At 44.6% G+C, this 144,179-nt stretch overlaps 2 protein-coding genes and 2 long non-coding RNA genes across 7 annotated transcripts; 2 read left to right on the top strand and 2 right to left on the bottom strand.

The window, feature by feature from the left end:
• The first annotated feature begins 41,714 nt into the window (after positions 1-41,714).
• Eeig2 (EEIG family member 2) lies at positions 41,715-96,348 on the top strand. The gene is made up of 11 exons (XM_006979449.4): positions 41,715-41,929; positions 65,655-65,775; positions 70,506-70,535; positions 73,105-73,221; positions 77,584-77,630; positions 80,852-80,955; positions 86,281-86,376; positions 87,178-87,367; positions 87,468-87,595; positions 88,352-88,421; positions 91,940-96,348. Exons 1-11 carry the CDS (start codon positions 41,793-41,795, stop codon positions 91,980-91,982), a joined length of 1,083 nt encoding a protein of 360 aa, XP_006979511.1. The 5' UTR covers positions 41,715-41,792; the 3' UTR covers positions 91,983-96,348.
• Positions 86,105-103,886, bottom strand: LOC121830293 (uncharacterized). 2 transcript variants are annotated; one of them, XR_013052308.1, is made up of 3 exons: positions 103,716-103,838; positions 99,057-99,154; positions 98,826-98,965 (listed from the first exon to the last, which is right to left on the bottom strand). It is a non-coding gene; the product is annotated as an uncharacterized LOC121830293 (long non-coding RNA). The 2 variants fall into 2 exon arrangements; XR_006073458.2 differs by lacking the exons at positions 98,826-98,965; positions 99,057-99,154 and adding an exon at positions 86,105-88,590 and having other exon boundaries at positions 103,716-103,886.
• A 915-nt stretch (positions 103,887-104,801) lies between these two features.
• Positions 104,802-120,429, bottom strand: Henmt1 (HEN methyltransferase 1). 3 transcript variants are annotated; one of them, XM_006979450.2, is made up of 8 exons: positions 120,079-120,429; positions 119,110-119,276; positions 117,496-117,624; positions 113,426-113,538; positions 112,499-112,633; positions 107,880-108,059; positions 106,508-106,685; positions 104,802-105,535 (listed from the first exon to the last, which is right to left on the bottom strand). In XM_006979450.2, the coding sequence occupies exons 2-8, from the start codon at positions 119,134-119,136 to the stop codon at positions 105,110-105,112; spliced, it is 1,188 nt and encodes a 395-aa protein (XP_006979512.1). In that variant the 5' UTR covers positions 119,137-119,276; positions 120,079-120,429; the 3' UTR covers positions 104,802-105,109. The 3 variants fall into 3 exon arrangements, with proteins under 3 accessions (XP_006979512.1, XP_042135690.1, XP_015853606.1); XM_042279756.2 differs by having other exon boundaries at positions 120,093-120,413; XM_015998120.3 differs by having other exon boundaries at positions 119,949-120,082.
• Positions 111,985-114,033, top strand: LOC143273956 (uncharacterized). Its single transcript, XR_013052307.1, has 3 exons — positions 111,985-112,121; positions 112,229-112,308; positions 113,942-114,033. It is a non-coding gene; the product is annotated as an uncharacterized LOC143273956 (long non-coding RNA).
• Positions 120,430-144,179: the final 23,750 nt, after the last annotated feature.

The following is a 144,179-nucleotide window of genomic DNA, read 5'->3' as shown; positions in this document are numbered from 1 at the left end:
ATCCCACTTCGGCCCTATGTCATCTAGCAGCCTTAAATGCTTGGGACAAGGTTAAAGAATCAGGAAAGAGAGCTGAGTCATTTACTAAAATTATGCAAGGCCCAAAAGAAGCCTTCACTGATTTTTTTTTTTGCCAAGATTGACTTCAGTTGTAAATAGAATAGTATCAGATCCAGATGTCAAACAAACATTAACTGAATTTTTGGCTTTTGAAAGTGGTAATTCAGAATATAAAAGAGTGATTAGACCTTTAAAGGTAAGATCTGTACTAATAGATGAATGGATTAGAAATACAGCTGATATTGGACCTCATGCTTATGATGCTACTTTGATAGAAGTTATTTCTAAAAATTTTAAGAAAAATCAAAATGTCAGATGTTTTAATTGTGATAAACAAGGTCACCTGAAAAGGGATTGTAGGCAAGGCACTCCTAAAAGCAATGTTTTTTCTAGAGATGATCCAAATAGAAGGTCCCAGCCTTCTGGAGTGTGCAGAAGGTGTGGTAAAGGCTGGCATTGCACTAATGAGTACAGATCAACAAGGGACAGACAAAGTCACTTTTGCCATTGAGAAACAACTTAAGGGCCCTTTCACAGGCCCCAATATCAAATTTTGTTCAATCATTCCCTGTCAGCATTGGAGAAACTCATCCATAGAGAAATTAAAAGACTTAATGTCTGTTATTAAAAACCATACTGGTCTGGATGTGATCAAGGACAGAACAGCTTTAGTAGCTAAAACAAAAATTGTAAGAAAGACAATAAAACAAATATTTTTGGCAAACTTCTTTAAATGATCAAAGACCAAAGCTAAAAATACAAATGAATGGCATTGTAATTGAAGGATTACTGGACACAGGTTTAGATGTAACCATAATTTCACCAAAATCTTGGCATCTAGATTGGCCTCTTCAGGAAGTAAATATTGAGCTTTATCTCAGGTAAAATAAGGTACAAGGTATAAGGCCAGAAGGACAGATAGGAAAATTAAAGCCATACGTGGCTAACGTGGCAATGAATTTATGAAGATGTGATTGTTACAGCAATAGAAATCACAGATTAACATTCCTCCAATCTCAGAAACAAACCATAAAATAAAGAATGCTACTGAGAGAAATATTAAAAGGTATTATCAAGAACAGTCACCAATCATTCAGGTTGTACATAAGGAAGACATAACAGCTATTGTTCTTTCAAAGGTACCAACAACCTTATCTTTAAAAATGGTTAACTGGCAAAGCTGTGTGAGTGGAACAATGGCCTTTGGTATCAGAAAAATTATGGGCACTAGAACATCTGGTAACTAGGAGCAACTAAATACTCAATATACTGACAAATCAACCAGTCCTTGGAATTTTCCTATATTTGTTATTAAAAAGAAATCTGGAAAACAGAAAATGGTAACTGATCTGAGAGCTATAAATAAGGTGATTCAGCCAATGGGCTCTTTGCAGCCTGGAATTCCCTTGCTTTCTGTATTGCCTAAAAGATGGTCTATTATAGTGATTGATTTAAAAGACTGCTTTTTTTACTATACTTTTACAAAAACAGGATCAAGAAAATTTTCCCTTCACAGTGCCTACTTTTAATAATTCCCAGCCTGTTAAAAGGTATCTTTTAACAGGTACTTCCAAAAGGAATATTAAACAGTCCCACTTTATGTCAATATTTTGTACAACAGCCATTAGAAATAATTCATAAACAGTTTCCTCAATCTATAATTTACTGGCTGATTAAGACACAAATACCTTAGGAAAAAATGTTTGATGAAGTAAAGAGAATTTGCCTTGTTGGGTATTACAAATTGCTCCTGGAAAAACACAAAGATGAGATTCTATTAATAACCTAGGATATAAGATAGGTTTATAGAAAAATCAACCACAGAAAGTACAAATCAGGAGAGATCAATTACTAACTCTTAAGATTTTCAAAAGTTGCTGGGAGATATTAACTGGCTAAGGCCCACAATTGGATTAACTACTCAAACGCTAAGTAATTTATTTCAAACTTTATAAGGTAATAGATCTTAAATAGTCCAAGAAAATTATCAGCTGAGGCTGAGAGAGAATTGGCTCTGGTGGAAGAGAAATTACAGGATGCACATGTAGATCTCTTGAATCCAGGGCTTGATTGTATCCTAGTCATACTACCTTCTACACATTCCCCTACAGCAATTCTTATGCAGAGAGAAGATAATATCTTAAAATGTATATTTTTTTACCACACAAACAGGAAAAATTAAAGACCTATGTAGAGAAGGTTTCTGAACTGATTCTGAAAGGAAAACTGAGACTTTGTCAATTAACTAAAAGTCTAAGAGTTTCATTTTTAAAAAATACCATGTTAATAGCAAAGGTTGGAAGAAAGATTTTTTTCCATCACTTGGCAACAAGCCAAGTAAATTATAAGAAATGTTCTGCTTGCTCCTTGTGTAACCAAACTCCACTACCTGCAGGAAGTACCCCAAAATGTACTCAAAGAAATTAAATTTGGTAAATGGATGTGTTCATTTGCTGAGTTTGGGAAATTAAAGTGCATCATACCATAAATACATATGGATTTCAATGGGCAACTGCTTTGAGTTCTGAAAAGGCTGACTCTATAATTACACAATTATTAGAAGTTATGGCCATAATGGGAATACCTGTACAAATTAAGACTGACAATGCTCTAGCATGTATCTCTAATAAAATGAAGCCATTTTGCATATTACAAAATAAAGCATATTACAGGTATGCCACACAACTCTATGGGACAAGCAGTTATAGAAAGATCTAATTGCACTGTAAAAGATATGCTTAATAAATAAAAAGGGATAATAAAGAGCCCTAGAGATAGATTGCACAATTCTTTATTAACTTTCAGTTTTTTAAATGCTAACATTTAAAGGGATGACAGGACAGCTGCAGAGATACATTGGATAATAGAAAAACTACTGAAATAAATCAGCCTATATATTTAAAAATGTGTTGACCTCAGAATGGAAACCAGAATATGTGTTATTTTGGGGAAGAGGTTTCGCTTTTGTTTCCACAGGAAAAGAAAGGCTATGGATACCATCAAGATTGATAAAGATTACATTTGAACAGAGACCTCTTGACTAGGAGATATAATAGTTCATCAAACAGTTTGATCGTTCAAGCCAAACTAACTTATAAGACTAACAAATGCCTTTCACTGGATCAGGTATGGAAAAAAAAGAAAATTTTTATTATTAAAAGATACTTTTTCTGTTGCCAAAAATCACTTCGCCTTAACAAAGATATAACTGCCAAAACCAGAACTCCCCAAAGTTAGGATTGGGGCAGGCTTTTGTTTTTGCCTTTCCGGGAGAATAAAAGCACCCAACTAAGGAATCTAAAGACCACTGGAAAAAAATGAGACAGAAGAAGAAGAAGAAGAAGAAGAAGAAGAAGAAGAAGAAGAAGAAGAAGAAGAAGAAGAAGAAGAAGAAGAAGAAGAAGAAGAAGAAATAATCATCAAGAGAAAATGTCCCAAGAAAAAAGAGTAAATTGGCCTAATGGTTTAGCACACCTTCAACAGGGTAGAATTTCATAAATCTTCCCAAATGCTTGTTTTTGCTGCCCTCTACAAACATAAAAAACAAATGGTCTTTTTGTGGTCCCAATTCAATTAAAATTCAAAGCTGGCTTTGGAGTTGGAATGTGGCTCTCTCCTTCTCTAAATGCAAGCATGCTTGTTAAAGGAAAATCCAAAATAGAGTATTTTCTCCAAATTTGCCAAATACAAACGGACCAGACATTGTAAATGTAATTCTAACTTGTTAATTGTCCTTATTGTGTATAGTTTTACTGTGTTAGACTTAAAACTTTTTCTTTTTATTTAGATAATGCCTGATAATTGTTCTTACTGTATTTTGGTTTTACTGTGTTAGAGTTAAAACCTTTCATTTTTATTTAGATAAAAAGGGGAAAACGTTACAGGATATTTGATCACACTGTGAAACTCCAAGCCTGTGTTAATAAAATTAACCTTGGATCAGTGGGTGGGGTCATGGACTAATTGACAAGAATTAGCCATAGAGAGTACAAAGGACCCAGGAAGATGGATAGAGAGATGTACAAGAAAGAGAAGGGAGGGACTTGGAGATTTGTGGGCCTTTTGGTTTGGAATGAGTGGAGAGATGCAATCTTGCTGGGTCCCCCACCAAAGAGCAAGGTCAGCTGGTTGCTTCTTTGTTTCTCTGATATAGCAAGTTTTCACCCCAGCATTTGATCCCGGAGTCTTTATTGGTAAATATAGCAACTTAGATTTTAAAAAAAATCACAGCTGCTGTTATTTTATCAAAAGAAACTGAAAAAGAGTTTCAGAGAAAATAAGAAGGTTTACTATTAAAGAAACCAAGAGACAGTGGTGGCACACGCCTTTATGGGGTGGGGGTGGTGTAAAGGCAGGTGGATCTCTGTGAGTTCACAGCCAGCCTGGTCTACAAAGTTCCAGGACATCCAGGACTATACAGAGAAACCCTGTCTGGGTTGGGAGACAGGGTGTTATCTTTGTATGTTATGGCTGTTAGCTTGATGTTTTTGTGGGACGCCTAACAGTGGAAGAGGGGGTGTCTATGACTCTTTGGCCTGTTCTTGGGACTCTTTTCCTCCTACTGGGTCGCCTTGTCCAGGCTTGATATGAGGGTTTGTGCCTAGTCTTATTGTAACTTGTTGTGCCATATTCAGTTAATATCACTGGGAAGCCTGCTTTTTCCTCAAGGGAAATGGAAGAGGAGTGGAGGAGAGGGGAGGTGGGGTCGGGGACTGGGAGGAGTGGAGGTAGGAGAGGCTGCAGTCCATATGAGAGAAGAATAAATAAAATAAATAAATGAGTATTGTATGAGAGAAGAATAAATAAATAAATAAATAAATGAACAAATAAAAAGAAACCATGACAAAAAGTTGTTTCTAGGATGAGAGAGCTGCAGAAAATGCTAAATGCTAATGAAAACTTCAGTAAAATAGAAAGTGAGGACTGGGCACAGTGTCTAGAATGTGGGGGGGAGGGAGTGGATCAGCATTTTCTGTCAAATGGTGGGGCAGGAATCAGTTGTAGAGAGTCAAAGACTAATTAGATCTCTATCTAGTTCATACTGTACATAAAAGTAAATTCCAGAAGATATAAAGGATGGAAGGATGAAACTTTAAAATGTTCTGAAGAAAATCTAAAATATCTTTGTGATCTCACTGTGAAAAAGGGAGTTTCAAAAAAAGAAGCATAAGCAAAAATGTTTTTTAAGCAGAAAATAAAAAATATGATTTGGTGAAGTTGATAGCATGCTTGCAATAACATAAGTCATTATAAAAATGAAAAATAGAGACTGAGGATGTGAGTTAGTTGAGGGAGTGCTTGCCTAGCATGTACAAAGCCCTGGGTTCAATTCAGCACCCCATAAATTGGGTGTGATGGTGCATGCCTTTAATCTCAGTGCTTAGAAAGTGTGGGCAAGAGGATCAGGATCTAAAGGTCATCCTCAGCTACAAAAAGAGTTCCAGGCCAACCTGGGCTACATGAAGCAATGATGACCATGATATTATTGATGATGATGATGATGATGATGATGATGATGATGATGATGATAAAAGCCACAAACATAATGAAAATTACAGGCCTTGCAACTAACAAAATGGTAATATTCAGAAAGCATAAGGAATTCTATAGGTTAGTAAGAAAAAGATGAATATGACCTAATAAATGGGCAAAGAATCTGAATAGGGGCCCACATAACCTATATATTATTAGTTCTACATAGCAACAATACTCACCTCACTATATCCTCAGTTCCTCTTTGTTCCCACTTAGATAACAGGATCTATCATCTATTTAATTTTTCTTGGTGCCTGAGACTGAACTGAGGGCCTTGTGCTGAAATCCCCAATCCTAGGATCCACCTTTTTTTATATACTATTATTTAATGATTGTTACTTTTATACAATTCTGCCTACATATTACCTGGATATAATTATAAGTCTCACAATTTAACAGAAAAATAGAGAAACCTGATAAGTACCCTAACACTCGGGACATTTGGCTTAAATTTTGTATATGTATACTGCATTTACACCATTTTCTCCCTCAATCTCCTCCTTCATCCCCTTGACTCCTTTCCAAGTTCATTGCCTCTTTTTCTTTCATTGTTATTGCTACATATATATGATGCATTATTATATAAATACCACCTGCTGAGTCCATTTAGTGTTGCTTATATGTGCATTATTTTGGGGATGACCACTTGGTATTGGATAACCAGTCAAGGGGCTTGTCCTTGGGGAAAGCTGATTCTCCCTTCTCAGCCTACAGATCTTCATCTAGTGGTTGGGCCTTATGAGACTGCCATCAGCCATGGTGGCATGTCAACTGACAGTGTCATTGTTGAAGTCTTCTTTAGACTACCATATTGTTGGGAGCTCATGGGGACAGCTTCCCTGTTATGTGTGGAAGACACAATTTCAGTTCTGATGAGATACACATACACTTACATGTGTGTAGTTTGGGGTAAACATGATATGATTCCCTGCAGCATTTTCAAACATCCTTGGTGTTATTATCCCTCCTCCCTCCCTCTCACACAGTATTGTCCTTCGTCATCTTAATCAATACCTTATACATCCCTTCATTCCACGATCCTGTTTCCATTTTCTTATTCATTTGACAAAACCATAGCCTTGAGAAATCCAATTGTCCTTGCTTTTGTAACTTTATGCCTTCACTATCATTTTCTATAGACACTCTTCCAGTGCAACCAAAGAGCAGATGCAGGGCCCAGTGACAGAATGTGGATAAGGTAGAAGACCGGACTGGTCCAGTGGCTTCTATTTCTTCAAAGAAGAATGAAGCACAAAGAGAATCAGAAAGATGGGAATCAAGGACCAGAAGTCTGAAGACAGAAGAGACTCGAGACAGTTATGAAGAATGAGAAGGCTGTGGCACAAAGGAAACCAGAGAGATTTTGGCGACTGTGAGTACTAATTTGTTGGTGATGCACTGATAGGGTATCAGTTTTCGGAACCGTGCATTATGTACCTTAGATTTGGGCACATGCCTGTCAGTATGTGATAGGAATGGACCATTGCCTCAGGGCCTGTGTCAGGAGTGCAGGTGCCAACTTCGACTCTGCTGTTAGATGCAGCCTTCCCAATCTAGTCTACAGAGGTTCTGCGCCTGTTTATTCTACCTAGTTCCTGTGATGAAACAGTCATTCCAGAGGAGACAGGGTTAGGACGGCAATGGAAACTTCATTTCAGCCCTGGACTGAACAAATGGATGTGCGACAGAGATGAGCTCGGCTCTTAGGACCCTGGTATCTTCTGTCTCCCATGGAAGATGCCTGTTCTAAGCTAGAAAAATCTCCATTATTAGTGCACATGTCTCCAGAATAACAGAGAACAAAAATGCCCTGTTAAATTGCAGTCAAAATGACTGTGAATTCAAAATTTAAAACTGCTAATAACTGTCATGTTTTAAACGGTGTCAGTATATTAGAAATATCTGTTTTGCTGATTTTTATGAATGTATAAAGTTTTTAATAAAAAAATCAACTGTAGAAATTGCTAGAGTCAATTAGCTGTTAGTTAACATTTCATTAATCTGGATTTTGCTTGTGATTTTTGCTTTTTTGTTTGTTTGTTTGTTTGTTTGTTTGTTGCACATGCACTAAATAAGCAGAATGGTGTTGCTAGGTATATGAAGACTAAACAAGTAGCCCCTAACATTATGAAGTTCACAGAGACAAAATTTTTATGTCTGTCTAGTTGAAGTATTATTTATTTTATCTATGAACAGATTCTATAGATTTAGCAAATGAACAATTTTTTCTTATATTTTAAATTTATTGCCCTTTAGAAATAATTTAGGTTAGGGGAGATTAGGTGTAATTTTGATCTTGGGCAGTAGAGGGCAGCAAAGCATCAGAAGGACTGCTTAAGAATGCCTTTGTGGACTACCAGGCAGACATTTTTCTATACATAGAATTCATTCAGTGACTTTTCCCTTGGAATCAATGGCACATCTTAGCTATAAATATAGGAAGTATGTAAATCTATTCTTATTAAAATTCATTCATGACTTGCCAAAATACATTTTAAAATAAATTTTTTACTGTTTTATTCTTTTTTATGTTATCCCTCTATGTTATATCATGAAAACTGATGAACTGAGGTCAAGCGCTGCATCAGTCTTCTCACAAATGTTGTAGTTTATCTGTCTTACTTGTGTCTTTCCAAGTTAACGATCTAGTGAGAGCCAGCAATAAGAACACCATGCCAACTATGGCTGTTGAAAGAATAATATCCCCATGTTATCTGTGAGCAGCATATCTCCACAGCATGGAATTTGATAACCCTTTATTTATATCACTTCCTTTGGCTATACTTCATATAAACAATATCCATGTGACCATAACGTTTCCAAGTGCAACTGTGTTCAATGTTAAGCTATTGCATTTTCGAGCGAAGAGAAGCTTTCGCTGGCAGGACGTGTTATTCCAGTTGCTGTGGAAGTCCACCTGCTCACTTGCACTTCGGTAGGGCATTGACTACAGTTGTTTATGGAGCACCCAGTTGATCCTGAACTATGGACATTCAGACAAAGAGGGTTTTTTGTTTCGTTTGTTTGTTTTTAAGTTTGAGTTGAGACAGCTGTTTCTTGGAGCTGCTACAACAAACTACCAGAAACTAGGTGATTTAAAACAGAAATTTAAGAGTTCAAGAGGCCAGAAGATTAAAATCAAGGTGGTCAGAAGAAGTTCCTGCTGGAGCCTCCAAGGGAGAATGCACCCTAGACTTTTTCCTGGTTTCTCATGGTTGCCATAAGCCCCGGCTTTCCTTGGCTCGTAGCTACATGGTTCTAATCTTTGCCTCATCACACATGGTAGTCACTCTGTGTGTCTGTCACTCTGTCTTCCCATGATCAAGATCTCGTCATTGGATTCAAGGCTCACTCTAACCCATTTTCACCCCGACCTAACTACCAGCGTCTTCAAAGACTCCTGTTTTCACTAAGTTTAAATCCTGAGGTTTCAGGTGGACAGGAATATTGAGGAAACTCATTATTTAACCCAGTACAAGAAGGAAGGCTATTTTATATTCCTTCAGAGAAATAATAAAAGGGAAGACTAATGCTTCCCTTGATGGAGATAATAGGAATAACTGAGTATTTTATATTCAGAATAAATGCATCCAAACATAAACTCAAATGAGTGTTTTTTAATTTATGTATTCATATATTTATTTATTGAGACAGGGTCTTCACTGTGTATCCCTGGCTGACCTGAAACTCACTGTGTAGACCAGGCTGGTCCTAAGTTCATAGAGATCTGTCTGTCTCTGCCTTCTAAGTGGTAGAATGAAGGTCAAATGCTACCACTCACTCAGATTCTACTTTATTTTATGCTCATATTATTTGTTGCCTGTTCTAGAGAGGTTTTCAATTATCTTACAAAATAATTAATATGCATCATGCACAATATAAAATGAATGCTATTCATTGTCAAAAATAGTATGTATTTTTTTTTGGCTGGGTAGTGTGGTACACACCTTTAATCCCAGCACTTGGAGGCAGAGGCAGGCAGATCTCTGTGAGTTCAAGGCCAGCCTGGTCTACAGCGTGAGTTCCAGGACAGACTCCAAAGTTACAAAGAGAAACCCTTCCTCGAAAAAAAAAAATTTAATTAAAAAAAATAGTGTATATTTTTTATTAAGCCTGAAGGATTAGCAGTAATTCAGTAAGAAAGGAAGATACAACAAAAATCCTTGCTATAAGTAGAGTCCAAAATGTACTATGTATAAAAATTCACCTTTACCTTATTGAAAGGGTGACAGAGAACATCTCAAGTAGTCTACCAGATAATGTGTGTTTTGCAAGCTATGGGGGGAAATAGACCAATTGTTAAAATTTATATCATACACTGAATTGAAAATAACCCTAAATAGCCACAATATAATCATTTCCTGACTCTTCATCTGTAGATGACACCACTAGCCATTCCCCACTTAAGAATTTTATCCAAATGAAGTTTGGGAGCCAAGTTCCAATCTAACTGTGATTCCTATTACCTTAGAAACATTTTCACAATTTTTAGACAGAATAGAGTCAAGACATGAAAATACAGATGATAGAGGAAAATACAGTCATGAGTCACTCAATGAAAACAAAACATTCTGAAAAACGCACCATTGGGCATCGGTGCCATGTAGACATCAAGGGTTCTCTCTAGTCCACTGCACCTCTGGGCTCTGTCCTTTAGCCGCAGTTAGTGAATGAGCTCTGTTGTTGACCCAAACATCATGCCACACATGATTCTGTAATCAGTTGCCTTATTATCATAAAAGGAAGCAATGCATCACTTCCTTAAGAGAGCAAAGTTTTTTATAGCAGTAATTGTTTTAAAACATATCACCGAGTGATGAAGATTGCACATAGTATCTTTTTTAAACTCCTAAAATAATCACAACAACAGGGAGCTGTTTGCCAACTGTTTTGTTAAAATAAAGACCAGAATGCCTAAACACAACTCAGTTGAGGCATTTTCAGGAACTGGAGAGAACTAAGCCAACAGTCCAACTTATTCACAACAATAAATGTTTTTCGGTAGCTGAGCTGTCTGTGGCCAGTGCATTCCTGTTATCCTGGCTACTGGGGAGACTGAGGCAAGAAGAGAGGGAAACGGGGAAGGGGAATAAATGAAGAAGAACCAAAGAGAAATTGAACGTCCTGAATGAAAACTTGGAAGTACTGAGAACCGATGTCCCAAGTATATTTCTCTCTATTATTGCATTCTGGAGTCCTAAAACTCTCCCTCCCCACCACCACCATCCACCACCAATATTCTAATTCTAAAGTGCAGACAACCCGGAGTAAGTCTCTGTGCAAGCAGAGGCTAGCTGTCCACTGAGAATTTGTGTTCCTCATTCCTTAGTGCTGAAGCTTCCGAAAGGTGACGACGAGGACAGGACCTTCATTCTCTGGACTCAGTTACAGGTAGCATCTAACTACATGGAATGTGAGTAGATGTGACGCGTGACATTTCCAGGTCAAAGCTTTTAAGAAAGCAAGGGTGGGGCCAGGAAAGTAACTCTGTGATAGAACTCATGCTTAGCATGTGAGGCAATAGGTTCAATCCCCAGTCTAAGAAAGAAAAAAAAAAAAAGAGGGAGGAAGGGAGGGAGGGAGGGAGGAAAGGAGGGAGGGAGGGAGGGAGGGAGGGAGGGAGGGAGGAAGGAAGGAAGGAAGGAAGGAAGGAAGGAAGGAAGGAAGGAAGGAAGGAAGGAAGGAAAGAAAGAAAGAAGAGCCTTTTTCACACTATGGCTTGTTTTTGACCAGCAGGAAGTAGAAGGCACCAAGGCCCAAGGAGGTGCTAGGACTCCCCATGGGAGAAACCTAGGTCTCAGAATGTCAGAACCACCTGCCAAGCAGGAACACTCACGTTAGATTATGATATGGATGAGAAACAAATGCATGTATTTTAAAGCCACTGAAACTTGGAGGCCTATTTGGATAATTAGCATTACCATGATCACCCTTCCCATGTACACAGCTCCTAGGGACCGTTTTCCTACTACCCACGAGAAAACAGACTTACAAACACAATAGTCAGAAACTCCTAAAAGCTATCTAGATCAGTCCTATTCTTAAACATGATCCACAATGAGATCTCAGGAAAGAAAGCAAGCAAAAGAGAGAGATTAAGGTAAAGAGTACTGATCCAGAGAAAACAGAAGTCATCCATGGAATCAGGGGAAAAATGAAGCTGGGCACACACCTTTAATCTCAGCACTCAGGAGGCAGAAGCAGACTGATCTCTACTAGTTTAGGGTCAGCCTGGTCGACATAGTGAAACCCTCTCTCAAAAATAAATAAAGAAATACAAAAATAAGCATTGAAAGCTCTTAGCTAATGCTCAGAGAGAAAGTTGTAAAGATATTTCTGCCCATAAAACTAGAATGAGCTTACCCCTACATCCTACCCTGACCTCCCCATACATTAAAACAAAAGAAGAATCCTTAGAGGGGCTGGAGAGACGGCTCTGTAGTAAAAATCAATATCTGCTCTCCCAGAGGACTCGGGTTTGATTCCCGCATCCACATACCAGCCCACAACCGGCTAGAACTCCAGGCCCAGGGGGTGCAATGTCCTCTTCAGCCTCTCCAGGCACCATATTCACACAGCGCGCTAACATACATGCAATCAAACACCCATACACACACACACACACACACACACACACACACACACACACACACACACATGTTAAAAACTGTTTCAGCATGAGACTGCTGAAATTTTAAAAACCAAAAGGGAGACCTAAGGTCAGTCTAGTTTGTGTTCTCCCCTAGAATATATAGCAAAAGATCAACAGATAAAACCCCGGAGAAGATTTTAAAAAGCATAAGTACGTAAGGTGTGATATCTAGTAGAATAGAAAAGAGAGCAGGGTAGAGCTTTTGGTTTGGGTCTTTAAAATTTTTTTTTTTATTATTATCTATTCATTTACAGGAGGGGTGAGTGTCATGGCGCCCTTACGAAGGTCAGAGGACAACTTGCAGGAATTGGTTCTCCTTTCGCCATGGGAGTCCTGGGGACTGAACTCCAGTCATCAGGCTAGGTGCTGTGTGCCTTTGCTGTGTCCCCAGCCCATGAATAGCTTATAAAAAATATTATAGACAAATGATAGGCAGGTGATAGATAAACAGACAGTCTCTGGAGTTACAAAATGGTATGTTTACCATTAAGGTAAACGGACCAGTACTGTAATGCTAATTACCCAAATAAGCCTCAAAGTTTCAGTGGCTTTAAAATACATGCATTTGGTTCTCATAGTCTAGTGTGAGTGTTCCTGCTTGGCAGGTGGTTTGCCATTCATGTTCGTGAATAATGCCACTCATTCTAAGAGTAATGAGCGACAAGCCAAACAAATGACAGCATGTTGCATGTCCTGTGGAATTTCTATGAAGCAGAGCTTTGCTGGCCAGCCTCGTCCCTGTTACATTGTGAGCTACTTTCTCTTCCTACACAAATGTTCACTTTCTACTTCATTTTGCACTTTCTCCCAACGTTCTTTCAGTGGTGCTGAGAATCAAGCCAAGGGCTCGTACATACTCTGTAAACCAGTTAGCTCTGAACTAAACCCCCGACCCTCGTGGAATTTTAGAACACCAGATATTGAAAACGTTTTTGGTTTTGGTTTTGGTTTTGGGTTTGGTTTGGTTTGGTTTGGTTATTTAGTTGTTTGTTTTGGTTGTTTGTTTGGTTTGGTTTGGTTTGGTTTGGTTATTTGGTTTTTTGTTTTGGTTGTTTGGTTTGGTTTGGTTTTGGAGGCAGTCTCACGTAGCCCAGACTGGCCTTCAGTTTTGGTCCTCTTTCTCAGCTTCCCAAGTGCTGGGATTGCGGCCTGTCATTCACACACCAGTGAGGAGCTGCATCATTAATTCTCACTATTGCAGTAAGAATATATACCATCATCGCCATCTCTTTAACCAAACAGCCAGTGTGTAGTACAGTACTGCTGGCTGCAAGCACGTGTTTTCGATAGCTAGAGCCTGCTCAGCTCGGATAACTGAAACTACACCCAGAGAAGAGCGTCTGCCCATCTCCTCCTCCCCCGCCCTGGAAACTCCCCTTCCACTCTCTGCATCTATGGGTCTGACTGTTTGGATACTTCATGAAAGTGGAATCACACAGGCTGTCATTGTGTGGCGAGCTTATTTCACTCAGCACAGTGCCATTCATATTGTCACAAGTGGCACCATTTCCCCTGTATGGCTAGATAGCATTCTATCCTATGTATACACACATTTTCTTGACCTGCCATAGTCAACTCCATATCTGGGTTCTTGTGCACAACGTTACAATGCACACAGGGTTTTTTTTTTTTTTTTTTTTTTGTTTTTGTTTTTTTTTTTTCAAGGCTTCTAGGGAGGAAGATTTTTTTAAGGAACAATTACAAACTAGCATCTCACTGCAAACCCTGTGCTAGAACAGAACAGAGCAGGGCCTTCTCAGTTCTCTAGAGGAAAGAGGTTTGCTATGCTGGGTATGGAGGAGCCTGCCTTTAATCCCAGCACACAGGAGGTGGAGACGGGTGGACTTCTTGAGTCAGAAGACAGCCTGATCTACATAGCGAGTTCCAGGCCAGTTAGGGCTACATAGTGAGACTCTGTCTTTAAAGGAAATAAACAAAACTCTTTGGATGTAGAATTCTGTATTCTGTCAAACTATAAATCAATGTGAAAGCACACCAAAGACATTTTCAGATTTACACCTACTCAGAAATTTCCTCTCCCAACTGCTTTTTCTGTTGAAATATTTGGAAATAATCCAGAGACATGAGGTGCAAACCTACCAAGAGGGAAATAAAGAGCATAAGAAGAAGTGGGTTGAGCCAGGAGATCCCTCCAGAGCAGACCCAGGTGCCAGGTGTGCTGGTTTACAAAACAATAGTAATAGTGAGTCCCGACATGATGCCTTCAAGAAGGAAACTAAAATGCAGTCTGTAAAAAAGATCAAATGCCTGTGGAAATGAATGATACCAGCGACCCGGTGAAGAGAACATGTGTTTCCTCTTAAGACAAAGAGAAGACAAATTGAAATTCCAGTAAAGACAAACAACTGTATTTGAAAGTCATGTTACAAATTACAAACCATTTCAAATGTGTCACCATTTTAAGCAGATTTCCAAAATTATGAAAGATGGGTTTATTTAGTTTAGAAAGAAAAAGTTTCTCTATGACTCCCTAAAAAAAAGGAAATGTGACTTTTTTTTTTTTTGCACATAGTGTGCCTAGGCAGTAAATAAAAATTAGTCACAATAATATAAACTAGGGGAAGATGTTTTCCAGGTCCTCTCTACCTCTACCTCACACAAAAATATCCAACATCCCAACGTTCCACACCACCATGGCTAACACATTAGTCCTGGGTGTTTTCAAAGCCAGGGAGTGATACCAGTTATCACTTCTGCGGTTAGTTTTCTTGTACTGTGACAAAATGCCAGCTACAGACAGCCTAAGTGAGGAGAGGTGTATGGCATGGTTTGGGGGGGGGGGGGGGGGGCGGCGAGCAGTCCGTCACCTGGAGAAGGCATGGAGCGACTCCAACCACAGTGACAGAAGCTTGAGGCTTCTGTCCACAAGGAAGTAGCCAAGGATACCACTGTCCCAAGAGCCTGCCTTCAGGACCTGGCTTCCTCCTGCCAGGTCCTTCTTCCTAAAGGCTGACAACATCACAGAACAGCGCCACCAGCTGAGGATCAGAATACAGACACATGGACCGGTAGGGGACAGTTCAGATTCAGACCATAACCCATGTCTATTTTTAAAAGCAGATGAAATGACATTAAACGTTCGGGTTTTTGCTTCCTGATAGCTATCTGGATGGGCTTCACAAAGGCCCTATGAGCCAAAATGAGTCACTGTGTGAACTCCAGGGCTGTCTCGGCTACTACAGGTCAGCTCCTGGAGAATTCACCCGGAATTTTACCATGTGATCTCATTTCCTCCCCTCTGCATCATGTGGGTCGGCTTGGCCCCTTTATGAGATTGCCAAAAGCAAGTGCAACACGCAGAATCAAACATCTGTCAGCAAGCAGAAGGAGATTCGCTCCTCTCACCGAAGACAGCGCTTCCTGCCTCGGGAGCAAGGCCCCAGCCCTGGTGGACAGTGTAGCCAGATGTCAGGGTCCCGGGGAGCACCTGCTTCTGCCCTTCTCATGGGGCCCTGTGGGACTCTGCTTCTTTCGGAGTGCTGTCAAAAAACGAACTGAGGAGGCAGCACAGGCAATGACGGCATGTGAGAACTACAAAGAGCTCTTTGTGACGGTTTCCTAGTCTTTACAACCCTCAAGGGCTGAGCCATTTATTCACCAGCCAACCCTGGCATCTGAGACAAATGCCTTCGCAGACCCTAGAAAGCCAGGCGGGGTAATACAGACAGCCCCTGTCAAGATGCAGAAGAGAAATTCGGGTTCTCCACACTTGTTTTTATCCCCAGAGGACAAGGGTAAAAATGGGGAGAGGATGCCAAAGGGCAAAAGCTTCTTGTATCCCCAGCACATCTTTAGGACACGAATAAGGCCGTCACCTGGCAACAAAGGTCTACATAGCAACGTAACAAAGGTAAATGGCAAGCCATACACGGTGTTTTTTAAAAGGATTGAAATTATTATTTGTAAAGTGTTAGATTTTGAAAGATGGCCTGAAGATTATATAATAGACCCCGAGGTATAGATGCACGTATGTTGTTTATTATGCTTATTAACTAACAAATTTGGGGGAGTGCTTTGCAGAGCAGAGGCATCGCTTGGTAGATCACCAGCATGCACAAGGCGCTGGGTTCAATGCCCAGCACCCGACAAACAAGGAAGAGGAGGATAAAGGAAAGGTGAAGGCATCTGTTACAGGAGTAGAATTTTTTAGACTTTTAGTGTGTGTGTGTGTGTGTGTGTGTGTGTGTGAATGCCATGTCGGGGGGGGGGGGGGGGGGAGTGGTGTACCATGGAGGCCAGAAGAAGGCACCACAGCACCAGATCCTCTGGAGCTGGCATTGCTGGTGGTTGTGAGCCACCTGACGTGAGTGACAGGATCCACAGGTCCTCTGCAAGAACAGCCCGTATTCTTATGAGCTGAGCCAGATCTCCAGCCCCAATTGGAGAACAATGTCGTACCATTGTTTTCTCTAACAATGGTCGGTCCCCAAGGACTGGCATTGTTGATTCTTAAAAGAAAAACCTGGTTGTCATATGTAAACTTAAGTTTATAAACTTAATCCTGACCCTCAATTTTCTAAAATAGTGAAACAACACGTGGAAAGATCACTTCTCTTACATATTTTAAATGTCAGAACTCTGTCCCTGTGACCCTCAACTCCTCCGGTGCTGTGGAAGCAAGGCCTTTCTGAAGCATCTGTAACTGGGAGTTCCTGGGAGGCCAGGGTACAGCTCCCTTTCTCCTCAGTCTCAATTCCATCCGTCCTGGTGTCGTGGCCAAGCACCCGGGAGTGATTCTCATCCTCCTCTCCCACACTTTCCCTTCCACTTCCTGCTGACTAGGACTCAAAGCTACATCCTGAGCTTTCCACACTCCGTGGTTAAAGGCAATCCACATCAATCTTATCTCACATTTAGTCTGGTACAATAGTCACTTTTAAAACAAAAATAATAATGGAAACCTCATAATTCTTAGTGTGGATCAGGCACTCTTTAAGTACTTTGCACATTTTGCTTCATTCCATCCTCTTAACAACTCCATAAGAGATTCTAGTACATTCCCACTTCAAGCTGATGGAACTAACTTGCCCAAAGTCACACAGTGAGCTTTTTGGCTACTCACAATTGTAAACTTGATTGAATTGAGAAGCATCCAGGATATTGGTCAAGAACACTTCTGGGTGTGTCTCTGAGGGTGTTTTCTGTGAGGATTATACTAAACGAGACCTGAATGTGTAAGAACCATGCAGTCCTTTGCAAGCCATTCTCTGGGGTCTGCTTTTTGGTGGTCATAGAGTGAGCCACTTAGCCCTTGCATCCCTCTGTAGCGCCATAATGTTAATCACAGCCCAGGAACAGTGGAGCCAGCAGACCGTGGACTGAAACCTCTGACCCATGAGACAAAAGGAATCTTTCACGTTTGCAGCCGGTATTTTATCAAAGCAACAAGCGTGACTAATTCACCTAGGACGTGGAGGAGTCCGTGACCAGCCCCTTAGTCCTTCTAAACTGATTTCCACACCACAGCCCGGGCGGTTGCTCAAAATAAGTAACTCCTATATATACGGGAGCAGAAGTTCGTGGAAGACAGAGAAAACAGCTTCGCTCTTGCTAGCCTGTTCGAGTCAGCACTGCAGTCGTGTTCTTTCCCAGCAGCCTGGGCATGTCCTTCGCTCCCCGCCCCCACGCACTCCGTCAAATAGTATCATTTCAATAGTGAAAATGCCCAGTCTGGCATGTTGGTCAAAACTCTGAACTTCCTTTTCAGCGAATGCTTCCTCTCCAGTGTCCTCCCAAACTTGCTTGGACTGGTGGCTTTTGTGGCGGGAGCCCTCTGCTCCCTTCTGGCTCTCTTCCACTTCATTCTCTCTGCTGACCTTTGGCCAGCCAGGGGGGGAAGGAAAGATAAGGGCCAGGAGTGCCTCCCGTTACAGGCACAGCTGACCTACAGCTTTGATACACTCTGGCCACAGAAGGGGCGGTGGAATCGTGCCCTTGGGGTAACTTGTTTCTGAGGCAGGGTTTACGACAGCCCGGGCTGGACTGGAACTCTCTGTCTCCCTGCCCCAGGTCCCTAGGCGTGGACTACAGCTGCCCAGGACCATTTCGGAGCAGCTTGGGGATTCCTCGGCAGCTTCTCCTGAGAAGTTCCAGTCAAGCGACAAAGCTTCAGCCACAGCTGGACACTTTCTGCTAAGCCTGTCCACTGTGCATAGACGGCCTCTTAAGCGTGATCCCTCTTTAAAAGCCCCCAAGTGTATGTACCTCCTACCAAGAACCTCATTCCGTCCGGCTTCTAGCGAATGGTTGCTGTTATTCGAAGCAGTTCCTGACTTGAATGCCAGTGGGCTGTTTCCCAAGTATCTCTGTGACTCAGAGGGTACCAGCTAAACTCTCCATGTGGCTGCAACAGATCTGGTCTTCGTGGCCTGGCGTGAGGTGAAGGAAAAGCATGCGTGTCCCTTCCCCAGTCTCACGACCGATAAAGACTCGTTCCATAGAAGTCTTCCCAAACTCATGACCTGCTCCGGTCTTCAGCTGCAGCACACGCCCGTGGTGTGCAGCCCTAAGAGGGGCGGCGGAGCGAGGGTCTGCAGAACTAGGTGGTGTGTTTGCTTTTTGTTTTGTACGGCTCTAACCCAAGTCTCTTAGGACTAGGTAGGAACTCTGGCCCTAAGCTACACGCCCAGCCTCACAGCTTTAGTTTTAAGTGTTTCTTCTGTAATTTTTTTCATTGCTAATCTGGCTCAAACACTCACTGTGGAACGTGGGAGTAATTGAAACTTCCCAGCACCTACAGGGTAGCTAGCAATCTTTTGTAGTCCAATTCCAGGGGACCTAACACCCGTAAACTCACACAGGCACATGTATAGAAATAATTTTTTGGGTGTGGGGAGGGAGCAGAGACGAGATTTCTCTGTGTAGCCTTGGAACCCGCTCTGTAGATGAGGCTAATCTCAAAATCACAGAGATCTGCCTGGCTCTGCCTCCCAGGTGCTGGAATGAAAGGCGTGTGCCGCGGCCGCGGCCGCCGCCACCACCACCTGGTTAATAATAAAAAATTTTTAAAAGAACTATTCCAACTAGCATACTGAAGAAAGAATTACAGAACTAGATTAATGCCCTCTTAAACACTGCTGAATTGATAAATCTAGACAATGATCATCAATTATAATTATTTGTGATAGGAATAAATGTCTGAGGATATTAAGAGCATTTCACCGAGTCATGAACTCTATTTTGTATTTACATTTACCTCCAAATGATTGTATTTAGCTCGGGCTTGCTTGCTTTCCTTCTGTCTTTTTTTTTTTTTACTATGTAGCCCAGGATGGTCTGGAAATCACAGATTCACTTGCCTCTGCCTCCTGAGTGCTGGGATTAAAGGCATGCGCCACCATGTCCTAATCAGCCCCAGACTTTTAAATGTATCATTTCATTGATAGCTTTTAATTTTATCTCCAGTTCCATTTCAAATACCTTAGCAGAGTCTCTACTTGGCTGTTAATAAAGAGTCTCAAAGCTTAATGTGCTACAGAAAACTATTTCTGTCATTAACAACCATTTCTCTTTCTCTTCTATATCTGAGTAGATGAGTCTAAGTCACCTCCATCTCTCACCCAGTGACAGTCTCCTGTGGTCTCATGTAGTGAGGTGAGTCCAAGCCAGGACTGGTGATTCAGGCCTGTGACCCCAGCTGCTCCTGAGGCTAAGGCAAGTGAATCACAAGTTCAAAGCATGTTGGTCGACTTATGGAGACATTGTCTTACAATAAAACAGGGCTGAAATGATAACAAGAATAGTGTGATACAGGAGGAACAACAACAAACAAACAAACAAAACAAAACAAACAAACAAAAAACCAAGATGTGAAGATCAATAGAACCAAATAGAAAACCCAGATATAAACCCAGCCAACTACAGCACCTCATTTTTTTTTCCGTTTTTATTTATTCTTTGTGGCTTTCACATCATGCATCTAATCCCATTTATTTCCCCGTATCTGCCCTCTGCCCTTGCAATCTTCCCCCTCAAAATAAAATTTTAAAAAAAATTATAAGGAGAAAAAAAGAAAAGGAAAAATCTCATCGTGGATCTGTGGTGTGACACAGTGAGTCACACAGTACACCCTTTAGTCCACATATCTTGCAAGTGTTCACTGCAAAGAGTCATTGGTCTGGTTTGAGGCCTCTGGTTTCTGTTACACTATCAATGCTGGACCCTCACTGGGACTCCTTGTACATCCTGTTGTTCCCCGTGTCATGGAGATCCTGCAGCTTTGGATCTGCAGGACCAGCCCCTTCATGTGCTCCAGCAGATCATAGATGGAGTGGATGTTGGGGTGGGCCAACTCATAGCCCCAGTTCTGGGCCTGGGTGGTTGCAGGGTTCGTCAGCCGGCCAGCCAGCTCTCCCCTATCCTCATCTCCAGGGTGAGCTCTCCAGCATTGCCCCGCCCCCACCCCCAGTTCACCCTATGCTGCAAGGAGCAAGGGGCAGCCGGTTCTCCTGCGTTCATGCCCTCGGGGTCAGCTCTCCCACTCCTACACCACCAGGGCCAGCTCTACTGTGTTGCCCAGGCGCGGTAGAGGGGACACCCTCCCAAGTGCTGCAGCTGGTGAGGGGCAGGGCCACCTCTCCCACTCTCACACCCTCAGGACCAGCTTGTCCATGCTGCCAAGAACAGGTCAGCTCTACTGTGCTGCCCAGGTGAGGTGTCGGACCCTCTCTTCCCAGTGCTGTGGCCGGTGAGGGCTGGGGCGAACTCTGCGTCAAGAGCCAGGGACATCAACAAAAACCACGCGTGCAGCAGGGCATGGACCCAGATACTGAGGACCCAGAGGATGACAGTTAATGCAGGAGCCCAGGCCCAACATCACCATGGCCCCAGATGGCAAGCAAGCCACCCACCTCAGCCCGTCCCTCCCTGCCTTCGCCTCTTCGGATCTGCCTCTCTCCACAGGACATGAACCATTCTGCCTCTCTCTCTCCCCCCTACCACATGGTGTATTTGCTCACTGTAACAGTGTCGTACTGTCTGGCGCAGCTTCCCTCACATGAGCAAATCCCTAAGTACCATCTTTAGCTCCAAAAATGAAATAAAATTAAATGAAAAATGAAACACCAATCAGAAAACACCACAGCCTTGTTCAAAACCCTTGCACAGCTTCCTAAAGTGTAAAATAAAATTTAAACGAGTTTCACGGCCTCTTGCTTCCTGGTTACCTCTCTGACTTAGTCTCTTTTCGCCACTCCCTCACTTGGTTCCTCTGCTCCTTTGTTCCCTGAAAACAACCAGTGCTCTCCTGCCCTGCTGTCAGCACTCGCCCAGCTCTGCCCAGAATGCTCCCCACCTTTAGAGGGCTTTCTGGACCAACCTATCAAAAAGAGGACCTTGCTCCCCCCCCCCTCTCTCTCTCTCTCACACACACACACACACACACACACACACACACACACACACACCGCTTTGGCCATCAGTTCACCCTATTTTATTTTTCTTCACTAAACTTGTCACAACTTGAGATCAGCTATTTTCTTGTTTGTTGCTTGTGTGTTTAAACCCTACCTCCCCTCACGATGGAAGCTTCACGAGTGCAGGAGTTTGTCTTGTCCTCTCCTGTTTCTTTGAGCTGCCAGTGAAAGGGAGCTAACACACTCTAACATTCTTTCTATCTATCTATCTATCTATCTATCTATCTATCTATCTATCTATCTATCTATCTCCATAAGATATACATACATATATATATATATATATATATGAATAAACAAAATTAATTTGTAAGTGAGCATGAAGCTGCTGGAGGATGTCTTTCTGTATACTGTGGATATGTGCTGTTCCCATTGGTTCATAAATAAGCTGCTTTGGTCTATGGCAGGCAGGAAATCCAAGGAGAGAGACAGGAAGAAGAAAGGTGGAGACTGGGGAGACACGAGCCTGCCACCCAAGGGGCAACATGCCAGCAGACAGGTAAAGCCATGGAACATGTGACAAAACATAGATTAATATAAATGGGTTAATTTAAGATATAAGAGCTAGCTAGCAAGAGGCCTACCATAGGCCATACAGTTTGTAAATAATATTAAGCCTCTGAGTGATTATTTGATAAGCAGCTGCAGGACCAAGGGGGCTGGGTAGGACCGGAGAAAACTTCCGATTACATGAAACCTTAATTACAGTTTTGAACATAATTTAGGAAACTCCAAAGTTCCTGTTACTTACTGACTGGGTAACATTGGTAGAGTTGCCTCGTCTGCCTCAGTTTATTCATCTGGAAAATGGAAGACCTAGTGACTAAATCATTGAATATGATGTCTAAATTAATGAGTCCGTAAAGTACTTAGGCCAGAGCCATGTCTGGTACACACTGTTTGATAATCACCTGCTAGTATTGCTGTCGTTGCAGAACTTTCCAGAGTTTAAACTGACTAGGTGGAGGAAAGAAGTCTTCCTGCCTTGTCGAGGAAATTTTAAAACCATAGCTAATCAGACCCTGCACAGGCAGGCAAAAAGGGCTCACAAACAGGCCACGTTTACAGTGTTGTAAAGCTCACAACTACTCACCCCCCCACCCTCACTCCTCTCCCCCACCCCCCCACTCCTCCCCACCACCCCCAACCCCCACCCCCACCCCCCACCCCACCCCCCGAATGCTACAGACACTTATCTGGAGGCAGGCACGTTGTTCTGACACATGCTTGTCACACATACAAGGCAAACAAACATGGCCTGAAAGGAGGCTGTATGAAGGAAGGCACTTGGTTGGCTAAGACATACTGAAGACGTCACTAAAAACAAAACTTTTAAAACCAAGCACTGCATACTTCTGACAAAACTTGTTTCCAAATCAGTCATTTACCTGTGCTTCTTTTTCCAGATATGTGAAATTGTTTTCTTTTTTTATTATCCAGATTGCTGTTCTGGTGATTTTGCTTCAAGTCTTAGCCATCACTTTTCTGCTTACATTCTCTTTTGAGCAAACCAACTTGCCAAGCATTCAGACTCAGCTTTTCCCGGCCCTTTGAAACGTGCCAAAGAAAGGAAATGATACCATGTATCTCAATATACCTAAAGTCTGGGTCCCCCTCCCCCTAAATTAACCTAACAGTCCCCAACTAGCTGTTTATTAAGACAGCCTTTAAGGTTTGAAGGAGAATTAAAAATGAGGACAGTTAGAGACTGGAGAGGCTGCTCAGTGGTTAGAGCGCTGGTTGATCTTCAAGGATCCAACCCCCAGCACCCACATGGTGACTCACAACCGTCTCGAACTTCGGTGCCAGGGAATCTGATACCCTCCTCTGGCTTCTGCGGCCACTGCATACACATGGTGCAAAAACACATGCAGGCAAAACAGCCGTACTCACATAATTAACTAATTAACATTAAAATAATAACAAAATCAGGAAAGTGAATGATGACTTTATAAATACCCTTCTAGATGGAGCCGCTGCGTATTCCCGCTGTAAATTCAGACTGAAAACGCAAAGCCATAAGGGGCAGGGCCTAAAGTATTGCTTGGGACATTTTGTGTTAGAAGTACACTCCCTTGTAGTAACAAGTTTTCCTCATTCACCTAGGTAGTCCCAGAGGAAAACTCGTCATTTTTACAAACTATTGTTTAAAAAACTATTAAAAAAAAAAAACTGTTGTTTTACATTTGTGTAGCTTCATTCCGAAACCAAGACTTCTTAGAAAGAATTCCACCTGGGAAGTTATATTTCACTTTATGGCAGCAATTGTCTCTGAGCTATCGATCTTAAATGTATTGACAATATCAGATTAATCTAAAAAGTCCTTCACTTTAAAGTTCCAAGAGCTTCTGAGCTTTCCATCCTCCCCAGGGTGAGGACCTCTTTGTAGGTAAAAATAGAGATCTTTGGTGCTATTTTGAGAGTCTCCTTGGTTAGAGAGTTAGAATGAGGTATGAAAATCTATATGCCTCCAACACCGACTAACGAGGAAGGTCAAACTAAGGTTGCAGGAAGCGCTTCTCCAGTTCATCAATATGAGGACATAAATATGCTTAAGTAACAAGGGAAACAACTTTAAATACAAGTGACCAAGTCACGCATTATTATTAAAGTGCAAAGATCCAAGATGATGTCCTCATTGCACTTCTACACACACACACACACACACACACACACACACACACACACACTTCCGGAATGTAAATATTCCTTGTAAGAATGTATTTTGTCTGTCTAAGTCTGTTTCTCCTTCTGTATTTGGAAGTGTCAGCACACTCTATCAAGAAGATTTGGGATATTGAGTCAATATTTTCTTTCCTTATTCCATCCTTATACCCACTGGGCTTCTCGGTCCTGTTGGCTATAGTTTTATAATAACCTTTTATGAGCCTGCTCCCCTCCATGAGTCTCTTGTAGTTTCTAATGCGGGATTGCCTACTAATGCAGAAGGATTGGCTGGGGTAACTGGCTTTGTAATGGGTCCCTACGCTTGACTTTTCCCCACCCCAGAATAAATTAAATACGGTCAAAACTGGCCTCAAATTCACTATGTAGCTGAGGATGACCTTCAATTTCTCATCCTCTTGCCTCCAGCTCCCAAATTCCGGGACTATAAACAGACACCTATTGAATAGAACCAGGCTCCTGGCATGCTAAGCAAGTACTACTCTCCAGTCTCACATTAATTTCCTCAGTGAACATCCATGATTTGTTCACTTCTTTGTCCAAATGCTTTAAAACTTACAAATAAAGTCTCGACTTCCCAAGCCTCAATCGTCTTCTCCTCTGGTTTCACAGATCACCTTTCTTGTGTTTTAACTTGAATTCTTCTCTCTAACTTCATCTTTTTCCTGTCTCAGAAATGGCCTTGTTTCCTTCCTCGCCTTTGTAGTTCTCACACTTCCTTCAAGACTCGAGGTCTAACTCCACATCCTCCACGAAGTCTTCTGGCACTGTTTATCTGGAAGTATCTGCTTCCTCCTGTGAGGTCCTCTGCAGAGTCGCCTGTAAATGGCTCCCTCCCTTTCCCTACACTCAATGTTCTAGGAAGATCCTGTTCTTGCTTAGTTTAAACCCTCTAAAGGATTTCATAGTAATATTCTGGTCAACTAAACAAGAATAATTGAAGAGATAGGAATGTATATACCTAATAGATGTGAAGGAACATCACATCCATCTTTATGTGAAAGAATATATAATCTAACATAGAAAAACACTGTATTTGATACATGAGACGCTGCTAGCAAGAAAGAGAAAATCACATTGAAAATAGTAAATATTTATGTCAAACACCACTATAAAAGAGACTTTTCTGAGAAAAATCCCCTTGAAACATTTTTCTAATGAATATACTCTGTTACAAAGTTTATGAGGTTTTTTTAATAGTGTGTGTGTGTGTGTGTGTGTGTGTGTGTGTGTGTGTGTGTGTGTGTGTGTGACTGTCAGTGTACATGTGGGTGGGAGGTACCCAAGGAGGCCAGGAAAGGGCATCGGATCCTTTGAAGCTGTAGCTATAGATGTTCATGAGTCACCTGATGTGGTTGCTGGGACCAGAACTCTGGTCTTCTGGGACCTGAACTCTGGTCTTCTGACAGAGCAGTAAGCAGCCCTAACCACTGGGCCACCTCCCAGCCCCTTGTCAATGGTTTCTAATGGACAAAGAAGCAAATTCTTCCATTTCTATTTCTGGATTGTTAGCACAAGAAAGTGCTGCTGAATGGACTCTTGTCAGCTCAAATATGAAATACTGTCATCTCTTAATATCCCCACGTGAACTTATTGCCTCTCAAGTCATTTCCTGATGAATACATTCTGTATTTCACTATGGAACTCTGAGATCAGCCTTTAGACATTCGGATTCATTTGTGTGTGTGTTGACCTAGCAAAGTGCCTGCTACATGAGAAAATAAAAATACATGGAATGAATGAATCAACCAACCAGCCATCGAACAGTCACAAAATGGGAGTGTTCACAGTGCTGGTTAGATAGTACTACTTCTGGGTGATAGAGCCCTGCTAAGAAACAGAGCTGATAAAAAGCTGGGCAGAAAATAGGTACTCAGCATAGATTAGTTGAGTTCAATGATTATCATTTTAGAACATAGATAAGATGTGCCTCTGGTTGATGCTCTCTTCTTTGAGTACATGGTGCTTTTGCATATAATTAGCAAGAACTTATTTAGTCTTCCTCAATGCTAACTCCTTGAGGACAAAGACATCATAGTGATACAGCTTTCCTATCTTCATCTCATGTGATGCTTAGAAGACACTCAGAGGTTTGCTGAGTGAGTGACTGAGTCTGGGCCTCTGCTCCCCAGTAGGGTAGTCATGAGCTACATGAGGCTATTTGAACGAATTGGAATTAAGTGAAGTTTTAAATACGGTTTACTAGTCACACCAGCCACATTTCAAGTGACTAGTGACTACTGTACTGTACAGAACAGAGAGTACTCCCAACATTGCACAAGGCCCTACTGGGCAGCGTTGGTCTAGACAATTTCCTTCATTTTGCAGAACAGGAGTCCAAGGAAGTCCTCATTCGCTTAGATTAAAGCATCAGAAGCAGTGCTGGGACTTCAGCTGAGACTGTGACCCGTCCTGTCTCTGTGACAGTGTGCCTCCCGTTGAATAGTCCAGAATCCCAACTGTAGCCTGGACTTGGAGTGCAGTGGTGCAGGGAACATTGTCTTCCTTTTAGGATTGCTACAGAAGCTATTTTACCTAATCAGCTGGATGTCTCATTAAAAAAAAATAATATGTAAAAAGAAAGAAAAAAAGTACCTGAGAAGCCTGTACTGGTAATGCTGAAGGAGAGACCAGTGCGGAGTTTAAAGACGCTTTGAAGGTATCTAGCTGAGCAAATATCATAATACTCTGGTTTGTGCCAATTCAGCTATATAACACAGTCATAGATCAGGGTCTGATTTGATGAGTGCTCTTTTGCTTTCCTTCAACTTCATTTAAATCATTTCTTTATAACAATATATATTTTTTTAAATCATTGGACTCTCAAGCAACAAGTCAATAACATCTGTTAAGATTCAGGGGCTGGAGAGATAGTCCAACAGTTAAGGCCTTCCTGCAGCACCTGAAGAGGACCTGCACTTGTTTCCCAGCACCCACATCTGGCAGCTTACAACCACCTGTCACCCCAGCTTTGGGGGATTTGACACTCTCTGGCCTCCAGAAGCACCTACACTCATGTGCACCTCCCTATACACCTGTGATAGACACCCATGTATACACCTAATTAAAAGTAATCTTTTTGCAAAAACCTTGGAGTTCAAAGTTGGTTTGGTTCAAATTCCCAAAAAGTTGTCTCAGATGTTTTAGAAAACATCAGCACTTTGTGCCAAAAGGTATTTGGCAGAATATTCCATGGAAGGAAGACTCTAATTCATCTGATGGGGCAGGAGTAATAATAGAGACGTGATTATGGTTCAGTCCCAATCCCACTGAACAGCAGACTTTGAAGGGGGCCAGGAAGTAAGAGGCAAATGGGAGTGAGATATGACCCCCCCCAATGCCACTGGCCTGGACAGGCTTTCCCCACTTGTAACGACTTTCAGCAGACATTTGTATATGACCTGGTATGTATAGATACATAAAGAGTATACAAATCGAACATCACTGATAGTAAACCTTAAGTGTATTTTCTCTTCTGGGAATGCCTTATTGGCACATAGGTTTCATTGTGAAATTTTCATACATATTGTTCTAGTTTGTTTGTTTGTTTATTTATTTATTTATTTATTTATTTATTTATTTATTTGCTGTTCTGATAAAACGCTGACCCAAAACAACAATCACAGTCCATCACTGAGGGAAATCAGAGCTGGGACTCAAGCAGGAGCAGAGGCAGGAACCATGGCGGAACAATGCTTACTGTGGCCTCCAGGCACAATGTCAGCTACCTCTCTCATACCTCCCAGGACCGACTGCCCAAGAGTGGGTCTCCACAGTGGGCCGGGCCCCAACACATAAATCAACCATCAAGAAAATGGCACAGAGACAATGTGATGGAGGTGATTCCTCATTGAGGTACCTCCTCCAGGTGATTCTAACATGTCAAGTTGAAAAAAACTAACCAGCACAGGTGTATAATGTATTTTCACCCCCATTCCCTTCTCTCACCCCGACTTACACTGAAACCCTTGTTTTTCCCTCAAGAAGTCCCCTACTTTCATGTCTTTTGTGTGTGTGACCCACTGAGTTTGGTTTATTTTTTAACTTCTTTATTGATTTCTTTGTGGATTTCACATCATGCATTTTGATCCCCTTCATCTCCCCATCCCTTCGTATCCACCCTGCCTTGCAACCTCCCCCTAAAATAAAATAAAGTTTTAAAAAAAAAATCTTTCTCTTGGAAGCTGTAGTGTGACACAGTGAGTCATACATACAGTACACCCTTTAGTCCAAATATCTTTACTTGCAAGTGTTCATTGGAATGAGTCATAGGTCTGGTTCGAGGCCTCTGGCTTCTGCTACACCCTGGATACTGGGCTCTTGCTGGGACTCCACTTGGACATCCTGTTGCTGCCCTGTGTCACAGAGATCCTGCAGTTTCTGATCTGCAGGTCCAGCTCCTTCACGTGCTCCAGCAGTTGACTGATGGGGTGGATATTGGGGTGGGCCAACTTACGGCCCTGGTTCACCTGGGCCTCAGTGATAGCTGGATTGGTCAGCCTGCCAGCTCTCCCTCATCCTCACCACCAGGGCAAGCTGGCCCAGCTAGCTCACCCCATTCAGCAGGCAGCAAAGGGCGGAGCCAGTTCGAGGCCAGCTCATCCTCACCACCAGAGCCAGCTCTACAGTGCTGCCCAGGCGAGGTGCAGGGGCCACTCTCCCAAGTGCTGCAGCTGGGGAGGGGCGGGACCAGTTTTCCTGTCTGCTGCAGGTGGTGAGGGGCGATGGAGGGAGGTCATCTTTTCCTCACCCACGCCACCACTTGGGAAAAACGAGGCGAGTCAGGGCCAGCTCTCCCACTCCCACACCCTTGGGGCCAGCTCACCCACACCCCCGCCAACGGGCTCAGCTCTACTGTGCTGCCCAGGAGAGGAGCAGGGCCCACTCTCCTGAGAGCTGCAGCCAGTGAGGGGCAGCGCCAAGTCTGTGCAGCCCTAGCCTCACAGGCTTCGGTGGTGACGGCAGCCATGGACAGCAACACAGACCGCAGCTGTGGCGGTACCATAGACCCAGATATGGGCCTCGGTAGCAGCCCAGGCTTGGATGTCACCGTGGCCCCGGGTGGCAAGCAGGCCATCCATCTCCACTTGCTCCTCACCTCCTTCTCCTCCTTCCATCTGCCTCTCTCCACAGGACATGAACCATTCTGCCTCTGTCTCTCCTATATCCCACCATGTATTTGCTCACCCATGGTTTCTTCTCCCCACCCAGGGCAAGCAACCCCAGGCAGGTGAAAGGATTCACTGCGTTTTAATTTGGCTGTTTGTATAGTAGGGGTGGGAGGTTATTTACTTAAGTATGAGCAACTTTTCAGTGGCTAAACCACTGAAACAAATGGTCCCCTTTCCCCAGAACCATTAACTGCCAATAATCCCACAGGAGTTGGGGCACCTCGTAAATGCCTTCCCATCCACGATAAAATGTTAATGGACCCAATCTTGTCCTGGTGACCGTTGCCATGCATGCATGAGTACAACAACCATGTCGTGCCCACAAGACTTTGCATTAACATTATGTTTGTTTATTTATCTATTTGTACATGTGCATACACACACACTTGTATGTACATGTCTTCCAGGGTGCTTGTGCTGAAGGTCAGAAGACAGCTCAGGGAAGTTTTAGCTCTCTCCTTCTAGCAGATGAGTCCTGGGGATGGAATGCAGGTCATCAGGCTTCGCTTGACAGAAAGCACCTTTAACTGCTGAGCCATCTCGGGGGCCCCAGGAGCCATTTTGAAAGTCTTTGTTCTCATAACTGCACAACGTTTCCTATAAGAGAAGAAAACTTTGTCTAGATGTATTTAAAAAAATAGCGCAGTCGGGAACCTGCGATATCAAATCTGAACTGCGGTGATTCAGGAAGCATCCCTTGGTGCTGTGTGGCATACTGACAAGCAGAGCACAAAGCGTGCATGTTACGTGTTTGGAATCGAGGCTGTGGGGAAGTGTGATGCAACATGGGCAAGGTGCCAGCCACACACTGGCTTCGTCACACATTTTACTGGGAATCAACGTCTGGTTGTTGCACATTCAGAAAACTTAAGGATGGCAGATTATTCACTGCCCCCCACATGAGTTACACAGCCCTGTGTGAAGTCGCTGCCCACAGATTAAGAAACTGGGGCCTACGGCACTCCAGATGGTCATAGTTGTTCAGCTAAAGAACTTTTTGACCCACTCTAGGTTATATCCTGACAGGAAAGAAGTTGAATAAACACCGACACTTGTGACAGACAATTGGACGTTTGCTTTTAAAAACTACAAAGACAGTTTGCCACCTTGGCACAGAAATTTGAACCTAGATTAAAACAAAAGTACAGTGAAGGAGGTCAAGTTTTAGAATTCAAATAGGAACCTCAGAAAGTAATTGTGTTTTGTTTTTTTTCCTTGAAATCTATTGCTCTTCTATCAGGTAGACTAGGACTCAAGACAATCTAGTGTCATTTCTTAGCATCAGTAAATGTCTACTCAACTATGCAGCCAAAGAACAACTGTTTTTGGCGGTAGTATTGTTTTAAAATGTATTAATTATATTGTATGTGGACTTCATGGATGGCGGGGGAGTACACACGTCATATGGAGGTCAGAGGGCAACTTTGTGGAGTCAGTTCTCTCCTACCACCTTTATGTGGATTCCAATGATCAAATTCAAGTCACCAGGCTCGGGAGGGAAGCACCTTTACCCCCTGAGACATCTTGTCAGCTCAAAAGATGTGATTTTTTTAACTGCTACATTTCCTTTGAAGTGAAATATAAAAGCCTTTTTAAAAGCTAGGTATATGATTATGTATGTTCCACATTGTATCTTCTAATCAAGGCCAAATAACTGTAGCTCACTTTTGTGTGTGTGTGTGTGTGTGTGTGTGTGAGAGAGAGAGAGAGAGAGAGAGAGAGAGAGAGAGAGAGAGAGAGAGAGAGAGAGAGAAAGGGAGAAAGAGAGTCCCTATATAGCCCAGGCCGGCCTAGAACTCTCAATCATCCTACCTCAGACTTGTTAGTATTGGGATTACAGGCCCACACCACCATGACCAACAAATTCATGCATCCTAAATAACCTAGTTGATTAATTTTCCAAAGATTAATTATGGGATTGGGATAAAAGGGTTATGGGACCCTATTATTGATTTTTTTTTCCAAAGTTTTCTTCAAAACCTTATATGAAGTATTACAGATAAGTGAATTTTCATCTTCATCTTCTTCTTCATTCTGATTGATCTGGAGGTAATGTAACTCCTTTCGTTGTTAGCAATTATGTTTAACCAATCACATTGACCATTCTTTTTCATATACACGTTGGCAACATATTTCTGGGGAAAAGTTATGTCATAGTTACAGTTAATATTGCTCTGACGAAACATCACTACGAAAAGCAACATGAGGAGAAAAGCGCTTATTTGTCTTACAGATCGACCTCAAACAGGGCAGGAACCTGGAGGCAGGAGCTGGTGCGGAGGCCATGGCGGGCTGCTGCTTACTGACTTGCTCCTCATGGCTTTCTCAGCCTGCTTTCTTGTAGAACCCAGGACCACCAGCCCAGGGGGGACACCACACACAATGGGCTCAGCTTTCATACATCAATCACTAATTAAGAAAATTCCCTACAGTCTGATCTTATGGGGACATTTTCTCAATTGAGGCTCCCTCCTCCCAGCTGACTCTGGCTGTGTCAAGCTGACATAAAAATTAGCCAGCACAAGGTATATGGGAAGTGACAATGATATCACTCTTGCTCCTTTCCCACCCCACTCTCCATCCCAAACCTAGGGCTACATGCTCAGCAAGTCCTCTACCCCTAAGCTACATCCCCAGCCACTTTTTGTTTGCTTTGCTTTATTATCATCATTGTTATTATTATTTTATTATTATTTACTTTGAGACAAGGTCTTGCTGGCCTTGAATTTGTCGTCCTCTGTCTCAGCCTCCCATGTAGCTGAGATTACAGGCCTACGCCACCAGACCCAGCTCACTCTTTTTCCTGTCGGTGACTACAACCTCTCTGCTCTCCGGTTGGATTCCTAGCTCTTCCGTTCACTTTGATTCTGTCCAGGAGAAACTGCTTGAAGTTGGCAACCCCAGTGATTCTACCTTCCACAAGAAGCACGCAATCAAGGGTGGACTTCGCAACCTGCCTCTGTTTCTTTTTCTTTTTCTCCCCAACCCCCTTGGACCACAAGCTTTTTCATGGGCGCCTTGATGGCCTGATGGTGATTTAAATTATTATAATTGTTTCTGAAGACTTGTTTGTGTCTATCTGTGTGTGTGTACAGGTACCCATGGAGGCCAGAAGTGGGTGCCCAATCCCTTGAGCTGTAGTTACCCACACTTGTGAGCTGCCTTATGTGGGTGCTGACATCTGAACTCCAGTGATCTGATAGATGCTGTACCATCTCTTCATCCCTATAACCATCTCTTCTACAGCAATAGTAAACTCGAATTTAGTTGTATCAGGACTTTTATACAACTATAAATCATTATAAATTTGATTACAAATTAACAACAACTCAAGGTTCACTTAGACGATAAACATTGGTTTTAGAAGTTATCACCTGCTCCAGGCACACAATATGTATTTTAGTGGCTTGGCAAATTAAATGTTTAAGCACTGCGCTAGAATGTCATCCTAGCGTGAATGAAGCCCTGAGTTCAATCCCTAGAAAAACAAAGAGAAAAAAGAAAAACTAAACATTCAACAGACATAGGCTCGTCACAAAAGGATAAATACCATTATATGAGTTCCCTATGTTAGTCAAATCCACAAAGAAAGAGTGGAATGGTCCCAGGGGCTGTGGGAGGTAGATTAGTTACTGTTCAATGGATAAAGAGTCTCCGTTCTTCAAGATGGAGAGTTCTGGGAAGGAGTGGTGCACAAGATGTACTTAATGTTGCTGAGCTATACATTTAAAACGATTAAAGATGGTATGTTTTATGTATATTTTACTGTATTTAAAAAATAATAATTAAAGGCCTAAAATGTAGACCATATGCTTAGCAGACAAGACATCCTAGGTTCAATTTCCAGAACCAATAGTAATAACTCTATTACTATTATTTTTTAATTGAATGATAATTTCTCACTCCTTCCAGACCAGTATTCTGGCTAATGGAATTGGGAAAACAAGTAGGATCTTTGCTGTAAGGTGCCAGTAGGGGACCCAGGATGATGGGGCCATCGTCCAAGATTATCTTTGACATCAACATCCAGCTGTCAGATAAAGAGTGAAAACATCATATGCACGAGGCTTGTATGGGCCATGCCTGAGAGTTGCACACTAACTGGAAAACGTAGTCAAACTATTTACTCAAGCAAACAGGTTTCATGATGACCCCGAATTTTCTGCCATAGTCTATCCGTTTGGTCACCAAATAACCAAGTCATTCTCTTGACAAAACACATAATATGCTCATTCCCTCCCCAAGTGAGATGGCCCAAACTCTCACACAGTCACTGCATGTAAGTTTGACAGTACAGGACACCAAAGTCATGCTGAAGAGTTTCCATGAGGTCTGGATATAATTCCACATCCTACTGTGGGCTACTTACTCTTGATGGGAGGGATTTGGGTCCCACAGCAGATATTAGTCAATGTCTGGACATATTTTTGACTGACTCAGCTGAGAGGGAGGGGAATGCCTAGAGGCCAGGAATGTTTCTGAACACTCTACACTGTACATAACAGTCCCCACAGCACATGGTCTGGTACGACATATCGCCAGTTCATGAGCCAAGAGCTAATAAAACGTCTTCCCCTAATCCTCAACAATGACAGGACACACGGATGTGGTAAATAGTTCCAGACGCGAAAGCAAAGGGGCGGTGCCAGTCCATCACTAAGATCTAATTCTGCCATTGCGATGACATGATGGTGAGGTGCCTCCTTTGTCATGGTCCTCCGTGGTCACTTTTCTGGCCTCTGGAAGTTTTTTTTTCTACTGTGGAATTTGAAATGGGAAGCACCACTTCCTTGGGGGAAAACATAGCTTTTAAAACAGATCTGTGTTGGACAGTGGTGGCACCTGCCTTTAATCCCAACACTCAGGAAGCAGAGGCAGGTGGATCTCTGTGAGTTCAAAGCCAGCCTGGTCTACAGAGTGAGTTCCACCACAGCCAAGGCTGCACAGAGAAACCCTGTTTCGAAAAACAAAACAAAAAAGCAAATAAACAACAAAAAAAAAAAAAAAAAAAACCCTGAGACTTCTTATCAGTCTGTTTCCAGTCAGTACCATGAGCCACTAACATTAAAGTGTCCTACAGATGATTCTCAGTCCTGATTTATGTCTTTGCTGCTTCGATCCTAGGCCTTTTCCTCTCGGGTTAAGGCAGCTCCTTGGAGACCATTAGGCTGCAATGTGGAGCCACGTCCTAACCTAATCTTTGTTGCATGGCTGAGTCTTAATGGGCCTTCGGTGCTCAAAAGCTTTTTCAATCTCATTTTCTATCCTTTGAAGAACAGAGCAGACCGTTTTTCCAAGCCCCGGAGGCTTCACGTTTCCAGTACTTTATTTCCTTTTCATCCATGCCTACAAACCTGCTAATCATTGCATGAGTCCACCTCGTGTTGGCAGTATCTTGTTGAATGCAGCCAATAAACATAACCGACAGCACTCCCATTTTCCAATATTTTTATAAAGCTATGGGATTTATAGGCATCATGTTTCCTTCCAAATCATTGCAGGCACCTCTGATCAAAAATGTCTTGTGCTGTGATTTGAACTGTGTATGAAATCTAAGCCTTGTTATGAAATATTAAGAAGTGGGACCTTCAAGAGGTGATTAGAGCACTACTCTCATGAATGGATTTATTCGATCATCTAATTAATGGATTGATGGGTTAATGGGCCATCTAGAGTGAGTCTGCTATAAAAGCCAGTTTGGCTGGGTCTCTTTCGAGTTCCTCGACTCTCCCCATGCAATGGATGCCCTGCACTATGCACTACTTTGGCACTATGTCAGCATTTGACCCTGGACCAGAACCATGAGCCAAAATAAACCTCTTCTCTTTACTTAGCCGATCTGTGGTATTATTCTTTTAGCGACAAAAAAAAAAAAAAAAAAAAAAAAGGACCAAGGCACTTGTCAAGGATTTCTGTTTTTCCACCTCCAATGTTTCTTCATTCCTGCCTGAGTAGTTAGAGATTTTTATAATTTTACCCTGCCTTCTAGAACAGTTTTTGTATTAAGGCTTTGCTAGCTATTTGTGGCAAGAATACTTCAAACATTTACACTGGAAAAAAAAAATGTTTCTTGCTCACACAACACTTCAGTGTAAGCATTCCTGATCAGGAGTGCAGAGGTGAGGTTCACCTCTGCTACACAATCACCTAGGGACCCAGGCTCCGCCATCTTTATTATGTGACTTCTAAAGTTTCCCTTGACATCAAAATCCAACCAGCAGATGCCAGAAGTAAAGGAAGGTGACCTGTGGGAGGTTTCTATGGAGCCTGGAATTGGTGCCATGATTTCTCTCAAATGGCAAGGGGATTTAAATAAAAATGGATTATGCATCTTTCAGGAAATGTTCTCAAGGGAAGAGAACACACCTTCCTTCCTTCCTTCCTTCCTTCCTTCCTTCCTTCCTTCCTTCCTTCCTCCCTCCCTCCCTCCCTTCCTTCCTTCCTTCCTTCCACCTTCTTGTCATATTTAATCCACTGTTACTTTGGAGTTGTATTTACAGCTAGCCTAGCTGTACCTTGCTCGATTGCTTCGGCTATAGCTACTTTTTCTACCTCTTTGCTTTGAACAGGAAATGTCCTCCACAGGCTCGTGTTGGTGAGGACTCGGGCCCCAGCTGGTGGCACTTTTTCAGGAGGTGGGGAAAACTAGGAGATGGGTCTGGGAGGAGGAAATGAGTCATCAGAAGAGGGGTGGCTTTGAAGCGTATTTTGTCTCTGCTCCCTTCCAGTTTCTTTCATTCTGCTTCCTGGCCACGGTGAGGTGAGCAGCCTCTATCTACCACAAGCTCTCCTACCAGGATACTCTGCCTTACCGTGGTCCCAAAGCAACAGGTCTAACTATGCACTGAAGCTATGAACCAAAATAAATCCTTCTTTTAAAATAGTCCTTCTTGAGTATTGTCACAGAGACAGACAGTCTGACTACCACACCACCTCCACCTTCCCTTTCCAGTGACCACCTCACCCTTTCTCACAGTAGAGTGTACTGTAAGAACTGTCAAGCCTTTGGCAGCAAATAACCTTGGAACGTGTCCTACAGCTCTGTCATGCCACCTGAGGTGAAAAACAGCTTAGTCCAAGTCATTTCAAGAAATACTTATTGATGACCTTGTAATATCAGCTATTTCAAACTTTACACAAAAGATACAAAGATGACTAACCAACGATCACTGCCCTTGCAGAACTTGCACGATGAATGTTGACATCCTTGGGTATGTTACTTTCCATTCTACCATACTATTTGAAGAGCTTGGAAAAGTTAAAAAAAAAATTATACCTCTGAGACTCCCTTGGCAATCAAACTATAGGTTCAAATAAGTTCTGCTAAAGAGATGTACTTAAGATAAAAATGGGTGTGAGTAAATACAGGCTATTGCCTGGCATTTACGGCCATTTGCAAGCAAGTTATGACGACAGGAATATGCTAGACTCCTCTTAAGGTCCTCATGATGGGAGGAGAGTCAGCAGCAGAGTCCTATTATCAGCCCCACATCTACACTGTAAGCAGAATAAGCCTGCCTGGTGCTGTTGTAACACATAGTCTCCAAATCTCACTGGCCTGATACAAGTTTCTTCCTCCATCCAAAGTGTTTACTGCAGGTGTGGGCCATTGCTCTCTTCGTTCTTACACAGAGATCAGCGCTCTCTTGATTTTGTGGCTATTCCATCCTAGGTCAAGGTCTTCCCCATAACTCTCTATAACTACTGTGGCAGGGGAAAGATGGTCCAGAAAACTGTTCAAAGACTTGTTTTATCTCATCCTGGAAGTGGAGTATTACTTCTCATAGAGTATTGGCTAGAACGGTGGTTCTCAACCTGTGGGCCGCAACCTCTTTGGCAAACCTCTGTCTCCAAAAATACTTACATTATGATTCATGAGAGTAGCAAAAGTGCCGTTATGAAGTAGAAGCGAAAATAACTTTATGGTTGCTGGCCACCACAACATGAGGAACTGTGTTAAAGGGTCTCAGCATCAGGAAGGTTGAGAACCACTGGGTTAGAACAACTATAGACACATAGCTATACCTGCCTACAAGTAGACTGGGAAATGCAAACTTTCAAATGTCAGAAGCTGAGGAGGACCAAGCAGGTGATGTGACTTGGAATTCAATACCCTGCAGATTTCCAATCCTCAGTCCCTTCCGAGGACTTTGGAAGTACCGAAATGCTGATTTGTTTTTTCTCAAAATATTTAGCATTGTTTTGGATTCCAGTAGGGAATGCTGGCTGCATCAACTGTGTGCTCATAGCTTTCTGTCCTCTTATTTGGATCTGTTCCCACCCCTGTATGCGCCCCCCCACCCCCATGGCTGTCTCCTCTAAACAGCATTTTTCAGGCTCCTTTGTTCTCCGACTTTGGGCTAGCTTGGGCTCATGGGAAGCACCTGCAGGAGATCAGAAGTGAAGGGGTGAGAGGTATCAGGGTTATTTCCCCCCACCTCTCTGCCCTCCACTCTGTACCAAGTCCTTTCATTGAGCTTTCCTTTTCTAAACACTGGGAGTACAAGGCTGTTTCCTGCCTTCATCCTGACTCATCCCAGGTGTTTAACAGTCAAACTGCATGCTGTTTTCCAGTGTCACTCCAGCTGGAGAGCCTTATAAAATGCAGATCTGAACACATCACTCCTCTAGTTTAAAACATCAATGGCTCTCAATTACACCCATTTCCAAGTAGGGCTCTGAATTGCAGACAGACAGAACTAATTTCAGTTCCCTCTGCAACACAGTACCTCTTCCTCTGAGCCTCTCTGCTCATGAGAACAGGATAGAAACTGCTCCCCACCCCCACCATATCTCCAGGCCTCAGCTCTAGTATCACTAATCCCAGAAAGCCTTCCATAAATCTACTTGACTTGGCTACATGTGTTATCTTCTAGCACAGCAATCTCCCTTCTCCATCACTTACAGACAGCTGCTACATTGCACTACAACTCTCTGCTTATTTTCTTACATAGATGCAGCATCTGTGATACATCTCAGATCTATAAAGTGCTTGACACATAATAGGAACCCACTAAGTGCTGGAAAGTTCCTGAATACCGCTGAAAGGTTGGAAGCCTCCTTGGATGAATGCCACCTCTCATTCAATGACAAAAATCGGGGGGGGGGGGGGAGCAAAGCAAAACAAACAAACAAAAAACCCTTTTAGTCATCCTTCCTCATAACTACCTTCCACTCACTTGCGAAACCATTTTAATATCACTTTGCCAACATCTGGCGTGGAAAATTCTCTTGCTAAGGTAACTAATTAGCTCTTCAGTTCTGCAGCTGCTTTTCAATCCAAATCCTGCAAGTTCCTCTCTCTCTCTCCCTCTGTGTGTGTGTGTGTGTGTGTGTGTGTGTGTGTGTGTGTGTGTGTCCGTGTGTGTAGGCCAGAGGTCCACATCAGGTATTTATATCAATCGTTCTCGGATGCCTTTTTGAGACCAAGTCTCCCTGAACCTAGAGCTTGCCGGTTGGTTAGACCGGCGGGCCAGCAGACCCCAGGAATCCTCCTGTCTCTGCATGCAACACCCCAGTAGATATTAATAACTGATGTTCTAAGGTTCAAACTCTTTCTCGGCTTTCAGGCCATCTCTCTTAATCTCTTTCTCAGGCTGCTTGTTCTTGGAAGCCTTCACAATCACCTCCTCCGCCATCTGCCCATTAAATATTCTCCAGAGCAGCTCACTCTTACCCGCCTTTTGGGCTTCTGCCATCAGCGAATACCACAATTCCCAAATGCATAGTTTCAACCTTAACCTTTCACAGGCACTGTAAGGCCCTGCCTCACTCCCTGCAAACTGCCCAGATCCTCACTATTTCCTCTCTTCCCAGTCTGCCCTCCTGCTTGCCATGCTCCGTCCCTTTGTTTCTGCAAGTTACAAACATCAGAATCCACTCTTTCCCTGTCTCCTTCTGTCCCCGAAGGCAGCAAGCTTCCACTACCAAATCCCCATGTCTGAGTCTGTGCTTCTTCACCAAGAATACCTCCTACTTTCTCCCAAATCCTAGCTATTCTTTAAAGTTCATAAAGCTGGTTAATTTCAGTTTACCACTTTCTCTTCTAAATTCTGCTGTTTGAATTTAGTTCTATTTTTTTCCTCTGTCTTGGGTTTTGTCTTGTAAAAATTATTATGTATTATTATTCTCGTGAGCATGTGTGTGTGTGAGAGAGAGAGAGAGACAGAGAGACAGGTATGTACGTGGAAGCGTGCATGTCATGGTGGTGTTTGGGACTCCAAGGACAACTTTGTGAGGCTGCTTCTCTTTCCGCTTTTACATGGGTTCTTAGGATCAAAGGTGCCTCACCCACCGACATCTCACTGCATCCCAGTTTTGTCTTTAAAAGTTTTAAAACATATTTACTTAGTATGTATTTAAAGTGAGTGTATTTGTAGGCGTGCATGCCTCACAGTGAACCTGTGGAGGTCAGAAGCCAGCCTGTGGGATTAGGTGGCTGTTTCTTTCCACCACAGGAGTTCCAGGAATCAAACTCATGTCGTAGAAGTGTCCGCAAGGTCCTTTACTCACTGACCCATCTTGGCCAGCTCAGCCTAATTCCTAAGCAAACTTCCTAAGGGCAGGTTTTTGGGTTCTGATCATGGAGTCTAGCTAGTGACTGATGGTTTAGGCAATTAGAATATTCATATGAATAAATAAATGTGTGGGCTGCAGAGACGTCCCAGCAGTTCCAAAGGACTCTCGTTCAATATCCAAATCCACATGGCAGCTCACAACTGTCTGCGACTCCAGTTTAAGAGTAGCTGGCACTCTTTCCTGGCCTCTGCTGGTACTAGGCACACAGAGGCATACACACAAGCAAGACACCCAGATACATAAATTGAATTAAAAAAAAAAAGCGACTAAATGAGTGATCTAGGTAGAAGAATCTTTTCAATTACACCTTTTCAAAGATTAAAAAGAACAGATCCTAGGCTGGAGATGTAGCTCAGTTGTGAGGTCGCTTGCTAGCATGCATGAAAGCCCTGGGTTCGATTCCTAGAACCGCATAAACCTGGCGTGGCAGCACATTCCTATTACCCCAACACGAGGATCACAAGTTCAACATCATCTTTGGCTACATTGGGAGTTTGAAGCCAGCCTGAGCTAAAAAAAACAAAACAAGCAAACAACAATAACAACAAACAACCTCCCTGAAAACATTACGTAGCAAAGTTAATAGCATAGATTTTAACAATAGATACTGTATGTTCTTGCTTGTGCTAGCGTGTGTGTGTGTGTGTGTGTGTGTGTGTGTGTGTGTGTGTGTGTGTTATTCATCTAAGGAGAATTTTATTAAGCATGCCTTCAGAATCTGACTTCATGTGTTAATGGTTCATAGAATGGACAGATTTTATAGGGGTAAGTATTTAAACCCCTCTGGTCCTTTTTCTTTCCTGGGTGACAGGAATGAAATAAACAAGGCCATCAATGAGAGGAAACACATGGCCCAGCCCGGTACTTGGGCGGTTGATGCGGCCACAACACAGTTTCATCTTTTCCTTTCCCCTACCTGATTTTCATGTCATGTTTAAGGGCTAGTGAATTTAGAATCCCTACCGGTAATTTCAGGTTTGGGATTCTGTTTGTCTCTATCTTCAAACTCAGAGGCCACGAAATCCCTGGAGGGGGGAGGGGAAGAAAGGGGGCGGTGCAAACCCCAGAAAGGAAAGGCGCAGAGGAAGCTGCAGAAGGAAGCTTTTTCGGCTGGGTTTGTCTTTTTTTAACCCGCGGGAGGCGTGACGAGCTTACTGCCGTCGCGTGTTAGCTTCCCCAGCTTCCCCCGCCCGCCGGGCGTGCGCCCGCCTGGGGTTTCTCCGCCCTCGGCCCGCCCGCCCGCTTGCTCGCTTCCGCGCTGAGTGCGCTGCCGGCCGCGGCCGCTAGGGGCGCCTGGGGCCGGGAGGCGGCGGCGGCGGCGGCGGCGGCAGCGACCGTTCTTCCCGAGGCGCCTCTCCCTGCTCGCAATCAGACGGGCGGTGGCGGCGGCACCGAAAGGGCGCCCACTCCCTCCCCGGGCGGGCGGGCGAGCTGCAAGGCGACCGCTCCTCGCGGGCGGCCGGGGTCCGCGCTGCAGCCGCCGGTGCGCTCCGGCCCGGGCTGCCGCGACAGGCGGCCCCGGCTCCCGCCGGCTCGCGGCGCCCCCCGGCCGCGCCCCCACGCGCTGCTCGCGGCCCCGGCCATGGGGCTGGGCGGATCCGAGGCTCGGCCGAGCTGAGGCGGCGGCGCCCGTCCGCGCAGCCCGCTCGCCGCGGCTGCCGCCGCCTGGCCATCACGATGATGAAGAAGAAGAAGTTTAAGTTTAAGGTGGACTTCGAGCTCGACGAGCTCTCCTCGGTGCCCTTCGTCAACGGGGTCCTCTTCTGCAAGATGCGGCTGCTGGACGGCGGCAGCTTCACCGCGGAGTCCTCCAGGTAACCCGGGGCTCGCCCGCGCCCTCCCGCCGGCAGGGGCTTGTTGCACCGCCAGCATCCCTCTCCTTGCTTGGCCCCTTTGCTCTGCCGAGCTGCCAGCCCTGTGAGCTCATCGTCCTCCGGGGACGAGTCTGAAATCGGTCAGGGGCATCGAACGAGCCGCACCAAGTGGTTCGCAGTGGGTTGGTCTGGTTGGCGCTCCCGACTCCAGGTGGCCCCTGGTGTCTGCTCTCCTCCCAGTTCTCCAGGAATGGGAGTGATGATGGAGACCATGGGAGGGAGGATGCTTCTGGTTTCTCTGAAGACATTCCCATGTTTGCAAAATACAAACCAGGACTTGAAGCTTTGAGCAGCAAAAATGACCCAAACGGTTCCCCTTCCAAGAGCACCCACTCGGAACCGTCTGCGGTTGACATTAATTCCTGTGACTCTACTGTGACTTTGGGTGGCCAGGCCAGCATAGGGCTTGGGATACGCCTGGTCGGGCTTGACTTGAGTCAAGGGTTCCTGGCAGACAAGGCTGTAGTCTTTGGCTCGCCTAAGAGCTTCGTCTCCGTTTGATGCGCTGATCTTCTCAATGACCCATCTTCTAGTGGCCGCCGGTGCGTTTCAGAGCGAAGGACTTGGAACTAAGAGAGCCCAGACCCTGTCCTCATTTTGAAATGAGCCCCTAGGCACTGTGGGAGAATCCTTCAGCGGTGACAGAATGCAGCCATGTGGGGCAGGATTCCTTGAGTAATTTAAAGGCAGTTTACAGAGTGATAGGTTTATCCTTAGGTATTTTTCTCTACAAGAAGACAGAAAACTGGAAGGAGTTTTGGAATGAACTTTTAAGTTCTTAAAGTCAAGGAGAAGGGCTAATAGTCCATGTCTATATTCCATCTGTATATACTTAATTTTTACACTGAAACGATTCCTTTTATCTGCTGTCCCATTAATAATCTAAAGGAAATAATGTCAATGGGTTGTGGGATGGAAACCAGAAAATTTCCCTCTGTGGCAATAATGAAACCTATGGAAGCCAGAAAACGCCTCATTGCCTAATGAACAGATGTGTGAAATGCTATTACAAAAATTACCAAACAAAAATCCACTAAGGTTAATTTTTAATATTCAACTGTGATGACAAACCTGTAGGCATTCAGCTGCATGATTATATCACAACCATTTTTACACTCCTGTCAGAGAGCTGTACAAAAGCAATATATATAGTACCAGCTCTTGGGGTGCAAAAGCCTAGGCCAATCCTGAACGTCATGTCGGGGTCAAGTGACAGCCTCACCCTGAGGCCCAGACCAAGTTTTCGTGCAGGGTTCTTATCCCCCCTCCCCCAACGTGGAGCAGTAAACTTGGGCTTCTGGCCCAGTGCTGACACCTGGTGGTCAGAACCCGGGCCTACACCTTCTTTCTCTTCTGCCTCCTTCTCTGCCTGGAGTGTTTGTTGATTTGGCTTGCTTTTTCTCCCAAGCCAGTTAGTCATCAAAAACAGACTTTTTTTTTTTCTCTCTTTTTCCTGGTAAACTAGTCCACTGGGTCTTTTAAACACACTTTCTTGTTTACTCCCCTAAGTGGGGCTGTGAGGTGGAGGTTCTTATTTTGCCAGTCAATGGATCTAATCTTGGGAAACCTACCTTCCAGAGACTCCTCCCCTCCTATCTGGTCACGAAATGCCAAGATTCTGGTCCAGGTCTAGCTTCAAACAGAACGATGCCAGCCAGACAAAGGGAAAAGCTGTGTGCTGCTGAAGTTTCTGAAGGCAGCTTCTAGTCGTTTCAGATGTGAGGTGGATTTATCCTCAGCTGGAAAAAACAAAAATTTTAAAAAAAGAAAAGCCAAGTAGCCTGGTGTTAAACAAACCCTTCCTCCAGTTAAAATCTGGCATTATCAAGAGAAATAGCGTTAATAGTGCTCTAACTAAAAAAAAAAAAAAAAAAAAAAAAAAAAAAAAAAAAAAAAAAAAAAAAAAAGTGTAGTCTGACGAGAAGGCTTGTGATCAGGAACAGGTGCTTTTGAAGCTGTGCAGCGAGGTAGTGTGTAAAGCTGAGAGCCAAGGGCTTGGAATGAGGTGGGTCCAAGTAGATCTCAGTTCTGCTGTGGTAACACTTCCTGGGCTTACTTAGGTGGGCGCAGCTAAAATCTGAAAAACTGAAATAGTCAGTGATTTGGGATTGTCTTGAGGGTTTCATAGGACATTGCCCCTGAAACGCTGCGGTACGTTGGCGTTCAGTGATGAAGAAGTTCTGTTTCCTTAGACGTTCTCCCAGTTCCTTTATCCTAACTACCAACGCGTTGGCTTGAGCCAACTACAGTGGTACAGACCTCAGTCCCAGAACTTGAGATAGAAGCAGAAGGAGGCTAACCTGGACTACATGAGACAGCCTTAAAACACACATGCACACATAAGCTTGAGTGTGCACACTGATAGACATGCACTTGCGCGCACGTGCGCGCACACACACACACACACACACACACACACACACACTCACTCACCAATTTTAAAAAAGGTACCTTCCTTCACAAGGAGAAATAGAAAACCTGAAATGTCAGAATTATGTAGCACCTAATAGCACATGCCAGTGTAGACAACACACCTCTAAATGTTGTATTTTAATTTAAAAAATTATTCTAGAGGACCTTTATGAAGCAGAAATGATTGGCACTAACATTTCTCCCATAGCACTGAAATGACTTCTGTGTAGAAGAGTTAAAGCAGGCTCAAGACCGCCACCTTGAAAGGCCTGCTGACAAGACTGCCTTTGATTAGTGTCGTGGTCTCCTTGCCTGGATGAGGAGCAGGGCTTACTGTGCTCAGACTGTTGGTACGAACCACGTGGTTCACGCTAAATGCCTCTGAGAGCCTGGAGTTTTAGTCCCACTAAGCAGAGGGCAGTTGCCTAAACCACCAGTGCTCATTCCACCCAATGAGCTTCCCTGTCGGACGGCACATCACCACAGTCTGATGCTAGAGAGGCTGTGAGCTGATTCTGCGGTGCACCCAGGAACTATGACGTCTTCAGCAAGGACTACAGATGGATGCTGAGTCCAATGCATTCTAAGGAATTCCCAACCCCTAAGCATGGTCCAATAATATCTGTACTGTCAGAAAAGAGTCTTGGTGGACTCGAAGAAGTTACACAGCAAACACACACACACACACACACACACACACACACACACACACACACACACAGCTTGGCTTTGTTCAAAAACCTAAACGTGCAGATGACTCATTGCTCCCCAAATATCACTTAAGCACTTAGCAGATTTCTAGCTCTCTGTCTAGGGATGTGAGAAGCAAAGCAAATACAAGGATCCATGAGGGAATTGCCTCTAATTAACGAAATTAGATCATAGATGTTTGCTTGCTGGACAGTAGGAGACATATGGCTTACTGCTTAATCAATGGCTCAGCCGCTATGTGCGTTTCAGAAAGAAAAGGGCTTTTATTTACCGCTGTGATGTTTGCTGGAGTCTGCATTAGTGGTCCAGCTGAACATGCCAGGAGGGTGAATTTGCACTGAGGAGAGAGTGAGGTGGGAGGACAGCTTGAGCAAGCCCATTAATAGAGTTGGTGCTACCTCAGCCTGATAGCAGAGCTCACATGAACAGAAGCAGAAGGCAATATTAGAATGGGGCTTTGAGTGACATCCTAGGGTTTGATTTCCCTGCTCGAAGGATAGAATTCAGTCCAGGATTCTTGCACTGCGTTGTAATGTGATTAAAGTGGAATTTAAGCTGGCCAGCAGCCTGCTGCTGTTTGGATTCAAGTGCCGATAGATAGAGACAGGGGGACAATGAGAGGTTGTGAAAATAACCTGGGTCTAGTGAGACCCTGGACGCAGGCTTTTCATGTCAGTAACGGATAGGTGGTGGGTGATGCAGTGGCCGATGCCTTGCGCCATTGACAGAAGGAAATTGAAGAAATGCCCTTTTGGTTTGGGGGGGGGGGGACATTGTGCATGGCTATAGAGCAGCGGTTCTCAACCTGTGGGTCTTGACCCCCCACAGGGCTCACATATCAGATATCCTGAATATCAGATATTTACATTTATGATTCATGACAGTAGCAAAATTACAGTTACAAAGTGGCAATGAAATAATTTTATGGTTGGGGGTCCCCACCACATGAGGAACTGTATTCAAGGGTGGCAGCATTAGGAAGGTTGGGAACCACTGCTATAGAAGATATGAAGAGTTAAGTTGTGTGCTTAGTGTAGAACATCTAAGATGAAGTGGGCCTCACAATTGATCAAAGACAGAGTTATTTTGGTATGTGGCTTTCTTATATTCTTGGGGCTGTACAAGCCTGTTGATATTCCCATAGAATTTCCATACACTGTTTTGTCCATTTATAGATGATTAGTGAAAATGAATTTTTGAAAGACCTAGATTCTCCTGTGAAGGTTTAATCAGTAAAAAGTTAAGAAGAACATGAAGGTCTTCATCTTGAATAAGTGATACTAAAATGATTAGGGCAAGTGATTAGATCTCACCACAGTTAGCAAAGCATTTGAAAATATAATGCACTGTTACAGCGGTCCACTCAACTGAAGCCAAGTAGCTGCCTAATAAATTGTTTTTGAAGACATTCCACAAAAACAGAACATTGTATTATTTGAATCTTTCCAGAACACTCCTTAGTAAAGCACGTAAATCACTTTTAAAACTTATTGGGGTTGTAAGGACATGTTTAATTCTGGTCTTTTTAACCAAAGGAATGATGGGAAGGAAATTTCTCTACATACCTATGATTTCTCAGTTTGCCTTGTCTTCATATGTGTGCATGTGTGTTGTGTGTGTTTGTGTTGGTAACTAAGTAAGTTTCCAAGTTTCACATGAGCTTGTGGAAAAACCCCATGTGAACTCGGGGAGTGTCCGGGAAGCTAGTGAGCACATCTGTGTATTGGATCTCTGACTTTGTAAACAAGCTAAAGGGATTTCTTTTTTCTTTTTGCCAGAGAACATCTTTGTTTTCAAGGTTTTAATTCACTGCACATTGTGAACTTCTTTTTAGTTAATTTTTGCCTTACTGAAAAAGTAAAAATGTTTTCATACTGGAAAACTTAGAGAAGCAGAAATAGCAAATATTGCCCATAAATAAACCATGCAAAGCTTATCACCATTATTAATATTTTGGTATATAACCTAGCCTCCATTAGTTCTTACACATGCACACACACGCACACACACATGTGCATGCACACACACTATCCCCTCCATAATGGTCACGGTATTTATTTACTTGTTTATTTATAAGAAGGGTCTCACCATGTAATTCTGACAGGCCTGGAACACAATATGTAGACCAGGCTGGCCTCCAAGATGCCTCTGCCTCCCAAATGCTGTATTTAAAGGCCTGGCCACTGATCTTTTTGAACCAAAATGAGATCATGCTGTAACTAATATATTTTCAGTTAATCTTTCAGTCATTAAATACTCAACTACAAAATACTTCAAATAGCTACATATTATTCTATTATATTAATTGCAATGATTGAACTAAACCCCTCTGAAGTAATTTTCCTCTTTCCTTTTTATTAATAACTTTATAAACTATTGTAAACATCTTTGTAACTAATATAGTACACATCTGTTATTATTTAAGATTGTTATTTAGATATGGCATTATTGAATTTTTAAGGTCTTTGACAAATATTACCAACCTTCCTTTCATTGCATTAAGCTGACTTTTAAGGTGAGAAAGCGCAGCAAATATTTAAAAATGGCCAATATTTATTGTTTGGTCTGGTTTGTTTTTTGAGATGGGGTCTCACTATATAGTTCTGACTGGCTTTGAACTCACTATGTAGACTAGCCTGGCCTAGAAATCACAGAGACCCCCCTGCCTCTGCCTCCCAAGTATTGGGATTAAAGGTATGTGCCACCAAATATGATTAATGTTTTGTTTTATTTTCAAACTCCTCTTCCACGCTGAGATCACAAAGTGTCTTAGTTAGGGTTTCAACTGCTGTGAAGAGACACCATGACCACAGCAACTCTTATTAAAGGAAACATTTAATGGAGTGGCTTACATTTTCAGAGATTTAGTCCATTATCATCATGGTGGAACATGTCAGTGTGCAGGCAGACCTGGTACTGGAGAAGTAGCTGAGAGCCATACATCTTGTAGGCAACAGGAAGTGAACTGAGACACTGAGTGGTATCTTGAGCATATATGAGACCTCAAAGCCTGCCTCTACAGTGACACACTTCCTCCAATAAGACCACACCTACTCCAAGAAGGCCACACCTCCTAATAGTGCCACTCCCCTTGGGGATCATTTTCTTTCAAACCACCACATTCCACTCCCTGGCCCCCAAAAGCTTATAGCCATATCATAATGCAAAAATGCATTCAGTCCAACTTCAAAAGTCCCCTTCATCTATCACAGTCTCAACAATGTTTCAAAGTCCAAAGTTCAACCATCTCTTCTGAGATTTGTGCAACCTCTTAACTGTAATCCCCTATAAAATCAAAATCAAAAAGCAGATCACATATTTCCAAAACATAATGGCTCAGGATATACATTACCATTCCAAAACATAGGTAACAGAGTATAGTAAGGAAATACTTGACCAAAGCAAGACCAAAAACCAGCTGGGAAAACTTCAAACTCTGCATCTCCGTGTCTGATGTCAACGTGCTCTTCAGATCTCCAACTCCTTTCAGCTTTGTTGACTGCAGCACACTTCTCTCTCTCTTGGGCTGGTTCCACTCCCTGTTAGCAGCTCTCCTTGGCAGGTATCCCACAGCCCTGGCATCTCTAACATCTTAGGGTCTCCAAGGCAATCCAGACTTCACCTTCACAGCATGACACAATGACCTCTCTAGGCTTCCGTTCAGGGACACCCCTGACACATGCCTGGCTTCAGTGGCTTTGCTTAGTCACTCTTGGACTCCAAAGCCAAAACCGCATGGCTGAAGCTGCCAAGTTCTGCTGCTTGCTGGGGCTGGAACATGGCCCTCTCCTTCAATTACATCTTCACCAGCTTTCCGTCTTTGATTGTTACTTCACTGCCTGAGCTTGGCTGTCCTTGAACTTGATCTTTAGACCAGGCTGGCCTCAAACTCAGAGATCTGCCAGCCTCTGCCTTCTGAGTGCTAGAATTAAAGGTGTGCACCACCACACCCAGTTCTAAGCCTTTCTTTAATTCCTTTTTACAAGTTGGAAACTTAACTGGATGGGATCTTACCCTGAGGTCACCACTCCCTTTATTCCATTTCTTAATCCATTTACCTCCTTGAACATAGGGGTTAGCTCTATTCCACTTCCTAGTGCTCCTTTGTCCTTGCTCAGCTTACTCCTTTTTATTATAAATCTTTATAAGTATCAACAGTAGTTACCACAAAACAGAATCTGTACTAGACTGTTTTGAGATTCCCTCTGCCAACAGAATTAATCCAAATCTCTTCACTTTATTCTCAGGCAGCAGACTCTTTGGACAAGGGCAAAAAATCAGCCACTTTCTTTACCAATATCACAAGAATGATCTCTAGGCAGCATACTAAAATTCTTTTCCTCTGGACCTCTTGAGCCAGCCCTCCACAGTTCAAATCACTCTCAGCACCATGGTCTTCCATGCTCCTGCTAGCATGGCCCATTAAGCAGTGCTTAAAGCATTCCACTGCTTTCCTAACCCAAAGCACCAAAGTACAAATTCCTCCAAACTCAAACATGCTCAGGCCTATCACAGCAATATCCCATTCCTGGTCCTAACTTTGGTCTTGTTAGGTTTTCTATTGCTGTGAAGAGACACCATGACCACAGCAACTCTTATAAAAGAAAACATTTAATGGAGTGGTTTACATTTTCAGAGGTTTAGTTCATTAGCATCATGGTGGGGCATGTCAGCATGCAGGAAGACGTAATCCTGGAGAAGTAGCTGAGAGTTCTACATCTTGCAGGCAACAGGGAGTGAACTGAGATACTGGGAGGTATCTTGAGCATATATATGAGACATCAAAGCCCACCTCCACAGTAACACACTTTCTCCAACAAAACCATGCCCACTCCAAGAAGGCCACACCTCCTAATAGTGCCACTCCCTTTGGGGGCCATTTTCTTTCAAACCACTACACAAAGTAACCAAAAGTAATCAGTATTTTCAAATGCTCTCCAACTAGAAGTTGGAGATTTTTTTTTTATGCCCTGAACCCAACAGTCCTTCTTCTGAGTATATATGCCAATGTAATGAAAGCAATATGTTGAACAGATACCTGTACTTAGTAGCCAAGACATTGAAACAACGTAAGTGTCCACAAACAGGTGACTGGATAAAAGAAATGTGGCATATTGATGGATTTTTGTTCCATCTTCAAAAACAAAGAAATTCTATTGTTTGTGACAGGGCAGATGAGCCTGGAAGACATCATGCTAAGTTAGAAAAACCAAGAGCAGAAAGACGAACACTGCATGACCTCATGTCTATGTGGGCTCTATGAAAGGTGAGGTGATCACCACCCAGAGGCAGCCTACTCTGCACAGCAAGCCCTTGTCTCAAAACAAATCAGGTTCTTTGTAGGGCATTGGCCTTCAGAGGACACTACTGGATAGACACCCAGAGAAGATACTGGATGCTGAGGAATCTGGAATATTGCTAATTATCAAGGTCTTGGGTTAGTCTCAATATCTTCAAAAACTAAAATGGTGAATGTGTACTTGTGTATATTTTACCCTCTTGTTTTTGTTTCGTTCTTGCAAAATCACTTTAATAGAGATGGCTTAGGAAACGTCAGGTGCTGTAATGCAGAGTTTTAAAGATAAGTGGCTTATACAAAACGGGTTTCTTTCTCACGTGAAGTCCGGGTGCTCTGCTGGTTCTGCCCTGTCAGCCTGTCAGGTACCTGGACTCGTTTTATATTGCTGCTCTCAGGGTAAAATCACATCCCTGGAGACTGGCTCACCCTGCATCCCCAACCCAGCCGTGAGAAAGAGGAAACGGGAGAGGACCCTTCTGTTCACAGTCCGTAGACCTGAGCTGAAACATGTCTGATTGCAGGGAAAGCTGGGAAATGGCATCTTTGCTGGGTATCCCGGTACCTAGCAATAAATAACTCAAGTAAAGATAAATAAATAGGAGGGCCGATATCAAGGGATGAGAAATTTTCAACACCTGAAAGAGTGCAACAGAAGAAAAGCTACCCCAGAACTACTGATAGTTAAATGGCCTTGTCCATTTGTCAAGATTGGTGGGTTTATTTTTTAAGATGTATTTTTTTAATATGTATTTAGTCTATCTTATGTGTATGAGCGTTTTGCTTGCATGTACATATGTGCTCTTATGTGCCCCATGTGTTAGCATTTTACCTGCAGAGGCCGGGGGCGGGGGGGGTGGGGGTGGGGGGAGGGGGGAGCGTCAGAGCCCCCCAGAACTGGAGTTACAGACAGTTGTGAGCCGCCGCCATGTGGGTGCTGAGAACCAAACATGGGTCCTCTGGAAGAGCGGCAAGTGCTCTTAATTGGTGAGCTCTCTCTCCAACATTGATTTATTTTAAGTTACGTGTGTGTCTGAGTGTGGGTAGCTCAGGAGTACAGGTGCCCACGGGAGCCTAAGGTGTCAGATCTCCTGAAGCTAGAGTTACAGTCAGGTGTGAGGCACCCTGTTTGGCTGCTGGGAACCAACCTCACGTCCTCTGGGGGGACAGTCACACTTCTAACGGCAGAGCCATCTCTCTAGCCCCAGGAATGAGTCTTTTTAAAGACCATTGTCAGACTCCATGATTCCTGAGACTTTGGCAACTCTGAGAGTCTGTGGTTACGTTTTTTGCTTTGTTTCTCAGCGCTCTTCTTCCTACACCATCCTTTCACATGGTTGTATTAGCCAAACAGCCATGCATTCGGTGTCCTTGGTGCGCTGTCCTTTCCCACATCCCCGCTCTCATTTCATTTGAACGAATCTCCAGCCGTCCTCACAGTCTAGGTCCGAGGTCCCCCCATTTTACGTCCACCACAGTCCTCAGCCCTCTCCTTGTTTCTCTCTAACCGCCCGCTCCTGTATCAACTCGGCCCTGAACGCGTTCTGCCCTGAACAAGTTCGTTATTTGTTGTCTGAATAAAAACCTTCCTCCACTATACACTATGATTTCTTCTCACAGAATTCCTGAAGGTTTTTGTCTGTACCAGTCATTGGCCACCACTGGATCCTTTAATTGCCTTTTTGAGAAATTGACACCCAGGGTCAGTTTTGCAATAATAAAAATAGATGCAGGAACAAGCAGGGAGGAGGAAGTATTTACTGACTTTTTCTTTTGGAAGTTGGGGAAAGAGTCAAGGACAATGTCGTGGAAGAAAAATCCTCAGCAAAGTTCTTACCTTTTCTTTGTTTCTCTTTTTGCTTCTCCTCTTCCCCGCCCCCTCCCAGGCAGTCTTCAGTAGCCCAGGCTGGCCTCAAACTTGCTGTGTAGCCAGGGATGACCTTGAACTTTTGATACTGTTGCTTCAGCCATCCCACGTCAGGGTTACAGGTGTCCACACCAGGCCTTGTTTTTAAAGTTTATTCTCCAAGTCCAGCTGCTGTCCAGTGTGTCACTGCTGTCACATGAAGAGGGGAAAGAAATAGTCATATCGAGGGGTATAGACCTGAGCCTGCTCTGCATCCTGGGGAGCCAGAAGCAGAGGAATGACTTATGCGAGCAGGAGGTTGGTTTGGGGCTGAAATGGAAAAGACTTGCTTATCTGAAGGACCACCTTTGTTTTTCAGTAGTGATCTAGAAAGGAAGCAGCATGTGGTAGCACAGCCACATAATCTCAGCAGAGGCAGATGCAGCAGAATCATGAGTTCAAGGCCAGCTGGGGCTACATAATGAGACCTTGTTTCAAAAACAGAAAAGTAAAGGTACAGTGATAAATGATAGATAGGTAGATAGGTAGGAAGAAAGAAAGAAAGAAAGGTAGATAGATAGATAGATAGATAGATAGGAGAGAGAGAGAGAGAGAGAGAGAGAGAGAGAGAGAGAGAGAGAGAGAGAGAGACTATAATAAAGGTTAGAAAATTTTCCACAAGGAATCGGAAAGGAAATTGACCAAGTCCAAAAGGCCTGCCTGCAATTTCAAATATGAATTTCAACAATAGCAACACGCATATTCATGTGGTTTTCTCCAGCGCACATGTGAGATAGGAGAGAATGGGCGGAAGGGGTGGTTCGAGTTTAGAAGTTTATGGATAGATGGAGAAATCAAGAGGCAAGGTAACTAAGATAAGCGCAGGATTTAGAATTTAGTCTCAGAATTCCACATGTATAAGGAAGGAAGTCAGGCTGGGAAGGTAAATCAGGTAACGAGCAAGGTTGCAGAATGGAGGCTTCAGTGGTCTCCGAGGAAAACGTGTACAAAGAATGATGTGTAGTCCTTGAGTTGAAGGGCCAAAGAGTGCTCAGAGAGTGGAATATTATTTTATTTTTATTTTTGATTGTTTGAGATGGGGTCTGTCTTAGTCAATGTTCTATTGCTGTGAAGAGACACTATGGCCATGGCAACTCTTATAAAAGAAAGCATTTAATTGGGGCTGGCTTACAGTTTCAGAGGGTGAGTCCTTCATAGGTTTTGTCCATTATCCTCATGGCAGGGAGCATGGCAGCATGCAGGCAGACCTGGTGCAGGAGAAGGAGCTGACAGTTCTACATCCTGACCTGCAGGCAGCAGGACAAGAGAGACACGAGGCCTGGCTTGGGCCCTCGAAACTTCAAAGCCTACCCCCAGTGACACATTTCCTCCAACAAGTCCACACCTGCTCCATCCCTACCTCCTAATCCTTTCAAATAATGCCACTTCCTGATGACCAAACTTATGATGACCAAATACATGAGCCTATGGGGTGGGGGAATGGCATTCTTATTCAAACTGCCACAGGGTCTTCAGTAGTCCAGCTTGGCCTCAAACTCCTGATTCTTTTGCACCCATCTCCTACGTACAGGAATTACAGGCATGAGCCATCATACCCAGTTAGATAACAGAACATTAACACTTGACGTTACTTCAGTAGAACCGTAGTCAAGAATTGGCTTGGTCCAGAATATGAGTGTTGCTGAAGTGTGTGAAGGTTGAGTAGGCAAGAAAACTGAACGTAGGATATGAGGTTCTTCTCATGGTGTTGAAGTAGGTAGAGGTTGGGGTGGAAAGGGATTTCCGTGATGTGAGCTACAAGGGTATGACATAGCCAGGTACCTCATGCCTCCAGGTCTTAAGCCTGGCTTGAAAAAAAAAGACTTAGAGCTTGCAAGCGGCAAGGGACTTAGGAACAAGCTGCCTCTCAACCAGAGGAAGACGGGGAGGAGGGGGAATGTACGTCGCCTCCCTGTAGGTGCACAATGCCAATAGTGTCATCAGGAAGCTACCAGGTTTCGGTCAGCCAATGAGTGAGGTCAGGAGGTTGGGAATGTGAGAGCTTGTCTAACCCTGGTGTGTGTGTGGGGGGGGGGTTAAATGGCAGAGTAAGTTGGGAAGGAGAACAGCACCAAGTGAATGGACACTGAGAAGGGACCAGCAGAAGAGGTGATGCGGACTTCCACTGTCTCTTTCTGGGACTTGCATGGGTGAAAGGCATAGTCAGAGCTGTAGTCCCTAAGATTCCCAGTGGAAAATGAAACGCTTCTGTGTGTCCTACCTCAGGCCCACGTCATCCAAGGCAATTCCTCCAGTTCCCTCTGGAGCTGCAAAGGGAGGCCACATAGGCCTTGTCTTCCGAGGAGGTGTTGCATTTTGTTATTTGAGCTTCTTTCTTGGTCTCACACTTTGCCCTCAGACTGAACCATCATGAGCAGAAGTCTTTTAACTCATTTCAGAGGAGGGAATGCACCTCCTCCTATCCCTTCCCACTTCCCATACCTCTCCCTCTACCCACACCCAACTCCCTGCTTCTCTACTGTATACAATACCAATCCAAACTTTCCGGAAAAGAAAATAATCTATATGACCTTTCTCATTCCTTTTCTCCTCTCAACCCTGTAGTGTCCAGGTCTATCCCACCACATGACTGAAACTGACTTTCCCAATATCAGTCATTAACATAGTCAGTGTTTTCTCATTTGCACTCTAACCAGAGCTGTGGTAATTACCAACTTCTTAAAACTTGACTGTTCGGGCCTCCGTGGAACCTACTCCCCATTTCTACCTCTCAGCTCTCGGATTTCCTTTATGGATTTTCTGAGGGTCTTACTTATAGCCATTTCATTAATAGATTTTATTTTTAGAGCAAGCTTGAGTAGAAAGTACAAAGTTCCCATATACCCCCTGTTCCTCGCCCACATAGCTTCCCTGCTTTTAGCACCCAGCACAGTGGTACATTTGTTACTGAGAATCAGCCGTCTGCATTTACACACCATGGTCATCCAAGGTTCATAGTCCATCAGCATTCACGTTGGTGTTGTGTAGTACACGATGACATGGACCCACCATTTTAGTAACCTACAGGATGGTTTCACTGCTTTAAAAATGTCAGCTCTGCTTCCCACTTCAACCACTAACATGCTTACTTTCTTCCTTATTTTGCCCTTTCAAGCATGTACCTAGCTGGACTCACAGTAGATAGCCATGTCTTGGGTTTCTGTTGCTGTGATGAAACACCATGACCAAAACAAGTTGGGAAGGAAAGGGTTTATTTGGCTTACACTTCCACATTGCTGTTCATCACTGAAGGAAGTCAGGACAGGAACTCACAACCGGGCAGAGACCTGGAGGCAGGAGCTGATGCAGCTGCCATGAGGAGTGCTGCTTACTGGCTTGCTTCCTGTGGCTTCCTCAGCCTGCTTTCTTGTAGAACCCAGGACCACCAGCCCAGAGATAGCACCGCCCACCATGGGCTGGGCCCTCCCCAATTGATCACTAATTGAGAAAATGCCTTACAGCTGGACCTCATGGAGGCATTTCCTCAACTGAGGCTCCTTCCTCTCTGATGACTCCAGCTTGTGTCAAGTTGACACACAAAACCAGCCAGTACAAGCCCTCTATGTTAGCGTCTTTCACTTAGTGCATATAAAGTCTCTTCATGTTATCATAAACCCATAACTTCACAGTTCTCTTCCTTTAAATAAAAAAATTATTCTTTTTTGTTTTGTTTTAAGATGGAGTAATCCTTTGTTTTTACACACTTTGATGAAGAAGTTTTCATTAAACAGTCTTTCCAGTAGAAAACAGAAAAGCAGCCTCCAGCCTGGAGTCCCCCTAGCATGCCTAGCATGCGTGGTAAAGTAGAGGGGTGCACTTCCCCCTTTGATTAGCACATCCCATTGCCTCCTGTACGTGTCACCCTTGTACTTCATCATTTTTCAGTTTCCCAGCAAAGGAGCAGAAGGCACAGGCATTTGTCATGTGGCCTCTAGTCTCCACGGGACAGAACATCCTCTGCTGTTCCCTCCAGAATACATTACGCTCATCCCAGTTGACGCACCTGCATAGGCAGGCAAATTCCCGCCCACAGTCCATCGTTTGCGCTGGGATCCACAGTTGGTGGAGTCCATCCTTTGGATTTTCACATGTGTGATGCTATCCACTGTCGCACCTGTGGAATAGCTCACTGCTTCAGTAGCCTTGTGCCCAGCTGCTCACCCGTTCTCCTTCCCTCCAGCCTCTGGCCCCTTCATGATCTGCATGGTTTTCCCTTTCTCAGAATGCCATAGCCCATAAGTGGATTTTCATTTCCTATATCCTTCCATGGTTTTTACCTTTATTGAATTTGGGATTTTTTGTTTAGTTTTTCTTTTATTAAGTTTTCCTAGACTGTGATATATATTCCCAAACTTCCAGTATGGGACCTTTCCTTAGATTATTCTGGATTTTTTTCCTATTGTATTTTTATGTATCATATATACCTATATTGTTCTGTCTAGAAAGTATGGAAGTGATGCTAAATGGAGCTTATAGTTACAGAAAAATGAATTCATTTTCTTCAATGAATTTGACAGTTTTTTTGATTGCACATGTAAGTAATATACAGTATTTTTCTTTCTTGTTGATATTTTCACCTAGCATAATATCCTCTAGGCCACATTGCTAATGGGTAAATATCCTTCCTTTAAAAGAAAATGCAGTGTGTGCGGTGTGTGTGGTGTGTGTGTCTGTGTGTCTGTGTGTCTGTGACATTTTCTTCATTCTTTCATCTGTTGATGGACACATGGGTTGTTTCCAAGTCTTGGCTATTGTGAACAATGCTGGAACAAACATGGATTGCAGGTGTCTCTTGAAAATACTAACTTCAAGCCATTGTGACCGCACTTGTCCATAATCCCAGCACTTGGAAGCCTGAGACAAGAGGATTATGAGTGCAAGACCCAGCCTGGGCTACACAGCAAGACCCTAACTTCAAAAACCAAAAAACTAACAAACCAAACCAAAGAACCCTGATTCCGTCTGCTTTGGATACATACCCAAAAATATGTATCTTTGCTGGGTCATGTCATGGTTCTATTTTTAACTTTTTAAGGAACCTCCATACTCTTTTTTTATAATGGCTTTACCAAAACTATATATATATATATATATATATATATATATATATACCAGAGTTCTCTTTTTTTCTACATCCTTATCAGTATTTGTTATATTTTAACTATTTAATAACAGCCACTTTAGTTAGTGTGGATATCATCTCATTTGGGTATATATGTATGATTCTCTGATGTGAGTGGTGAGCACCTCTTCGTAAACTTGTTAGCCAATTGTACAAACATTTTTGAGAAATGATTATTCAAGTCTTTAGCCCATTTTTGATCAAGATTTTTTTTAATGTTGCTATTATTGTTGTGAGTTCTTTATATGTTTTGGATATTAACCTCTGATTACATGCATAGTTTATAAATTTTCTTCCATTCCATATAAGGAATGCATTTTCTCATGTGTATGTGCTGTGTGGGCATGTGTATACATTTTCACATGTATTAAATACATGTGTGTCTTCATCGGGATATCAGTCAGTCACTGGCTGCAGCTCTTTTCTTACATGAAGCTGTAGAGGCTTTTTGTAATATTTATAGCAGATTTAAATAAGCAAGTATTCAGCTAACACTTATTTGAGTACCTACTATGTGCCAAGGAATGCTGCATTTTATATGAAATTCTCCTTGGAACAATTCAGGGCAATAAAGAATTGCCGGCTGACATCTTGGTTTACATTCAATTTCATTCTTTACCACATGATGAGAGGTGATCCCTTCTGTCCAGGTCCAATCCCTAGTTATGGTCTGGGCTCTGTTGTTTCTGACATTCCCAGGGATCGGTCTTCTCTGGCACCTTTACTCGTATCCACCCAGATGGTCACTTTGGTCCCTACACTGTTTTCCCCGTTTCGTACTGAAGCGTGCTTAGCTTTCCTGCATATGTTTAAGCAAAATCTTCCCCGTGTCGTGTCCTCAGTTGGATGCAGCCGTAAATGCCTCCACTCTCGCTTCATTCCTAGCGGATTTGAAATGAGTTGCCCACATCTCCGTATCTGTGCCCCATAGTAATCCACTTCGATCCCACTTTGTCACCAAAACTTCAGTCGCCAGCCTTATGGGTGGCTCCTTTTCGCCTTCTGTCTCATCTGACCTCTCGGCCACATTTGACATTGCTGAGCAGAGCTTCTTAAAGCAGCTTCCGGTTGCCTTTGCTGGCGCTCGAGTGCCCCTTCCCCTCCTGTAGACACTCCGTGGCCTCCCCTGCTCTGATATTGGGGGCCTGCAGGCTATCCTCGACCCTTTCTCCTTCGCCACTCTCCCCAGATGGCTTCATCCTCTCCCATGGTGAAGACTCGCGTTCATGATTCCAGTCCTTTCTCCTGAGTTCTCTCTAGGTGCCTGTCTGCCTACCCAGTGTTTCCAAGAAGGAGACTCTAGGACTGGGTTGTTGTCTCCCTCCCTGCCTCACCCACTAGTAAAATGAATCAGTGAATGAGTAAATAAAGCTAGACCTCCTTCTGTTCCGTTTTTCTGATGCTGTTACTGCCATGCATTTACTCAAGCCAAAAAATGCTGCTGGAGTTGACAGATCCGTGGATCTGTAGTGTTGCAATTAAAAGTCAGTTTTACAGATCTAACTGATCCTCACAGTCTTAAAATACCTGGTTCACAAAAGTTCCTTCTTTTTTTTTTTTTTTTTTTTTTTTTTTTTTTTTTTTTTTTGGTTTTTCGAGACAGGGTTTCTCTGTGTAGCTTTGTGCCTTTCCTGGAACTCGCTTTGGAGACCAGGCTGGCCTGGAACTCACAGAGATCCCCCTGGCTCTGCCTCCCGAGTGCTGGGATTAAAGGCGTGCGCCACCACCTCCCGGCCAAAAGTTCCTTCTTTGTCAGAATCTATGTGTCTTTTAAAATAGCTAGATCGTCATTAAATCAAGAAAAAAATCTCTGTAAACTTGGCCATTATTTCACTTCGGCAGGCAAATTTGAGTGGACTTAGAAGTACATGTATCTTTGAAAATGACAGCCTCTAACATTTATTATCGAGCTACACTGTACCCCAGGCGCTGTTTGGAACAGCGTGTAATAATGTATTTGGTTTCCCTGAGTTCCCATTGGGGGGTAGGTACAGATCTCAGAGAAAGCACTGTAAATATGAGCATCTGGAGAATGTGCCAGAGTGACAGCTGGCAGCTGACTGAGGTGGGGTTTGAATCCACACAAACCAGCGGTGGGTAAGCGGCTAACCTCCAGGCTGTACTACCTGACCAACTGCTGACATTCCTCATTAGCTCTTCGTTTTCTATCACTGTTGCTGAAAGGTGTAAAATGTCTTGAATAATCAGGACACTGAGTCATTCTAAACATGTGCCTAGAGTCCACATTTGCTGGTTACTGGAAAATAATGATGACATTAGAATAATATTTAGTCACAAAGATTGGCTCCATCCACTTCCATTCCAGTTTATGTTGGAGTTTTCAACAACATTCCCGATTTCCTCTGATTCTTTGAAATATAAACAATGGCCATAGCAGCCTTCTCTTCTTCTGAGTCCTCTACTTATTCCATGTTCGTTTCAGCAGCTTTATCGTGTTATCTTTGAAATGTTTGGTTTTCCACAGTGTCCACACAAATCACATTCCTTTGCTCTCTCTCTAGACAGTGGTTGAGCAACCGTCAAACTCATAGGAAGTTAATGACTCACCTAACAGAAAGCAGTTACTAATGTGACTTTTGTCTCAGTTGCCAAGGAGTTTGCGTGGGTTTCCGTGGTAACCCATCAGTATAACAAATGTCACACACGAACTGCAGCTTTTTGGATTTGTTTAGTTTGGACAGCTTTTTCCCAAGGTCTGTGTGTACACGGGAAAGATTACCAGAGAAAAATCTGAGTAATCGCCTTAGGAACACAAATACACTTTTTTTTGTTTTAGGGGTTTTAGGGTTTTGGGGGTTTTTTTGTTTTTGTTGTTTGTTTGTTTGTTTGTTTTTGAGACAGGGTCTCTGTAGCCCAGGCTATCCTCAAACAAACTCACTTAAGTTTTTTGTTTTGTTTTTTCCCTGCCTTGGTTTCCCAAATACTGGGATTACAGGTGTGAACCACACTCTCAGGTAGAGACCTGGGGGAAGCAGATTTAAGCAGGGACCATTAAGGAGGCTCTTAAAATAATCCAAGGAAAAGATGCTAAGAGTCTGAATTAGGATAGTGATGCTAGATGCAGGAAAGGAATTAATGTCTGGATAGTTAGAAAGTGATGGGCAGGAATTGGTAGTTGGTACCAGACATGATCCCTTCGGGTTCTTTTCAGCTTATCGAAACTGGACGGTTTCTCTACGTTCCTTTACTGTTGTGCTACAGTGTTTATGATGTGTAGGCTCTGGTGTATTGAAAGCACTCAGCAACTGCTGTGGACATTTTCACTAAAGGGAAAGTCAGCAGGTAGAGGTGGAAATGAGAAGTATATTTTCCTCTGGAAGATCTAATATCTTTATTAAAACCCATTCCTTACATGCTACAACCCTGCCCACACTTACATTGCTATTCCTAACTTAGTTCCTCCCGAGTCTACCAGACTTCCTGTTGGTTTCCCACCCTCTAGATAAACTAGATAAATATGAAATACTTCCCACTTAATTGTTTTCTAAGGACAACAGGTACGTGCAGAGTGCACTTGGTATCTTTAATTTCATTACTCAGGCCGAAGCTGCCCTCTGTTTGTGCAAATGATAGCATATGAGATTTGGTACATGAAATCATTATAAAGATGCCACCTTGTAAGGGTGTTTTAAACTAGATTTTAAAATAAAACTAGTGTGTGTTTCTAATTAGTTTAGTTGGGAAATTACTGATATTTCACAAACAAACAAAAAGCTACAAAACATAAACCAAGGTTTGGGGGCTTTGTAGTACTCGTGCTTTGGTTTTTATTTCTGACATAATTCCTAGAGTATTTAGCTTAGTAACATTTTAAGGTGCAGCTGTAATTTGGACCCAGATGTTCATGTGGTAAAGGCTTGTTCCCAGCGTGGTGCTATTAGGAGGTAATGGAACCTTTAAGAGATGGAGCCAAATGGGGGGTACTTAGGGTCATTAGGAACCATGCTCCCAAAGGGATTCCGTATTCCTGGCCCGTTCCCTCGGTTTGCTTCCTAGCTGTGAAGGGAGGGACTTTTCCTCCACCTCACACTCCCACTACGCTAGGCTGCCTTGCCGCAGACCCAGAGCGACCCAGCCAGTCAGTCCCAGACCAAAACCCCGAAGGAAGCCTCTTCTCTTTGGAAGTTGATTTGACTCAGAAATGGAGGGTAGTGACAGGAAGTTGGCCCAAATGAGGTTATTGGATTTTCGTATATTAGACAACAAAGAATATTCACCAGGTGAAAACTTAAAACAATTAGAAATAATGGCTTTCAGTGTTAAATACTTTTCTTTTAAAGATGGTCTTGGAGTCTAGCCCAAATTGGTGTCCAACTGTGTTCCTCCTCCTTCAGTCTCCTTCTGAGTATTGAGATTACAGGCGTGGGTCACAGTACTGGCTCTCCCATGTGTAACTTCCTTCCGTTTTGAGATTTTTCAGTACTTAGTAATATTCTCAGTTTTCCAGTTCTTATTTTAACAAAGGTTAACATGTTCATAGTTCAAAGCCTACATACCAAGCCCTTGGGAAAACTGCAGTCCCCAACATCTATCTGTTTCTGATACACCTAAGAAGGGAACATGCGGGAGATTGAACGTCTCGTCTTTTCTCCCTGCTCCTGCCCACAGCCCTCCCCCTCCCCTCCCCTCATGCTGCTCCTTTTGCAGGGTAAGAGCTAGTCATCAGGAAGCCTGGTTGTGCAGTCCATGAAGGCTGGCCTCTGGGCTATGAGAGAGGTAGAGGGAGTCCAAAGCGACAAACGGAAGGTCCAGCGCAATAGTTTGGTTTCCATGAACATGTTTTAGGGGCCTGTGATCTTGTTGCTGTTTTAAATACCATGTTAGTCCTGTGTAGTCGATGTGATTTCTTTTTCTTATTACATGTATTTGTGCGTGTACATGTGTGCGCGTGCGTGCATGTGCCTGAGTGTGAAAATGGATGGCAAAGGACAACTGTGAGGGTTGAGCCATCACTCCAGCCCATAATTTGTTTTCATTTGAAAACTTCTCTTCTTCCAGCACCAACTGGAAGTTTGGTTGAAGTTGCTTTTTTTTTTTTCTTCTGTTCATTTTGATCTGTTTTTCCTGGTAAGAGCTTCTCCTACCATGCCAGCCTAGATATAACTGCAGCTCTGAAGCTGGTGAAGCTCTGTGCAGATGGAGGGTGCTTGGCATCTTGGGTTTTTACTACAGGCTGAGATGGCTTGGACCATTTTGTTGGGCACCTTAGTGTCCATCTCATTAGAATTTTCCCGATGAATCCGTGCGTGTTTCCAGCATTGCCGGAGCTAGCTGGAGAAGAAGGGCCAGTGCCCATTCATCTTCCTCTCCTCCGCTCACTATTCTGTCATGCCGCTGAGACCTGCCCTGGGGTCACATAGGCCAGAGAGTCATCTGCTCCCCCTATCAGGAGCATAAAGCTGAGCTTCCTGCAGGAGTCAGGGTCTGGCCGCTTCTAAAACAGCTTTCAATCGGCCCTCTACCTTTGGTCCTTCCTTCATTTTATTTCAGAACCAATTTAAAATTCCACTCTTGGCTTTCAACGTTAACAGTGTCAGGTTCAGATTTCTTTGGTTGCTAAATTAACTACCAGTTGTCTGTCCCTGAATACTCGTTTTGGTCTTCCTCTGAGATGTGGCCTTTAAAAAAAATTGATAAGTTTGAGAAAGTTAAAGCTATCTTTAGCTAGAAGTTTATATTTTCTAAGGGCAATAAACTAGCATGCTTTTTAAAAAATATTTAGAACAATATTTTTCGGGCGGTGGTAGCACACACCTTTAGTGCCAGCACTCTGGAGGCAGAAGTAGGCAGATCTTCAAGTTCGAGACCAACCTGATCTACAGAGCAAGTTCCAGGACAGGCAGAACTATACCGAGAAACCCTGTCTCGAAAAAACCAAACCAAACAAAAAATATTGTTCTTGATAGCTGATCCCGCACCAGTGGTGTTAGTGACAGGAACAATCTCGAATTCCTGAAGGCCCCAGGTCACCAGTATATCTGCCTGCCTTTCTTGGGAGCTCCAGGCACATGGCTGATGCCTTCAAGTCTTGGGACCCAGTGATGCTGAGAGGGAAACAATAATTTAAAATCCTATGGGGTTTTTTTATTATTATTTTCATGATTTTTTCTGGGCGTTTTAAAAGTTTGCTTATTTATAAAACCAAACTCAGTGATCTTAATACACATCCGTTTATTCGCAGAGGCAGCTAAAAGTTGCCACACCACTGCATTCACCCTATTTGTCCTTTTCTCCAACCTTTATCTAAATTGTTGATCTCACTCATCAGTCTCTGTTGCCCCAGAGAAGTGATCCAGCTGTGTGCTTTCTTAAGAAAAGTCAGCCTCATCACATCTGTGCTCTGGGGACCATCACAGAGGAGGGGTGGGGAGATGAGGAGATTGCAAGTCAGAGGCCGAGGAGGACTGGGCAGAAACAGCGGTTTCTGGTCTGACAGGACGATTGCCATCTTGAGCTCCCCGCAGCTCTGTTTGCCTGCGCACAATCAAGCCAGTCAACATCCGAGAATGGAGTGGGGAAGGACTCAAGATCCCCTGAGGAGCCAGGGGTGCCACTTCTGGGACATGGGGTGTTCGTTTACTTTAAGGCTATGGTTCCTGGTAGGTCATCTGTGCTTCAAGATGAACCCTACACCCATGAGTGTATGAGCTGCACAAACTGGATTCAGTTGGTTATTTTTTTAAAAAAGACATGAAGTTGGGAGGTAGGAATAGATGTGATATGTGGGAAGAATTAGCGGGTGGAGGGGAGGAGTGAATATGATCAATATACATTTTATATGTACGTATGAAATTCTCAAGAATTAATACAAATATTGAGGCCAGGTGCTTAGGAGGCAAGTTGATCTCTTGAAATTCAAGGCCAACCTAGTCCACATAGTGAGTTCTAGCCAGCAGAACTATATAATAAGACCCTGTCTAAAAAAAAAAAAAAAAAAAATGCTCTCTTGCCTCTATTAAGTGGACTGATGAGTAAATCTAGAGAACATTCATTCTTTGCTTTATCCATTTTGTACATTCATGACCACCACCCTACCCCCATTGTCTCTCTTCTTCTGGAAGTAGAATAATTATGTTTGCTTTCTAAGGCTAAGTCCCTTGGACCTACACAGAACAGTAAAGAGAACAGCTTGTACAAAAGTCAGGAAACTTGAAAGAGGAAAGTTGTTGGAAAAACAGCAGTCAGGGCTGTGGACGAAGGGCTTCAGAGTTAAATGGGCTTGGCTTGCGCCTGATACCTGCACTCACCACCTAAATAACCGTGGTTTTAACTCCCCTCCTGTGCTTAAATTCCTGGTATGTGCCTTGAGGGAAAGGCCAGCTGCATTCTAGAGTTGGTGTGAGATTAAAGCATCACGTTGTGAACTCTGAAATGGTAGTTCACGTTGCTAAAATAGAGAGAAACTTAAGAGTATTTGTGTGTATTTCTGTCTCTTGCACAAGGTTAGTCCTACAAGGTTAGGAATTCTGCCCTTCATCTTGTATTTTAAACATTTAGACGTGTACCCAACACACAGAAAGTAATATACATTGAATGGGTGGTGAAGAGTCACTTTAAACTGATTGATGAGTAAATTAACTACTTTGCATTTCTAGTGGCCAATTATTCCTGTTCCACTGCTTGCAAATACTGGCTTGATGAATTGATATGTATTCCTGTGTGTGCTTGAGTGTGGGAGCCCAACATGATGGCAGGTGGCACCTGAGATGCTCAGTGTGGAAGCCCAACATGATGGCAGGTGGCACCTGAGATGCTCAGTGTGGAAACCCATCATGATGGCAGGTGGCACCTGAGATGCTCAGTGTGGAAGCCCAACATGGTGGCAGGTGGCACCTGAGATGCTCAGTGTGGAAGCCCAACATGATGGCACGTGGTACCCTGAGATGCTCTGTTCCTCATGTGTAGAGTCAGGCTGTCTAGCTGAACCCAGAGCCTGCCGTTTTTGGTTAGTTTGGCTAGTCAGCTCACTCCAGGGAGTCCCTGTCTCTCAAATGGTGGGATGGCAGGCGCCTGACTTTTACTTGGTCCACACCCCAGTCCTGTGTTGTGGAGTGGTATTTTACGCCCTGCGCCGTCTCTCAGCGCCTGCAAATACTGACATCTATATAACTTCGTGTTGTAGACGTGAGTGAAATTGAGAGTGCTTTTCACATAGTAATTAATTGGCTCTTCGGTTTTTGTTTTTTTCCCTATCCAGGGAGGTGGTGCAAGCAAACTGTGTTCGCTGGAGAAAGAAGTTCTCATTTATGTGCAAAATGAGTGCCAGTGCCTCCACTGGCATCCTGGATCCTTGTATCTACAGAGTGTCTGTACGGAAGGTATAAAAATAGCCTATTATTCCTCCTCTTTCAGAAACCGTAATTAGCTGCACTCACTGACTCACTTTATTTAGATCTGCTTTAACGGTAGAGCTGTAACTCCACGCTTACAGCAATAAATTACATGTCTATGGAAAATCTGGTGGCAAACCTGAGGTTGTTACTCAAGAATCGAAAAAAAAAAAAAAACTTTCTTCTCAGAAATACTGTACATATGAGTGTTACCCGCATTTGGAGTCGTTTGGGAGTGTCCATGTCTGTAGCCTGTCATTTATCAATTCCTACTCTTTACTTTTTTAACTTTTTTAAAATAATATTTTCATAAAATTCTCTGAAAATTTCGTACGATGTATTTTGAGCATACTTACACGCCTCCCGACTGCTACACACGCTCCCTTTCCACCCTCACTGCCCTACCCACTGACTTTAAGGTTTCTTTTCATTTATTTTTTCAATCCAGTTCAGTTTCTATTGGCCACCTGCTCTGGGGAATGGGGTCGGTCCTGGAGTGTGGTGCATCATTAAAGAAAACTGACTGTCCCTCTCCCAGTAGCTTTCAAATTCCAGTATCTCCCCAACCAGTCAGCTAGGAGCTGGACTTTATTTTTCCCCACTCCCCCCTTCAGGGGCAAATTAGGGCCGGTCTAGGCTATGACACATGACCCTGCCTTGAAAAATAAAAACCCAACTGTGCATTTTACATTGTATACACTTTTCCCCCCGATTCTTTCTGAAACAGGCTCATTTTGTAGCTCAAGCCAGCCTGGAACTCACCTGTAGCCTGGACTTGTCTCAAACACATGATCCTCCTTGTCTCTCCCTCCCAAGTATTGGGATTACAGGCATGCTACCCTGCCCAGCTTTATATATTAAAAAAATATATATTTTTTAAGTTATCAGAGTACATGTATATGTTGGCAAAGATAAAGACTTAGGATGAGAAATGTAAGTCTTTTCGCTCTTTCCCACTCTGGTCCTGCATCTTTCCGTATCCGATTAAAAAGCTATATTCTTAGATTTGTTATCCCATGTTTTGAATGAATTGATAGCAGTATGATGTGCATGGCTTTATTCTAACCTTTTTTATATTGCTTAATACACTCAGAATATAACAAATACATGTGTACAGAAATGATGTTACAATTTTTAAGACTTTATGAAAATAGTTGTTTGGAGCAATCGTAACTGAGTGGAGGCTTCTGCAGAGGAAGTGTGGTACAGCGAGGGCAGACATGCAGTTATACCAGCCTGCCTTCGAGCCCCAAGCATGCCCCTTACCGACTGCCAGACCTTAGGCAATCATGACTTTAAATCTCTACATCCAAATAAGGCGTTATTCCCTGATTCTTCGTGAATGTCGAGATTAGCTAACAAAATGAAGCCAACTTCACCTTGCTGCTCTGACTCTGCCGCCCTTTCATTGAAACCCTTCTGAATGGAGTTCTAATCATGATGCTTGAAGGACGGTGAGCTAGTCTTTGGATTTTAAGGGAAAAAAATATATATATAACCAGCTTAGAGTAAAGCCTGACTACAAATTAAATGAGCTCAAACTCTAGGAAAGCCGACAGAGACCATAAGTACCAGTTGTACTAGGTCATACCTCAAATCAACCCTTTCTCATTTTATAGGGCTTTGGCATATTCATTAGGACATGTTCTCTTCCTTTTGCGGTGATAAACACCATGGCCAAACTAACTTGAGGAGGGACGAGTTTATTTAGTCTTACAGCGTACAGCGTGAAGAGACGTCAGGGCGGGAACTAGAGGCAGGAACTGAAGCAGAAGCCATGGAGGAACTCTGCTTACAAGCTTGCTCCCTGTGCCTTGCTCAGCCTGCTTCCTTATACACCTCAGCCCAGGGTGGCACCACCCGAAGTGAGCTGAGCCATAGCCCCCCCCCCACACACACACACATATACATCAATCATTAATCAAGAAAATGCCCCCATAGGCCTGTCTATGGGCAATCTGATGGAGGTATTTCCCCAGTTGAGAAACTAACCAGCACAAAATATGTATGTTAATCTGCTAAAACAGACCCCAGAAGTCAAAGGCTTAAACAAAATGGTATAGAAGTTGCTTCGGAACCTGAGATAAAGATAGTAGCTCCGCCATCTTTAGCATATGGTTCCATCTTTAGATCTAAGGGGGCAGCTCCAGTCTTGTTCTCTCTTGACTGGTGACATAGGGACAGACATGATACAAAAGGGGTGCATGTGTCTTTTGTACACATCCCTCTGGTTAAAACTTAGTTGTGTGGCCACATCAAACGGAAAGGCCATAGTTGGTTGGCCAGTAGGTTCTAACATGTCAGAAGAGAGGCTGGTGGATCACCAGTGGTCTTCTGTTTGTACTTGAGTATGCAAGGCAGCATAGTATGCAAGTCTGTTCTACGTAACCTTCCCTGAGTATTGTATAAAGGAAAGGTCAGAGATCTCATCTATTTAAACATGTTGACCATTGTGGGGGCGGGGCGGGGAAGGGAGGGGAGTCATAAGCAAAGTCACAAATTAGGGGAAGCTACTTGTGACTCATGTCAAAAAACCTGATGAATATAGAAAGAGCACCTCTACACAGTGTAAAAGAGTCAACAGCACTTAGGGGAAGGTGACAGCTGACAATCTGCCCCCCCCCAAATGAAAGTATTTCAGACGTACAATATACCCAGTCTTAGGCAAATTAAAACTACAGATAGACGCCATTTTTATCTACAGATCTGATAAAGACCAGTTTGGTAGTGAACCCTGTTGCCTAGACACAGGGAAGCAGTCACCAGTCAATAACTCTGTTAGTGCCATCCATGTGCCACATACTGCTCTGGAGTCTGGGAAGATGAATGAACTGGAACCAAGTTGAGACCTCTTACATTTTACTCTCTGGTGAGAATTGGGTAACAGAAAGCAGAGTTTATCAAATTAAACTTAGTTTAATACCGATAAATGTCACACATAAAAAAACATGGGGAAACAGAGAATAATTTAGGAAAGAGCGATTGGCTTAGAAAGTTGAGGAGACATCTCTGCTCTTTGCTCCCACCCCAGTATTGGGGTAACAGGCACATGTGGCCACACCTAGCTTTTTAAATGGTGCTGGGCGTCTGAACTATGTAGGCCTCATACTCTACAACAAGCACTGTTTCCAACCCAGCTGTGTCTCCCCAGCACATTTCTGGTTGGTTGGTTGGTTGGTTGGTTGGTTGGTTGGTTGGTTGGTTGGTTGGTTAGGTGGGTTGGTTGGTTGGTTGGTTAGTTGGTTTTTGGGACAGGGACCTCATGATCTTCCTGCCTCTACCTCCCAAGTGCAGAGAGTATAGGTAGACCACCATGTCTGATTCATTGGCAGATTTTAATAAGGAGACTCATGATCTTTTATAAGACCATGCTGCTGCTGCTATGGTGGAAAAGTTGGCTTTGATATCTCAAAGTAGAAATGCTTAAGTTTGGGGGTAGTAGTTTTGACTATTACCAGAGATGGTATATTAGGGGCAACCAGATACCCAACTAAAAGTACAGGATTCTGTGACATGGACAGCAAGAGCAAATACTTAAGGTACAGCTAGCATTCTTTCTGCAGAAGCTAAATCAAGGCGTGGATGCAGGAGAGGGGAGGCGGGAGGAACAGCAGCCAGGGAAGCAGAAGGGAAACGAGGCAGATGTGGCATCAGGAAGGTCTAAAGAGGGAAGTGATGGGGAAAAGGAGGTAAGTGGGCAAACCCATCACACACGGATGAGAGGCTAAGATGGAGACAGGGAGCTTTTAGCTTTAACAAAATGAAGATCGTTAGGAATCTTGAGCTACTAGAGAGGGGAAATGAGGACAAATCCAGTTTGAGAAGGTTGAGTAGAACAGAATGCAGCAGGTAGAGGCTGATGTCTTTTGAATGGTTTTTTTTTTTTCAGTTCTTCTCTCATACATTACATCTGGACCTCAGTTTCCCCTCCCTCCATTCCTCCCAGTCCCCAGCAATCAGAAGTCTTTTGAATTTTGACCATAGAGGAACAGCAATGAAAATAATCATGTTGAGGAACAAAGGAACCCCTCGAGGACTTTTCCTTGTGTTTAAGAATGGCACTGTTAAGGGATGTGAAGTGGCCCAGTGAAGAAGACATTCTGATAATTCATATGGAATAGAAATGGTGGCAGGAAAGGGAAAGAGCAGCCGGCGTTCATAAGTAATAACAGAGCTCCCTGGAGACTGTTGCAAGGTAGAAGTGGTAGATAAAACGCTTCAGTATCAGACTTGCAAAAAATAAGCAACAGTTCTCTCAGTAAAGATGTTTTTCATCTCTGTTTGAGAGAACGGAATTTTGTCCATGATAATAGAAGGAAACCGAGTTCACAGTGTGGGCACACATTGTTCTAAGTGCTTACACTTAGTCCTCACAGATGTGCCCTGTCCTAAACTCAAAAATGTGGCCCAGAGCCCTGGCTGAGGGAAGCTGAGGCAAGATATTTGAGCTCCAGGAGCTCAAGGCCAGTCTGCACAATGTGAAGAGATTCCATATCAAAAACTGACTAAAGAAATAAAATTGGAAGCAAAGTAAAAATTTTGATAATTTTTAGGATGCTGTTATTGATTTGAATAGATGGATTTAAAATTGGCCTATTTTTATTTTCTGTGACATACACTAGCATATAAATGTCTGCTTTAGAATCCTGTGACTTACATTTAATCTTAAATCCTCCCTTCGTCATACAGTGTCCTCATGGTGTTCTCTGTATTTGCAGGAATTAAAAGGTGGTAAAGCCTATGCAAAGGTAAGTAGATGTTCTCTAACTCTTTTTGTAATTCAGAACATCGTTACTGTAGTCTGTAGGCTTTTAATTGTTACTCAAACTTGACTCATTTTAAGTAAAGCAAGTTGGAGGTTGAATAATTGGGACAATAAAGTGTTACAACATTCTTTTGGGGGGCTGGAGAATGGCTCAGTGGTGAGGAACACTGGCAGTTCTTCCAAAGGACCCAGGTTCTTTTCTAGCACACAAATGTGACTGTAACTCTATAACTCCCATTCCAGAGGACCCAAACCCCTCTTCTGGCCTCTTCGGGCCCTGCATGCTCATGGTACACAGACATACATGCAGACAAAATGGCCACACACATAAGAAAAATAAATGAATCTCTTTTTTTTTTTTTAAAGAAAAAAAAAACAGAATATTCTGAGAGCTTGTTAGGGGCTGTTACCTTTTTGTCTTAGCCTCCCTACTAGAGAATGTTCCCTGATTTTCATGAAGTTATAGCTTACTGATGGCACAAACCAAGTAGATATGAGATATTGCTACTCCAGAATTGGTTAATCCACTGACTAATAAAGAATGTGGTCAGGAATCCATTATCCCCTTCCCTTCTGTAATGACCTTATTCTTGGTCAACACTGAACATCAGGTGTCTAGTTTAGGCCCCGGCGCAGCGGGAGAGGGGCTGCGTCTGGCAGCGAGAGCTTATGGAAGTTAGGTGCTCTTGACCGCCCTCACTTCCTGAGTGAAAGGCAGCCAGGCCATCAGCAGGGGGACGAGACCGGAAGAAGTGCCGGAGCGTTAAAGGGGAGAGAGTGTGTGGAATGGCATGTGTTAATAACAGTGATCATGTAAGTCACACGTGTCTTCACATGCTCACTCGGATGTGTCTGCATGGACCTACCCTGGCCTCCCCCTGTGCTGCCCCACTGGAAGGCAGGAAGACCGGGCTGACCCTGAAAACCAGGCAGCGGTTGCCTGTGTCTTGCTGTGCGCCTGACTTACTACATTGGGCTTACATAATTCTCTGAGCCATTATCTTTATTCTTTCCTATCAGTTAAAAACTACTGAAATAGGAGGAGCAGGGCTGTCTCTGACTCTGTTGCCTGCTTTGGGGACCCTTTCCTCCTACCAGGTTGCCTCATCCAGCCTTAATAGGAGAGGAGGTGCCCGGTCTCCTCGCTGCAACTTGATATACCATGTTTGGTTGATGTCCATGGGAGGCCTGCCCTTTTCTGAAGAGAAGTGGAGGAGGAGGAGATGGGAAGAGGGGGGTGACTGGGAGGATTAGAGGGAGGGAATACTGTGATTGGGATGTAAAAACAAAACAATTAATAATTAATTTTTAAAACCCTACTGAAATAATGCTCCAGTCTGCAATTAAAGCCATCCTCTTGCATGCCCCTGAAAGTGGTCTAGAGAGATGGCTCATGTGGACAAAGCTGGCTGCACAAGTGTAAAAACCTGAGTTTAGAGCCTCAGAATGTGTGAACCCGGAATCTCTGTGCTACAGTGAGCTGGGACCTGAAGACGAGAATCCCTGCAGGCCAGCTAGCCTGACACAGTACAGCCGCGACAACAAAGAGGCCCTGCCTCTAGCACAGTGGAAGGGGAAGACCAAAGCCTGAGCTTGTCCTCTGACCTCTGCACATTGCTGTTGGATGTGCATACCTGTGCATACACATACATACACATACATTATCCACACCAAAAAAAAAAAAGCCTTGAAGCCAACAAACTCATCAATGTTTGAAGCATATCATACAGTTTATTAATGTTCATAGAGATGTGCGTAATTCACTTTTTTTGTTCACAGCAATTGTACACAGTTATGTGGGAGTAGACTGCTAAAATGACAATGATGTAGGGGTACACTTGAACAGGGGATCCGGGTTAAGCAGCATCAGAGGAATGACTAGAGCCAGCTTTGATGCCGGCAGGAAGTGGCATTTCTGGGTAGTAGTGTGGAAGAGGAACAAGTTAACTGAACTTCCGGGGAGGAGCAGAGAGGGAGGGTAGGTGTGAGACAGAACCGTGAGCAAGGGAAGCAGCTTCCACGAAGAGACTCAGCTGAAGGCAGATTGGCAGGAAGGGAGAGAGGAAGAGGTGCCCCTCCTCAAGAAGCGAGGAGGCTCACTTGAGTCCTCTTGTGAGTGTGGGGAGAGTGGGAACCTAACCTGTCAGGAACTGCGGTCCCCGTGGCTAACTCAGCACAGGGAGGATCCAGAATAGCGGAGTCAGAGTCGGGACCGCTTGTTCTCCCCACAGGCGATGGGGGTGTAAGTGTTACTCCGAGTGATTTTGCTTTTCAAAGTCCTTAATTTTACTATCACAGTCCTATGTTTACTTTAATGCGTACAGAAATGTATTCAGCACAGCCCATCAAATCCATGGTAAAAGATGAGATAAGTAGTGGATTTTTATTAAAAAGCAACTAAGGACCTGTGTAAAGCAAATGGCAACGCAGGTCATCGTACGACAACAAGAACTGAGAGCTTTGAGAAAACTCAACGGTTGAATGTCTATTTCAAGGAGATATGATAGAGCCTGCTAGATGGTCTATTAATATGATTCTCTTTCTTTTCATAGCTGGGCTTTGCAGATCTAAACCTGGCGGAGTTTGCTGGATCAGGAAATACCACCCGTCGCTGTTTACTGGAAGGCTATGATACCAAAAATACAAGACAGGACAATTCCATTCTTAAAGTAAGCACTCCTCAAGACTTCCATGCCAATAAAAGAGATTTTTTTCTGCCTCCAGCTAAGCACAGGTATCTGCTGTCATAGATACAATGGGACTCCATACTGAGGTTATGAGCCTCCACACCACCAGGGAAAGACCCTTCCAAGCCATAGGAGCCGTGAACAATAATGATCATCTTTATGGTCCAGTGTGTTTCTCATCGGTGCTGTGAACAAATACACCACCACTGCAACAGAAGTGCTTGCTGGGGAGAGGGGACATGATGGTTAGATGCGTGGCTTGAAATCTGTACAGCTATCAGGGCTGGAAAGCTGGCAGCTTAGTAGTTAGGAGCACTTGCTGTACAACCCTGAAGAGCTGAGTTCAGATCCCAGTACATGGAAGAAGCCAGAGCTAGTTCTGCTCGTGCTTGTAACCCCAGTGATGTGGGGAGTGGAGACAGAAAGTTCACTAGTGCTTGATGGCTGTCAACCTGGCTGTAAAATCAAGCTCCAGGCTCAGGGAGAGACCTTGCCACAAAGGAATAAGGTTGAAAATGATAGGACTTCTGATGCCCTCCTCTGGGTGTTGTGTGTGCACTGGTCTGTACACTGACACACACATTTGCCCCCATGCACATGCACGCGCACGCGCGCGCACACACACACACACCTCAGGAGAACTCCCAGAGAAGCTGTGATGTGTATGTAGAAGTCACTGGCTTCTCTTGTAACTAGTGAAGTGACAGGACAGGCAGACCCACTCAAGGACATCTCTGCCTTATTTCTCCAAATCTCATCAGGGGCCATGTGTTCAGGAAATCACAGAGAATGCATGCTTCATGAAGTTGATGGAAATGTTAAATGACACCCATTGGTGTCGAAAAATATTCAGAAAATGTCTTGTACGCAGGAGAATCTTTGCTACATTTTACTTAATTAGTAAGTTACCTAATAAGAAGAAAGACAGATATTTAAAAACCAAATGGTTTTTATTCCAAAGCTAGGAAAGTGAAGAATTACTTTATAACTACAGCTTAAGCTTTGTTTTCAGTGAATATTTAGCTCTGGAGATAGAGGAATCTCTGAACTGGTTCCTAGAGGCGGACATCCCTTACACACATCAGCAGCTTTAAGAAAGGTGGGATGGGCAGTTGATGTGGAGAGAAAAATGATAAAGAAGATGAGGAAATGTCAGGTATGGTGGTACTCACCTATGATTATTGCACTTTGGAGATGGAGGCAGGGATGATCAGAAGTTCAAGGCCAGCCTTAGATACATGAGACCCTGTCTTGAAAACCAAGGTAGGAGCCGGGCAGTGATGACACTCGCCTTTAATCCCAGCACTCCTCTGTGAGTTCGAGGCCAGCCTGGTCTACTAAGTGAGTTCCAGGACAGCCAGGGCTACACAGAGAAACTGTGTCTCAACCAAACCAAACAAACCAAGGGAGGAAATTAAAAGAGCACCATCCTATGAACTTCAAGTTGATTTGATTTCGTTGTTATATACCTCTGAAAATATCTCAGGGCACTTGCACATATCCCCCTACTGTGAGATTGGCAGGTCTAGATAGATGGTGTCTTAATCAGGGTTTCTATTGCTGTGAAGAGACACCATGACCATGGCAACTCTTATAAAGGAAAATATTTAGTTGGGGCTGGCTTGCAGTTTCAAGAGTTTAGTCCATCGTCATCATGGTGGGACATGGTAGCATGTAGGCCGACACGGTGCTGGAGAAGGAGCTGAGAGTTCTACCTCTTGATTCGCAGACAGCAAAAGGAGACCGTCACACTGGCCAGACTTGAGCTTATAAGACCTCAAAGCCTGCCTTCGCAGTGACACACTCCCTCCAACAAGGCCACACCTAATAGTGCCACTCCCTATGAGCCAAGCATTCAAACACAGGAGTCTATGGGGGCCACCACAGATAAAAATCCATGTTTTATAATGAGTCTCAGAAGGCTAGGTGTTTTCTGTAAGAGAAGTAGTGAATGACAGAGCTGAGACCAACATGCGTATCTGCTGTTCCGTGGCCTTTTCACATTATCATGCCCTCTAACCCCAGTCTCAAAACCCACTGACTATACTGTTCATTATATGTTTCTTACATTAAAAAACAAATAACCCATGCTGCTTTTGTGTGTGCATGCCTGTGTGTGTGTGTGTGTGTGTGTGTGTGTGTCCTCTTCTTTGTGACAAATGCTTTACCCATCAAGTCACGTCCCCCTGAAATAGTTTTTTAATTTTAGGTGGTTTCCCCTCTCCTGCCACCATCCCCTATGTTCCCAGCCCTGTCGGTCATCTCACACAGCTGTCTTCAACCCTGCCCCTTTCTCATGATCTCCCAGGCCTCACTTGCTTCTGCTTCCCCCTTACGTAGCTTAGAGTGCACAGTTCATGATTATCCTACTTGATATCCTACTCCGGGTCCCTTTGCCTGTTGCTGTCCCTGGAGATCTGCAGTCCCACCTGGTTTGAGTCTGTGTCCTGAGCTGGACGTTGCTGGAGGACACACAGATGAGTGGGCATTACTGAAATCGGGCTCACCTCCAGCTGGCAGCCGTACTCTGCCTCCTGTCCCAATTTAGACAGTCGCCTTCCTGCCTATTTTCTCAATGTGTTTTCATACCCCATGTTTTACCTTGGCTAAGCTTCTCCTTTATTGAAGAAATAGAACTCATTAAACTCACATCCTCTCATCACCCCAGCATAGAACTTACAGTTCTTCTTGTCTCCCCTGTTATTGCAGTGCATGCCTGCTGCCTTGCCCATGGTTAAGGGAAGACATGACCCTCTTCCTGTGAGAAGTCAGTCCTTCCTCTTGGGCTCTAGATTCCACGCAGGCATAATCAAAGACTTTTTTCTTGGTTCATCTGCTCTTGGTCATCTCTCCCTTTAATGAACCATCCTTGTCAACATCCAAAGAAACAGCTGCGGTGTCCCCCCATATCTTAAGACCAGAGCTCAGCCTCCCACCTCTCATCTCAGCCCCACTTCTCTGCTCTGCCTCACTACATAATTTCCTCCATCCCAAGACGTTCAGACAGCCCCAAGTGCTGTCTTGGAGAGTTAGAAACCAGATGGGAGGATCGCGTGACAGAAGACGCAATGAGAGAACCAGCGCAACAGGATAGGTCTGAGAGTTAAGGAAAAAATAAAGTAAAAAAGAGACCACAGTGGAGGTCCTGGGTAAAGAGGTGTGAGTGAGTAAGGTTGTAAAAGATGCCTGTCAAACATTAGCTGGAAAATGTGCCATGACCTGTATGTGTCCTGTTGGTCATTAAGACTATGAACTCAGTAAGCCTGGTCCTGGGTTCTGCCCTATGCCAGCTGTGATTCAGAAACTATCCCCCAATCTCTGTGGTCTCAAAAGGAGAATGTGACTCTCTCATGGGAGTGTTAAAGATGGAAGTGAGATGATGTGGATGGGACATGTAGTTTATATCTGGAACTAAGTTCCCAAATCCAGCCAAGTGTGGTGGTGCATGTGTATAATGAGATGATGTGTATAGAACACATGTTTATATCTGGAACATAAGTTCCCAAATCCAGCCAAGTGGGGGCTTAATATGTATAATCCCAGCACTTAGGAGGCTGAGGCAGGAAGATCTTAAGTTTGAGGTTATCCTTGGCTACAAAGCAAGTTTGAGGGTAGCCTGGAATACTGAGATTCTCTCAAAGAGCCAAAACAAAATAAATTCTCAAGTCACTATCATTGTGAACGTCATTATTATTATTTTTCCCCTAAGTATGTGAATTTGGGGCAGGGACTATTGCCACATAAAGGGTACGGTGGCACATGCCTGGGATTGCAGCACTCAGGAAGGAGGAAAGGGCGAAGTTTAAGACCACCCCGTGACACACAGTGAATTCGAGGCCAGACTCCCTCAGGGGAAAAAAAAAAAGTGGGATTGTCCTGTGGTGGATTCTTAAAAGTTCCTTAGCAACCAGGGAATATCAGCATCTCAGAAAGAAAAGGTCAAAGCTGGTGCAGAGGCCCTCTGCCCTTTAGAGCTCCGAGCAGATATCCCATGAAGCCTCAGCCTGTGGAGCTGGAGGGCCTGGTTATCAAATATTTACACCCCACAGGAATCTGGAGTAAACACAGACGCATGCCAGGGAACGGGTATCGCTGGGGAAGTGCTTACTTTTTATTTTTATCTTTTCCACGAGGTTTTGAACATTAGAGATGATTTTTAATCCTTGTCTGCATAAAGCAGTAATTGAATGTTGGGCACACCCTCATTAAACATTCATTTCACTTAATGCTTTCTAGATAGACAATATAAATAAGACTAGTTGTCACGGGGGAAATACGGATTAGCAAAAGCTGGCTTCCCGAGAAGTCTTTTGTAATTGTGGCATTTGTTGCTCTTTTGTTTAGGTTTTGATCAGTATGCAGCTGATGTCTGGTGACCCATGCTTTAAAACGTAAGTTGATACCCAGTAAATGGATTATTTATCTGCAAGCATGATACAAACTGAAGCAGATTTGTAGGCACACAGTTCCTTTCGTGGTGGACTGACCTGAGCGTTGTAGAAGTGACAGTTTCCTATTGCCAAGTGAGCTTTCCACTCTCAAAATGATGCAAGTTATGGATCGTTTGCCGTCTTTGGGTTTTCAGGTTTAAGGTGGCATTGTACAAATAAGGTTTTAATTTGCTATTTCCTTACTTACTTAACAGTAGGTGCCTTAGAGCGTGTGGGGCTGCATTCTAACTTCAGAAACAGCAGCGGGCAGAAGACACTGCTTTCTTACAGTACAACCCCAGGGCTTGTACTGTAAGAAACCACCAGGTCATGATAAACAGAGAAGGAGCCTGGGAATAGAGGCTCTGATGAGGAGTGGCAGGGCGTGGGGGGGGGGGGGAGTGCCGTAAAGAGCTTTGCTGTTTTATGTCGAGTATCAGGGGAGGCCTCCCTGCTTAAGATGACATTTGAGTAGAGACTTGAAGCCACATGGATATTTGGGGAGAGAGTCTTCAAGGTGGAGGGACTACGGAACAAAGCCTGGAGAGGGTCCTGTTCCCAGCATGCTCAAGTAGCTGCCTGGAGACCCACATATCTAGCGCAGAGGGAACGAGGAGCTCAGTAATAGGAGATGCGGTCAGATGGTCATCTTGTGGGCCATTAGAATAAGGACTCCACTTACCTTCTGAGGAAGATAAAAGGCTGCAGAGCTTTCGGGTGAAAAGCAAGTGCTCTCATTACGACGCACGGTAGAAAAGAGACAACCCGAGGGAGCCGTGACGGGAACAGGGATGGAAGAGGTAGATTGTGTGACGGTTTCATTAGTTAATGTTTCTCTCCTGAGAACTCACAAGAGCCGCAGTTCAGAGCTCAGATGTAAGACACAACAAAACCCACGTCTAAAAAAAAAGAATTTGTAAAGCATTCCGGCGTGATCCAAATTCTTACCTTACAAAATGAGGGAACTGAGACAGAGCAGCCGCCTTGGCCAAGTGTGTCTGGGTGGAACCAACGGTAAATAGCTACAGATGCGTGCCTGCTCTGCTGGGTGCCCCTTGACGTGGGAGATGTGCACACAGCACACGGTGTGACGGGGCAGAGAGCAGAGGGCCTCTGACCACCGCTGTTCCTTGAAAGCCAGAAAGTCCTCACTGAGGGGGTGGTACTGGGGTAAGTCGTCACGATGAATAAGAACGTACTAAGCTTGGAAGACAAGCAGAGACATTCCAGGAAGAGAAAAACGTTTGCACACACGCACAGGGCATTGTTAGGGTGCACGGGGTAATGATGTCACCTTAGGAGGTCGTTCTTCACAGGCTCTGAGCATTACTTTACAATTAAAATAATCCCCATTTCTTTCATCTGCAACTGTGCTGTATCAAGGGATCCTGACAAAGACTGTTAGACATGTTTTAACAAAAGGAGTGGTAGAACAGAGCCAGCACACAGTGGGTCCTCGGGGGTTGGTCACTGAACTGGGCTGCCCGGGGTAACAGAAGTACAGCAGCCTAGTCAAGATTTCAGGTTCGAAGTCTGCTGTACTCACAGCCCGTGGTCAGCTTGCTCCGTCTGAATGCTGGTTGCCCCTGTCTTAGAGCACTCAGCAGGAGCGACTCCGTTCTCTGAGAGAGCAGGTCGGGAGTGGCAGATTCATGGCAGTGTCGGATGTGTTTGCCTGTAATCACCTGTGGCAGGAAAGACGACTGGCATTTAAGAATCGAGGATTGCAGACATCGGCCAGTCACTGGTGATTTATGACTGTTACTATAGACTTCATTCTTTGCATGAATCTTTTATATTTTTTTACCGTGAAATATTCAATGGAGTTTTGTTTTGTTTTTTAACCAAGTTTTTTATGTTATTTAGACACGTAACTCAACTAGGCCTGGTAGTACAAGTCTGTAATCCTAGCACTCAGAAAACTGTGACAGGAGGATCTTCATGAGTTCAAGGCCTGTCTGGGCTACATACAGATTACCAAGCCAGCCAGGGCTACAGAGCAAGATCATGTCTCAAAAATATTTACCCCCACCACAGCTGGGCAGTGGTGGCGCACGCCTTTAATCCTGGCACTCGGGGAAACAGAGCCAGGCAGATCTCTGTGAGTTCGAGGCCAGCCTGGTCTACAGAGCGAGATCCAAGACAGGCACCAAAACTACACAGAGAAACCCTGTCTCGAAAAACATGTGTGTGTGTGTGTGTGTGTGTGTGTGTGTGTGTGTGTGTGTGTGTGTGTGTGTATACATATATATGTATATATGTGTGTGTGTGTGTGTGTGTGTGTGTGTGTGTGTGTGTATCCCCCAAAATATCACAAAAAAAGTCAAAATACAACTATTGGTAATTAAAGAGGTTGGTCTAAAACAGACTGTGAAAAGCCTTGGGAGTCATGTGAGGAGCTGAAGCTTTGTCCCAAAGGCGCTTTTGAAGGGTTTGCCTTGGCCGGAAGATAGATAGGCTTGTGTAGCTCAGGTTAGTATACAGCTTGCTATGTGCCCAAGGATGATCTTGAACTTCTGGTCCTCCTGCCTTGACCTCCTGAGTGCTGAAATTATGGGACTGTAACACCACATTGGATTCTCTCTCTCTCTCTCTCTCTCTCTCTCTCTCTCTCTCTCTCTCTCTCTCTCTCTCTCTCTTTCTCTCTCTCCCTCCCTCCCTCCCTCCCTCCCTCCCTCTCCCTCTCTCCCTCCTTCCCTCCCTCCCTCCCTCCCCCCCACCTCCATGAGACTCTTTCTGTTCCCAGTATTTTGTTGTATAAAAGCCCTTTTTCCACAGGCAGGAGAGGTGACTCAGTGGTTTAGAGCACCTGCTGCTCTTACAGAGGACCAAAGTTCAGTCCCCAGCACCCACGTCAGGTGGCTCACAATCATCTGTAACTCTAGCTCCATGGGGTCCACCACCCTCTTTTGGTCTCTGCAGACACCTGCACATATGTGCATGCACACACTTGTACATAGATAAAAATAAAACCTTTATGTAGAAATTTCTCCCACATTTATTATTCAGGTTTTTAGTGCTCTAAAAGATGCTCATGGATTATTTAATGGTTTTTATTTCATCCTCAAAAGGCTAACTCTAATAAACAGCTTTCTCAGGCCAGGCACTGACCACACGATGACTCTCTAACACTAGTTCAAACCTGCAGGCTCACACATGATTCAAGATCTGTCTGTTTACAGGCCTCCCTCCACGTCCATGTCAATACCCATCGCTGGGGAATCCGAGTCTCTGGAAGAGGACAGAAAAGGCGGGGAGACCCTCAAGGTGCATCTCGGAATAGCAGGTATGGGTATATAGCTTCCTGGCCCTTTACTTTCTGGAAAACAATACCATTTAATTTCCTTATAGATCCCTAAACCCTGAGGGGCTGGCAGGATGGCTCAGCAGGTCGAGGTGCTTGCTGCCAAGCCTGATGACCAGCGTTTAACTCTTGGAATCCACACAGTTTAAGGAGAGAACAAGTTATCCCCTGACCTCCACACGCATTCTGTGGCACGTGCATGTCCACACACACATACACAAAAATAAATAAATGGATGAAAAAAAAAAGTCCTACAACCACCCACATGTAAATTTGTATGCACTCATGACTTGAAATGGGCCGCTTAGTATGGTGCTCCAACCAGGACTAACTTGCCTAGGGTCTTGTGCACTAACAGTGATAGCTGAATGTTGTGCTAACACTGTCTCCCTAGCTGCATCCACTCCTCACAAACACGGGACCCTCCCATTTCCCCCCCCCCTCCGGCTGGGCCCATTCTCCTGCCAGCTCTCTGCTGCTGCTGCTGCTGCTGTTCCTCTTTCCCTTCTTGCTGCATCTCAAGCCTCGCTGTGCACTTGATTTACCTGGGGGTGGAGGGTGTTAAAACACCCCGCTAGCCCCGGCAGCCGGTTTGGGACTTGGTGGATCCTCGTGGGTGCCTGGGACTTTATGCTACACACCAGTTCAGCTCCTCTGTTGCTGCTGCTGGTCCCAAGCACACTTTGAGATCCACTTCCCTAGACAGTCTTCCAGCCCAGGCAGAATCGACCGTGGTTGCTAAAAGCAGGAGAGGCAGCGTGCCAACCCAGCTGCAGGGAACGGACCTGAGAGTTTCCTTCTATCTCCCAAATAATGGGAACAGAGTGTATCGTTGGAAAGAAAGGTGACGCGCTAGGATTAACATTTTCACTACCTTCTCAAATGTGCAGCGAGAGGGTTTCTCCTAAGTAATTGTGAGTATGGATTTCTTGATTTAGGATCAGCTGATCTTACGGATACTGTTAATCTTTCCATTAACTCCTCCCTCGGCACTTAAATGTCCTGAGCTGCTGTCTATGCTGAGAAAATATAAAGTAGACCCTGTCATCCTTCTCATAGGATAATATCTAGCTTCTCTTTCTTCTGCTGTCCTCTAGACTCCAGCAGTCCAGTGTCGGATAGATAGATAGACAGACAGACATGCAAGCAGCCAGCCAGACAGAGAAGTCTCATCAAGAGAATACACATTTGAGGCATGCATCACAGTTATGCAGACAAACTTCTAGAAAGCAATACTGCCTGAATTCATCACTGCCCTCGCTGTGACAGAAGAACTTGCAGGATGTTTGGGCTCGCAGTTCCAGGATGCAGTCCATCCCTGTGGGGAAGTCACGGTGGGGTGGGAGGTATCTGGTCGCCTTGCGCCCGCAGTCAGGAGACAGAGAAAAAGAAACGCTCGTGTCCAGCTGCTTCCTCTTTCCCTTTCTTCTTCAGTCCGGGACCTCAGCTCAGGGAATGGCTCTGCTCACATGCAGGGTGGATTTTCACCCTTCGGTTAACCCTCTCTCTGGAAACACCCTCACAGACACGCCCGGATGCGGGTCCCTTAGGTGACTAGATTTACAGTGAGAGTTAGCCATCACACGACCCGTTCATTGTTAAACTCCTGCGCCATCTGCTTTGTGTCCTGTCCTGATGTCTACAGTTACATGGTCACCGACTCCTTTGGGCATTATTCCTGTTCTCGTTTGACTCGGCCACTAATTCTTCCTTGAAGCCTTCTCTTCCTTTGATGCCTACCTTCATGACCTTTCCTCTCCTGCTTCTCGGGGATTTCTTGCGCAAGCTAGGTGGTCCCGTGAGTGAAGATGCTTGCTGCCCATCCTGATGACCCGAGTTCAGTCCCCAGGATCCACTGGTAGATGTTTGCCACCAGCTAGTTAGCTAGTTGTCATCTGGCCTGGCCTCCACGCGTCTGTATGTGTACACACACGTGCACACACACGTGCACACACACTTAAATAAGTAGGTAAATCAATGTAAAGAGTTTTGTTGTTTGTTGTTTTTTTTTTTAAGCCTAGAATCTGTTAGTAATTGGTGGCTGCTGGGGGAGGGTGGTAAGTCTCCTTCAGGGGTGTGGCCCCTCAGAGGCCACCCATGCTCCAGTGGATGGTCCTGCACTCATGCACAGAGAGACAGCAGTAGTGGATTCAGTGAATTTAAGGACAGAGCCCAGTAAGTTGGTAGGGAAAAGAGAGAGAGATGTACAAGAGGAATTGGAGAGGAGGGAGGAGATGGTGCATTGGACCAAAACACATTATATGCATGCATGAAATTCTCAAATAATAACAAAAATTATAAAGAGTCCTCCTAAAGTGCCGGAGCTGTAGCTGTGATACAGAACTCTTGCCTGTGTGCTTGAGCCCTGTGTCTAGTCCCCAGTCCTTCAGAAAGAGAAACTAAGGCATAGAAACACCCCCACTGCTCTCCAGGGGTGCTGTTCCACGGGGGCTTGGTCCCGTCTACTTAGTTTTCTGGGCAATGTCATCTACACCCCTGTATTTAACAGTCTCATAAATGTAATGCAGTTGTATAAATGTGTGTTAAATACTTTCCATTCACAAATATGTGTTTCTAAATGTTTTGGGGAAGGTCCGCTTCACGCCACGCATCGTGACTGAAATCTATAAGCTCATTTTTCTCCCCAGCCAGACTTTGGGTTCTTTGTGATTGGGTCTTGATATCCCAGAGACCAGGGACAGGTCAGAATGTGATGACTATTGATTGTCAACTTCACATACTCGGTGCGGATTTGCCCAACTCTTTCTCCTACTGTTCGGGTACCTGGCACAAACTTCTGCTCAGTCGTTGGATCCCCCCATTTGTGCTAACATCTCTCACTCTCAGCTGGCTTATAATCAAAACCTTTGCTCTTCACCCCAACCTGCTTCTCCCTTACTAAAGTGATCTTCACACCGTGTAGCCTGCAGTGCCCTGCCCTGGCACAAAGTCACCGAAGTATCACTGAAAGTATCTTTCGTTCAGCTCCCAGAAAGGTCTTCATCAGCTGGCTCAAGTCCTCAGTCTCTTTTCCCATTGGTCATCTCCCACTGCTCTGTGTGCCGACTTCACCAAACCATTTGCTGATCGACAAGCTTGTGGTGCCCGATGCTCCTCCCTCCTCAGTGAGCTAAAAGACTCCTATGTGGTGGTATTGTGTTCCCCAAAATATTGTGCACCCTAATAAACTTATCTGGGGTCAAAGAACAGAACAGCCACTAGATACAGAGGCTAGAAAATGGTGGCACTCACACCTTTAATTCTAGCATTCCAGAGGCAGAAATCCCTCTGGATCTCTGTGAGTTCAAGGCCACATTGGAAACAGCCAGGCATGGTGACACACGCCTTTAATCCCAGGGAGTGATGGCAGATAGCAGAAAGGTATATAAGGAACTAGAAGCATTTGGCTGGTTAAGCTTTCAGGCTTTCGAGCAGCAGTTCAGCTGAGATTCATTCTGGATGAGGACTCAGAGGCCTCCAGTGTGAGGAAACAAGACCAGCTGAGAAACTGACAAGGTGAGGTAGCTGTGGCTTGTTCTGCTTCTCTGATCTTCCAGCGTTCACCCCAATAACTGGCCTCAGATTTAATTTTATTAATAAGACCAGTTAAGATTCCTGCTACACTCCTGCACTGGCAGACCCTGGGCCAGCCTCCTCTCTGAGGTCTCCTCCCCTATAGTATTGTGTGCACTGGCTTTGGAGTTCTTACTACCCTCTTTGGTCAATGCTGGACACGCTGTATTCTCTTTGCTTCTGTCTCCGAATTCTGAGCATGCTTTATCTCATTTACTTTGTCCCCAATGCCTCCGTTTCATCTCTACCACAGACGCTGATTTGATAAGAGCTTAATAAACTTTTATATGGATTGAATGCATTTTGGAAACCAGGAGACAGGTGGCTGAGTTCTGAGCCAAACACTGGGGTAGACTTTGGGTGTCCAGGAATCCCTATGAACTGTCTCCTGGCGAGGGTTTTGTTGGAGCTAGCCTTTGGTTTAGTGCTGATGTAGAGGTCGATACTTGGGACCCTTTCGGTCTGTCTGGACATGAGCAGTCCTTGCAGAGGACCAGTAGCGTGCGTGCTTGGCAGCATTTGGTGGCCCGACTGTTGCACCATCTATCTATCTCATTTAGAGAACTGCCACTGTGGTAACTGTCACACTCAGCTGCCGCTGTGGTAACTGTCACACTGAGCTGCTTTTCTTCTGCTCCTAGGTTAACAACCGTTCTGGTTTCCAAGTGGTTTACACTAATGCTCAACAGTCACAGTCCTGTCTTCTGTGCAGAAAGGCTGGTTCTACAAATATGTAACTGCTATCTAGTCTATGAACGTGATTAGGGAGCTTCTAGAAACAGCGTTGGGACTGCTTTGTCTATTTACTTTCAAGCTATGTACTACCATCAGTTTCTTTTTTTACTCTGTTTCTGAGATTTTATTGATTTTATTTTTACTGTGTGGGTGTTTTGTCTGTATGTCTGTCTGCACCACGTGCATCCAGTGCCCATAAAGGCCAAAAGAGGGTATTGGTTCCCCTGGAATTGGAGTTACAGGTGGCTGTGAGCTGCTGTGTGGATGCTGGGAGCTGAACCCATGTTCTCTGGAAGAGCAGCCAGGGCTGTCAACAGCTGCACCATCTCCAGCCTCTGGCGAACTTTCATCCTGGGTGCTCCACCCTATGCTGTGTTGAAGGTTACAGCATTGCGCCCCTCTTCACCCCCCACTCCCCTGTGTAGCCTAGCACTGGGAAGGCTGACATTGAAGACTGAAGGCGTTTGATTCACTGCTAAGGTGAATTCTGAAGACGGACGATCTCCTCACCACCACCTAAACACAAAAACACTGAAGGGTCAGGGCGTGGTGCTGCGCACCTGTGATCCCAGCACTCAGGACATCAGGGAGAGCCAGCCTCGGCTACTGAGTGGGCTTAAGGATAGCTGGGGTTGTATGAGACCCTGTCAAATAAATAAAGGGGGAAAAACTGCCAAAATCCAGAAGTTGCATGAGAATTTGTAAGAATAGGACTGACTTATAAGAAAAATGTTGAACACACACACACACACCCCTAATGGTTTTAAGACACACTGCTACTAAACATTACGAAAGTACTCTAACTTTCCAATGAACTAAAACATTTAAGTATTCTTTCATTTCTTGTGATGTAGTTGTTTTCATTGTACCAATCTGAAGGAATCTATCACTTTACAATGCGTTTTCCTTGATTATGAACTTGCGAATTAATAAAATCTGCAGGTTAAAGTACAAATTGGACATTAACTTGTTATAGTAACATCACGTGACTTGTTGCAGATCTTTCAGCAAAGAGTGCCTCTGTTCCAGATGAACTTGGTGCCTGGGGACATTCTAGAACATCCAGCTATGCAAGCCAGCAGTCCAAAGTTTCAGGTAGAGGCCCCCAGTGGGATTCAACTCCTTATTATTCGGGATCACTGGTTCTCAGCCTCCCTAATGCTGTGACCCTAATAATATCGTTCCCTGAGTGGTGGTGACCCCCAACCATAAAATTATTTTCGTTGCTACATAATTGTAATTGTGCTACTGTTATGAACCGTAATGTAAATATTTTTGGAGTTGGATGTTTGCCAAAGGGATTGGGAGGCACAGGTTGAGAACCACTGTTCTTAAGGGATTTGAAGCCAAGTGGGGGTGGTACACACCTGTTATCCTAGCAGTGGGGAGGCTGGGAGAGAAGGATGGCAAGTTCAAGACCAGCCTCTGCTTGCTGTATAGCAGGTGCCAGTCCCAAACAAAATAAAATTCAGTAATTAACTTGAAGTTACTCCGGTGTGGGCTGAAAAACATTGCACCTGGGAGATGACAGATGGTTCAGTAAAATGCTTGTCATGCAGGCCTGAGAACCTGAGCTCAGTCACTCACGTGAAAGTCGGACACAACAGTTCACACCTATAATCTAAGCACTGGGGAGACAAAGGCAGAAGGATTTCAGGGACCGTTACAGCCAAATCAGCAAGTCCTAAGCTCAGCGAGAGATCCTGTCTCAAAAGTAAGGTGGCCAGTGAGAGAGGATACCCGATCAACCACTGGCCTCTCTACACACGCTCACACGTGTGCATCTGCACACACATGCACGTGCACCCATCTCAACATGTGCACACATTCGGACAAAGTTCGGTTGTAGAGTGACTGGTAGCGTGAATACATGCAAAGTGACTTTTCCTCCGGCAGGGTACAGCACATGCCACTCCCGGTCATCCAGCTTCTCCGAGTTCTGCCACAGGAGAAATACCTCAGTGGGAAGCACATCCACAGGAGTGGAAAGCATTCTGGAGCCGTGTGATGAAATGGAGCCGGCCACAGCTGAACCAAACCCTGACTCCGCTGACAGGGAAGGAGACGCTTCGGAGAAGCTCACCAGGTGCCCGCCCACGCGGCGACGCTGCGTGTAAAACACACCTGTATGTGCAACTGAACCCCATCAGTACAAAAGGTGCAAACAACTGTGGTTCTTTCCGAAGGTGCCCGGTGAAGCAGGATTCGGTTGAGTCTCAGCTGAAGCGGGTTGACGACACCAGAGTGGATGCGGATGACATTGTGGAGAAAATCCTGCAGAGTCAGGACTTCAGCCTCGACTCCAGTGCAGAAGGTGTGCGGAGAACGGATGCGGGCGGGTGCTGAGGTCCACAGCTGCGTCAGCCCACAGGATCGATTGATCGGGCTGCCGCCGCCCATGTGTAGAATCATTCCCCGTCCGCCAAAGCAAAGATAGTTCTGTAGCTTGTCTGACGAAGGCTGGTGATGCTGGAAAAGGAACAAACGAGTGAAGAAATCAGCTGAAGGAGGCGTAGTTCAGTAGTACAGCCAGTTCCTAGGATGTATGAGGCCCTGGGTTCAATCCCCAGAACTGGTAGTTGTGGGGAGAGGGGGTAACAGATCAATTTTAAAGAAAGCTTTCATGTCCGTGCACTTTATGAGTGTCAGGTCCCTGACCCAGTTTGGAGGGCTGGGGTGGTGGTCTTGAAACAGTAGTGAATAGAATCCCGCAGTCTCCTCTAATTTTCCACAGAAACTGAGAATTTATATGCCACCAACTTGAAAGGTGCAATTACTCAAGCTGGTGGAAGAGAGAACACTTAACAGTTGGCTGTTTTGTTGTGTAACTGGCTGGAAATAGAAATAATTAAACCTCATGAAAAATTTGTAGAAAGAGCTGTCATTCCTGTTCAGAGAAAAGGAGCTTTGGGGAAGTTGGCGAGAAGGAGCTGGAGGCTGGCTCCAGTTGTCTCTTTCAGAGCTTTGATACGTTTAATCAATGTAAAATGTGGATTACTACAATATGCATATTATTGGGTAGTCGTCTGATGGCCGTCTGCTTAACGAGCATCCCAATTATGTGTTGCAGAAGAAGGCCTGAGGTTGTTTGTGGGGCCTGGAGGAAGTACGACCTTCGGCAGCCACCACCTTCCGAACAGGTATGTCGTCCACCAGATACCGCCCTGCTAAAACACAGAGCATCCTGATCCACGAGGAGAGGAGAGGTCGCTAGTTGTTAGAAGGTTTGCCCAGCAAGAGCGAAGCCCTCGAGTCAGCTTCAAGAGTGCCGTAAACATGCCTGGTAGCTCCCTCCTAAAATAGCAGCACCTGGGAAGTGAAAGCAGAAAGTTCAAGCGTTCAGGGTCATCCTGGGCTACATAGAGAGTCTGATGCCAGCCTGGGCTCTGTGGGAAAAAAAAAATCTCAAGTAAAGGACGGAGGTTGCAGTTTTCATTACGCTGTGGCTGAAATAGGACCAACCTTTGTACACCCTTGAGAAGAGTTGGTTATTACTGGAATCCTCTTTCCTTTCCTGCACGTCCTCAACATTATATTCTGTGTTAGTTTGTTACTTGATTTAAATGTATTTCTAGACTATGTTGGACAAATAGAGCACTGACAATTGGACCATAAAAAGCCTATTTAGCACAGAATTTTAGCCTCCTGTTTTAGACAGAACCGAGCAAGCATTTCCAGCCAGTGCCCTTACCTCCGGGAACAGCTGTGTACCCACTCACAGCAAAGCTGGTTTTAACCTTTCTTGACCTTAGCGACATTTCACTTTCTTCAAACAAGAAGCCTGCTTCCATTTCTAGTTTTAATTTTTCCTACAGAATTTGTATATCTGGCTGTTTTAAAGATTTATTTTTTTATGTGTGCCTGCATGTATGTATTCCGTGTGTGTGTGTGTGTGTGTGTGTGTGTGTGTGTGTGTGTGTGTGTGTACTTGTGGGGCCGGGGCAGGGGGGAGGGGAATCCACAGAGGCAGGGGAGAGCCTTGGATATCCTGGGGCAGTTACAGTTGCGAGACACCGATGTAAATGCCAGAAACTGAACTCAGGGCCTCTAGAAGGGCAGGGATGGCTCTTAACTCCTGAGCCACCTGCTTCTGCCCCCCGAGTGCTGGGGTAGAAGGCAGGTGCCGCCGCACCCGGAAAGATTTTCTCTCTGCCACTGGTTTCTTAGAAGTTGGAGTGAGATGTGACTGGGTGTTTCCCTGTGTTTATTCTGTTTTAGTTTCACTGAACTTCTTGGATATCCATGCTTATAGATTTCATCAGATTTGAAAATTCTCCAGCCGTTATTCCCCACACATACATACTCCCTTCTGGTATCCTGACGTATTCTCATCTTCTCTATGCTAAGATAAAGTGCAATGGAGCAAACTAACAGTTCTGCCCACGCCCCGTGTGGTGAGCTGGTGAGCTTCCCAGGCTTACAGAAGCAAGGGTGACTCACGACAGCTCCGTCACCAAGAAAGTGTCCCCCATCATGGCTGACGGCCCCCCAGAAGCCCAGCTTCAGCTAGCCTCCCACCCCCTACACACCCGAGCATCTTCCAAGAGCACACGCAAGAGGGAATGGTGGGTGGAATCCCAGGAGAGTCTTGGGACCCTCCCTCCCTCCCTTCCTTCCTTCTACAAGTATGTATTGAAAGCCCAAGCCCATTCTCATTCCCATTGACCTTGTTGTCGCTGTATTGGCTTATTTCGTTGCCATGGCTACAGTGCCAGGGTTATCCCTGCTGTGTGATGGGAAGAAATGCAGTAGTCATGGTATACCTGGAGGGAAAAGGCATGCCACAGACACCTCATATGAGGCCTCCAAGGAATGAGTCCAGCCATCGTGGTTGCTTCCAAGATTGTTAAACTCTGTACACTCTGAGTGAAGCATCGGGTATGGGGGGAAGGATTTCTGATACCTTGACAAATGAAATAGGTACCTACCGCTAACTTTTAGCAGTGAGACCCTCACCTCCATGCAGCACTGCCACTAAAGTTCCCCTGATCACCCAAGATGCTTCTGAGAAAAGGTACAATTATGACCCATTCAAAAGCTTAAAGCGGGGACTGGAGAGATGGCTCAGTGGTTAAGAGCACTGGCTGCTCTTCCAGAGGTCCTGAGTTCAATTCCCAGCAACCACATAGTGGCTCACAACCATCTGTAATGAGATCTGGTGCCCTCTTCTGGCCTGCAGGTATGCATGCAGCAGAACACTGTGTACATGATAAAGAAATAAACCTTTAAAAAAAAGAGTTAAGTTTGTGTGAACATGAGTTTAAAAAAAAAAAAAAAAAGCTTAAAGCTAGCTGCCATCTAAAAGACACAGTGAGAGCCTTTCTTCTGGCATACCAAGAAACAACAGCAGAAAGATGCGTGCTCCTCCTTTGACTTCACAAAACTGAGGTCCTAAGCACATCCATCTTAACAAGAGCCACAGGAAGTCTCCTGTTGATGAGGACATTACTTACATAAGCCATCTCAGAATGGGTTTATTCACAAAGCTTGCAAATTAAGTTACTTAGCCTATTTCGTTGTTAGAGGTCAATTCGTACCTGGAATGTTATAGTAAAGGCTGTAGCACAGAATCCCAAGAATGCAATGGCCAGGCCAATGATATTTCACCTTCCTGGACTGCTGGGGTAGCTACCAACCCAGGGTAAGGATTCCTTGTATGCTAGAGAGACAGGAGTTGCTATAGCTCTTCATCTGTGGGAAAACTTAATCACGTACCCACAGGGGAGTTGAGGAAAGAGTCTCCAGCTAAAGTATGCAGAAGAGAAGAGGTGGAGGTGGGGACAGCCGGAAGTCTTCTACACCGAGATGCTAGAGGAAAAGCCCTGCTCTTCAAGCACACTTCCCCTTTCCATCTCCATCACATGGTGGATTCACAATGCTGGCCGTACAGAGAGCCATCCGCACATTGACTAAAGGGACCCTGAGCCCTGTCACTCAGAATCCCAGCACTTTCAAGGTCGAGGCAAGAGCAACTGTACTTCAAAGCCATCCTTGGCTACATAGAGAGGGATGAACCAGTCTAGGCTACTTGAAACCCTGTCTGAAAAAGAGAAAGTCGAGAAACAGAGGGAGAGAGGAGAGGTGGGGTGGGGGAGAGAGAACAGAAAGAAAAAGCTTTCCACTTTCTAGAAAGATAGTAAGACCTACAGTATTATAACTAAAGATTCTCATCATTAACTTCATGAAAACCCTGTGTACTGCCTGCCCTAGCTGAGACTGATCTTAGGATTGTCTTGTGTGTCTGTGCGTATGAAACCTTTAACCCTTGTAGAAATAAACTCAATAAAAACCACCTGGAGCCACGTGGTGGCGGCATATACCTTTAAACCCAGCACTCAGGAGGCGGTGGCAGATGGATCTCTGAGTTCAAGGCCAGCCTGGTCTTCCGGAACAGCCAGGGCTGCAGGGAGAAACCCTGTCTCAAAAACAGAGAGAGAAGAGGGAGGAAGAGAAGGAGGAAAAGAGGGAGGGAGGGAGGGAGGGAGGGAGGGAGGGAGGGAGGGAGGAGGGAAGGAAGGAGGGAGGGAGGGAGGGAGGGAGGGAGGGAGGGAGGGAGATGGGAAGAACCACCTGGTGTGTGTACCTGGGAGAAAATGTATTCATAAGTTGCCACCTTTACAGTTCAAGTTCTGAAAGTACCCCCTCACTGCTGTTTCAGGGTAGGATCTGGAGCCTATGAGCAGGTTGTGATCAAACGCTAAAGGTGCCGCCAGCAGACAGAAGCTTCCCTGTGTACGTGAGGTGTGGACAATAGGTGTTTCACGGTGTTTAGGTCAAGCATGTAAGAAAAACAATTAACCTGTTTTCAAAGTGCAGTTCATCTGTGAAGAGGAAAGCAGTGCTGATTCCTTCTCAAAGCACGCCCACCGTCATTCCAAGCCACTTACCCACTGAGGGAGCATGTGAATGGAAGCTGAAGGCCTGGCCCCGGTCAGCACCCAGCCTGCTTGTACTTTCGAGGCACCTCAGAGGAAAACGACATTGGACACATCTGGGTGTGATTCTGGTATTCCAGCGTAAAAATGCAAGGCAGGGGTGCTCGACAGGTCTGGGCTCTGTTTTTAAATTTTACATTTAGGAGACAGTATGTGAGGTCAATTTAAACCCATAAATGCTATCAAAATAATTATAATTCCTATAAAGTAAATCTTCCATGTCCTACTACATATAGCATTGAACTAAGTGTATTAACGCCTTTTATGCAATAATTGACAGAAAGTATCCGTGCTTTGGGAAAATGTTATAACTTAAACATTTGAAATACTGCATAATTCTAAACGTGTCAGACATAAGTCAATGACAGGTGTGTCCAAGTCTGAGATAGGCGGATGGAAAGAAAGCTTTGAATATTCGATATATATTGTTCCTTGTCATTAATATCAGATGCACTGCAAACATCCCAGTAGCACTTTGTAAGAGTCAAGTAAGCTTAATAACCAGTCTGTTAGGCTACCAGGGGCAAGCTAGGAGAAAAGCTGATTCATTAGCCATTCAGTACTAAGACTTGCTGGTCTCAGCAGTCAGATCAGAAGGAAGACTGTAAGATGATCAGGAAAATGGCACCCTTCCTACGGAAGCCAGACTTTGGTGAGCTGACACTTAACCATGTCAGTGGATAGACGTCTGAGCGGCTGCTGGATTTCACTGATGCCATGGGCACTGGCGCTCTTCTACTTTAGCCCCTTTGACCAGAGACTGTTTTCCTTATTGTGTCGGAATTTAGCTGTCTGAAGCCAGAGCAGACTGTGACATACCTCTGATACAGCTTTGAGGGTACAAACACCTAGCCTGGATCCATGGCAACAGCCCAGCACACAAGCTGTAGTTGTTCTGGTTTTGACAGTAATCCTGTGCAAAGAGCTAAACTTCCCTTTGTTGAAGAGAAGCCTGAGGTGGGCACAGAGCCAGCAATGCCCCAGGCCTCACCTGCACAATCATGTCTGAGGACACAGCAGGTCAGCACAGAATTACTCTGGCCAAGACCTTTTTATGTTGACAAAAGGAGGATCGAGTTATACAATGTTTGAATATCCAGATTGGGAAGTTTGGAAAAAAAAATGGAATTGTTCGTATTAGAATTTTTACTTTAATATCTCAAGAATTAGGTAGTCTACATTAATCCAAAACTATTTTTACAAGTACATGCTGAATTTTTTAAAATGATGACACCCTGTTTTAGAATATTTTGAATACTAAGAGAAAGAATTTTCTGAATCATGTGAAGACATATTTGGAGGTTGGGATATTGGCATGAACATCTTTACCGGGGAAGATGTTATCTAAATAGGTGGAGACATGCTGTCTGTTTTCAAGTGAGAAGATCCATTGTATGCTACAAAAAGATCAAAGAAAGTTTTAGCTGCAGATAATGGAGATATTATTTAGAGAAGTTTATTCTGACAATTTTAAAAGCATATTTTTCTATTTTAAAAATAATTTCTAGGCTATATTTTTATTGGCACTTCTGCAAATGAGTTTGGATTCTAAAGGTGATAATAGCTGGATTGTGAGCTTGGTTCACGGAGGCTACTTGTCAGACACACACAAGGTGCTGTGATCAGGAAAGAGTTGCTACCGCTCTTGGCCTTCTGCCTTTACACAAGATTAGGTCCTGGTATTTTAAACGATACAGAATCCTTATTTTTTTTTATTTTTTTTTAATTTTTTTTTTATTTCTTTTTAGTTAGAAAAATAAAATGTGTGGGCCTGGGAATATGGCTGAGTCGGCAGAGTGTTTGCCTAGACTACACAAAGCCCTGGGTTAAATCCCCAGTACATAAACTGTGCATGGTGGTGCACATCTGTCACCCCAGCACTGTGGAGCTGGAGGCAAGAGGACCAGATGTTTGAGGACATTCTTGGCTTCATAGGGAGTTGAGGGCCAAAAGAGGCTGGATGATACCCTATCTCAAAAAGGAAAAATAAAAATGTGAAGAGATCTTGAAAATTGTAGAAAATGCCTTTTTTATTTTAGCAGCTACTAAATAATCTTGATTTACATATTGTTAAGGAATAAAACAATCACTTAATAAGTAGAAGCATTGGGTTGGAAGGGAAAAGGCTAGCTGTGACTCTATAGTCAGCATAAATCTGGTCTCTCCTCCCCTGGTGTTCTGGGGTCTGTCCTGCATTCATATTTCAGTACAGTCTGATCAGAATGTGAAGGGTTGCCTGAGTGTCTGCCTGTCTACTCTTTACTTTCTGCAGGGCATCTATTGTCAGTCTCTCAGCCACAGGCTCGTTTCAAAGCTGTTTGCTGAGTGCCTAGTCTACTTTTAATTCTGCCTTGAGTTTAGAAAACAATAGACTTGGAAAAGTGGAGTCCTAACAAATTATTTTTTTTTACTATTTAGGTCAAATTTTCAAGTCCAATCTTGTAGAATTTTGTAGGGATGAATTGTTTTCTTCTTCTGTGCTAGAGAAAAGACCACCTGCACTCTTTAGAGCTAGTGCTTGTGATGAGAAGGAAGCATCTAACCTGCCTCGTTCAGAAGAATGCACAGGAGAGCTTCTCCTGCGACAGGCTGGCGACAAGACTACAGGATGTGCAGCATAGGAAAAGGCAGAGAAGGCCCTGAGCCATGGGTTTACACTTGAATGTGGGCTCCCTTTTGTGGTGGTATTAAAGGCGTCTGGGTGCAAACAACTAATGTAGATTAACACTTTTGATATTAAAGGCTTGACCAACAACCCTAAATTCCACCATCTCATTCCAGCATAAATCCATGAGACTAATATCCAAACTAGATTCTTCTGTGTATGTTTTTGTTTTTTTAGTTTGTTGTTGTTGTTCTTCTTGTATAAAACTGTGAGCCACAGAAGTTGACCACTTAACTTTTCCTTTGTTACTATAAGGAAAAAAAATATCTTCAACTAATCTCTATTCTAAACAGATTCAAATCCCAGCTCACACATGTAATCCCAGCACTTGGGAGGTTGAAGCAGGAAGATCTCTGAGTTCAAGGATAGTCTGGGTTAACTAATCTACTTGAGTTCAAGGGCAGTCTGGGCTCCATGGTAATCATGAGCCCAGAATGAGACCCTGACTCAAAAAACATTTTTTTTTCAAATCAGGTAATTTTGATGTCAAAGCCTCCAGAAGCAATTCCAGACTCTCAGATTTCCATGTTAAATAAACCACTTTTGAAGTATAAACTGACAGTTTCACTAAACATTTCACTGAAGCACTTCTGAAACTGTAGGCTTCGGTGTTTATAACAAATCTCAGAGAGGCAGTGGGCTCATATGACGGGATTGTATTGTTTTCTTCACAAGTCTTTCGTGTGGGCGTCTTAGAAATTCAGTCCTCTTAGATGGTACGTCCTGTGAATATCATCAAGTAAGGTAGCTGAGACTGCGTTAGGCCACTGTACATATTGGCTTAGTTAGGTACTGTGCATAATGTTAGTAGCTGAGCTGTAAGAATGAAATATTCCTGTTGTAAGCCTAAGTTAAGACTACCCTGGAAATAAGGCCTTATCCCCTTCTCCATGTGATTTTCATCAGAAAATGTAGACACAAACTATTTTAAATGGTAATAGGGTGGTCTCCCCATACAACAAAGCTGATAAACATTTTGATTTACAATGTGTTCTGTATTTTCAAATGTGTACGTTTATCTTACTTACATAATTCTTTCATCAATATTCATTGGCCAAATCAATGTAAGGAAAGACAGACTATAGAAGAATTTGATTAATTTTGACAATATGTCTTGAGGATTACCTTCCTCTATATTATTTCAATCATTTGGAGGTTTACACAGTGTTTATGAAGAGTGTTATTAATAGCTGAGGAATAGTTAGTTCAGTGGTAAGGAACCTTCCAGCATGTGCAAGACCTGGGATTGGCCCTTACCACTGAACAAAGAAAATGAAGTGATTCCGTCAGTATTCTAATACTTGGAGAATGACCTTCATAGTTATATATTTTATGTCTTATGTTTTAACTATACAGTGATAAAATCCAGGAAATGTTTTATAACAAAATAAAATTTTGTTTGTAAAATGTTTGTAATAATGTAAAAGTGAATCTTATACATGTTCAATAAAAAGCAGTATCTCTAAAGTCTAGATGCTCCTAATCTTTTTAAGACTTTATTTTTATTATTTTCATCTATGTGTATGGGGGTTTGTGCATGTCCATGTGGTCCTCATGAAACCCCTAGGAACAGAATGCAGATCCTTAACCACTGAGCCATCTCCCCAACCCTGTATTTTCTAAAATATTAGGAAGCGAGGTAGGGTGGCTCATTCCTGAAATCCCAGCAGTCAGAAGGCAGGGGGATCACCATGGGTTTGGGACAGCCTGGGCTACATATTGAGTTCCAAGACAGCTTGGACGACAGAGTGTGATCTTGCTTTAAAAAAAAAAAAAAATCAGTAGAAAGAGACATGTGCTGTTTCCTCTGAGCCATTGGACTGAGGTTCCCAGCCATGGAAGATCTTTGCTACATCAGGAGGACTTTGCCAGTGGTCTGTAGCCTGTACTACAGCCTGGCTCCAGGCAGAAGTTAGCTAAGTGCCCACAATAACTACAGACACCCTGCAACTTCAGCCAATGGCACTCTTCCTAGGATCCGGTTACCCTGTCTCTTCATTGAGCAGACTTCATGAATAACCAGTAGCTATTCTCAGTGAAAGTTCCACCAGGTTCAAGTGTGATCCAAGACAGTTAAGTTTCACAGGCACCAGCCACTGACCACTGGGTGCGCTATAGTCAAAGCAGCGTCCCAACTAAGGCTGTGATGAAAAGGAGAGAGGAACATGGGCAGGGATTTAAAAGGTTGATGTGATGGAAGTGTTCACTGTCACCTGAACGCAAACACATGGGAGACCAGTTATTTGTTGCCTGGAACAGTTTACCATGGGTGTGGATGAGAAAAATCTTGCTCCTTCCTGTTCAGCGTAGGAATTAGGCTACAACTTGTGGATGGTGCAGTAGTAACCTTCTAACTCTGCCCTGGCTAAGGATTTCACTGCCTCTCACCAGCGCGGGTCTTGTGACTGTAGACATCACCTTTTGCCATTTCCAAGAAGATCTTTTTAAATATTTACAAATGCTTATGGTATACCACCCATATTTGTAAATGCTTTAGGTGTGACAAAGGGTTTCCATAGATTTTAAATTGGTCATAAGGATACTTCTTAAAGTTCTGCCCAAAAAAATTAAGAATTAGGTTTTTAAAAAACTACATCGAGTCACCCATATCCTTGTCCAGACCTTTCTTACCACAGGTTAGAACGACCACTTAGGAAGGAAATGCAACACTGGCACTCCCCTCTGTTGATGCTGAAACAGCAATGGAAAGTTCATAAAGGGCTGTGGTCAGGAGTTGGAGGCCAGATCCTTTTGCCCATCATCTGGGCCCCTGGACAGTGCAGCTCATAAAAGGTTTGACCACTAAGCATCTTTCTTGTTGGTGGGAGGGGATACAATATGGGCACTATAGGGAAGAGTCTCCAAACCCATCCCCAAGACACAGGATAACCTGGTACCAGATCATAGCAAAACCAGGCAGGACCTCTGACCTACCTCTTTGCTGCGTCTCCAGCCTAGAGTCCCCATGTTTCTCTGCATCTGGTGGCTTTCCTGTCTCCTGACCTTCCTCCTTTTCTTTCCCCCACCCATTTCAACCCGTGTACCACTGTCCTGGCTAGTGTGTAGTCACCTTGACACACGCTAGAGTCGCCTGGGAAGAGGGACTTGAGAAAACGCCTCTACCAGATCAGTCTGCAGCACGTTTACTTGATTCATGTTCGAGCTGGGAGAGCCCAATCCTGAAGAGAGGTGGCCCTGAGTCGCGTAAGAAAGCAGGCTGAGCAAGCCATGTATTCACCTGATGATGATGCCCTGTGCTGTGGACATAGGAGCCCAAGAAACCCTTTATTACAGCAACAGAGAAAGCAAGCTAAGACTACTTATCGCTTACGTCATTATTGAAACTTTCCGTGTGGGTGAGGTAGAAAATCATGGGTCAAATTAATCTAGCCCCTGTTTATGTAACAATTAGAAAGCAAACTGGACAGGCCAAATTTAGACATTCCCTGGAGCTGTGGTATCTGGTCTATGTGAAACCCTGTAACAAGGAAATGTCAGTCAGAGGTATTCCTGCAGGAACTGCTTCAGACACATTCCTATGCGATTACAACTCTGCTAAACTGAGGTGTCCTCTCGAGCTGGTATCCGAGGTGGGTTTTGGGTTGGTTTGGTGTTGGTTTGCTTCGCGTTGTATCTCAGCTCTAATTCGAGTCAAAACCACAGTGTATGCGTTACTTTAGGAAAAGTGTGCCACCTCCTGGCACTGACCTTCAGTGACTCCCCAGTGATTCTCTGCACATATATTCCATGGAATAAAACCAGGGGGCAGGGGGGGGCACATTGGATATTTTTTTCAGTAGTAATTTTAAATAATTTAAAATATCTGCCAGAAATGTGTATGAAGTCTTTTCCCCATGCTGCTTAAGTAAGGTGAAATGTTTGCTGTGGTGTGGGAGTAATGAAAGGTTCTGAAAGTGCAGGTCCATGAGGAGACCCAGCAGGAAGCACTGAATGAAAACCACGATAAAGCACCCACAGAGATAGGCCAGGACACAGACGTCACAGTGGAAACGCAAGGGTCATTCGGTGAACACCCACAGTCCAACGGGTCAAGGTTAAGGTGTGGATCTAGGCTGCAGTGTTTCTAGGAGCAAAGAAACTGGTTTAAATAATTTGGCCAATGCCAGCCTGAATCACAGACTACAGAATGAAATGGGCAGAAAAAAGATAATTACAGGCAAAAATGTATATACAATTCAGCGGGTGTAACAGGCCTCCAGATCTTAGCACAACTGACTCCATGATGGACAACTCAGCACATGGACAGTACCACCTGCCAAAACAAAAACCAAGACCTAATTCATCACAGTCCCTAGTTCTGGGAAAGTCTCTAAATGCACTAATCTTGCCTTTTGGTTTCTGAAGTTCCACTTCTGGCTAACTGTTTTGTTGTAATAGCAGAAAGCTAAGTTTTAGAGCTGCCCAGACTGGAAGTAGGAGTTGGAGGCCATAGTTGGTAACAAGTTTCACATACAGTCTGGCAATGTGGACCCTATTGAGTGACAATGAAAACTTATTCAGGCAAATGTTTAGGTAAAATTCTGCCTCTTACAAAACCGCATTCTTCATCCCCTGGGCCACACAGCAGTTTAATCATTGGAGAATAAACATCTTAAATTACTGTGCTTAGAACTATGTTGCCCAGGGGATGGCTCAGTGGCTAAGAGTGCCAATTGCTGCCAGGTGGCGGTGGCACACGCCTTTAATCCCAGCACTCGGGAAGCAGAGCTAGGCAGATCTCTGTGAGTTCGAGGCCAGCCTGGTCTACAGAGCGAGATTCAGGACAGGCACCAAAACTACACAGAGAAACCCTGTCTCAAAAAAAAAAAAAAAATGCCAACTGTTCTCCCAGAGGATCTAGGTTCAATTCCCATTACCCACATGGTGGTTCACAACTGTCTGCAACCCCACTTCCAAGGGATCCAATGCCCTCTTCTGCCAACCACATGGCAAAACACCTACACACATACACATTAAATAAGTAAATAATTTTTTAAAGCTATATGGCTCATTCAAGTGAAATACCTGAGGTGGAAGGATGCCGGGGTAAGAAACAACCTGTCCCCCAAAAGGTCGTTAGTTCTTGCAAAACAGGAATCTACACTTAATGAACTGAGGACAAGAGATGTTTTCAGTTGTCTCTAGGAAGGGATAGGAAGGGCAAGCTCTTTAGGAACATTGCTTTACATTCTCAAGAGTATTTGGGGGTGGGGTGGTCAGTGGTTAAAAGCTCTGGCTGCTCTTCCAGAGGACCAAGGTTCAATTCCCAACACCCATGTGACAGTTCACAACTGTCTTTAATTCCAGTCCCAGGGAATACTATGCCCTCTTCTGGCCTCTAAGGGCACTGTATGCACACGGTTCACAGACACACAGGCAGGCAAAACACCCTATACACAAAATAATCAAATTTTTAAATAGAGCAATTGGGGATTTTTAGCATGAATTTCCATATACAACCATTAATGTTTTGCAAAAGAACATGTTGTCAATAAAGAATGGAGCACATCCAGTTGCATTTATAAATTGCATCAAAAATATACAATAGGGGCTAGAGAGAAGGTTCAGTGGTTAAGAGCACTTACTGCTCTTGTGCAAGACTAGAATGCAGTTCCCAGCCCCCACACTGGGTGGCTCACCACCGCCTGAACTCTAGCTCCAGGGATCCATTGTCCCCTTTGAACCTCCACAGACACCTGCATGTAGTATACGTGCATACATTACTCACAGATATGCACAAATATCCATAAGACTTAAAAAATAAATATTTAAACTATGTATCAGTAAAAGAACAAGAACAACAAGTGTAAAAACTTCATGCACTTATGCTGTTTGGGGGAAGCTGGTGTAAAACATAGACAATCCACTGGATTCTATGCAGAATAGTGGGCAGAGCTGCTCTTCAGGAAGCAATGAATAGGAGAAGCCAGCAGCCCCCAGGAGGCCGTGAGATGGTGAGTATGAGGATAAAAAGAATTAAGGTATTATTAGCTTTATTTTAGATTATATAGTTCTGAACTGTAGCTGGAGTTTTCTCCAGTCCCAACCAGGCCCGCAGCCACTCGGATCCAAATAAACACACAGAGGCTAATATTAATTAAAACTGTATGGCCCAATGGCTCAGGCTTTTTGCTAACTAGATCTTACATCTTAAATTATTTCTATAGTTTCTATAAATCTATACTTGCCACATGGCTCGTGGCTCACTGGTATCTTTACATCTTGCTTCTCATGGCGGCCCTTTCAGCCTTCCTGTTCCCAGACTTCTCCTCTCTGCTTGTCCTGCCTATACTGCCTGCCTAGCTACTGGCCAATCAGCACTTTATTTATTAACCAATCAGAGCAACACATTCACAGCATCCAGAGCAATATCCATAGCACTGAACTCTACTTTTCCTTTCATAATTTAAGTTGTAAGGTTGTTATAAGAAAAATAATTTGCAGTTTTTCCTCCTTTGTTTGGGTTTTGGTTTTTGTTTGAAGGCAGAGTCTCACTATGTAGCCCTGGCTGTCCTAGAGCATGGAGTGTAGACCAGGTGGGCCTCAAATTTGTCTCTGCCTCCTGAGTGTTGAAACTGTGGGTGTGCGCCACCACATCCAGCTGCATCTTTTGTTTTGTGCTGCTAAGGGATCAAAATCAGGCCTCGAGCATGCTGGGAATAAAAAAGGGTCTTTGGGGCTTAGTTGTTGTTTTGTGTTTGTTTTGAGGGAGACTTTAAGGTAGCAGCAACCTTCCCCATCCAGATCTCAGCTGTCTGGGGGTTGAGGATGCAGCTCAGACGGTAAGGTGCTTGCCCAGCATGTATGGAAGACCTGGGTTCAATCCCCAGTACTGCAGAAAATGGGTGCGGCGGCACAGGCCTGAGATCCCAGCACTTGGGAGGTGGAAGCAAGAGGTTCAAGGTCACGCTCAGCTACATCGTGAGTCTGCAAAACAGGGTCTCAGACACTTGAAATTCAACCAGAATTTAAGTTTGCAAGAAAATGTACTTCCTCTCCTCTATCCATCAACTTCTCAGCACAAACCAGTGCTCAGTCCAGAAAATATGACAGCAGTGAACATGCTTTACTCGAGATATGTGGGACAATGTGTTCCTAGTAGAAATAGAAGGGAGGGGCCTTAAAATCACACAAACACTTGTGGCTGGGGTAGAGCGCGACAACGCACCTGCTTAGCATCTGCAGGGTCCTGGATTGGATCCCAGCACAGAGATATTCTTAAATGTCTCCAGATAATAGAACCTCGTTCCAGATAATAGAACCCTCATTCCGAAGCTTGTGAGGTTCCAGATTCGATGGTAGCGTTGAGACATTAGGGCCTCAAAGAGTACATTTCCCACATCTGATTTCTTAGGAAGCTCCCTGAAAATTCCCAGACGGGGATGGAATAGGGATGGAGAGATCTGTCACTCAACATCAAACTCCAAGAGCAAGGGTCAAATATGCTGTGACAGGAGAGTGAAGGGCTCACAGGTGACAGGTTAGGGGCGATGGCCGGAGAGGGCACTGTTTAAGGGAGTCTCCGTTCTGCAGTGTGTGTGTGTGCGTGTGTCGAGTCTGGTTAGGAGCCGCGGAAAAGCCGTTTTGTAGAGAGCAGAGGGAACTGTGAGTGTGCTAGGATGTGTCCTTGCACTGTTCTACTTGTTTCTTGAAGGCTGCCAGGTGCTTGGCCACTCCATCTGAAAAACAATTTTGATGATGACGCGGCTCTCTAACTAGGTCAGTGCTACAATACTCTTTCGCTTTTATATGAGCTTCCCATGATGGCCATTTTACACACAACTGGAACAAAACTTCCCTAGCAAACCTGATGATTTTCTACATTTGGTTTTTATTGTGTGTGGAGAGGGTTATTTTTGGTTGTTTTTGAGACAGGGCCTCACGTAACCCAGGGTGGCTTCAAACTCACTAGGTAGTCGAGGATGACTCTGAACGTATGAACGTCTGAACCCCTGTCTCCATGTCCCAAGTGCTGGGATTACAGGCACGCCCCCACTACACCTGGCTTGCTTTCTGCAATTATTGCAATCTCTAGTTTTCCTCACTCTTCAGAATGAGCATCCTTGGTGGGCTGCTAAAGGATAAGGGTGTGGCTTTAGAACAAGGGCCTGTGCTGGGGGATGAGACTCAATGGTAGAGCACCCGTAGCGCGCACATGGAGCCCTGGGATACATTCCCAGCAGCAAAGGAGAGAGAAAAGAGAAGAGGGCTACAGAATAAACCTGTCAATGTGCAGAGGAAGGCGTTTGTCAAACCTGAGACGTGAACACAAACTGAGGATGTACGTCCAAGCCAAGGGCTGGAAGTGTGACTTGGTGGTAAAGCGCTTGCCGAGAATGTGGCAGCTCTGGGGAAGAGGGAGAGGTCGGTGCAGGAAATGTAGATAGACAAAGAGCTGCTCTCATCTCCGTGGTAGTTGTGAGCACACAAAGGGTTTGTGGGTAAGGGATCAAGACATCAAGAGAGCTGAGGGACTGACTTTGGAGGAAGATATGATCAAGGGCTTCTTTACCCCGGCTAGAAAACACTGACTTCAGCAAAGAGCCACGATGAGCAGGGAGCTAGCTCTAAGGCAAACCTTGAGCACAGACGTGGAAAGGCAAAGACGGGGCATTTGAGTGTGGAAAGGAATGTAAATCTCTGTCTAGGTCGTGGACACCTTCGAGCACCTGGGGGCACGTGGCAATCTGATGGATTAGTCTATGAGAGTCGGAGGACTGGTTAGCAGTGCCTATGTGGTGAAGATTCTTCTCTATGAAAGCCTTCTCACCAAATCCACTGATTATTAACCCTGGGAGATTCAGCTTAAGGATAAGTGTCCACAGAGCTCTTACCCAGGGACCGACTGCAGCCACAGAACAGCCTCAGGGAGTTCAGGCTGTACGGGGCGGCACAGGCGGTGGACATGTCCGTTTTCTTCTGGTTCCTTAGGAGATGACTGAGTAGGTAGGCATGTGGCTTCTTAGAAGATAGACTACACTTCTCAACTTCCCTCACTGTCACACAGGAAGTGGCGGTAGTGTCGCCTAGCAACAAGCACCAAAGCACGGGGGGGGTGAGGGGGGGCGCAGCGGCGGCGCAGGCGCTAAAGAGCTCCACCTCTCTTCCTTTCCGGTAGTGTAGGCCATGCAAGAGGAAACCCCAGGTTAATCCACCGTCTCTGCCGCAGTTCTCAAGATGGACACCAGGGGCTCTAACACTGTGGAGCAGCCATGCCTGGCTGACTTGCCTCGGGACTCCCATGCCTTACCCAAGAATCTCCCCTTGGGGCCCCTTCTCTCTTCCATCAAACAAAGCCACATTTCTCTCTCCTGCAGCTGCTACCGCCCCGACTCCAGGCAGAAAGCTCTGGAAGGGTATTCACATGTGGGTGCGGGTGCAGCTCAATGGTAGAGCATGTGCCTAAAATGTGCAAAGCCCTGGGGCTCAACTTCTACCACCACAGACACACCTAGACACACACACACTTCGTGGACAGGGATTACCAAGGGAGACTTCTATACCCTTCAAAAAAACAACCATGTTCCTTTTTCATATAATGGTTTATGCAAAGTAAAAGGATAATCCTAGATTTTAAAGCTGCATCACCCCTGGGAAAAGCTGGGCAGAGGAACTGGTTTTTGTTTTTTTTTGAGATAGAGTCTCACCATGTAGCCCAGGCTGGACTCAAACCTATGATCCTCCTGTGTCATCATCCAGGTGCTCAGATTATAGGTAAGGGCCCCTATGCTCAGCCCTGGGAAAGGTTCTCAATTGGCTTTGATTACATTGAAAGGTTTTAATGTCACATTCAACATATGGCTCTAACACCAGAATATGGGTGAGGACAAAATTAAAACATTACCACATCCAATTTCTTCATTCTTGGAAACATCAAATTAAAAAAAAAAAAGAAAAGAAAAGAAAAAAGAAAAATCCAATTTTAAAGGAAAGCAACAACTTTTAGTTAAGCCCTTTCTTGGGCGAAGAGCAGTCTATGTCAGACAGATCTGTCAATGAGTTCAGGACCCAATTTGTGTTAAAAACTTGCAAAATATTACTTGAATTAGGACTGTACAAAGTTTAAGTCATAGGGCTGAGGGAATCGCTGAGTGGCAGAGTGCTTGCTCACCATGCACGAGGCCCCTCCCTTCGTTCAATTCCCAGCACCACGAAACCAAAACCAGTTTGAATTCTAAGCCAACTTAGGTATCAGCGAGCCTCTGAGCTTCAGGGACATTCGGATGGCTCAGTTATCTTCAGACCGGTAATCCCAGGAATTATGCAGGTCAACGACCACTGCGGAGCCATCCCTGCTCAAGCAGACCGAGTCAGCGATGAGGGACCGCATCCTCTCTTCTTCCACGCACAAGCGGTGCAGCTTGGGATACGCGAGCAATCTCCGCAGGGGTATGCAAAACTTCTCTCCTTCACAGAAGGGTCGGGGAGAATTTTCTATCCTGGCCTTTTCGGCGTCCGTGAAAAATTCCCCCAACAGTAGGTGGGGCTCTGGGGAGAAGTCCTCGTCCCCTGGCTTAGGGTCCTCCTTCTCCTGGTCCCTCAGCATTCGCTGGTATCTCAGCCTCAAGCGCTCTACCTGAATCAGGAGTTCCCCAACCAGGACAAACTTGAGCACCTTCTCCTGCTGTAAACTCGGGTAGGAGGTTGTATAAACCTGAAGGGAAGAAAACAAAACAGAATCCGGGAAGTCTGCTGAAACCATCAGTAATTCAGCCACGTAACAACTGCGCACACCCTGCACGGGTCGGAATCTACTCATTGTAAAAGCCTTCATTTTACTGGAAGTCCAACACTGTGGATATTAGCTAACTGGTTTGCTTCTAATGTCAACTATATCTCAGTCATGTTTCCACCAACAGGCACTAACCCAGGATTCCTTTTTTTTTTTTTTTTAAGATTTATTTTATTATTTGGTGTGTATGAGTGTTTAGCCTGCATGTATGTCTGTGCAACTTATGCAAGTCTGGTGCCCACTGCAAGCCAGAAGAGGGCGTTAGATCTGGTGGGACTGGGGTTAATATATGTCGAACCTCTAACCCAGTGTTTCGACTTGATATTACGTGGAAAGTAGTGTAAAAGGAAAAAAGCCGGTTCAATCTAGAATCAGTGGTACATGCCTATAACCCCAGTTCCTTGAGAGGCTCAGGCAAGACAACTACTGATCCAAGAGATCAGTGCCACACTGGGCAACAAAGTGGCACACGGGCTAAAGAAAAATTAAAAATAAATGAAAAAGATTCCATGGCGGTGGGGGCGGTGGGGGCAGTGCAGGCCATGGGGGCGGAGGTAACTGTGGGGGCCATGGGGGCGGAGGTAATGGTGGGGGCGGTGCAGGCAGTGGGGGCGGTGGGAATGGTGGGGGCAGTGCGGGCGGTGGGGGCGGTGGGGGCGGTGGGAGCGGTGGGGGCAGTGCGGGCGGTGGGGGCGGTGGGGGCGGTGGGAGCGGTGGGGGCGGTGGGGGCGGAGGTAACGGTGGGGGCGGTGGGGGCGGAGGTGATGGGGGGGCGGAGGTGACGGTGGGGGCGGCGCTAACAGCGGTAGTTGCAGTGGCAGTCCTTGTCCTCACTGTCCATCATGCTGACCCACAGACTTCTCCCCTGACAGCTACTTCACAAGGAATACTCACCGCTTTGTACACATGCTGGTCATGCTGCCGTGAGACGCAGGGTTCAGCCAGCTTCCCACTGTTTTTCCTAAAGACACCTATCTGGGTACAATATCCAACATGCTCAGATCCAGCCGGCGGTGTCCCTACACCAGTGAACTCCACACAGTAATTGTAGCAGTTTGCCACTTGTAAAGCCCTGAAATCAAATGATAAAGGGAAATAAGGGAAATCACTTCTCTGACATACAGTTCTGGTTAAACAGCTTTTTGTGGGTTTTTTTTTGGGGGGGAGGGGGGTGTTGTTGTTGTTTTGTTTTGTTTTGTTTGGTTTTTCGAGACAGGGTTTCTCTGTGTAGTTTTGGTGCCTGTCCTGGAACTCACTTTGTAGCCCAGGCTGGCCTTGAACTCACAGAGATCCGCCTGGCTCTGCCTCCCAAGTGCTGGGATTAAAGGCCTGCACCACCACTGCCGGGCTTAACAAACAATTCTTTTTTTTTTTTTTTTTTTTTTTTTTGGTTTTTCGAGACAGGGTTTCTCTGTGTAGCTTTGCGCCTTTCCTGGAACTCACTTGGTAGCCCAGGCTGGCCTCGAACTCACAGAGATCCACCTGGCTCTGCCTCCAGAGTGCTGGGATTAAAGGCGTGCGCCACCACCGCCCGGCAACAAACAATTCTTAAGTGACTTCTTTGTTGGTAGTTTAAGGAAACAGAAAATATATGAATGAAATTATTGCTAAGCCAAGCATGGAGGCATATGCCTATCATGCCACTTGAACTGATAAGGCAGAAGGATGAGGATTTTAAAGCTAGCCTGAGCTATATAAGGAAGCATCACCTCAAAAAACAAAACAAACAAACAAAAAACCCCTAAAGTTAAACATCCCTACACATGTATGATGTACCACCAGGATGCCTGACTTCTGTAGGAACAAAGGCAGCACATCTTCAGTTTCCAAGTCACCACAGGAAGAGGAAAGGGAGGCTATGGGATGGGCAGAGTGTAGGGGTGGATGAAGAAACCTCAAAGGCTCCAGCCCTGATGGCATGCATTTGTAATTACACCAAAACAATGTGCACAAGCCAAGAAGCCACCCCAAGCATGGGTGTGAGCTCCCTTCACAGCCCACATCCTCCCCATTTTGGTCCTCATTCGACGTCAACACCCCAGGTGCCTCCTAAAGAGCATCCAGTAGACACACACTCTTTTCTCCTGCTGCCCACAAGTGCTGCTTTCCCTGTGATCTTACTACAAGGTAAGCCACACATGGAGACCTTGCTGGAATGAAGTAAGAAACAATTTAAGACAGACATATCAAAGCTTACTTCCTCTGGCAGGATTCCTACCAAAAACCAACCAAGCAACACAGCAAACGAGAAAACGTCTGAACTTACCAGGTCTGAAACTCCATTCTGCTCCACTCAAATTTATGATCGGCATCCCTCAGGGTCACCGTGGGAAACAGGGGGTTGAACTCAGCGTTTGGTGTGCTGATGACAACCATGGATGGTGACAGGTATCCAAAAACCACTTCAGGAAATCTGGCCAGATCATCTGAATTCAAATGTTCTATTCTGAAACAGTTAATAAGAAAGACAGAATTAATGTAGCTTCACTTGCATGAATTTTACTAACTGACTTGGCAAAAATAATTCCTACCTGATGTTGATTTCTCCCTTCTTTGATAATGCAACGGTCCACAACCCATGAACAATTGTTCTTCTGTTTCAATCCTTCCTACTTCAGCTTAGCCCAGGATGATCCATCAACTAAGGTCCTCTGCTGCCCTCTACAGAACTCATGTCAATATTCCTTTCAAAAAGGTAGCTGAGCTTGTATATTCCTTGATTTGATGCCCCAGGAACACAACATTACTTCTATGAGATCTTTCCAAAAGTGCCAGGCAACTGTAGAGATAGCTCAGCAATCACGAGCACGCACTATTCTCACAGAGGACCCACGTGTGGTCTCCAGCACCCGTGTTAGGTGACTCACAACCACCTTTAACTCCAGCTCCAAGGTATCTGATGCCCTCTTCTAGGCTCCAGGGGCGCCTGAACTCACATGTGGATATACTTGTGCAAAGAACGAGGATCTAAGTTCAGATCTCCTATATTCAAAAAAAAAATCTGGCATGGAAATACACATCTGCAACCCCAATGCTGGGCAGGCAACTACCAGAAGATCTCTCGGGCTTGTTGGCCAGCCAGTGTAGCCAGTCAGCAAGATTCAGGGTCATTGAGAGACCTATCTCAAAAAATATGAAGTAGCCAGGCACAGTGACACACACCTTTATTCCTAGCACTTGGGAAGCAGAGGCAGGTGGATCTCTGTGAGTTCGAGGCCAGACTGGTCTACAGAGGAAGTTCCAGGATGGACAGAGCTACACAGAGAAACCCTATCTCAAAAGAAAAAAAAAAAGTGAGGGGGATTGTGAAAAAGACACCAGACGTCAGACTCTAGCCTGCACCTCCCATGCATGTATGTTCATGAGTGCATGAATGCACATACAACCTATTCCCTGGGACAGCAGGTAGAGTCTGGAGCTATAGCACCTGCTTAGCATGCATGAAACACTTGATCAATATCCCCACCAAGCCAAAAAAAAAAAAAAAAAAGCATCCTCTAAATCTAGCATTAAAATACTAAGATAAATCCAGATTAAGGGATGTTCTAGAAAGCAGAAAGACTGAGCAAACCCGTTCCAGATGATTTAACAGACATTCAAAAGACATCACCACTAAAATCCCCAGTCTAGACGTGGTGGCGCACGCCTTTAATTCCAACACTCAGGAGGCAGAGGCAGGGGGAGCTCTGTGAGCCCCAAGACAGTCAATGCTACATAGAGAGAGCCCGTCTCAAAAGTACCAAAAAAATAAAAATAAACAAAACCCACATTTTAAATGATAACTAGATTTGAAAACAACTATGAAAGATATTATTAGAAAAGCTGAGTTGTGAGTGTTGGATATGGACTGCTATATAACATGGCCATATGCAACACTGTAAGCTTCTTTTTTTTTTTTTTTTTTTTTTTTGAAACAGGGTTTCTCTGTGTAGCTTTGGCTGTCCTGGAACTTATTCTGTAGACCAGGCTGGCCTCAAACTCAGCGATCTGCCTGCCTCTGCTTCCTGAGTGCTGATATTAAAGGTGTAAACCACACTTGCCACTATGACATTTCTTAATACAGCATACTATGGCCATACAAAAGAAGCACATCATCTTATTTTCTGATTTTTATTTATTATTACTGTGTGTGTGTGTGTATGATGGGAGGACATTCATGTGCCATATATGGAGACCGGAGTACAAGACTGAAAACCAATTCTCTCCTTTCGCCTTTATGTGGGTTCTGGAAATTGAACTCAGGTCTGTAGACTACACAGCCAAGTGCCTTTTCCTGCTGAGCCACCTCGTTGGCCCAAAGCATTAGAAAAGATGTTTAAGGGCCTGCAATGTAGCTAGCAGACTAAAGATGCTTGCCCCCGAGCCTGACAACATGAGTTCAGGAACACACACACACACACACACACACACACACACACAATCTAAGAAAAATTTTTAGGAAAATATCTTTAAAATATAGGTATTTATGAGTCTCCAATGTACTCTCAGGTAGATCATGTGGAAAATGCATACAGGAAACTACAGCTAGAGGAAAAGCCTAAGTAAATAGAACCAAAGGTAAAGAATTTGTGAGCCTGGTTGAACAGAACAGTGCCTTGTTCCTAATCCCACAACATCGGTAAGTACAAGTAATAACAAAGATGGGTCAGGATTGGCAATGCCCTGCATTGGATCCCCAACACCTCAAACAAATATGATTCATGAGAGGGCCTGGAGAGAGAAGAGAGAGGAGAAAACAGCACAATTATATTAATCTCAACAGAGTTATTTTTAAAGACATTACCAAATACTACTAAGTGTGACACCACAAATTAACCCCAGCACAACAGAAGTATCATCAACACCTGGCTCTTACCAATCGACAGGCCATGCAACAAAAGAAATAGCTGAATTAAATGAATCATAGATCAAAAGGACTTAACATACCGTCTATGTAGTATTCCATCCAAATACTGCAGAATATAAATCCTTCCCAGCAGCCCACAGAACTTTCTCTAAAGTAGATCATGTATTAGGACACTAAGCGCATCTTAACAAATATAGAAAAACTGAAATGATTCCCTGTGTTCTGTCTGATCACAATGGAATAAGACCACAAATCAACAGCAGGAGGAACTCCCAAAAGGCACAAAGCCCTGACTGATCCCTAGCATCACATAAAATTGAGCATGGTGGCACACGCCTCGAATCCCAGCACTTGGGACGTAGAGGCAGAAGGATACAAAATTCAATATTATCTATACCAAGTTTGAGACCATCCTGGGCTATGCTAGCCTTCAAAAAAGAAGAAGAAAGAGAAAGGGGGGCTGGAGAGATGGCTCAGCAGTCAAGAGCACTGGCTCCTCTTCCAGAGCACCAGTTTGATTCCCAGCACCTACATGGTGGCTCTCACAACTGTCAACTGTCTCTGATTCCAGCCCCAAGGGATCCAGTCCCTCTGCAAGCCTCCTCAGGCACTGCACACACACATGGTACAGAGACATACATTCAGACAAACACTTATACACATAAAGATAAATTAAAAATCTAAAAACTAAATACATCATAAAAAAAAGAAAAACAAATTAATCTCTTTGTTTTTATGTGTTGCTGCAGGCCACAAAAATATTAAATAGAGATTCAGCTGTATATGATAAAGCCATACCTAGAAAGATCAAGGAATCCTTCTAAAGAAATCAAATATCAAGGAATACTTGATGTTATTCGGCTTTTAATATATCAGCTGTTTCCTGCTGTTAATTCCTTGTGTGCTCATACTCCTAGGCCATAGGCAAACAGTATAAGCTCCTCAGACCTACTGCTGATCTGAACTAGGTACACCCCTACAGAGACACTGCCTAGGAGACAGGCAGGCATGTAGCTTTGTTTCTTGTGCAAATGAAGCTCAGACCATCCCTTTCTCTCACAGGCCTTGTCACCCTGCAGAGCTATTGACTGGGAACAAAGGGGTTTATTGCACAACCAGGTACAAGTGAAGACAGCAGAATTCCCCACTCAGGGTTAGGGTTAGAGTGGCTTGGCCCAGGCAGAAAGCGGCAAGGAAAAGTTCCTGCAGATTGTAGGTGGATTTGAATCAGGTCAAGGGAGGAGGAGAGGAAGGAAAGATGGAGGGCAGAGGAACAGAGGGTGAAGATGAGATCCATAGAAGAGCTTAGTTAGGGCTATGAGAGGACAAGAAAAGAAGAGACAGAGAGCAGCAGGATATGAGGACAGAACTGAAGCTGTGGAGACAGAATTTTGTCTTAGAGAGATAAAGCAGCCGGACAAAAGAGCAAGGTGTACATAGATTCTTTTCCCACAGATTACCCCATGCTGGCCATAGCGGCTTCCCCAGGACTCAGAGAAATCTTCTCAGGGCAGGCCCCTGGGAAATTTTTGATAATGTGTGTGAGTGTTTTGCTTGCAAACCATACACCCTCAGAGGTCAAAGGAGGGAGTTGGTGCCCATGGAATGGAGTTATGGATAGATGTTAGCTGCCATGTGGGTGCTGGGCACTGAACTTCCTCGGTAAGAACAAGTGTTCTTAACTACTGTGACATCTCTCCAGTTCCACAAATGAAAATTTTAAACAGGAGCAAAGGCCTATGTATATAATCTTCTTTTAATTATTTCAGGGGTGAAAAGCACTGTGTGGAGGGACAGCACATGTGATATGATAAGGAATCAAAGGGAGGCACTAACAGGTGGCTGTGTGGTGAGTATACGAATGTCTGTTTTTGGAATTATCTTCATATCTGGAATTCCCGAGTAAAATACTAAAAGTAAAAAGATACTCCCAACTGATGAGTATTTTTTTTAAAAAAAAAATAATAATCACATTGATTACTAAGGCTAATTCCTTCATATTTTTCAAAACAGACAGTTGATACAACTTTCAGACTTACAATTCAATGCATGTTATCAAATCGAATCCAAGCAAGCGAGAGTCTCTCTCCACAACAGAGCCATGATACAAGGTGACAGTCAAATCTAGATCTCGGGGTTTTACAAACTCCCCCAAACAGGGAGACAAGTGATGCCTGCAAAAGAATTATCGTCAGTCAGCAACATTAGCAAACAACCGACTTGGCAATTCCAAGGCCGGGGATATGGCTCAGGGGCAGAGGATGCACCTAGCTGTATGAGGAGAGGTCCTGAAACTTGAGGTCCTGCTTTGGTGTGTGTAGACTCCCAACTGTGATTCCCAGAACCACAAAAGTAAAAAGGGAAGGAGCTCTCCCAGTTACGGAACCGGGATCCTCTGCACATCGCCCGCACTGATGGGAGTCCTGTTCCACCTGTTTTTCTCTTCCTGCACTAAACTCTAGGCCACGAGGCACCTTCCTTCCACACGAGGAAGTTAGGCCGCTAAGGACGGGATTTAAAACTTTTCATATTGTTCTCATTTTCATACTTTGCCTCTCTTTAGAACAGAGCTATTTCAGCTCTTTAGGAGAGAAGGTTTCAAAACCACCTGGAAATCTAGCATGTATCAGAGAAGCAGAAAGGTGAGCGTGGTGTGAAGGGACCAAGCACATGCTGCAACCCTCCCTCAGAACTGAGGCCGTCATGAGACTTAACCCACAACTTAAGAGATGAGCATTAAAGGCAGATGTGGGGGCACACTGCAAATTCAAGATGAGGACACCTATGCTATAGTGCAATATCTCATCTCAAAAGAGAGGGAGAATCCATCTCTTAGGGAAGAGCCCCATGACCTATGACTATTCCCCATCTCTCGACAGCTCTACCACCACTCAGGGGACCAGGCTTCCAACCCAAGCACCTTTGGGAGACAAAACACATCCAAACCATAGCACTAGAAGTATTACCCATTTGAATGTAATTTTTCTTCATTGATATCTACCCCAACAAGCAGTTGAATGCATGGGTAGATTTTTAGCAGCTTTAGGAGCTTGGTATCGCCACATCCCAGGTCTGCAACCTACAGATGAGACACAATGTCATTTGCAAAACATTCATAGCCAGAAAAGTAGGAGCTTTTAAAACTAGAGGGTGCCTGGGAAGACGGTTCAGTTAGTGAAGCGCAAGAATGAGGACCTGAGTTCAGATCCCGGACACCCATGTAAACTCAGATGGAGCAGAACGTGTCTGGAAATCCTACTCACAGCCTAGCCAAATCTGAGAGATCCAGGTTCCATGAGAAACCTATCTCAAAAAACGTAAGGTGGAGAGTGACAGAGAAAGACACACAATGTTGACCTTTTTGGGCCTCCACCCACACGTGTGTGTGTGTGTGTGTGTGTGTGTGTGTGTGTGTGTGTGTGTGTGTGTGTGTGTGTTACATATAAAAAACAAATTAAACTGAGATTTTTCTAATCTTACAGGTTAATCAATGCCTGAGGAAAAGTCAGACAGGGTCATTCCTACCCAGAACGATTGCTACTGTCTGTGTTTGATTCAAGGAGAAAGATGAAAAGGCATGGTGGTCTCTGCCTATAATCCTAGCACCGGGGATGCTGCGGCAGAAAGGTGTTTGAAGGAAGCTAGCTTGGATGTGAGACCCCGCCTTCAAGAAGGAGAGGGGTGGCCGAGTGGGAGGCTAGTTTTCCGGCTCAGAATCACACATAGGGCTGGAGATGTAATTGACAGAGTGCCTGCCTAGCACGCCTGAAGCCCTGGGTCCCACCCCTAGAACGGTGTGTGATGGTGCAGACCTGGAACACCAGCACTTGGAAAGTAGAGGTAAGGAAGGGGGGGGGGGGGAGTTTCAAGGTTATCCTCAGCCACAGAGCAAGACTCAAAGTTGAATCTTGTTGCTTTGAATTTTTTTGTTTTGTTTTGTTTTTCGAGACAGGGTTTCTCTGTGTAGCTTTGGTGCCTGTCCTGGATCTCACTCTGTAGACCAGGCTGGCCTTGAACTCACAGAGATCTGCCTGCCTCTGCTTCTCGAGTGCTGGGATTAAAGGCATGCGCCACCACCGCCCGGCCTGTTTGTTTATTTTTAAACAGGGTCTTGATATGTACTCATTATACACACCAGACTGGCCTCAAACTCACTGCAATCCTCCTGCCTCTACCTGAGTGTGTCTGAGGCACCATGCCCAGCACAGGTTGGAGTTTCAGCATCATGCTTCAGGAACAAAGTCTGCTAAAATCTGCTTCTGTTTCTTTCTCGCAGAGTAACTTAATTTCTTAATCTTTTTTTTTTCAAGTTTATGCACTAATTTATTTCTTGAGACAGGGACTCCTGTGGCCTAGGCTGGCCTCAAACTTGATATATGGCCAAACCACCTCCTGAGTGCTAACAATTCTGGGATTACAGCATGCACCACTGTGCCATTGACGAGCTACTAGAGGTCAAACCCAGGGCTTTATGCATGCTAGATCAGCATTCCGCCAACTGAGCTAAGTCCCCAGGCCTAAATTTCTCAAATTGTTTAGGAAAACAATCACATTGAGCCATATGAAATTCTATATTGAACTCTGAGCTGCAAAAAAAAAAAAAAAAAAAAGGCACTTCAGACCCTTCAAGTGAACAGGTATTTGCTGAAAAGGCTACTAAGGTGGATGGATGTGTGAACATTCGCAAACCAGCTGAGGCGATTAAGGGAAGCCAGTAAGAGACTAGTCTCCAGTCATGCCACGCCCATTAGCATAACAACCAGGTACTTTGCTCTATGAAACTATGACTTTGCTCCAAAGTTTGGAGCGATGGACAGGCCCATTGTCATCTGATACCATCATCATCATCATCATCATCATCATCATCATCATCATCATCGCCACTGTTTTGCTTGTTTGTTCGGTCAGTTTTTGCTTTTGAGTGAGAATCCGACTGTGTAGCTCAGGCTGGCCTCCAACTCCAGAGCTTAAGCAAACCTCAAACCTGCCTCAGCAGAGTGCACCTGGGGTTAGATACATGTACCACCAAATATGAAAGGTACCTCTGACCACAGTACTAGAATACTGCCTGATATTCCAACTGAACATTCCAGAAGTGTGGAATCTATGGCATTAAAGGCAAATTTAAAAAAAAAAAAAATCAAGATTTTCCTTACATTTAAATGTTAGCAAAGGGGTCTGGAGAAGTGGTTCAGAAAAATGCTGAATGTTCTCTCAGAGGACCCAGGTTCAGTTCCCAGAACCCATATCAGACAGCACATACTGCCCGTAACTCCAGCTCCAGAGGATCTGATCTCCTCTGGTATCACACTGGCTTTTTTTAAGTTGTTCGGACAGGGTTTCTCTATATAGCCCTGGCTGTCCTGAAATTCACTCTGTAGACCAGGCTGGCCTTGAACACAGAGATCCGCCTGCCTCTGCCTCCTGAGTGCTGGGATTAAAGGCATGCGCCACCACACTCAGCTTCAAATAAATCTTTAAAAAGAAAAAATTAGTAATGGAGAACTCTTTTTGATACTGTTGCAGGTTTTTTTTTCCTTGCGCACCACAGAACATGGGTGGAAATGAGAGAATTTGTGGGAGTCAGTTCTCTTGTCTTCCACCAGGTGGATCATGGGCTCGAACTCTGGTCCTGAGACTTGGCAGCGAACGCCTATACTGGTTGAGTGAGCCATTTCACCTGCTAACAAGGTGATTTCCACCCGAGCTTTGAGCTCCCTGTACAGGGCTAAAGGGGCTCACACCTATGCTACATGTTCCAGGAAAGGGGTCATTGCAAAGAATGACCTTCCTCCATAAAGACTTAGGCAAGACTCTGTTTCCATTCCCTGCCTCAATGTTGAAAATTACCATTTGTTCCCAAAATTTCCCTTAACCACCGTTTCCTCAAGCCTCTCTGCCACCTCCCACCCCCCACCCCCATGCCCCTGAACTCTGTCTCCCCAGCTGATGGAAGAGCTTTTCTTCAATGATCCTTCCCAGCCAGGCTGGGAAATGCCTGCAGTCCCCACTACTGTCAGGGAAAAGAAAGAAGGCCAAAATAGAAAGCAAGAAATCACTTGAGGCCAGGTGTGGCGGCACACACTTTAATTCCAGCAGAGACAAGTGGATCTCTGCGTTTGAGGCCAGCCTGGTCTACAGAGTGAATTCCAGGACAGCCAGGACTACACAGAGAAGCTCTGTCTCAAAAAACAAGAGAGAGAGAGAGAGGAGAGAGAGAGAAGGAAAATAAATCACTTGAGCCCAAGAGTTAGAGACCAGCCTGGGCAACATAGCCAGACCTTAAATTCAAAAACGGGGGGTGGGGGGAGTATTCAGCAGATGTTGTAGCAAACATCTGTAATCCCAAATTTGGGAGGAAGAGGCAGGAAAGTGGATTTGGAGGCCAGCTTGAACTCTAAGACCCTGTCTCCAAAAATAAATAAATTTCTCTCACTATAATTAAGCTGCCCTCACTGTTAAAAATCCTTCCTGTGATTATCATCATGACTTTCTCAATTTGTGACTTTGTTCATGCATCCATGGTTAAAAGAGAAAGAAAGAAAGGAAGGAAGGAAGGAAGGAAGGAAGGAAGGAAGGAAGGAAGGAAGGAAGGAAGGAAGGAAGGAAGGAAGGAAGAACCCGTTTAACTCTGAAACACATGAAGTGTTTACTGTAAGGTCGTCCCCCTACTGCAATCATCACTTCCCAAGTTTCTCCTGCTTTGAGAAACTGAGGCAGAGGATCACCTGAGTGTGTGAGTTAGAAGCCAAACTAGACAACATAACAAAACCTTTTCTTTTTTCCCTCCTGACAGTTCTCTGCTTGTATTACAATGCACCGTACTTATATCGGCCGCCACCCCAAATCATCCAAGTCTTTTTCAGCAGAGGATGTTGCTTAGCAGCTGAGTGCTTGCTGAGGATGCCAAAGCCCCTGTTTGTAATCCCTCATCCTGACGGGGTGTGGGGGAGAGGGGTCTAGCCTTACTAGTATACTTGATAGGCCACTTTAAATAGGGCAACCTTAACAGTTTAAAAAAATAAAAGATAATTACCTTCTTGGGTTCATGGCGATCCACTAAATCTTTAACGAACTGGTACCGTTGTTTGTATAATGGCGGTTTAAACCTAATTACCTTCTCTGGACAAACGTCTTCAAAATTACCACCAACCACACTATTGCGCTGAAAGATTTTAAACAACAGCAAGTTCTCAATCATGCATGACTTGAGACCATTAAGAGGGAAACAAAAAGATTTCTTCTCCCCCGTCACTTGGGGGCAACAACAGCCTCCACACAGCTCAAACCTGAAGTGGTCAGGCAGCGCCACTCTCCCTCCACGCCCTGCACACCACCACGCCCTCCACGCCCTCCACGCCCTGCATGCCACCACGCCCTGCACGCCACCTCTTTTCAGTATGCCATAACTGGGCTTTATGCTTCCTGTAGCTAAACTTCAGGGGTGGTTTTACTGTGTGAACTGCCCAAGACTGTGGTCCAGATGGTAGACCAGAGGCGAGGAAAGGCTGGGCAGACAACAGACCCCCTCAGCAACCAATCTTTACTCAAACTTCTCTAAGGCCACTTCTCTAGCAGGCTTTGATTCTGAATCCGTCTTCGGACGGCATAGGCCAGTTTTAGCAAGAATCCTGCTAACTCAGTTTAAAGTGAATTTCCCACCCTTGGTATCTGACCACCCTCACCACCTAAAGCTTAGATTCTAGATGGATGTTTCCTCTTAATTTCCAAAGCACTTACCCTATCTTCCCATTCTCTTCTCCTTGCACACACATCTATACAGCTATCTCCATTCTCAGCTGCCCTTGCCTTACTTATCCTGGCTTAAACCCTACTACAGTGTACTTACTGCAACAGTCCTAAGTCAGAATGGCCCTTTTTAGCAGATCCAAGGGAAACAGAAATGTTAGGTGTATCAGCAGCAGCTGGCCCTACTGTTCTTACCAGCACTGCAGAGGACTAAAACAAGACTAAACCTGTATCTAGAGTAATGATATCCAGTACAAGCAAAGGACGAGGGGGGCTGGGATGGAGATTAGTGGTAGACCACTGGTCTTGCATGAGTGAGGCCCTGGCTTCCGTCCCCAGCAATATGATAAAACATACCCAACACATGCAGCCAAGCCACTGCCCTCCTCCCCTCCCCTCCCTCTCTCCCTAGCTGTGTTGGGAATTAAGTCCAGGATTTCATACTTGCTAGTGCTAAAATTAATCAAGGTGAAGGTCGGTTCCTCCCTCGGTTGTCCTAGTCACATTCCAGGTGCCCAAATGCTACAGAGCAGGATAGTCAGCTTAGGTCTCCAAGTGTGGTCCCCAAACCAGTATAGCATCTTCCTGGAAACTTAGGGAAATGCAAAGTCTTGGGCCTCAACAGACCTCCTCGGCTAAGGCTCTACACTTTAAACTCTCCAGGGAAGGAAAAGGGAAATAAAATTTTCAGGTGACCCATTTGCACATTCTGAGGTATTTTTTAATAACTAACATGTGTTTTTACTTTACATCCAAATGTGGATATTTCACTGATGCCAGTCTTATTAAGTTCAACACCCCAGGGAGATGAAAGGGTCTAAATAGGATGGTTTGTCATTTCTCCACAATACACCCCCTCTGAGACCCATGTAGGTGGGTAAGAAGAGCGGGCAGTATTTACCGGTATGTGCTTTTCTGCCTCTTCCATTTTGTTTCCAACTTCCGTTGTGACAAAAATAATAACAATAATAATATAAATAATGCAGCTTTATCCTCTGGGCTCTGTATCAGAGAAATCAGCGGCAACTCAGCTGTAAATGCCAAATAATCCCTTTTCACAGGAGACGCCTAGAAGAAATGATGGCCCAGATGAAAGGGGGTAGGTGTTCTGCCTTCTCACCTGTTACCACTTGCCCACAGAATTCATCCAGTAGAGACTGAGATAGTGACGATGAGTTCTGAAAGTTCCAACTCAACCAAGCGCACTCCTGTCTTGTTTCACCATTACCAGTGATATACAAACTTATTGCTAAGATCCTCGACCTCGGGTTATGGACGCTGCTAAGTTGACAAAAATGCTTACCTAGCAAGCAAGAGGTATATCTGATCCCCAACACCGCATTAAAACCAGACCTAGTGGCACGCGAGAGTTAACTCCGCACACGGAAGTTCAAGGTCCTCCTCCAATTCTCAACCTCATCCCTACTGCTTTCAGTAACTTCTCAAACTCCGTCAAATGAGACTTGGGGTGAGGGGGCGGGGGTGGGGGTGGGGCGGGGGGGATAACCTTCACAAGCCAGTGATGCTACAACACTGATCCACATCACTCTCGGCCTTGAATGTTGGTATTCTATGACACGTGTTCCTATCAACGAGGACTTAATCGGAAGGAGGCAAGATGTCAACCACCAGCTAGCTCTTCGGTGATTTCCTGGCCTGTATTATGAACCTCAGCTGGGGGGTGGAGGGTAGTATCACTGTTCCATCTCTAGCCCCGGTCTAGCCCCAGCAACCACTCACCTAGGGATGAGAAGCAAATCCACCCTAGAAAGCAAGCTGGGCAGACGGAGCACCGCCCCGTCTCTTGTAGCTGCGGGCCCCGCCCCCCGACGCCCGCGCAGCCGCGCTGCTCCACCCCGGGTCCCCGCACCTGGCTGGCCGCACCTGGCCGCCGGCTGCCCCTGCGCCTCGCGCCTGCGCCCTGCGCCCTCAGGGGCCTCGCTGGGCGTGCGGAGCCCGGCCATGCTCTGGGCCCCCCATGCCTCCAGGCTGCCGACTCCACGGCGTCGGTTCTGGGTCCCTTAACGGCCGCTGTGGCGCATGCCCCGAAGACATTTTCCAGATCTTCCGAACCCTGGGGACCAGGACTCGCAGCCCCTCGGCATCCCGGGCCCTCGCGCGGCGGCGATTTGCCCCCTGCCGCGACTGTTGGGTGCGGGCCCCAGACGGGCGGCGGGGCTGCGGGGCTTGGCGGCTGTTAGGTTCGCGGCGCCCCGGGTGCGAGGCTCCTCGTGCGCGGAAGGGACGTGGAGATCGTCCCGGGCCAATGGCAGGCCACAGAAGAGGCAGGTGGGCTCAGCGCGAGGCGGCTGGCCCGGAGCAGTGGAGGGCACGGAGCAGTGGAGGGCACGGGGGCCTTTTAGGGGCCATAAGCTGGGGAAAGTTGATTCCCAGCCACCTAAGTTCTTGAACATATTCTTTCAGCTTCCAACAGCCAGCCTTTTTTTTTCCCCTCTTTTTAACCATATACACTTTAAGAACTGCCTGATCTCAGAAAACTGGTTATGTTCCCCTTTCCATCAACTTCACACATGTTGTATGCAACCAAAGAAGGTTCTGGGAGCATGGGTGGGGGAAGGGCGCAAAACCCGCTTTAAAACTGAAAACTGAGCCAGGTGTGGCGGCCCATTCAATCCCAGCACTTCAAGTGGGAGGTGGAGACAGAATCAGGAATTCAAAGTCATCATCAGCTCCATTGTTGGAGGCCAGCCTGGGCAGCATTAAGAGAGACCCTTGTCTCAAATTCATTCATTCATTTATCCCAAAGCTTGTGTTTACTAGCAAACAGCCAGGTAATATACCATAAATGAGCTGGACATGGTAGCGCATGCCTGCGGTATCAGCACTTGGAGATAAGGATCAGAAATTCAAGACCAGCTTCAGGCACTAACGAAAAGCCACAAATGAAATATTAAATATTCAAACGCTCACTGGCTGCTCTACGCAACATCATGATGCTGATGGTTACGAGGGTAGCACCGAGATAAATGACATCTTGTCCTCCGTATTTTATAGCCTAGTGTGTAGCTCAGGCTTTATAGATAGGATCGTATACTATTTCACTTGGAGAGATTCCCGCGGCTTAGCACACATACAGTTCAAACAGAAGGTGACCTCAGCACTAGGCATGATCTAGAACCCCTGAGCATGCCTATGGTGGGGGATTGGCGTGATTCCCTTAGTTGAGACGGAAAGGCTTGAGCACTGAGCACTGCGGGTGGTGGTATTCCTGTCTTGACTGCTTCTTGACTGGATACCTACCATGTGACCCACTTTCTCAAGCTTCTGCTCCTGTGACTTCCCCAAGAGGCAGCGGTGGGGAGCAGGGCTGTAACCTGGAACTTTGAGCAGAGATAATCCCTTTCCTCCCAGAATTGCTTCTGTCAGGGTATTTTATCACAGTGAGACAGCAGCAATAAGGCCAGTTGAGGAAAAATTAGTTCCTTCTGGTCAAGAGAATTAAATCTCTGGTCCAGGTGGACACCTCACATTCCATTTGGTCTGGTCAACCACCTGGCCCAGGAAGAGACCACCCCTCCAGAAATGTCTCCCCCGACAGGCTCATATATTCAAGGACTGGTATCCAGCTAGTGTCCCTATTGAGAAGTAACTAGATGGGGGGGTGGGGGGGAGGTTGTTAATGATCCATTGATGGATTTATATCTGAATCAGCTGAATAGGCTAAGAGGTGGGTCCTAACTGGGAGAAGTAACTCGCAGGAAGTGGACCTCCCCCTCTCCGCTTTCTGACTTTCATGAGGTGGACAGGCTCCTTTACTACATAGTTCCATTGTCCTAACATTCTACCTTACCTCAGGCACGAAGCCTGGGGCTGTCAGAACTTGGATTGAAACCTCTGAAAGCATAAACCTAGATTCCTGTTTTTGAGATATTTTATCTCTGGTGTTTTTTCACGACAGACAGAGCTAGAATTTTTGTTAGTTGACCCATTTATGGATATAAATTCCTTACTTGCCTATTTCATCCTTTCTTGGACTCCTGTGAGGCTCTGAGCTCCGTCCCCAAGCCTGAAAATTATCCTTGGTTCTGTTCACTCTGCCCTTCCCCAATTTGAACAACCACCAAACTCCAGACTTCAAGCTGTGCGCTGCATCTGTTCTTTCCACAGCCAACGCCTTATTATAGACTTTGCCTTAAGGTAGCCTTCATCAACATGACTCACCTTTCTCTACCACCTTGTGAGTCCCACTGAGAGGTAGACCATGTTGACTTTGAAGTACTGATTTTACTTTTGCTCCCTAACCTTTCAAAAAATGTCTTCTGAAAAATAAGAATAAGCTGGGCAGTGGCGGCACACCACTTTAATCCCAGCACTGGGAGGCAGGGGCAGGCAGATCTTTAAGTTCCAGGCCAGCCTGCTCTTCAAAGTGAGTTCCAGGCCAGCCAGGGATACACAGAGAAACCTTGTCTCACCAAAAAAAAAAAAAAAAAAAAAAAGAGGAGGAGGAGAATAAACTGAGATTACCTATCTCATCAATGGCTTCATAGAGCAACTAGTGGATCACACTCTGTTTTGAATGAAAAAAAAGAAAGCAGTCCACTCATAGTGCTTAGACCAATCAGTGTGTAAAGGCATCTGGCATGCAATAGGAAATCAAGTTACCTTAAGCTGAGTGCAATGATCCAAGTTTCTTGGGAGACTGAGGCAGGTGGTCACTAGAGCCCTGAAGCCAGGAGTTCAAGGCTAGCCTGCACCACCTTGTCTCAAATTTTAAAAATATAACAAAGGTTATCCTGGATGCTAACGTAAGCATGTGATCATAACAGAATGAGACATTTGGAGGTCTTAATAGAATTATTGTTACATGTAAGAAAAAGTAAATAATGTAGCTAAAAGGAAGACTGACAGGTTAAAACTCTCGCATTCTTTGATGCTTCTGTTGAGGAGTGTGGTCCATTTCATCTCCTTTGGAACTGATATACATTTTATTGGGTGGGTGTAGTGGTATTTGCTCTGCATGACCTTGGGCTACAGGGCCCAAAAGAGTCAATGCTTCCTGCTGCTGTACATGACCTCTTAAAAGGAGAGGGAGAGCGCCGGGCGGTGGTGGCGCACGCCTTTAATCCCAGCACTCGGGAGGCAGAGGCAGGCGGATCTCTGTGAGTTCGAGGCCAGCCTGGGCTACAGAGTGAGTTCCAGGAAAGGCGCAAAGCTACACAGAGAAACCCTGTCTCGAAAAACCAAAAAAAAAAAAAAAAAAAAAAGGAGAGGGAGAAGGGTCACATGCTCCTTCTCCCTGCCCCTGCCTGCGAGATGGATTCGCTCCCGGTCAGCTCAGAGGACGACTTCAGCTGTCTACTCCGTTCTGTATTTGTGAATGTGTTTCCTCAATTTACCTTAGTAATTTCCCTAATACTTCTTAAACAGACTCCCGTGCATTTATCACTTTGTGTGGGTTTCTTTATTTTTGAGACAGGGTTTCCAGTCTTGTGGTGCCAGTCTTGCCCAGGCTAGCCTCAAATTTCCTGATCCTCCTGCCTCTGCCTCCTGAGTTGCTGGATCTCCATCTGGATATTGCCACATCAGACCTGAGTTTTGTGAGTTCATCAGTGATGAGTGTACCCATAGTGCTACTTGCTAGGTCCAGGATAGAAGAAACTGGCAGCTTATTCTCCTGTCTCTGGGAACACTCACTCTTAAAACCAGGTATCTCCTGTGCAAGAGCCCATGGGGAGACACCCCCCCGGGGGAAACTGAATCACCATCCTCCCACACCTCACAAGGGTCATCCAGCCTTCTGGGGAATAAATGTTCCAGGCTCAGTCTGCTTTCCCGGCCTCCCTGCAGACTGTTAGAGCCTCTTTGTCCATATGTGCAGAATGCTGATAGTGACTGACAGTTCCCACTCCAATAAAAAGGCATTTGACCAATGTCAACTTGATCAGGTCAAGAAATGCCTGGGAGGGGGGGGGGGCGCGGGCGGGGGAGGTGGTTAAGGACTTGCCTCCTGCTGTACAAGTGCAAGAGCCTGTTCAGATTCCCCAGAACTCACATAAAAGCCAGACGTGGAAGTTCACGTCTGTAACCTTAATGTCATCAGGGTGAAGACAGGCAGAACCCAAAGGATGCTGTCCATCCGGTCTAGCTGAATCTGTGAACTCCAGGTTCAGTGAAACAAAAATGTAAGGAGGAGAGCTGCTGAAAAGACTCCCAGTGTCCACCTCTGACCTACACTCATCTATATGTGCATCCACACATACAAACATATACAACACACACACACATACACACATAAAATTAAATAAGCGTGGTGGTTTGAAAGAAAATGAGCCCCATAGGCTCACAGAGTAGCACTGTTAGGAGTTAGGGCCTTGCTGAAGTGGGTGTGGCTTTGCTGGAGGAGGTGGGTCAGTAGGAGTGGGCTTTGAGGTCTCAGAAGCTCAAGCCTGCCAAGTGGCTCACTGTGTCTTCCTGCTGCCTGCAGATCCAGATGCAGATCTCTCTGCTACCTCTCCAGCACCAGGTCTGCCTGCACACCATCACGCTTCCTGCCATGATGATAATGGACTAAAACCTCTGAAAATGTGATCCAGCCCCAGTTAAATGTTTTCCTTTATAAAAGTTGCTGTGGTCATGGTGTCTCTTCACAGCAGTAAAACCCTAAGACAGTAGGTAAATGAAAATTAGAAAACAAATAATGAGGAAATCATTTAAACACATCTCAGAATGTATTGAAAGACCCAGACACAGTTCCTCCAGAAACCCAAAAGAGCTGAGGAAAGAGATATCTTAAAAATAAACAAAACTGGGTCAGTTCCCCCTTCCTGGAGAGGGTGAAGTCAGGTGTTTTCAAAAGAACAAAGTCAGGATGTCTGATGGTAACCGATTAACCACGAGATGCCCCTCTCCCGAGATAACATGACCAGACCCCGGAGATGGGTTGTAAAACTCCTGACAGGGCAAACAGATAAGTTAGAATAAGACAAAGTTCAGGCCCAGGAAAAACTGGACCAATCAAGGATGGATCTGTACTAACCCCCTCCCCTCTAAGAAATTTTGTGGGTTTTGCCTATAAAAACTAACTTCCCCAAGAAAGAGGAACTCCTCCCTGCCTCGCTGCCAGTGAGTTGAGATGAGTTCCCTGTCATGACTTGTAGCTTTTGCATTCTAGTACGCTCGTCCTTGGTGGTCTCTCTGGGGGTCACGATCTGGGCATAACAGTATCTGTAAGAAAATCTCAAGTGACAATTAGATCATGAGAACTCTGGTGTAATTATTGAGTTAATGAATTAATGCCTTTACACTATGACGACAGGAAGTGGTTAAAAAGGTAGGAACTGGGTCCTAGTTGGAAGAAGTAGGTCTGGGAGTTTGTCCCTAGGAGCTCTACTCTGTACTGGCTCCTTCCTGTACCCCTTTCCTCTGCTTTTTATGACCTACTGTGGCTGGCCTGCTCTGCTGTACAGTGACCTCTTCACCCTGATGGTCTGATACCTCTGAAACTGTGAACTAAAATAAACCCATAAGCAAGGGCATAGTGAAACCACCTAACTAGACTGCTCGGTGGGTGGGAAGAAGGTTCGCTGTACATGTGAAACTGCAGCATGGCTATCCCTCCAGTGGTAGAGAGGATAGCAAGAGGCATTTGGGGGAGTCCAAAGCTGCCATGGCTATCTCTTGAGAGACAGAATAGCAAAAAGATGGGGAAAGCCTTGCTAGTTTTAAAGAGAACATGTAGCTGCAGGGTGGGGTGGGGGGAGGTGTGCAAGCCAGAACACCCTGGGAGCTGCATAGGGGCTTTGATGTGTTACAGATATGTACTATGGAGAGCTATTGAGTCCCATAGCCAGAGGTTGGGAGAGATAAGGGAAGTGGTGTCCCGTCCAGTGTCCCCCCCCCCCCCCCCCCCCCCCCCCCCCCGCCCCTCGCAGACAGAAACCTGTTTCACAGGTTTCTGGGGAATGCTGAGAATGCTGAGTGTAAGCTTCCATCTATCCAACAGCAATCCTTCAGGTCCAGCCTGGTCATTTAAGACATGATCAGTGGCACTGTCATTTGTGGGGCTTGGGAGATGGAACCTAACGTTACCTTTCTCTCATCAAGTTGTTTCTCTCGGGTATTTTGGTCACAGCACTGAAAACTAGCTGACACTACCAGTGACTGACAGATGTGGGTGTGTAAAAGTTCATCAGCCTGGTCCTGGGCAAAAGGAACTTTTGTTGTTTCAGCCATCTATTCCGTGAGGTTTGTTACAGCACCCCAAGCAGACTAATTACTAGGTTATCCATAAAACTAGATACTATTCCACCAAGTAGTAAGACAACGACCTTTGAGGTGTCTTCTCTAGCATGAAAATACAAACAGAAAATCCTTTCTATTTTTTTCTCTGTCTTTTTAATTGAAACAGATTCTTTCCATACAATATAGTCTGATTACAGTCTCAATTCCCTCTGCCTCTCCCATATCCTCCCCACCTCCCCACTCACCCAAATCCACACCCTTTCAAGCTTACTCTCATTAGAAATATCATCATCATCATCATAATAAAGCAAACAAACCTGAAATCTTATCTATCTTCTACTTTTCAGTATTATGAACAGTTTGGTCCCTCCTACCGCTAGTTAGTAATTCACACAATGTTACCATCCTCCAGAGAGATGCCTATGACATGGGCTTAAGTGTGATATTAAAATATCATAAAAAATTTTCCCGGTGTTGGGTGTTTTCCTTCTGCATGGTGGGAATGTTATGGCTGGCTGTCTTGACGTTGGAATGACCACTGGAACTACCCATCATCCTGACATGAAAATAGAGAAGAGAACTTGATTCCCAGTGGGCATGTGTCCTGTGGGCCAGCTCTGAGCCAATGTTTAGTGACAAAGACCAGGATTTGAAACGCATGACTCCCAGTGAATCTGGAGAATGCTGCTTGTTGTTAGACATGCAAAACTAACTTTCATGAGATTTGTAGGAAGATGCATGGACTTGGAAAGTTGTATTAAGTGAGGTGACCCAAACTTAGGAAAGAAAAAAAAAAACCCACACATGCTCTCCCTCATATGTGGCTTTAATGTATACATGTATATCTGAAAACAGAAATGTCTGCCTATAGTCTACAGTTTAGAAAGGAAACCCAGAAAGGGTGATGTCAGGTGATAAGGAAGGACAGGGGCAGGCAAAGGGAAACACAAGTCATGAAAAAGAAAATAAAACTTTTGTTTGCCTGGGTGGTGGTGGCACACACCTTTAATCCCAGCACTCAGGAGGCAGAGCCAGGCAGATCTCTGTGAGTTCGAAGACAGCCTGTTCTACAGAGCAAGTTCCAGGAACACTTTTGTTTGTTTCAACTCTTACACTTCTGTTGTGGATAAGTTAATAAAAATGTAATTGATAGTGAAAGTGTAGAACCCTAAGGAGACCACTGTTTCCGCATGGCCATTCTAACTGCACAGAAGCTATACAGAGATTGGGTCAGGAAAGTGTTTGAATAGCTTCCTTAAATTAGCTGTGTGCTGTGTTTATTTCCTAGTTAATTAGAGTGATTTTATTTTTTAAAAATCTGTGATTTTGTTTGTTTTTAAGGACAGAGTTTCTCTGTGTAGCCCTGGCTGTCCTGGAACTCACTTTGTAGACTAGGCTGGCCTTGAATTTAGAAATCCAGCTGCCTCTGCCTCCTGTGTACTACCATACCCACCTTTAAAAACAAAACAAACAAAAAAACCCTATAATTTAAAAAATTGTTTTATTTATTCTCTGAGAATTTCATACATGCATGTATTATATTTTGATCATATTTATACCTCACTCCCCTCCCCCAACTCCTCCAGAATGTTATCCACATTTCCCCCCCAACTTCATGTTCCCTTTTTAAAATTGTTTTTGTAACCCACCAGATCTAATTAGTGCTGCCCACACGCACATGGATGTGAGGCCAGGCACTGTAACATGGTCAACCTGTCAGGGACCAGGGACCAGGCCCTAAAGAAAACTGACTGTGCATCCCCTAGCAGCCATCAACTGACTCTCCCTCCTCAGCTAAGGGTGAGGTGTTGAATGCCCCTCCCTGCTTAGTGCTGCTGGAATGTTGACTGGCTGGATCTTGTGCAGGCAACTACAGCTGCTGGGAGTTCCTGCAGAGGTCCTGGCATGTCAGAAGACACCGTTTTGCCCCCGTCCTACCCAACCTCTGGCTCTTACACTCTTTCTGCCCCCTCTTCCACAGTGTTCCGTGAGACTGTGTGATATAGATGTCCTGTCTATAGCAGATCACTTCATAGACACTTTCTACACGTGGACTTGTGAGTATTAAGTACTGTCCACTCCGGTAAGAAGGTTCTTTAATAAGGACTAAGGGCTGTACTAGTCTTTAGGTATACAGACACATATTCAGAAGGCAACTTGAAGCTGTGTCCATTTAGCAAAATAAGAGTAATATGTTCTTCTCTAGGGCCTATGTGAGTGCCCCAGCCATGAATTCTTGGATGTATTTACAGGATCGCAAATGAGTTGCCCCTCCTTGGGACTTAATCCAGTCAGAAATAACTTCTTTACTCCCGAAACACCCCAGCCACTGTGGCACCCATATCTTGCCAGGCTGGGTATTATTGTGGCTCACAGAGATCACAGTTGAATACAACTATGGATGTCTTTTCTCCACCCCATCCCCAGCACCCTGCATAACCCCTTCTGATACTGTGAAAGGGAGAAAGCTTGTAAGTCAGTTCCAGGTGGGCTTCTCCACGTCCTGTGATCAAAGTGTGTAGTGTCTCCAACAATAGAGTGTAGGATCTCACCATCAAGAATAGGATCAATAGAACGTGTGTGTGTGTGTGTGTGTGTGTGTGTGTGTGTGTGTGTGTGTGTGTATACACGTGCACATCTGGTGAAGTCTTAGCATGTAAGCTGTGCTGACATTGAACCTGAGGTCATTCTTCCTGCCTCATTGATGGAATTATAAGCACATACCGTAAACACCTTGGTGGTGGCTTCTAAGCCAGCAGCAGCAGTGACAGATAAGAAAGGCTGGCATTCCATGCTGCAGTCTCGCATGCCCCTCCTTTTATGTGTCTTGAGTGATGGATTGCATGACTGTTGGTCTGGTGTGTTTGATAAGCTTGCATGCCTGGTATATTTGATACACGTGTCCAGGTACTCCTGATGAAATTTGGGTTTGTGTGGTGCTGGGACCCAAACTCAGGGCCGTGTGCAGGCTAGGCAAGCACTTGTGTCATGACAATGTATTTTTTTTCGAGACAGGATTTCTCTGTGTAGCTTTGGAGCCTGTCCTGGATCTCACTTTGTAGACCAGGCTGGACTCGAACTCACAAAGATTCGCCTGGCTCTGCCTCCCGAGTGCTGGGATTAAAGGCGTGTGCCACCACCGCCTAGCTCATGACAATATTCTTAGAGAGATGTGGACAAACACCCCAGATAGGGAACCCATGGCAGACCAAAGGACAGACACCACCGGAGTCCGACTTGGTGAACCAATGAGTTTTATTGGGGTGACTTTCAGGAGTATGGATGAGGGGCTACTTACAGGAGCAGAAATGACTCACAGACAGCTGCATCACCAAAGCCCACCCCAACATGGTCACAGCTCCCAAAAAAAAAAAAAAAAAAAAAGCTGGAAACACACTGCACAGCCTGCAGACAGTTCAGCAGGGTGGAGAGGGTCCTTTCCAGGCAGCTACGCTGGTTTTTCTAGGCAGCTTGTCTACAAGGTCCCTAGGCAGTCTTTACTGCTTTAAAATGCTCTTGGTGAATGAGGGGTCTAATGAATCCAGTCATTTTCAGGGACTTCCCAAAGCCTTTGAATTCTTCCTGTTTTAACAGGCTTTCCCTGCAGGACTGACTGTTTCACCTCCTTTCTTATATCCTGTGTGTTAAGGAGTTTCCCTCCAAGATGAAAGGTTTCAACCTTGAAACTGCTCTAGTGAGCCACATCCTCAGCCCTCCTGACTTTATTTACTACGCCTGACTATACTGGGTCGCAAGTTAAAACACACCGTGACTGTAAACATGGGCGTCTCGGAAAGTTACAGGGCTACAGATGAAAACTCAAGGGTCACAGACACTTCCACCTCAAGCACGGTTGGTTGCTATTTTAATACTTTCATTTGAAATGTCTCTATAAAATACTCTCTCTCTATGTAGGCATTCTTTATAGCTTTTTGTAATGTTGAAATCCTTGATTCTCAGATGGTGAAGAACGTCATCATCTCTCTGGGGTGAGGGGTTCTGTGGTGGTTAATAATGATTGACAGGGCTGGAGGGATGACTCAGTGGTTAAGATCACTTGCCGCTCTGGCAGATAACCCAGGGTCTGTTCCCAGCACCCACATGAAGCCTCACAACTATCTGTAACTCAATTACCAGGAGATCCAATGCCCTACTCTGCCCTCCAGTGGCACTAAGCACATATGTGGTACAGATACATCCATGATGGCAATCAGTCATACACATCAAATAAAAATCATCTTTCTGGGAAATATCGATTCTTGTTTGGCCCACAACAGTTAGCCAGCCAAGCTGTCCTCGGCCTGTGAGTGGAGTGTATCCGGGCCCTGGGAAGGGAGCCGCCCATCTGTGACCTATTGTGAGGACAACACTCTCCATTAGTCTCCAAGAGAAAGAAAGTAACAAGTGCCTCTGGAAGCAGCAGTAACCCCTCCCCCATCAGGAGATGCACAGTGACTTGCTCTTTGCTTACTCTTACTCATGGACTGGCATAAGAATCCAGGGCAAATGCTTGTGAGGCTATCTATGGAATCATCAAGAAGGATCATGCACTGGCTGCAGCAAAGGTAATTCTTCTTTTTAATTTTTTCTTTTTATTTTTTATTAATAAATTTCTTATTCATTCCATATACCAACTACAGACCCCCCCCACCCCTCCTCCCACTCCTCCCCCCAGCCTTCCCCCCATCCTACCCTCCATTCCCTCCTGGAAAAGGTATGGCCTCCCTCCCATGCGGAGTCAGCAAAGCCCGACACATTCAGCTGAGACAGGTCCAAGCTGCTCCCCCTGCATCAAGGCTGTGCAAGGTGTCCCACCATAGGGGAAACCTACAGATCCAACCAAGCCAAGCTAGTGGGAACTCATGAACTGTGGACCGACAGCTGTGGAGCCTGCATGGGACGGGACTGGGTCCTCTGCACAGGTGAGACCGTTGTGTAGCTTGGTCTGTGTGAGGGGCCCCTGACAGTGAGAAGAGGATCTATCCCTGGTGCATGAACTAGCAAAGGTAATTCTAAAGAACAGAGCCCTCTGGTGTGGGACAGAGAAAAACCAATATTTTTATTTAAAATAGGTTGATTATAAATGTGATCTCTTTCTAAAAAAGAAAAGGGGATATGATATAGATATATAGGAGGATATAGAGATGATAAGATAAAAGGATAGATTAATCAACCTACTTTTAAAGAACAACTTGTTTAAAATTTTTACATTGGTATAGATTTTAGTTTATGCTTAAAATGTTTTACATTGGTATAAATTTTAGTTTATTGATACAAACTTGAAGTTAATTTTGTTATACTGTATATATATATATATTTCTATTCTTGTTTGAGGTATTATGTTTATGTAACTCATTTAAAAATGTAATGGATAATTAAAAAATAGATTAATAATTAGTCATCTATGATAATCATATTTGTAACCATGTTAGTTAAGTCTTCTAGGTATACATAGATATATTTCAGATAGATAGGTAATCTTCAAACACTTCATAGACCTAGAGAATATGGCATTTAAATAACTTAGAATTCTGTTGACATGAGACACAATTGCTCCTGGATGCACCAATTTGATCCCGAGAGAATGTTGGGCTTCTAAGACATTTCCATTTGGAAGTTTGTCTTCTTGGCACAAAATGGCCTACTGGGCAAAGAACTGCCCTTGCCTTGACGGCTGACAGTACAAATGCAATGCTATCCTTCCTGGACAAGCGGGACACAAGAAAAGTGACCACTGTACTCTGCCAAGACAGGGTAAGATGGTCTTTCAGAATTCCTGCTTCTGAAGATGGTCTGTCAGATACTCTAGGCCTGTAGCCAATTTAAATGCACCAACAATGCTGAGAAACATTAGGTGACTGTCCAGGCTGCCAGCTGTCTTGGTCTACTCTTGCAAGATTCCCGAAAGTTGCTTGCATCCATCTACCATTTCTCAGGTACCATTATGTTCCTTCTCAGGTCTTTGATGTGGTTAAAGACTAGATAGTTATAATTTCCTCAGTTATGATAAAAGATAAGTTAGATATAAAACCTTAAACTCACAAATATAAGATAGGACATCTTCTTTAATATTGTAACTATAATTCTTGTCTGGTAATTGTTTTGTTATATGTAATTTTACCATGTTAAAGTTAAAACCTTCCTTTTTTTTAAAAAAAAAAAAAAAAAAGAAAAAAAGGGGAAATGCTGTGGATATCGTTCTATATAAATAAAACACTGATGGCCAGTGACCAGGCAGGAAGTAGGTGGGACAAGGAGAGAGGAGAATTCTGGGAAGCAGAAGGCTGAGGGGGAGACACTGCAGCCACCGCCAGGACAAGCAGCATGTAGAGACTCTGGTAAGCCACCAGCCACGTGGCAAGGTATAGATTTATAAAAATGAGTTAATTTAAGATAAAAGAACAGTTAGCAAGAAGCCTGCCACGGCCATACAGTTTATAAGTGATATAAGCGTCTGAGTGATTATTTTATATGTGGATTGTGGGACTGCAGGGCTTGGGGAACCTGGAGAGAAGCTCTCCAGCAACAGAAGTCAGACACTTTGAAAATGTATATGTAACTGGTAAAAAGCCATAGGACATTTCTTTTTCTTTTTCTTTTTTTTTTTTTTTCCGAGACAGGGTTTCTCTGTGTAGCTTTGCGCCTTTCCTGGAGCTCACTCTGTAGCCCAGGCCAGCCTCGAACTCACAGAGATCTGCCTGCCTCTGCCTCCCGAGTGCTGGGATTAAAGGTGTGCGCCACCACCGCCCGGCGACATTTCTTATATATCTGTTTATAATGTGGATTATCAAAATATTGACTGCACAAGGAATGTGTACATTCTATTTTTTTCCCTTAGGAATTATGTTTTATTTAAGTGGCCTCTCAGTTCACTTCTGTATTGTAGCTATTGTAAATGTTTAATGTATCAAAAATGAAACCAAACTATATTAAATAACTTGAAAGGATACATCCCTAAGATTTCAGCTTATGTACGTGACTTTAGCCAGAATTACTCGGCATGTTGAATTTCTGAGAGAAAACAACACGCAGTCTAACAGGTGCCTTTTAAATATATTCGCTGCTTAACGCACTCACAACGCAACGTGGTCTAAGTCCAGTCATACCAGTAATAACATAATTCCTCAACCAGAAGATTATAAACCTCAGCCGAGGTGTTTTACAAGCCTATTTCCACAACAAACCAAAAACTACAAATTCTGGAACAAAGCATCTTAACTTCTTCAAATCTTGGGATTGAGTAGATAAGCCATTCCCCTCAGCAGGCATTTAGAAGTTTATTGTGTATCACCCAATAGTTACTTTGTGTCTTTATTCTGAGATAACTAGAGATTGCAGCATGATGCTGCAAAGATAGTATGAACATTCTACAGCCAGACCCCCAGATGTCCCCAGTAGTTACATCTGACATAACTGTCCTATAATATGCCCAAAGCAGCATATTATTATATTTGTATATGCACGTGTGTACATGCAGCACTCAGCCATTTTATCACCTGTGCAGACTCACGTAACCACTGCAAGCAGTATATAGAACTACTCCAATATCACAAAGGTCTGCCTTGGTCTGCCTTACATTCATTCATCCAGCCTTCCATGTCCCCTCCCAGACCACCCCCCCCCCAGACCACCGGCAACTACTAACTGTTCTCCAGCTCTATAATTTTGTTATTAAGAATGTTATGGGAATGGAATCATGTAAAAAAATAACCTTTGGATTTTTGGTTTTTTACTCAGTATAATATCCTTGTGATCCTGCTCAAGTTAGAGGTTCCTATTTAGAATTATGTGGAGGCACCCCATTTTGTATAGCTGTTTACTTATTGAAAGAGTTTTCAGATATTTCTAGTTTGGGGCTACTATAAATAAAATTGTTGTAAATGGGAGTTTTATTGTATTTTATGTATATGGATGTTTTGCCTACAGGCATGTCTGTGTACTACATGCATGCAGGGCCTGAGGAGACGAGAAAGGGGCACTGATTCTCTTGGAACTGGACTTCTGGTTGTGAGCTGCCGTGTGAGTGCTGGGAATCAACTTGAGGTGCTCTGGCCACTGAGCCACCTCTCCAGCCCCATGAACAGTGTTTTTATGTTTGTAAGTTTTCATTTGGATAAAGGCCTAGGAGTTTGACTGACAGGTCTGATGGTAAGTAAATGTTCAACTTAAAAAAAATACTAAAGGTAACAACTAAAACTTTTTGCTAAAGTGACTGTACCATTTTATATTTCATAAATAACAGTGTATGGAAAATAGCTTTCTTTGTATCCCTTCTTTATTTTTGAGACATTGTCTTACTATGTAGCCTTGGCTGGCCTGGAATACCCCTATGTACCCCAAATTGGCTTTGTGCGACCCTACCTTGGTTTCTTTGCATTCTAATAAATATACAGTATAACTACTTTAAAAAATAAATAAATCTTTTTTTTTAATTTAAAAAGTATGCATGCAGGCCAGAAGAGGGCACCAGACCTCATTACAGATCATTGTGAGCCATCCTGTGGCTGCTGGGAATTGAACTCAAGACCTCTAGAAGAGCAGTCAGTGCTCTTAACCTCTGAGCCATCTCTCCAGCCCACGGTATAACTACTTTTAAGAAATATCAACTTGCCACGTGTGGAGGCACACACGTTTAATCCTAGCACTCTGGAGGCAGAGTTGGGAGGACCTCTGTGACTTTGAGGCCAGCCTGGTTTACATAGTATGCTCCAGGAAAGCCAGAGCTAAACAGAGAGACTCTGACTTAAAAAGAAAAAAGAAAAGAAAAAAAAAAAAAGAAGTTGTAAGAAATGAAAGAGAAAGAGAGGGAGGGAAGAAAAGAGAGAAAGGAAGGAAGGAAGGAAGGAAGGAAGGAAGGAAGGAAGGAAGGAAGGAAGGAAGGAAGAAAGGAAGAAAGGGAAAGAGAGGAAGAAGGAAAGAAAGAAGAAATTCACTCTTCACAACCTTATACAAAAGCTTCAAAATTAGAATAGAAGAAAAACCTGTGGACAAGGAGGAAGGCTAGGATTCTCCTCAACTGGTCATCCCATTGATGCTCGTTAGAATAGGCCGGAAGAACTGGCTCAGACCAAGAGGCATACCAGGGTGCCTTGAGGTATTCCGTGACTCATCACAACACTGAACATGCATGGTGGAGTAAGACACTAAGAAGATGGGTATGGCACACAATAAAGCCTACACTTTGCAAATGACTGGACGTGCCCAGGAAGTGAGATATAAAAGCCCCCATCCTTTGTGTAACTATTGGCATTTAAGTTCCTAACTTTCCCCCTGCTCTGGCCCACTTCCTTCCTTGAAAACTGTCTTAGTTTTAGATTTTGTTTTTTGTTGTTTTGTTTTTTTAGTTGTTTTGATGAAATACCCCGACAACAGCAACTTAAGGAAGGCGTCGTTACACTCCATGACGGAGGGAAGGTCACCGTGACAAGAGCTTGGGGGAACTGTGTCCTTGGTCAGGAAACAGGCAACAATGGTTGCGAGGGTTCAGCTAGCTTCTTTTTCTGTAAACCAGGACCCAGGCCCAGGGAAGGGTGTAGACCCACAGAGGCTTCCTAGTGAGAACTGCCCCAGGGTCTGAGGAGCTGAGCTTGCTTTACCCATAGGGCTGCATAAGGGGATGATGTGACCACGGGCGTGGTTACCAGGTGTTTGGAAGGGTCTGCACTGGAAGGCTGTGTGGTGTACTTCGATCTAGCAAGGGGGAGATCTTTTGTCCTGCCCCTTGGCATTGACATAAAAAGCCCTTTTGAAGAGGCAGAAGAGACTGTTGGTTATTGACCCAGGTCCTCCCAGTGCTCTCCTGTGTTTCTGTCTTTCTCCTCTCCACTATCTTTCTATCTAATATTTTCTTATCCCTCTCTCCTCCTCAAAAGAATCCCTGAAAAGGTGGGAGCCGGCCTCCCATAGAATGGTGACACCTATACTAGGTGGGTCTTTGCATCTCAGTTAACCTAGTCAAGAAAATCCCCCACAGGCATAACCAGAGGCTCCCCTCCCAGATAATTCTAGATCTCTGACTGACAATTGAGATGAACCCTTACAGAAGTGTATGGTTTTTTAATTCTCTCACCTTGCTTGCTCCTATCTACACATCTGTGTTCCATCCTTGTTCTGGGATACAAGAACCTGTAAGGCTTCCAGAGGTTCCCACTGAACCCTGATATACCACAGTGTCTGTACTTAGGGTGATGACTTGTTATTGTGAACAGATACCAAAATCAACATATGGAAAAGCTGGATGGGACAATGTCTACAGTAAACCAGACACAAGCTGCTGTGAATGGAAGTTCCCTGGAAAAGTCACAATTCATGCTGAAGATTCTGAAGCCTGCAAACACGCCCGACCGTGGGGGTGTGTTGTGAACCCTTCAGATATCCCTACCACTGGACTTGGTAAATGCATTGATTTCTTATTTTCTTTTGTTCTGTGACTAATAAAAACATCTCATGCGACCACTTTCACAGTGGAACATGCTGTTCAAGGTTATCTGAATCTGTGTCTCCCCACCATGGTCATTTTTATTTGGTTCTAATAATCTCCCCCTTAATTCCTTTGAGGGGAGAGCTATGTTTTCCCTTGATGCTTATTAGAATCCTTTTTCATGGAGTCACACAGGATGTGATCAACCCTCCAGCAATAAGCCATGACAGCCCCCTGGGAAATCCTGCCAACTAGGAAAGTTCATTAGAAACTCAGTGCCCAGATTTTTAAATTGAGGTCTCATCATATAAACATCCATTATTGGAATGTACCCAAATTCTCAACTCCTAAAGGAAAGCTTATATTTATCATAAAATATAGTTTAGGGAAAAGATTATTTGACAAAGAATTTATCTGGTCTTTGTCCCAAGTTTCTGGGAACTAGCCTCTAAATCTTTGGAATTTCCTGAGTGTAGGAGTATCTTTGTTATTCACAGTGGGCCCAATAGTTTACACTAATGAGGTGATTCATGACTTGCTCCTCAGATAACTCAAGGTAAGAAGATGATTCATGCTGGGGGCAGGCCCTATCAGAAAGATTCGCCTCTGATTAGAGGGCAGAGGCTTTGCACCTTGAGATACCAGCCTTCTTAGAAGACAGAAGAACAGACAAACATGCTGGTCACTTTCCACAATGTCAGGACTTATTGGGTAGCAAATTTACAAGGTGTGATGCTTTCAATGGCAGCAATTTGCCATACTCCCGCTTTCCTTGGGCTGGAGCTACAGCTCAGTGGTTAAGAGAATTTGCTATTCTTGCAAAGGACTTGCATTTGGTTCCCAGAACCTACAACTAACTATAACTCTAGTTCTAGAGGATCCAACACCATCTTCTGGCTTCCATAGGCACTGGGCACACACATGATGCATATACACATAAAATAAAAATAATGTTAAAAAAATAAACTCTCACTTTCCTTGATAATGCTGGTCAAGGTCAACATGGGTTCCTTTTTCCCATCTTAATTACTAACATTAACTTAAGCTTGTCCATTATATATCACTCAGTAACTAGATCTGTGTATCGTATTCCTACACACACACACACACACGCACACACACACACACACACACACACACACACACACACACACACACGATATAGAATAACTGCAATGAGTTGAAAAGGCAAGATGTTTCAAAGTCTGAGAGGCCAAAAATCGAAAACTGATAGAGAGATATGACTTTTTATTGACAAGACATGAACCCCACTAAGCTTAAGGTCTTGCTGGAGAAGCTGCTGTGACTTGGCTGCAAGGTCAGAGTTGAACTACAGAGTTAAGACGCGCTCCAGAGGTGAAAGGGCAGGACCAGGTCTAGATGAATGAACAGGTAGATAGATGGACAACAGGTAGAGATGGGCAGACAGAAGGACAAGCAGACAGCAATTTGGGTAGACTACATCAACAGCAGCAACCAGGCTAAGCAGAAGCCCTCAGGACAGTTGGGCGTTCTCTGCCTGTCATTCCTTTGAAGCACAAACTGGACTGTCAGGTGACAGGTTGGCTGGGGCCATCATAGCCGTGGAAATGCTAGATGCTTACCTTTTCTTTTTTGGAGCAGAGTGGGGGGGGATGTTGAGGGGGGAGCCCGGGGGAGGAAGTTATACCCTTTCCCCAGGCTAGTATGCCCAGTGAATGAAAAAAAAAACAAATAAAAAGGAAAGAAAAGGAACATGACTGCTCCTGGGGATGGTGGAAAAGAAGGTTTATTATAGATGTGGGAGAGCATGGCCAGAAGCAAGACATCTGGAAGAGTCCAGAGTGGACATGACCCATCCCACGTGAGGCGGGGGGAGGAGGGGAGAGAGGGGAACCAGGTGCAGCAGCCAGGAGGCCCAAAGGTACAAAAAGACCGGGGAACCAAAATGGTTGGATTATATACGGAAGAGAATCCCAGCCCCCTGGACTGGAGAAGTTTAGGGTAAGGGGTGGGGTATGCCAGCCAGGAGGGCCCTGTAACAGGTAGGGACTGAAGGATGCAGGGAGAACCTGGCAGCCAGTGTTCACTTTCATGTTAATTCTGTAGGGGTGGTGGTCTGTGCTTCACCCCTGAAGCACAGGCCCTAGTAGGCAGCAGATAACTGCTAGGTACCTGGCCCTGCCCAGGGCGTGGCTGAGACGGGGACCCCTTAATACCAGAGATGCGTATATGCTCGCTCTCTCTTGGCTACCTTGTGATCCTGGATGCTGGATGCTGGACCGCAGACCAAGTCAGAATTCTCCCGAGAACCGCGTTGCAGTGCGACTCACCTCTCCTGGATCCCGTAACTGACCCCTTTGCTTGCTGTAAGTTGATCCAAAATAAACCTCTTTTGACTATCAGATAAACTACATGAAATTGCCTCGTTAATTTCCACTATACACCTCAGCCATTTGTCCTAGGATCGAAACCTAACACCAGTATATTCTTGAACTTGTATTCCTGATATAATTTTAACGTCCATATTCCCTTACAATCTTCAATTCACCCCAATGAATTTGTAGAGTGGAACCCTTACTACCCCAGAGTAAATTATTTGTTAGTTTATATCAGGTAAGTGGTGCCACATAGATGGTGCTATCCATATGTCCGAGGTTCAGAGTTACCGTCCATCCTTAAAACAGAGCCAAATGTTGCTTACGAAATGCAGTCCTTCAAGGGGGCACAGTCTGAAAAATGACTGTTCTATACAGTATGGAGTAACTTATCACCACAAAGAGGCCCTAGAAAGTGGGTTCAATCACATGATTGATGACTTGGTCAGTTGTACCTATTTAACAGAAAGTCTCAGTGAGGCACGGTGGAATGCCTGCAATCCCAGCACTAAGGAAACAGAGTCAAGAAACTGGCTGCAAGTTAGGCCTGTTAGGTCTCTATGAAAAGGTCAGACCAGCCAGAGGTACCCAGCAAGGCCTTGTTTCAAACAAACACAATTTTAAAAATTTTAAATTTAAAAAAAGAAGAGAGAAAGGGAGGGAGGGAGGGAGGGAGGGAGAGAGGGAGGGAGGGAGGGAGGGAGGGAGAGAAGAGAGGGAGAGAGGGAGAGAGGGAGAGAGGGAGAGAGGGAGAGAGGGAGAGGGAGGGAGGGAGAGAGAGAGAGAGAGAATCTGCTTCCATGAGCTCAGGAGAGCTTTCCTGGTTGATCATCACACAGACGTGCTGGAATGGAAGGGTGTTCCACACTGATCATATGGAAGCTTTGTGTTTCAAACACTACCAGGCTTGACCCTTTCTCTACTTAGCTGGTCTCGATTTGCATACTGTGTCTGTCTGTAATTACCGAGCCATGAGTCATTCCAGCAAATTGATAAGCATCAGGGAATTCTGGGAATGCCAAGTTTATAACCACTTGCTTGTAAAAGCAAGTTGTCACGTAATCTGGAGGAATTCTTTTCGTCCATACTAGGACCTAGATTTCTGGGAACTCCAGATCTTGTGGCAATTCTCTAGATCTTGTGAAGGATTTTACCCTAATATTGTCAAGTCTGAGCTAAAATAATAGAGTTAACGTCAGAATTGCACTTCAGTCACCATTCATACTTAGGGGTGTAGGAATGTCAGCAGTGACCAGGGTAGAGGCACGGCTCTATTCTACTACACACACACACACACACACACACACACACACACACACCCTCCCCCACTGCCCTCAGCAGGAAACTCCACTCAGGCAATACGGAGATTCATGGCCTCAGGCAGGAAAGAACTGCAAGACAAGCCAGTAGGAAGCAGAATTGGAGATTTATTAAAAGACAATCTTCATATTGCTCTGAAGCACAGGGGTTAATAGAAAAAGGTTCTCGGAGAAAGAATAAGACACACCCAAGTGGGGATATGGCTCTAAACGAAGCTGTAAATTATTATGAGGGTAAGTACAGAAAACTCAAGGGAACAGACTGTAAGTACAGTTGATTTCCTGTCCTTACCACCTTTGATCGGGAGGTCTTGGGGAAGACATACATTGTCCCAGTAGGTAATTTAGGTTTATCAGCGGATTCCTCCTCTTACTAGTGGAAAGGGCAAACCAGACCCAGGAGGAAGCCCCTTTCTTTCCCTGGCTTTTCTTCCCAAGTCCCCACAGTTTCTTACCTTTCTGTTCACCTCAAAAACTCTCTTCGACTCTACGATCCCAGATACTTGCTCAGGGACAATTTTGCAGGCAAGGAGGACAGTTTAGGTCTACCACGCTACCTTCTGCACAAGTAGTTTTGGTTTTGTGTTTTGTTTGTGGTGCTAGGATTTGAACCTAGGGCCTTACCAATGCTAGGCAGATGCTCTATCACCGAGTCTAGTCTCAGCCCACAGGTAGGTTCTTGGATGTCAGGAAGAGGAGAACATTTGAGGTGAGGATTTATATGTAAAGAAGTTCTCTGGGAAGAAGATTTGAGGCCAGGTCGTTTGAAAGCTAAAAATGACACAGAAGACCTATCTCCCAGGAGCCTGTGATCTTCATTTGTGGTCAGCCACTGTGCATGTATTCCTTCTGTTCTTGTCAGACAGAATACAATTAAATGACTTCTCACCTGTCAATCCAAGCTATGTCAGTTTAATTCAGCTCAGCCAGAGAAGCCATTCCTCCATTCCCTAGGACATGTTTACATCTGAGTTTGGGTAATTACGAGTAAAGCTGCTATACTGTGGGCGAGTTTGGGGGAATTCCTCCTACCACAAAACACAAGTCAGGAAAGGACAAAAATGGGAAATAGAGTAAGGACTCAGATCGACATTGACTGCAGTAATAGCCTACGATTACAAACACAAATGTGGGAGGCGCCTTAGCCGGTCCGTCACCTAACGAAGCAAGAGCAGCTGCCTCTCCGCTGCAGCCTATGACTTCCCTGGTCACAGGTTTGTGTCTAAGTTCCCAATGGCATCTCAGAATCTCCCCCTGGTGGAGTGGGCCTGAAGTCCAACCAAAAGGTCGGTTCTATCAACAACCACTTAACCACTGTGGCAACACGAGCTGGCACTTCCTGCCGGCAGTTTCCATCAGCAGGCATACAGGATGCACAGCTGCATGCTTGAGCGCCGGCTTTCCCTTTCTCTGTACCAAAGGCCGGACTCTGGGGCATCTTCTGTTGCCTCTATTTCACTCTTTTTTCCTGCCTGACCAGGGTTTGGGGTTCCAAGAAGGGCTCTTTAATATAGATATGATTTGGGTTTTCTTTACCCTTCAATCTCCTCCCAGTTGTGAAAAGTAGCAAGCTAACACCACCAGCGCCCCTTTTATCCAATCTACCCAGTAGATTAGAGGCCAGCAAAGGAAGTCTGTATGACTCTTTCCGGCTGCAATTCCTCCCTTATACCTGCAATCTCCCCTTGGGCTGCCACCCGAACTTCAGATAGCTCTCTTATCAGATAGCTGCCTGCTGATACCTCCATGACCACCCCTGCCATGAAGAGCTGCAAACCATGCATGGGACCAGCCCAAGAGAGAGGTGTGTTGCAATCAACAAAGCTAAAAGGAGTTGGTGATCTGAAGACTGCTTTGACATCAGACACGGAGTTTTGAGTTTGCCCCGCTGGTTTTCCATCTTATTTTGGTCCAGTATTTCCTCACTATGTTCCCTTTTGGAGTAGTCATATATAACCTGAACCATTGTGTATTGGAAGTATGTGATCTGGTTTATTTTGATTGATCAGAGGGTTACAGTTAAGAGAGTATCTTGGGTCTTAGGAGAAACTTTGAACTTTGGACTTTTAAGTAGTGCTCAGACTGTAAAAGACTATGGGCACTTTCGAAGTTGGACTAAATGAGTTTTGCATTATGATATGTGTTATAATTTACAAATGGTGTGGCAGGTGCAGACAGACACACCGTGTGACAGAGCTCACGTGGAGGATTTTATTAAGGGGGAAGGGAGAGAGCGGGGAGAGAAAGGAGGCACAGGATGGCCTCTGGAGATGAGAAGCCGCAGGAAGAGAAGAGGAGGAGGAGGAGAAAGAGAAAGAGAGAGAAAGGAGGTAGGGGCCTAAGAGAGAAGAAAAGAGAGGAAGAGGAAGAGAAATGAGCGGGGAGAGAAGGGGGTGCAGAAGCAAACAAAGAATCAGTGGAAAAGGAGAGACAGGGAGGGCTTTGCCTTTAGTCAGGGGATTTAGCACATGCGCATAGAGACTACACAGCCATGCCGTGCATGCCCAGACTACCTAATGACATAGGGCGGGCCGTGTGGCTACAAGCCTATGGAGGCCATGGAATGGCATGTGGCGATTTAAATGAGATTGCCCTCAATAGGAACATATATTTGAATGCTTAGTCACCAGGGAATGGAAGTCAAGAGTTGCCTTGGTCATGGTGTCTCTTCACAGCAATAGGACAGTGACTAAGACACAGACATTGACACTCCCATAGCCATGTAGATGAGCCCCTCCCCTAGTCCTTTCCCACCTATGTACTGTGTCTCTTCCCTAAAACCCCAAGGCTCCAATACATTAAGAAGTATATACATCGGGGGTGGGGGTGGGGTGGGAGGTGGGGGGGTGGCCCACGCCTTTAATCCCAGCACTTGGCAGGGAGAGGCAGGCGGATCTTTGTGAGTTTGAGGCCAGCCTGGTCTACAGAGCGAGATTCAGGAAAGGCACCAAAACTACACAGAGAAACCCTGTCTCAAAAAAACAAAAACAAACAAACAAACAAAAAAGTATAAACAACTGGTTAGGAGGGGTGGCTGGATGCTCTGGTGAGAGTCCCGTGACCCTCCCTGACCCTCTTCCCATAAGGACTTCTCAACAGTCAACAAACCCAGCTACGATGATCTTTTTTGAGCAGACCCAGGCAAACTCCGGCAGATGGCAGCGCTGTTGCCCAAAGGGTAATCCTGTACATGGCCCTATAACCCCAGCACTATGTAGGGAAAGGCAAGAGGATCAGGGTAACGGTTGTGCTCAACTACATAGCAAGTTTGAGGCCAGCATAGAAGAAAAAAAGAAGAGGAGAAGGAGGAAAAAGAGAAAGAAGAGGAGGAGGGAGGAAGAGGAGGAACAAAGAAAGCCAGTAGGCTATCTCAGGAGGGAAAGGTGATGGGCATCAAAGCTGCCAACCTGAGTTTCAACTCTACATAGTGGAAGAAGAGAACACATGGGTGCATACCCATATATACATATATGTACATGTAATCAAAAAAGAAAGACAAAAGTTAAAACAGTGGAACTAAAGACCTATAGTTCAGTGGCACACAAAAGCCCTGGGTTCCACTCCCAGTCCCATACACACAAAAAAGTATATCATGGAGTCCAAAAGTAAGAGACTGTCTTAGTTAGTGTTCTATTGCTGTGAAGAGACACCATGACTAAGGTAACTCCTCTAA

Source organism: Peromyscus maniculatus, chromosome 6 (genome assembly GCF_049852395.1).
Source record: "Peromyscus maniculatus bairdii isolate BWxNUB_F1_BW_parent chromosome 6, HU_Pman_BW_mat_3.1, whole genome shotgun sequence".
Taxonomy (NCBI): domain Eukaryota; kingdom Metazoa; phylum Chordata; class Mammalia; order Rodentia; family Cricetidae; genus Peromyscus; species Peromyscus maniculatus.
This window is presented reverse-complemented; position numbering and strand designations above follow the sequence as displayed.

Coding starts and splice junctions, on each gene's coding strand:
- Eeig2 (XM_006979449.4), top strand. CDS start 41,793: ATGATGAAGAAGAAGAAGTTTAAGTTTAAGGTGGACTTCGAGCTCGAC. Junction 87,596..88,351: donor CCTCGACTCCAGTGCAGAAG/GTGTGCGGAGAA, acceptor TATGTGTTGCAG/AAGAAGGCCTGAGGTTGTTT. Junction 88,422..91,939: donor AGCCACCACCTTCCGAACAG/GTATGTCGTCCA, acceptor CTGCTGTTTCAG/GGTAGGATCTGGAGCCTATG.
- Henmt1 (XM_006979450.2), bottom strand. CDS start 119,136: ATGGAAGAGGCAGAAAAGCACATACCG. Junction 113,539..117,495: donor ATCGCCATGAACCCAAGAAG/GTAATTATCTTT, acceptor TCTCATCTGTAG/GTTGCAGACCTGGGATGTGG. Junction 112,634..113,425: donor GAAAAATTACATTCAAATGG/GTAATACTTCTA, acceptor ATTCTTTTGCAG/GCATCACTTGTCTCCCTGTT.